Consider the following 144,179-nt stretch of genomic DNA (forward strand, 5'->3'; position numbering starts at 1 on the left):
CCATAGACTCTTTAGCCTCAGTAGTAGCACAGAATAGATGAGCCCTGGATGTTCTTACAGCTGAGGTAGGGGGTACCTGTTCAGTCTTAAATGAAACATGCTGCTTCCAGATCAACACCTCCAGTGAAGTAGAAGAAAACCTACAGGTCCTTAAAGATCAAGTTAAAATCGTTAACAGGTTAAGAGAAAATGCAGACTCCAACCCTGGATGGCTACAATTCCTCTTTAATGAATTTCAGTCTTCTTTGTGGAACTGATTAGCTCCATTATTAAGTCCTCTCTTGCTCATATGTTTTATGTTAATGTTTGAACCTTGTCTACTCAATATTATAACTCAAATTGTTTCCTCTCACCTAGAAGCAATGAAACTTAAAACGGTGCTGCAGACTGAACCAGGCATGGACACACCTTTTTTCTGAGGACCCTTGAATTGACCCCAAGAGGAGCCCTAGCTGCTGTTCCCTGCATGATGCCCATTTTCAGCAGGAAGTATCCAGAAAGAGTCATTGCCCAACAACCCCTAACAATAGTTAGGGTGACCACTCCAGAGGTGGAATGATATAGGAGTTAAGAAGATAGTACGGGTATGAGAGTCCTGGGTAAGTCTTTTCTTTTTAATGAAAAGCAGTCCTAAATCATTTTCTAACAAAGAGCTGACCGTAAAGTCTAGCGGCAGACATACACAAGCAAGCTGCAAGCTTGCACGGATGAATGTCAGCAGGAACTAAGGACTAGACATGTTCAAGATAGCACATCCACCATCCCTTATTTGCCAGTCGCCTGTACAGTAAGGGGCAGACAAGATGATGGTGGCCAAGGAGAATTCATTTGCATAATAAGATTAGGGTGGGGCAACCAGCTTTCCCTCGTGCTATGTAAACATCACATCAGATCGAACCAATCTGTGAGCTCTACATAAATCAGACAGCAACTCCTCAAGCTGAACTATAAAATCCAGTGCATCTGTGGCCAGCCAGGCTTTTCCACTTAGAAGACCTCTTTCTCTAGAGAGAGAGCTGTTTTTCTTTCTCTTCTCTTCTGCCTATTAATCCTCCAGTCCTAAACTCCTCCCTGTCCTAAATTTTCCCAGCAAGAGATGACTAACCCCAGGGTATATATACCAGATGATGTAGCCATTTCAGGAGTAGGAGAAAAATTTAAGAATTAAGTTTGAGAATTAATTCTGATAATGTGTGTAAAGCACTTAGCACAATACATAGAATACCACATAGAAACTAGGTATTAGTATTTTGTATAATAATCTTTCCCCAAATTATTATAGTATAATTGTATTTTATGTCTTTATAGATTCCCTTACTTTTATTTTTACAGACAATTTATTTCTCATTCAACATCTTAAAATTGCTTAACTTAAAATACTTCATATATTAACTTACTTAGCATTTTTGTCATTTAGATCAATCACTTCCACAATATATAATAATTTCCACCTTCCCAATAATTTCATAATATGTACTATAGCTGTACATCTTCAGGTGAATTATTTCAGATTGATAAATTTCATCACTTTGATTAGCTGGCAGTCACCTTGACACTATGTCAGCTGCAAGCCTGGGACACTCAAACTGTTATTGAAGTGCTGTGTTTGAGCTGGGATGACAAAGGGAGACAAAGAAATATAGGTTATTGGAAACTTGTGCTATTTGTTATCGAATAGATTAGGATTTATACAGAGCAGTTTCATTATGAATTATAAGAAAAATTCATTTAATTTTTTAATACTAAATGTACATCCTTATTAGGAAATTTCACCTGAAAGAGTTTCACAGAGTGCATCTTAGAAAACAGAATTCATCATGAATCTTACTTCTATTTGTTAGTTCTAAGAACACAGTACAGTTGAGTACTCCCAAAGTAATGAAAACCAGTGCAGAACTAGTATTTCCAGATTCTGGCCTTTTTTTAACTGTCCATTGCTGTATAACAAATCAACTAAAAACTTAGCAGCTTAAAAGGACAATAACATTTATTGTCCCACACCGTTTCTGTAGTTCAGGAATCCAGAATTGGCTTTGTTGGGTGGTTCTGGTTCAGGATCTCTCATAAAGCTGCAGTCATCTCAAGGCATCAATGAGCCTGAGGGATTTATTTCCAAGCTGTCTTGCATTCCCAGCCAAGTTAGTGCTGGTTGTTGGCCAGCACTAACTTGGCTGAGGATGTAATTTCCTTACCATGAGAACTTAGCCACAGAGCTTGTTGAGTATCCTCACCACATGGCAGTGACTTGCTCCAGATCAGTAATCTAATAGACAGCAAGGCACTGTGTTTCTACAGTCCTGCCTCAGGAGTCATACTCTGCTTTTTCCACAATATTCTATTAATTACCTGGACCAGACTAGTCACTGTGAGAGGGAAGCACTAAATACCAGGATGCAAAAATCTTCGAGGCCTGTTTTAAAGGCTGGCTACCACATTACCCTTGAAAGGGCTATATAGACCATGGGAATCAAATCAGGTGAATGGTTTAGCCCTAGCTGAAGCTCCTATCATGATGTAAATGTTCTCTGCCTCCATTTTTATTACAGTTAATGCCCAGAACTCACACAACCCTAGTTTCTTCAGGTTCTTTATATATATATATATACGTATAATATATATATATGTATATATTATATATATATATAAAAATATATATATATTCCCGGCCAGGAGCAAGTGGCTCATGCCTGTAATCCAGCATTTGAGGAGGCCAAAGCAGGTGGATTATTTGAGGTCAGGAGTTTGAGACCAGCCTGACCAACATGGTGAAACCCTGTCTCTACTAAAAATACAAAAATTAGCTGGGTGTGGTGGCGGGCACCTGTAATCCCAGCTACTTGGGGGCTGAGTCAGGAGAATTGCTTGAACCCGGGAGGCGGAGGTTGCCGTGAGACGAGATAGTGCCACTGCCCTCCAGCCTGGGTGACAGAGTGAGACTCCACCTCAAAAAAATAAAATCAAATTAAATTTTTGAAAATCCAATTACTATGCTTATAGATTGTGAAAATGTCAAATGGGTAGATATGTGACTTATTTCTTTTAAAAAAGAAAATATAAATAATGTAGAAAGAAGAAAATACAAATAATGTAGTACAAATGAGTTTCAGTTATTGCTGTACAAATTATTAATTGTGTTGATTTTAGGCAAGGAGTTCTCATCTCTAAAGTGAGCATGATGATGACAATAATGATAGAAAAAAACATAGTGTTATTGTAAAAATTAAATATAAATACATTTGAGAAGTCACTCTAAAACTGTAGTGCATTGTGAATATTGTCAAATCAAAGTGATGACTGATAAGTGGTGGCTTACATAACACCACCTTATCCTGTGTCAAGTTCTAGCTACATGAATAAAAATGGCAAACAACTATTACTGCTACTGTGATAACTAATATCAAATTTGAATAAAATAAAGAGAGTAAAGCAAAAGAAATCCATTAGACTGTCCTGGGGCAAAGTTCCACAAATCAGTATGGAAGCTGGTGAATAAATGTTGCACCTCCTACCATTAAGGTGAGCAGTTCTGGGAGGCCTTTTGTATACTTCTCAGCAGGTCAATGGAATTGAGCCTCTGTTGCCATAGCAGTGACCTCAACATTTTTATATTAGCTTTTCTCCTTTCCTTATGCTTCGTGGCTATGTACAAGCCACCTTTCCCCTAGTAGTTAAAATTAAGATAGCTATGTAACATAACTGTATTGAGAATAGGAATGCTGCTTGTGGAACACAGATGACAAAAGAGCAAGCTAAGTGGTTGAAGAGGCGGGAGTGTGGCAATGGGAGCAGTCCACCAGGGTATGCAACAATGAGAGAGTACAAAACAATAATAAAACTAACAACATATCAGAATGCTTTCCAAGAATACCATGTACCAGCAGTTTTACATAATGTCAGTGACAAAATCCTCTTTCCCGCCAGGTTAGGCTGATCTTGCCACCAGTCTTCTCATCCTTGTTCCTCTGGATGGTGAGGTTACTTTTCAAGTCGAATCACAGTCTGTAAGTTTGATATGTCATATTGACAATTTGAGCATTTAAATGTGGATGGGGTGTGGGGTATGTAGCTGTGCCAGGCTCAGTTTTAACATGAGCAGTTTGATTGACTTTTAACAATAAATTGTCATTTTTTTTATGTTAAGCATGCTCGAGGTACTTTTTGTTGTCCCAAACAGAGCAGCTTGGAGTGAGAGAGAAATAGGTCCTTGGGTGCCACAAAGTTCCTAAATATTCCTTTAAAGTTTTAGGTACAATGGTGAATAATACCTAAGTCAATGCATTTATATCCAAGAATACAATTGACTTGCTCTAACATATACCACAAAGCTCTAGTCAATAAGATGGAATCTTGGAGCTATTCTTTGGAGATCTAGAGTTTCAGTGTACATTATCAATTTTGTTGTCCAAATAAAATTAGCTGTAATATTATATATGTTCTATTGTCTTCACTTTTCTATTTTACCCTAATTCATTATGTCTTTGAGGGAAATCAATAGCTTATACTTATGTTTTTCACACAGAATCATTTCCTAGATATTTAGTAGTTTTAAATGGACATTGACATACAGTCTTTTCAATATCCATTATTTGATAAACATGAAAGCAACAAAGGGTTTGTCAATTTTTTCCCAAATGTAATTAATCATTGACCTCAACATATTGTCTCCTGGGAAAGTACAATATGACTAATTAGTGCTTTTTCCCCTCTGTGCCAATGAAATAGAAAAAGAATATATATGAACTGATTACATAAAATGTGTTTTCACAACTCTTCTTGTCATGGCAGTCATGACTAAGTTTGATCAATTATTTTCCCATTCCTAAGTTGAAAATCTCATTGTCAAAACATTAAGATGTATTTATTATATCATATATTAAGTTCACAAAACAATGCGCTGGGTTAGTTCCTAACCAGTAGTGATTTCTTTTTAGATTTAATATGTCCTAGACCTTGTTAGTCTTATAATAATTTACTTATTTTCTTTAGGGTAAATTTTTGCCATTACTATAACAAATATGAAACCAAATATTTTAATTTGTGGTTATATATGCCATCTCTGAGAATCAGACTTATTAGCCATCTAGATAACCTTTTACTTAGTGAAATCTTTGAAAATGAAGACTATAAAATGCCTTGTAATGAAGGAATAACTTATTAACTGTAATTATTTTAATAGCTATGTGCATTGGGGTTGTCTATGGTGGTATGAGGAGGCAGCCTTGGGTATAGCTTAGTGAGGTTTATAGAGTGGGACAGAAGAATTATTTTATAACATCACTGGAAACAATTTAGGGGAATAAAATTTGAGAGTATATCAAAATAAATATTAAAATGACAACTTGTAACTCCAAAATTAAACTGTTATTGGTATCCGTCATTGAAAAATGCAGAACGAGCTATGAAAAACTGTTGAATGTTTGCATAGAGGCCACATTTGGAGGTAGTACCTCACACCATGTAAGTAGTTGCACACTCTAGGCCAGAGTTTCTGTTTGGAAAGCAGAGATATAAACCCCTTGACACAGATTAGAATGGAATATTTTGAGGACTCACTATCATGAATTACTATTGAACTGCCTAGTTGTTCCTGGATTCAACGTAGTGTAGGTATCAAAAATCCAAAGTGAGAGTTAAGAAATGAGTGCCTTGAGTTTAACGTAAACACCCATGTGACCATCTGCGGGTTCCTAGATCCTTACTAGTAAATAGATGGCCTATGTGCTGTTACTCCTACTGATATGGTTTGGCTCTCTGTCTTCGCCAAAATTTCCTGTTGAATTGTGATCCCCAGTGTTGGAGACAGGGCCTGGTGGGAGGTGTTTTAATCATGGGGGTGGTTTCTAATGGTTTAGCACCATCCCCTAGTCTGTCTTGTGATAGAGTTCTCAGGAGATCTGGTTGTTTGGAAGTGTGTAGCACCTCCCCCTTCACTCTCTCTTCCTCCTCCTTCTGCCATGTAAGATGTGCTGGCTTCCTTTTCCCCTTCAGCCGTGACTGTAAGTTTCCTGAGGCCTCCCCAGAAGCAGAAGCCTTTACAGACTGCAGAACTGTGAGTAAATTAAATCTCTTTTTAAATTTTTTATAAATTACCCTGTCTCAGGTATCTCTTTATAGCAGTGTGAGAACAGACTAATAAACCTACCAAACATGAGCTTTTCCCATAGTATATCTCTTTACTGACCCTGTTTGGGGCTCCAGGATTCTTTCCAACACAGAGAATCAAGAAGCTAATCTGCAGGAACTGGCATAAATCTTACTTATTATGCTCTCAAAAAGGTAATCTTCACTATCTGTTTTATTTCTGATATTTTTAGAGGTTTAACTATTGTTCCAGGGATGAGTGAGGGGCCTAATTTTTCCCATGAATTAGACAGAATCCCATTGAATAGGCTAGGCAACAATCATCAGCAACCAGAGGTGGTTGATATCATGCTTATGCACCCCTTTAATATCTACTGTTGTGTTTCTCTGGCCTCTAGTTCAAAGTATTTTTCCTCTTTTGTGCACATATATACCAGCAGGAGCTCTAACGCAAATTCTTTTTTAATCTGTCTCCTGTTACACGCTGATTGTAGGCTTATTGGTTTATTTGTATTTTGGTTTCCTTTTAAATTGCATCCTTCAATACAAAACTGTGAGCATAGTGACTCGAGAAACAATATAAATGAATTTTTGAAGCATGGAGTAAAAATCTTCATCAGAACAATAGTGGTGTTTTAGTTATTTATTTGGGATCTCCCAGCATATAAAGATAGCATTTACTCCACTTCTTGAGAACTGAAGGACTGGAAAAGAGGTGACTTCTGTTGAAAATCCTTCTCTCCAATACTTTCTGTATAAGTAAGAGAACTATCATATTTACATACTCTGTTCATTAAAATGTATTGACTTTAAATTTTCAAGGAAATTTGCATTTCTTCTGACTTCCTTTTTGTAACCTAAGATCATCCTCTTCCATCTAAATTTAAGAAATATTGAGCACCTAATATGTGTCTTAATTATTCACATCATCCACTCCCACAGTAAGGGATATCATGATGATTGAATCTGTATTTCTGGCTTCCCAAGTCTCACAACTTTAGAAGGAAGTGATACACAGAATCAAGGTATATGAAGAAAAATTCCAAAGTAGGGGCACAAAAACTGCAGAGAGTGAACTGGGGAAGGAGAAATTAATTCAACCTGTGGTATAATACAACTTAGAAACTGTCATGGGAGACATAACACTTGCCATAGTCTTAAAAGATGAGGATACTGTTTTATGGCTAAGTTTTAAGAGCTTTTAATGTTCCTTGCAAGTGGAGTGCAGGGCATAAACAAAGCCAAAAGAGATGTTTTTCGGAGAATGGCATGTGAGTTAATAAAGTTAAATGTTGCATTGAACTGGAGAAATGAAAGAAAGGTATGGATTAGGAAGGTTAGGTAAACAGGCTAGGACCAGGCAGTGAAGGAAACTGTCAGTCTGAAGAGGAAGAAGCATTTCTTTTTAATGAGATGGTGAATCTTGGTTTTTCATTTTGTGTTTAAAAAAGATTTAGTTGCTATAAAGATCTAACAAAATTTTTCTCAGGAATAATACTCCAATTCTTATATTTGATCAAACGAAGCTATTCTACATTCATGTTTCTAGCCAAAGTAGGCTTCTTTGAAAGCAATCAGGATTCTTATGGTTTAATAAACGGTTTTAATAACCAGCTGCTAATCTGGAGGATAGAAGCTTGAATATTTAAATTGACCACTTGTTTGTGATACACACTATTTTTTTCTCTCTCCCTCATACACACACACACAGAAAAACACATATTGGGTAGGCAGAACAATGGCTCCTCAAAATGTCCTCATCTTAATTAATTACCAGGAACTGTGAAGATGTCACCTTACATGGCAAAGGGGACTTTGCAGGTGTGATTAGATTAAGGATCCTGAGGAGATTATCCTGCATTATCCAGGTGGACCCAACATAATGTCAAGGGTGCATGGAAAGATGGAAAAGGCAGGGACAAGATCAGAGACAGAGCTTTGAAGTCGTTACACTGCTGTCTCTGAAGATGGAGAAAGGCGTATTCTGCCAAGAAATGCAGGAATCTCTGGAAACCTATTCTTTCCTGGAACCTCAGAAAGTATGCAGCCAGCCAACACCTTGATTTAATTTAATTTAATAATTTTGTGAAGGAATCTGATCTATTTATTTGTTACTAAAAAAAACTTGCTTTTGACTAGACTCAGACAAGTAGAAGCTCACAGAGAGGACAGTCTGTTCCTGGTGGGTTTTTGTTTTGCTTTGGTTTTGTTTTTGTTTTTAGCCTCTTTCATTTACTTGACCAAAAGTTTAGCATATTCTACAACCTCTTCCTTACTTTTCTTAGTAAGCTGTTCCTTCAGAGAAATATGCCAGCATTTATGCTTCAGGACATCTAGTAAAAATCTCGGGTGCTTTGGCTCCAGGTTTCTTACCTTCTTTTTTCTAAGGGCTTTTTAAATTTATTTTTATTTTTACAACATATTGGCAGACATCATCTTTTTCAGACAGACTGAAAAGTTTTCAGACTCTTCTAGCTCTTTGGGGCCTCAGGCAATGAGGCACTGTAGTATCAGTCAGTCCAGGAACATCCTTCCCTCTCTTTCTTTTTATTTTATTTATAAAAACGATGTTAAGAATGCTCAGATTGGTATCCATAATGCAACCATAAACAGATTTGCATTTTCTTTCTTCAGCTCTCTTTGGTCTAAAACAGGAATACCCCTTAGTCACAGGCAGATATGGCCACGGGTCAGGATACCCGGCTTCATGGGGAAATCTTGTTTGTCGTTCCCACCACTGATTTGGACAACATAACCCTTTCATTCTTTATCCAGAGCATCAGCAGCAACGCCTGTGGCCATATACTTCTAAGAAAACCCATGAAGTTTATGTTCATAGTCAACGAATTTCTGGCAACCAGTGGCTGGGAAGAAGATATTCAGCTTCATCTTGAAGCAGCATCTTGATTTTAGCCCATGTGACCCATTTTGTACTTCTGATCTTCAGAACTATAAAATAATGTATTTATATTGTTTTTAAGCCACTAAATTGTGATAATTTATTTGCAACAGTACTGGGAAATTAATACAGGTAACTATTTTACACTCAAGTACTCACATAGGCAAAACTCTGTGTTTTTGGGTTTTTTTTTTTTTGACGGAGTCTCACTCTGCTGCTCAGGCTGGAGTGCAGTGGTGCGATCTTGGCTCACTACAACCTCCACCTCCCAGGTTCAAGTGATTCTCCTGCCTCAGCCTCCTGAGTATCTGGGACTACAGGCTCCTGCCACTATGCAGCTACTTTTTGTATTTTTAGTAGAGAAGGGGTTTCATCATGTTGGCCAGTCTTGTCTTGAACTCCTACCTCAGGTGATCTGCCCATCTCAGCCTCCCAAAGTGCTGAGATTACAGGTAACTTTATTTTTTATTGATCAGTCTAATTTCTGATTCAAAGTTCTTAATCAGTCACATAAAGTAAACATAAGCTAGTCCTTTTTCAGGTAAGCGTAGTGAAATTCTGTAACTTTCCATGCATTTAAATTTGTTCTCCTGCCCATTGCAAGCCACTAGCTCTGATATTCACCTAAGATGTGAAAGGGTGTTTAAGAAATATCACTAAGCATTGGCAAAGAGTACATGAGTGACCTTGTTTCTACTGGACTGCACAGAGATATAGAACAATCAACTGATGGGATTTTAATTATTTTGGTCTTTAGCTTCTAACTCTGCTACATCTACAGAGGTGTCAGGTCTCCTGCCTGACCTTGGGACATCGTGCCAGGAGATAGCTCAGGTAGTCCTTCCTCATTTTGATCTCTAGTCTCCATTGGTTGTGCTGGCCTATGCACAGCCCTTCTTCAGGCCTTCGATCCTTTTTGAAAGGCAAAGAAATATTTAGTTGTTCTCTCGTTCATTATATTGGCCATGGGAGACCTGGGGCTGTTGGTGAGCATTGACTCTGCCCCTAACATTCCTACTCTATCTCTGTTCTATCACTGTTAAGGCTAGAGGAACACCAGCAAGTTTGTTACCCACTTCAGTTCAGAGAGGACAGAAGAAGTCCTCCTAAAATAACAAGCTGGCAGAGAGAAGAGGTAGGCCAACTTCCTCGCTGGACTCCTTACTCCCCAATTCTCTTTTCGCTCCTCAGATCATATGGTCTTTATCAAATGGGCAGGATACAAGGGGAAGTACTAGAGAAGAACCAGGAAACAACTTATTCTCCAACTAGTTCCACTTTTAATTTTTTTCAGTCTTGTTCTTAGACCTTACCTGTTGAGCTGAAAAGCTAAGAATCTGTACCTTGGTCTAATATGATAACTAACTCCAGGACAAATGGAGGTTCCAAGGTTTAAATTGTGAAGAGGTGAGTCCAGAGCTAAAATTAATGAAAAGCTCTCTCAGAAAAAAAGAGAGAGAGAGAACATTTCATATTATTTTTCCACATATAAAGGAAGAAACTGAGGCCCAGGGAGATTAATAAAATGGAGTTTGTAGAGTAGGAGTCAAACTCGTAGCTCTCTGAATTCAATCCCCAAGTTTTTCAGAAGATATGCTGCCTCCTCAGTAAATTATTAAAATCATTATTCAGCCTCAGTTTCTTCATCTCTAAAGTAAAAAGCTTGAACTGATGAATTCTAAGGCCCATTATAGCTCTAAATGTGTCCTTTAGTTTGAAAATATTCAGCACTATCTAGGTGAGAGAAAAGAAATATGTGTGTCCTTACCCTCAGGTGGACTCACAAGCCTTCCCTTAAGAAAGAGCATAAATAGGGATCCTGCACTAGGTTGCAGAGACCTCTGTATTGCTAGTACCAATAGAAATTTTCTGTCTATTAAAAATCAGTGGCAATAAAATAGGACCTACAGATACCAGTAGATATTTAGATTATTTTATGTTCACATAAATGATATTTATTATTTTTATCTCTAAATGTAAGCCTTTGTAACTCACATACTCAGTAACTCTTTTAATCAAATTAATACATTAAAAGAGATTCATTCTAATAATTATTATTATTTTTCATGCAACCTAATTATTTGGTTCCATTTTAATATTATAATTTGTATACTTGGCATTATAACTTTCCTAATAGTGGCGTTAACTTTGATTTTTCTCAATTGATTATTTCCCAAAGAGCCTGATCTTCAAATTATTTTCCAGTATCTAATACTGAAGCTCAGGTTGTTTGCTATCCTCTATCTTAACTGCACGATTTACACCTGGCCACATATTGACAGTTTGAGTTAGTTTCAGGCAATGAAATGTGAAAACTCTGATTTACTATGTATGCCTGTCTAGAACAGACCTGCCACTGCTTCAGGAGAAGTCCCACTTCAAATTTTTTTCCCAATTGATTCTGAAACTTGAACTGCAGCAGCATTTATCAAAGAGATTAGAAATGGCTCAGGTGCATTCCCGGGGGTAGAGAATTCCACTGGAACGTGACTGTGCCCTTCATCTAGTATGTGAAATAAGGATAGTCACTATCTATTGGTTCATTCATCTTTTTACCAGGGAAAAATGAAAACAAATAGGTTTCTTTAAAAACTGTGTTCTCCTACTTTTTTCTAAATTTTAGGATTCATATATAGGAAAATTATCTCAATTAGTCAACATTTTATCAATCAGTTAAATTGATAGATATACCTCTTTGAATCTACAAAGTTAAATATTGTACCCAAATACATCAGAGAAGTCTACTTTACAAGTTGAATTCAGAATTAAAGGCATAGAAACATATGTTTAAGTTAAGGAATTAACTGACAATTTCAGTATTTTTCAAGCCAATTTGTTTTAGAAAAAGGAAACCATGAAATTCAAATTTTTGGTGACAGTTTATTTATTTTTCATTTATCTACATTGCCTTAGGACAAAATGAAGATAGAGTTAGTGAAGAAATATGAATTCAAGAGGCAGTGTTCTAATTTTGTAAATGGAGGTCTGTTTTATAAGAAAATTGTATTAGAAAACAGATGCAATAAAGGTAGCAAGAAACAGACAGAAGGTAACAAGTATTTCAGGATAACAATGGATGATGTAGAAGCAGCAAAGAAAACTTGACACTTCAAATTTAGCTGGGGCAACATCAGAAAGCTAAATATTGAGGAAATGTCTGAAGACTGGTTAAATACTCTCATACATTAGCACTAAACCTTATGAAAATGGTTTATGTGAGTCTAGGTAAAGATATTTCTCTAACATCTTAAGCACCTAATTTCCCTCATCAGCAGGGTTTACACATTAATATTTTCAACATAAAGCTTCCTTGTAGAGAAAAGAAGAAAAATCATATTTACTGATTGCTCACTATGTGAAACTGTTTGGTGAGGCTGAGTGACTTGCTCATACACCCAGATCTGTCAACACTACCACACCCCAGAGCTTTGAAGTCCACAGTTCCAACTATTTCCAGAAGGGGATTCAAAAACAGATAAAGGCCTTCTGTATTTCCAGGTACCTTATAAAGGAAGCATTCACCAATCTTAGTTCGCAGACTACGGGTCAGCGAACATTTTTTTTCCCTAAAATTTCAAGTGACAAATATTTTAGGCTTTTCAAGTCTTTGCATTCTCAGTCACACCTACTCAGTTCTGCCACTGTAGCACAAAAGTAGCTATATACAATCTGTAAATGAATGGGCATAGTTGTGTTCCAATAAAACTTTTTCACAGAGCCGTCAGTGGGCTAGAATCGACCTATGAGTTACAGTTGGCCAATCCCTGATGTCAGCATTGGTAGAATTGACCATGGCTTTTGGGACTTTAATCAATTTTCCTATTGGCGTGTGTGTGTGTGTGTGTGTGTGTGTGTGTGTGTGTGTGTGTGTGACGGAGTTTCACTCTTGTTGCCCAGGCTGGAGTGTGGTGGCCCAGTTTCAGCTCCATGCAACCTCTGCCTCCCAGGTTCAAGCAATTCTCATGCCTCAGCCTCCTGAGTAGCTGGGATTACAGACACCCACCATGTCCAGATATTTTTTCTTTCTTTCTTTTTTTAGTAGAGATGGGGCTTCGCCATGTTGGCCAGGCTGGTCTTGAACTCCTGACCTCAAGTGATCCGCCGGCCTCGACCTCCCAAAGTGTTGGGATTAGAGGTATGAACCACCCCGCCTGGCCAGCTGGCATACTCTTTCTTAAGCATAAGAGGTAAGGGTCAATAATCATGAATGAATGCTGAAGAAGGAATTAAAAAATGAGAACTATTTAGTTGTGGTATCCTAAGCCTTATAAAAAGCTAGGCAGTAGACAACACACAGATTCCTAATTATTACAATATGTTGCTCACATTCTTTTTTCTCCTACTTAAGTAGAGAATCTGGGAAATACGTATTCTTGTGTATAAAGCAGAATATCTGAAAAACTTAAAAAAGTAAAGACCAAAAAACCCCTCCAAAATATGCTTCCTCAAAAGTGAGTAAAGAGTGATTTATTCCAGTTAGACTACTCACCTTAATATAAAAATCCTTCTGATGGACACTTGGGTTGATTCCAAGTCTTTGCTATTGTGAATAGTGCCGCAATAAACATACGTGTACATGTGTCTTTATAGCAGCATGATTTATAATCCTTTGGGTATATACCCAGTAATGGGATGGCTGGGTCATACGGTACTTCTAGTTCTAGATCCTTGCGGAATCGCCATACTGTTTTCCATAATGGTTGAACTAGTTTACAATCCCACCAACAGTGTAAAAGTGTTCCTATTTCTCCACATCCTCTCCAGTACCTGCTGTTTCCTGACTTTTTAATGATTGCCATTCTAGCTGGTGTGAGATCAGTGACACACTGGATTAAGAAAATGTGGCACATATACACCATGGAATACTATGCAGCCATAAAAAAGGATGAGTTTGTGTCCTTTGTAGGGACATGGATGCAGCTGGAAACCATCATTCTCAGCAAACTATCGCAAGAACAGAAAACCAAACACCGCATGTTCTCACTCATAGGTGGGAACTGAACAATGAGATCACCTGGACTCGGGAAGGGGAACATCACACACCAGGGCCTATCATGGGGAGGGGGAAGGGGGGAGGGGGGAGGGATTGCATTGGGAGTTATACCTGATGTAAATGACGAGTTGATGGGTGCTGACGAGTTGATGGGTGCAGCACACCAACATGGCACAAGTATACATATGTAACAATCCTGCACGTTATGCACATGTACCCTAGAACTTAAAGTATAATAATAAAAAATTAAAAAAAAAATCCTTCTGGTCAAAAAAATAGAGTACTTCCTGAGAAAGTTCAGTGATCAGAGACTGCCAAGGCAGCCCCATGCACAGGAGATGCTATCAATCCTGGCTAACTTGGTGGAAGGGAAGATTGAGGAAGTATCTGTGAGGCTAAGTCAAATAAATGGACTTGAATGGACCACAAATCTATTGACGATAGAAGTAGAAAATGTTAACTTCACACATTATTGGAAAATGGCACATAAAATACAGTCTTAATAAAAATCAGTTTCTTATCATTGAGAAGATTAAAAAAATCAGAAAAGATTAAGGCTTATTTCATATTCATAGAACCAGTGGAGGATAAAAGACAAGAGGAATAACTAGAAAGAATGCCAAGACTCCAGTGGTCTACAAAGCCTGCCAGCAGAGCCTGCTATGTAAAGAGATATAAGGGCAAGCCCAATCAGGAAAAGCAAAGGAAAATAACCTTTAGTAAGTGCCTACTAAATGCCAGGCACTTAATAAGTGTTTTAACTGTGTTACCACATTTGATCTCCTCAACAGCTTTTTGAAATAGTATGTATTCACCAATTTACTGAGAATGGAAGGGGATCAGAAATGCTAAGTAAGTGTCCTAGATCACTCTGGTAGAATCAAGGTTTGGATTCAAGTTGTATGTATATGAAGCTTTTTCCAACTGAATATGTTGGGGGAAGAAAAATGCTGTCATCTCATACCATTGTAAAATGTTTGTAAATGTAAAAAATAATATGAGAGCATTTATTTAATAGTTCAGCAATGAGCCACATTTTATATAATAGAAATATTGGTTACTACTAAAAAATTAGCGTGCAATATTGAGATACTCTTTTGAATATGAGGTAGATAATTACATCTTCAACTTCGTTAGGAAAAAAATACATCTTTAAGCTTAATAGACAACCCAGTGAGGAATATGTGTGTTCACATTTGCAATACAATTATGCAAAAATTTAATATAACCCTACTAAAAACTGTGAGCCAATTTAAAAAAAGACTGACTCTATTAAAACAATTTTAAAGGCATTGTTCAATTTCTGGATAGTTTTGTGCCATATTAGTAGATAACTGAGCAAGAGTTACTCTTAAATACTTAGAGGATGGAATATGGTATTTTTTGTTTCTAAATGTTATGTCTCTGATCTCTGTTTGATGTTATAACTGGTGGATGAAGATGTGACTCTATTACATATATATTTACATTAACACATTTCAATTCATGGACTCAATTGTTAATAAGGGAAAAAGAAACAATGGAACCAATTTCTTATTTAGTTGAATGTGCTTTTTATAACTTGTCCCATTATAATTCACCATACTTCTAGGAGATGAACAATGGTACAGATATTCATAGTCAGCTCTCAATTATTCAGGGGGTACATTTTCCAGTCTGTTAGACAAGGAGTAAAAGAACAGAATTAAGTTTTCAGGTTGATTTCTTAGTTGTAGTATGTTATATAAAATGTCCTTCCACGTCCTTGACAAACAAAATCAGTACTTCAGAGTTGTTATATCAATTTTTAACAATATAACCTTTAGAATAATATAAGAATGTGTCATTTTTTTACTTGCAACATATTATGTAATAGAATAAGATACATCTATCTTGTTGAATTTTTTAATGATCTACCAAAGATAATTCTAATTGTTCATACTAATTGAGAGCTAATCGCATTCCAGAGTGGCTGAGGGAAGTTGCACCCACAGGTTAGTGTAATGAGATTTGCAAAGTTGGTTTAAAAAATCAACACTGGATCTAGGGCCTTCTGACTACTTGTTGATTTCTCTAAAGTCTTGTTCAGTTATTGACTCAAGAGTTAGACGTTTGTGCCCACAGAGCAGTTAAGAGAACAGCTAAATGTATTTCAAAGCAGATAAAGCACACAACTTCAGTCTTTGGAGTCAGAGAGAGTTGGCATCTCAGCCCTGTTACTTACCAGCTGTGTTACTTTAGTCACATCCTATATCTTATCTCTACAGTGATGATACTAGTTAATTGTGTTGAGTTTCCCTAATGGCATATGGAAAGAGTGTAGTGCCTGGTATATAGTAGGTTCACAATCAGAGTTAATTTTCTTGTTCTAACTGTCAACCAAGTGGATGAGTGGAACGTATACAGTTCCCTGGCTGGGTTCCCACATGGAAGGCCTAGAACTGCAGCTTAATAGGAGCCCTGCACATTTGCGGACTCAGCCTGGAGTAGATGTATTAAGCATATTACTTAGTACCCATAGCAGAACCAATGACCTGAGAGCAAGCATGATAATGAAGTGGACTTCTGTGTTTATGACATGATATCTGCTTCTGCTTACCTGCTAGCTTCATCACCCATGTCTGCCACGTTTGCATCTTCACACAATCAGATGAAGCATGGAGTCTATAGGCCTTACAAAGTCAGTCTGGAGTCGTGCATTGTTCTGGAGTCATATGCTCCTCTAACCTTTGTAACATTTCACATGTCTATGGGAAAGCTAGAAGAGCATAATTGACAGTCCACAGAAGTTCTGCCGAGACCTGAGGGGTGAATATAAGGAGTTTGTCAAAGAGAACTACATGATACTATTATGAAGGAAGGGCTGTGACTGCAGTATCTGAACTATCTGGCCACTTGAACAGCCTCCAGAGGAGAAGGTGATGAACTAGCCTGCATGTCTGATCTAATTCTACTCAGGTCAAGTTATTATTTTTAAAAAATCAGATAACTCACCAGCTTCACCAAGCCAGCAGCTTCTAAAGAGTTTCTTTTATCTGAAGAGGTTTGCTAGAAAATATGTATTGAGGGGTGTGATGAGCAACAAAGCAACATTTTTATATTTGTCATCTAAGGGCCTGTCTGCCATCAACTCTCCTTCTACATGTTGTACCATTTCATTCAGAAATAACCCTTTATTATGACTTATGTGACTATATCTATAACAAGCTAACATTCTTACACAGCAAAGGGCTAGTGAATCCCTTTGACCTTCAAAGTATAACATTTGAGTAAAGTGAGAATAAGTCCACTTCCATATTCCTAGAGTTGATTTGTCTTCAGAATAGAGATTTGACTCAGGAAATGGTAAATGTGGAGGGAACACTTGGTGTATGTGTATGGGGGGATTTGAGGGGTCATTGACTAGGGTGCAGCAGCCTACAAAATAACTAGACCCAGGGATCCAGGTCCTGAGGCAAAGCTGAAAGAGAAAGCAGAGAACAAAGAGAGAGAAAAGAAGGGAGAGGTGGAAGAAAAGATGGTAAAGAAGTGAACCCTTCTGGCATACCAGAACCAGACCAGTTTCTATGTTGTGTGAAGCCGTCTTCTCTGCATAGTCTAGAGCTGCTAGAGCCATGTCATAGCATCAACAGACTTCAGTAGATGGTGTAGGAACTAAGAGCCTAGATCAAGTTAGTGTCGGTTCTGAGCTCTGAGCCAGGTCATTCCATCCCAGCACTCTAGATTTGAAGTGAGCCAGAGCTGAGCTCTCCTAGGGCACAGGCTTTGCCAAACTTTAGAGCAAAATTTAGAGCAAGGCAGAATCCGAATCAGACACAGGACATTCTGAGAACTACAACAAAAAGCCCACTGGGGTTCAGACAATATTGCAAGAATATGAAAAAATAATACCAATTTTGGGTCTGCAGAGTTTGTATCTTGTTAATATAAAATTTAATCTTTCAGGATAATAATAAAGATAATGATAAAATGATGATAATTATTATAACAACTGTCATTTCTGAGTATACATTCCAGGTAAATACTTTACCTGTGTTAACTCATTTAATCTTAATAACAAGGTCTTGAGGTAGTTTCTAGTTTACTTATGCATTTCACAAATACAGATCAGAAAGATTACCTTTGAAAACAATAACAGTTTTTTGCTACAGAACAAACCTAACACCTAAGTATTCTAATAAGTTCCTAAATTTCTTAAGAAAATTTTGTTCCCAGTTTGTTGGATTCTCAAAAATGACCAGTGACATATTAGCTTCTCCCCAGAATTTCTGTTTCTGCAGAAGGTCCTTCTTAGAGCCGTGAGCTTTGGATAAAAGCAGTTCTGAGAAACATTTAGACACTGTCAATCTGTCTGATTAGAATTATTATCATGGAATCTATACAACTCCCAGCATTTCAAATTCTCAAGATTTTCAGTGTTTGAGAATATGTGCATCTTTTAAGACTTTGAAGGACTGTTGGGAAGGCACAATTGGTTTTGAAATGTGAGGACATGAGATTTGAGAGGGGCCAGGCCCTGAATGATATGGTTTGGCTGTGTTCCCACCCAAATCTCATGTTGAATTGTAGCTCCCATAATCCCCGCGTGTTGTGAGAGGGACCTGGTGGGAGATAATTGAATCATAGAAGTGGTTTCCCCCATACTGTTCTCATGGTAGTGAATAAGTCTCATAAGATCTGACGGTTTTGTAAGAGGTTTACCGTTTTGATTGTCTCTCATTCTTTCTTGTCTCCCACCATGTAAAACATGTCTTTTGCCTTCCAACATGATCGTGAGGCCTCCCGAGCCACATGGAACTGTGCATCATTAAACCACTTTCCTTTATAAATTACCCAGTCTCGAGTATGTCTTTATTAGCAGCATGAGAATGGACTAATATATACCACATATTCTTTATCCTTTCATCCACTGATGGACACTTAGGTTGATTCCATATCTTTGTTTCACAATAGTGAATAGTGTTGCAATAAAAATATGAGTGTAGGTATGTGTTTGATATGTTGATTACTTTTCTTCTGGATAGATACCCAGTAGTGGGATTGCTAGATGGAATGGTAGTTCTATTTTTAGTTCTTTGAGTAATCTCCATACCATTTTCCACAGAGGTTATACTAATTTACATTCCCATAAACAGTGTACAATTTTTACAGAAGCAAAATGACCTTCAGAAATGTTATTGACTTTTCTGCATCATTAATGAATGTTCCAACTTTACTTATTATGTATACATAAAATTCTTGCTGCAGAAACCTACATATCAATAAAGGTATGGATATTATCTCAGTGATCTTCAGACCCTTGGTAAATGAGGAACAGGAGAATCCCCAGGGGTAGAATGTATCTTGGCCTTGAGCTTGTTCTGAACTGAAAGTGTTCCTTTTTTGGTGCATGTTTTCTGTCAAGTGGAATAAAACTGAGATTATATCGGGAGGCTGAGGCGGGTGAATTATAAGGTCAGAAGTTCGAGACCAGTCTGGCCAACATGGTGAAACTCCATCTCTACTAAAAATACAAAAATTAGCCGGGCGTGATGGCACATGCCTGTAACCCCAGCTACTCAAAAGGCTGAGGCAGGAGAATTGCTCGAACCTGGGAGGCAGAGGTTGCAGTGAGCGGAGGTCACGCCACGGCACTCCAGCCTGGGCAACAGAATGAGACTCTGTCTCAGCAAACAAACAAGCAAACAAACAAAACCTGAGATTATATAAATGAGAGAAAAGGGAATATGATAGTACTTGGGGTTTTCTTTCTTCTTAATTTTATTCCAAATGAGACAGAGCAGAGCAAAAAAACTCAACAAGATAAAAGCAAAACAATTCTCACAAATCAGTATGGGATTTGTATTATTTTGGGATGACATCTGAAGTATAAGAAAATAAATGTATATAGGAATATTGAAAAATCTGCAAAAGCCTTAGTAGAAAGAGTAAACATGAAACACAGGCTCCAGTAAAGTAGAAAGTAGCTGAGACATGGTTACTGATTAGGTGTAAAAGTTTCTTGAAAATCTGATTGCTAACCCAAGTATTCACCTCTCATTTACGTTTTCTTAGTAATAGCTCAGCTGAATTCTGAAGGACTATATCCACCCCAGTTTGCACAGTGAATAGTTTTAAAAACCAAAGCCACACAAGATAGAAAGAACCCATGGTGTTTTTGAAAAGTAGGTTAACAATTTTGTTCATAGCTTAGGGAGACAAGATCAATGACAGCTTTTAAATCCAATACTAAAAGATGAGAGAGAAAAACACAATTATTTAAATTATAGACTTAATTTTATGTTCAGGCTGTCAATAAAGAGGCAAGTGCAATGTGTATGAAGATGAGCAAAGCAGTCAGGTAAAAAATATTCTCCAGATAAATTGAGCAGTTTCATATGGCAAAAAATAAGTTTTCCTCAGAAAGCGTGAACTTACATATTTCCAAGAATAAGCATAAGGAAAATATTTGCACATTGCTCTGGGAATATAGTGACTATAAATTTCCATCAGCTTTCGATAAAAAATGAAATAATCAGCAAACTTCTAAACTTTTACCATGATTTTTTACTCTATAATTAAAACTTAAAGAATTTTCAAATAGGTTTCCCAGGTAGAAAGTAATAAGTACAATCTATAATGACTTCTCTTACAGAAAAAATTGGTACAATGAACAAAGTTAAAACTTTTGATTGAAACAGATTTCATATACTTTTCTCACACAAGTTAGAGAAAAATATCAGGAATTACTTCTATTCTTTGATATTTCTTTTTAACTGATGCTTGATTGTTTTCCTTTAAGAACTAATAATACGTACATGTATGTTTTATTTTGATTGATTGATCTGACCAACATGTCTTTGCTATTTGTACAAAGAGTGCTTTTTTTAAAATAAAACAAGAACTGAATATGTTAAAGTCTCCTAGTGAACACTGTTAAATGCAACAGATATAAATATGAATCTACAGAGCACTAGTCAAGAGTCTACTAAAAACCCAAAGAGTAGTACTAGAGGTAGTTTTATTTTCTTTTTTAAAATGTCAACATATCTTCAAACTTTGAAATGTTTACTAGCAGCTATTTAATATTGTCCACAGAACATATCTTATATATTTAGTCGAAACCAAAAAGACTTAAGAATAAAATGTCTTATTAAAGCAATGATTTTTTTGACAATAGGTAACCTATTCAATCCAGATGATTCAATCACCCTGATCATCTGAAATTGAAAATTTTTCTAATACAAAGTGATGGTGTGCTTATTGTAGAAGACTAAAATTATTCCAAACTTAAAGGACAGATGTCACACTAATCCAAAAACCATTTTCTGTTGTAGAAATAACAAACTGATAAATTTTGGAGGATGATTTTGACCTTAATATCTTGATTCTTTTTCATGAGAGGAAGTATAAAACATTAATGCATGTGTTATTTTTGGCCTACATTTTTAAAACAGGAAAAATCTGATGTATTGATTTAGATGTCTGGATGTGCTAGAAATACTGTCTTGTCTTTTATGCCAAAAATTTAAAAGTTACTTATTCCCAATAAGATCTCAAAAATAAATAATTTTAACTATTTATTCAAAACTACTCTCTCACTTTTTAATAGACTCAATTCTAGGCAAAGTTTTGAATTGAAGTAGGAGAAAGAAGTTGGTGTTCGCATTTTTGTTTTCAATCCTAAAAAGAAAATCCCAGTTGATCTATCAAAGAGCACTTTGGATTGGTGCTCTTGACTAGTATCTAGAGAAAGCTAAGATTCTAGTTGGTGAATAACGCTGTTGCATTGCATACAGCACCAAAATATCAGCTCATGTTTTCAATTTTCACAAAATTTTTACAGGTAGAAAGTAACAGACACAATCTATAATGGCATCTCTTAGAAACAAAATTGACAGCATTAACAAAATTATAACATAATTAGAACAGATCTTATGCATTTTGCTCACGCAATTAGGAGACAGTTTCATGAATTCCCTCAGTCTAGGATCAGACCTTTTATATCTATTGTCTGTGTGGAGGTTTTTAATAAATACTTATTTAATCAAAAACAAAGAAGATTTTATTGATGAGATAAACTTATAACTTTCTCCAAAGGGGAAAAAAAAAACCCCACACAATGTGTATTATGAGAAAAAATCAGTCAAATACACATTTTTATTGAAAAGAGGAAAATTCTAGGTAACTCTAGTGCACTTATTTTACCACGTAATTAAATTAAACATGTAAGTTTCAAAATTATATTTTAAAAAGTTATTGATTTATCTGTCACGGTTAATCAAACATTGTTTAGTAGTTTAGCTCAATATAAATGCTTTGAAGTATATACTGCTGATTTCTAAGCCCTAATGCCTGGCTGCTCCAAAACTATTTGGAGAATTAAGGAAAATGTGTACACAGTTACTTCTTAATCAAGTCTTGGATATCAGTAAGCATTTATGACTAATGTTTAAAATAAGGTAATGGAAGCATTTTATGACCAGGCTATAATCATACTGTACTCACTAAGTGTCAATATTATCTTTTAAGAAAGTTAGGAACAGTGTTTAGCTGCTAACTCAGAGTCTGGAAATGGCAGTGACCTACTAAAGTTAAAGAAGTCTGGAGGTAGGCAGTTCAGATTTAGAATGACAGTTTCACAGACTCTTTCTGTCTTTCTGCTTCAACATCCTGAGCATGAGACTTCCATGCTCAAGTCTTCCTTGATGGCAAGATGGCTGCAGGAACGCCAGCCATTTTAATTGCAAAACAGGATCTGCCCAAGAACTTCTGCTTTTATATTTCTCTATTTCCCTACAAAGAAGATGAATAAATATACTTTTTGAGGTGGACACATCACCTAAGTTTTATCTTAATAAGGAAAAAGAAAGAACAGATATTATGCAGATAATCAACTGATACTAGCTAATAAATTATGCATACCTAAGATCACATATAAACCAAATATCTTGACTTTTTTCTGGCTTTCATTCCTGGCGTTCTACCTGTCCCCTTGAAGAGAATAAATGACATTACTATATTGCAATTAAAGCTGCATATTTTGATCTAAAGTGGAGAATAAAAACAATGATTTTCAAAATAAGACCAAAATAACTTCAATGAGTTATAGAAAAAGATTTTTATAGGAAAACTTTAGACTTATGTGGAAACATTATATTAAAACATTTAAAATGATCTTTAAAAAGTAAGTAGTGTATGAATTTTATATGTCAGAGGAAATTTGTAATGACTGTTGACAAATATTTTATAAGTTTAACGAAATTTACATGTTGCTTACTGTACTGAAGCAAGTTATATTAAGTTTTAAAGCACTTTCATAAAGATCTTCAGAGTAGCAATGATATATTTTATGCTCCTGGCTCTGTTTTGGAATAACTATTGTTGACTCATGGTACAAATAGTTATTGAGTTTCCTACTATGAATCCAGCACACTGCTTGGCCTCAAATCTATTGCATGAAAATGAACTATTATGACCCCATCCTCACAAAGCCATAGAGCATGAGAATTCCTGCTTTATTTTCTTTGTAAATATTAAATGTATCTATTGAATAATACGGTTTTGCTGATGTTTGAACTACATTATTAAATCAGTAAAATTGGCCAGAACATGCTAAGAGAGTGACCTGGAGAAAAAATGTTCATGTAAACAATAATATTTTTCAGGTTCATGACTGAGCAAAGTATGAAATATTTGTGCTGAAATATGACATTTAAATATAGATACAATAATGTTATAATTTTAAAATACAGTATTCAGAAAATTGGAATTTCAAATTAAGCTGATATTTCATTTTTCAGAAGTATTAGTTTTTATTGTGAGATAATAGCACAATTTTCTCAAATGTGTAGTCAATATGAACATAAAATTTTGGAGAAATTAGTAGTATGTAAATTATTTCACTCTATCTGGAAACATTTTCTAGGCTGCACATAGGAGATTTGTTCCTGTTACTAAATACAATTTTTTAAAACAAGTATCACAAAGCCATAGATGCACAACATGAATTCTTAAAGATTAAAATTTGAGCCAGGTTGTAAATCAGCATATTATCTAGCATATCGAATCTGTTTAAACATTATTTTAAGGACTAAAATATATGTTGTGATTTTGGTACATTTTCTAAATTTGAGGATAAGCTCAAACTAGTTTTTCTTGTCTATGCCCATTAACTTGCTATAATTTCCGGATATTGAGGAAACTTCCTTGAGACAGTTAAAGAGCTTATAAATCAGATACTTCAGCATAATCTATACATGAGATATCTTTGTTTAAATAGGCCTTCAGTTATGTTTTGGCATGCAGGTCTTATCTAGGATGAATCTTATTTTTAAGAGTTAGAGTACAATCTCAGTAGCTGTTCAATTTGAACTAATTGGTTTCCCTTGTGACTAATACACATATTATGCAATATTAAATTCTGAATTTAGAACTGTGTAGTATCATAATTTTTACATTGCTATAAGGCACCTAATTTATTTCTTCTACAAATAAAAATAGTTTTATTTTTATTTATTGAAATAAAAGCAATCCATACTTAATTTCAAATGAAAATAACAATTCAAAACAGAAGAAGCTACAGTTATCTATAATCCCTCCACCCAAAGAATATCAATGGTAAACATGTTGGCACGCAGTCTTCCCAACTTTTTAGTTGACTAGAACTCTGGTATTTTTTAATGTACAGATTTTTGCGCATCTAAGACTATCTTCCTTTTTACCTTACACCTGAATAACAAATAGGCTAGATATAGGAATCTGATTTCACAACTTTATTTTCTTGAAACTCAGCAAACATTTCTCCATCATCTGATAATAGAGTACTGATGAAAGATACATTTAACTGACTTCAGTCCCCTTGTTAAAGGCAATCTATTTTATGTTTTTCTTCATCAGTTTTTATAAGATTTTTTTCAAATTATCCTGGAAATAAGACAAACATGATAGGCTATATCATATGTATATCTTTTCTTATTAATTGGTCTTGAATTTGTAAGCATTTTCAGTAAGTAAACATATTTTCCTCAATGCAGTATAGCATCTTTATTAATATCATTGGTGATTGTGTGTCTTCTTGTTTCTTGCTCCCTATATCTGTCATGTTTATCTCTTTCAACTTAATCACTTGCTTCTTTTTCCCCACATTCCATGATATTCTTAATATTGTACTTTCTATTACTGATTCAAAATTCTGTATCATTATTACTTTTTCTTATTTCTGGAATGTGCTTGCATATTGATACTTTAATACTTCCTTGAATTGTTTTATCATTCAGAAATTGCTTTAGAACACTGTCCCACATTAAACAATTCCTTCCACTGACCCCTTAGTTTCATGCCCTCACACAGCTTTCTAAATATATCTAACAATTCTCAAAATTTTTCTCTTTAAAAAATTCCAACTTTGTGCTATTGTATTAGTTTTTACAACAACAGTTTTATTTTCCTTATGCTATAGTTTTTAAACTTTTGCCTATAATTTTGATTTTTTTTCATTTACCATATCCAGTCAGATTACCAGAATTAGACTCACAAAATTTATTCACAAATTAAACTTAAATTCTATTGATTAGTAATATTCATTCTGGCTCTTGGCAGATAAAAAATGAAATTTTAATCTTTGCCAAATTTCTGAGATGAACATAATATCACTTATAGGTTTTAAATATTTATGAATAGACTATGCATTATTAATATTTTTAAAATATTCTGATAGCCTCATACAAAATGAACTATGTAAACACAAGCTATAATGAATATGCAGGCAAAGCTGATCATCAGCAGACCTGTCATACAAACTGTTAAACATATTGAATATATCATATTTTATCAGGTCTAAGATAAACTTTTCTTTTTTTTTTTTTTTTTTTTTTTTTTGAGACGGAGTCTCGCTCTGTCGCCCAGGCTGGAGTGCAGTGGCGCGATCTCGGCTCACTGCAAGCTCCGCCTCCCGGGTTCACGCCATTCTCCTGCCTCAGCCTCCCGAGTAGCTGGGACTACAGGCGCCCACAACCGCGCCCGGCTAATTTTTTGTATTTTTAGTAGAGACGGGGTTTCACCGTGGTCTCGATCTCCTGACCTTGTGATCCGCCCGCCTCGGCCTCCCAAAGTGCTGGGATTACAGGCGTGAGCCACCGCGCCCGGCTAAGATAAACTTTTCTTTGTTACCTTTGAACATCACTGAAATAGGGCTGCATTCTATAATTATGGATAAAATTTGTGATGTGGCTGTCACTTGCTTCACGTTTCTGTGCATCTTGAGAAAAAGCTGGCAGAATATTGCCTTGAGAAAAGAACACCAGAGTTAATAGTGAAGCACTCTTTTTAGAAAACATTATATTAGCTATGTCTTGATGATAGATAATAACGTTGTGTGGAAAAATACAAATATTAATGACTATGTTGAAAAGTGATTCAGAAGACTGAGATTCTTACTGTAAAGAAATTTTAGAAATATCTTAACCAATTAATTTTCTTAGTCTGTGTATGCACAAAAATGATACATGATATAAATATACATTTCAATGTCCGAAAACAGTTCTTTCAATGGAATAACATAACAATTCTCAGTGTTGAGAAAAATTGTGACAATGTAGTTAGTGACATTTTACCAGGAGTAAACAAAATAATGATTCATTCTACAATTGATGCCTTTTGAGGTTGAATGAAATATGATATATTAATACTTCCTCATTCATCGGTAGTTCTCACCTAAAACCACTCAGTGGGATCCTCTTTCCTACCACAGTCACTTCCACCTCATCTAGAGCCTCCTGGGATCTCTCCACATTGCAGCAGTGAGTCTGCAAGACTTGCTCAAAAGGATTTTCTGCTCTGATTCATTGGGGCTGTTTCCTGCATCTGAAGTGAACCTGAGATGTTTAACAGGGAAAATAGTAATATCTAACCTCCATGAGTGTTTGAAAATTAACTAACAGGGATACAGGACCAGAGCATCCGAAAAGGTGTGCCGTGGTAGGGTTACAGCTGTGTAGGGAAGAGATGTCCCATAAGACAGTGATCCTTCAGCCCTTGGGTGGCTGTATAGGACCAGAACTCCTGGAACTCCATTAAGCACTGACTCTAGATCAAATAATAGTAGTACATTGTTCCATCCCAAATACATAAAATGAAATGCGGTTGTTCATGCCTGTAATCCCAGCACTTTGGGAGGCCGAGGTGGGCAGATCATGAGGTCAGGAGACAGAGACCATTCTGGCCAACATGGTGAAATCCCGTCTCTACTAAAAATACAAAAAATTAGCCGGGCATGGTAGCTCACGCCTGTAGTCAAAGTTACTCAGGAGGCTGAGGCAAAAGAATCGCTTGAACCTGGGAGATGGAGGCTGCAGTAAGCTGAGATCGCACCACTACACTCCAGTCTGGGTGACAGAGTGAGACTCTGTCTCAAAAAACAAAAAAAAAAAAAAAGAAAAAAAGAAAAAAAAGAAAGTGCCTCCTTAGGGATTCTGTTGCAAATCCTACAGTTATAGCTTGATCTTACTATTCGCTTAATAAAATATCATTTCAAAAAGGCAACCAAGTTTGCATATGGGATTCAACCTACTCAGGAATTCTTAATCCATAAATCCTTACTCAGTGAAACAAATAATTTAACACACACAAAGGAAAACACAGTAACAGTAACAATGAAAACACCATGCAAAAACATTCAGGAGCCAAAAAACCTCTCCATGGGACATAAAGAGACCAAGACATGATGAAAATGTCGTTTAACACAAAGTAGGAGTTTGAGGATAGAACAAAAATTTGGCAGAGGAGCACAGTTTTCCAATAAGAGAAATCACTTTAAACTGGAACTTTTCATTCAGATTGAGAAAAAGGACATATCAGAGGGAATGATCCAATCACATATCCTTTACTGTGTAAGAAATACTGATCAAGAAGAAACATTTAGATATTTCCACAGCCTTTGTGTCAGAAATCATTCTTTATAATTATATGGAAGGAAGGCTGGAGAAGTTTTATAAAGAGGTGATAGAGCTCTATTCTCAAACTTGATGGGGAGAGCAGAGTTAGATTTGGGAATTGGCAAATACATGGAGCAAATCATTATATGCTGTAACTATAAAGTATCCTGGCACTAAAGAATATATAATTTAGCCTTTTTTGTGAATATAGTCACCCCTCAGCATTCAAAATTGGTGGAAACTCAAGCCCCTTTTACAAAATGGAATAGTATTTACAAATAACCTATGCATATCCTTCAGCACACTTTAAATCATCTCTAGGTTCCTTATAATTCCTAATTATATGTAAGAATGTACATGCTATGTAAATAATTGTCATATTGTATTGTTTTTAAATTTGTATTATTGTTGGTTGTTGTATTCTTATTTTTATTTTTATTTTCAATCCATGATTGGTTATATCCATGGATGAGGAACCCATGGATATGAAGCGCTGACTGTACTACATTTTCCCTAAGCACATGGAGTAATTGCATAAAATAGGAAACATGTGTCCTAGTTCATTGTTTTAGAGTTTGGAAGCAAATTGATTTTTAATTCATGTAAATTAAGAATATCAGAGTAGGCATAATATAACCTAAAGATATCATTGCCTGCTAGATGGCAGGACCATAGAACAGCTGTCATCACAGATGAGACACCAGGCATATAATCACTTTAGCATCTTTGACAATAGAAAAGCCTCACTAAAAAATCTAGTCAAATTTTAAAATTAGAATTTACACAATAGAGTGCAATTAGTATGCAATGACACCAGCAGATTTAAGGAATATTTAAATATTCCATACAATTAAATAACTGAAAAACTGCAGCACCAAACCCTGTATCTGAAATTGAATTTTCAGCTGAACATGGAAATATGATTTTAGAAAATATATGGGACAAGGTTTTTATGGCCATCATGTCTTTCAATCAACTTTCTCCTGCTCATGAGTTCATGTGCTCAAAGTATATTTCATTCTGGGGAAAGGCTGCCATAAAACCATGCTCTGTCCCTCTGAGAGAAACATGACAGTGCCTCATTCATTGAATATGTACTAGGAGTTGAATTAAGGCAGGGTATTCCTATTATCTCTAAATTATTTCTGGCATAGCTGGTAATGTACTTCCGTGCTTCACAAACAATAGCAATGGAAACTTCATTTTGATGTTATGAGGTCTCAAAGCTTGAATAGTTTTTGCCACCAACTCCACATAAATCTTTGAATTTTGTTTTACTTTTTACATATGTGTGATGAAATACATATATATTTTCTTTCTAATAGTGCATATTGTACCATATTCCGTGTGAAAAACCTGTATACAATTTAGAGAGTAACTAAAGTATAAATTATTTTAAAAACCTCCTTTTATTTGTGTTTATTTTAAAACATTAAATTTATTTCTAAATTATGAATAGGTTCATATAGTTCAAAAATCATAATTATACAAAATGTATTCATTAAAATAATCTAATGGTTGTCCCTGACCCGTAATCCTAAATCCTTTATCCCTTTCATAGGTAAAACCTTTAAAAGTTGAAATAATTTCAGAATTACAGAAGAGTTACAAAAATGCTACACATAATTCCTATATACTCTTACCTAGTTTCCCCTTACATTAACATCTAACATGGAACATTGATCACAACTAAGAAATTAACATTAGTAAAATATTGTCTTTCACTAATGAACTTTCCTTTGTTTCAGAATTCAATTTAGGATCCCACATTGCATTTATGTGACATGTCTCTTTGGTCTTAAGTACTCTATGACAATTCCTTAGGCTCCCTTATCCATGACCCTCATATTTGGAAGAATATTGATTATATGTTTTCTAGAGTGTCCACCAAATGATTTGTGTGATGTTTTCCCATGTCCAGGTAGTGGTTATGGATTATGTGGTAAGAACAGTACAGAAGTGAAGTACTCTTTGGTAATATCATATAGGGGAAGGAGGCATGTCACATAAGTCATTGCTGGTGAGGCTCACCTTGATCACTTGACTAAGGTTGTATCTGCTAGCTTCTCCATGGTACATTTACTATTTTTCTCTTTGTAGTTCCTAATTATTTTGAGAGAGCCACTTTGAGTCTATGCAAATATCCTGTTTCAGAAAATATCTTTTGGTCCACTAATTTTAACATTCATTGCTAGATCTTACCTGGAGCAGTTATCCCTTTGAGATTCTAGTAATAATATCATATTTCTATAATTCCTTCTATCTTTATTAATTGTATTTTTTTCTGAAGAGTTGGTATTTTCCTCCATTTGTTTTATTAATCCATTAATTTATTTATATTAGTATAAGCTCATGAATATTATCTGATTATTTCATTATAATCTAAAAATACCATTATTTATTTTCTTATTCAATTTGTTTCAACTTTGACCATTCATATTGGCTTCTTTGTTTTCAAAAGATGGGGTCTCGCTTTGTTGCCCAAGCTGGTCTTGAACTCCTGGGCTGAAGGGATCTTCCCACTTCAGCCTTCTAAGTATCTGGGACTACAGGTGCACACCGTTGTGCCCAGATAGATTGGGTCCTGTGTGTTTTTTATATGCTCCATTCTTTTGTTTCCCCTCTTCTCTCCCTTATTTTTTAAGTGCTTTCTTTTTTCTGTCATCAGAAATACTTCAGACTTCTCCTTAATTTTTCTTACCCTCATCCTGGAGACAAGTAGACCTCCAAGGAACCCTGTCTTTTTAATTGAAAAATAATATTCATAGATCTAAATCTGGATGCCACTGATATTTGTTACTACTGGGATGCTGCTGCTTTTGGCTTTCTCAGTAGATAGAGATAAAAAATACATATGTATAAAAAGTCATGCTTATACACATCTGTATTTGTTTCTATGTCTACTTATGTAGATAGATGTGTTTTAAAGAAACCACAATGCCATATTGGTAAGTAGAACTCCTATACAACACCATGGTTCATTTCATCCTTCCTTTTTTGTTGTTTGTAACTTCTTTCATTGACAGTGAGAAACCTGGTTCTCATTATATTGTAATATATTTACTTGCTTGCTCAACCCTAATACACAGAGTAGTTTCAGATTTCTAGCTCCTTCCCCTGTGAGAAACAAATTTATCAACTAAAGTTTATGTCTGTAGATACTTCTTTTTTGTCCTTAGCCTTGCATTATTAAGCCAAAGCATTTTCTAAAGTTACGGAGATCACCATCTTTCTTTCCATCTTCTTCATTGTGGTTATCTAATTCATCTGTAATACAGTTAAATTCATTTGTCACAGTCTGCCTTCTGTCTTTTCCCTCATATTGTTGCAGTCTTTCTGCTCCTTAGCTCAGCTAGGTCCGAGTTCTTGTCACACAACCAGGAAGAATTAGGCACATGGACACTGAAGAGAGAGTGGAGTAGAATTTATTAAGCAAAAGGAAAGCTCTCAGCAAAGAGGGGACACAGAGGGTGGTTCCCCTACTCAAAAGTGGGAAAGTCCCTGGCATGGCTGGGTCTGGGGCCTTTTATGGACTCAGAATGGGGAGTGCATGCTGATTGGTTTGTAAGTATGCAAGAAAGGTTAAAGCAAAAACACCACTCAAAGGAGGGCATGACAGTGTAGAAAAACCAATTAGGAAAGGGTAGTTATATGTAAAATAGGTGAAGGGTGAAGACCAATCAGAGGAAAGTATGCCAAATGGGAAGACAAGTTCTTAATCCAATCTGAGGATTTAACTTGTAGCTTGGCTTTCAGGCTTTAAACTGTCTTTGGCTTGGAGGTGGGGTTCCACTGAGGACCTTCCCCTATCTCTGTAGGCATTTGGCTGCCTCCTGCCACTCTCATTTCCCCCCTCTGCAGAGTACATCTAACTGCCATTACAATAGGGATAAAGACTCATCTTAACTGCCTTCTGCTGACAGAGTGCACTGTTTTGTGACCCACATAATTTAGACCCCATATTTACATTTGGAAGACATTTGTATATTACCAATTATCTTTGAAACCGTTTTTATTTTTCAAAGATTAAAGTCACATGAACTAAAAGACATTATGGCCTTTATTTTTCCTTCCAAGAACATTTCTTCTAAGTGCTTATTTTCTTTAAACCAACTAATTAAAGCTCTTTTTAAATATAAGCATCACATACATAATATATATACAGACAGAAGAAGATCCAGTGTTTATAAGATTTTTCATTTGCCTGTCTCTTAAGTGGATTATTGGCCTCAGGGTGGAGCCCTTCAAAAAGCAGGGCTAGGAAAGCCTGCAGTTTCCAGAGCCTAATCAACAGTAATAGATGGAAGACAAAAACAGATTTGAGAGAGATTTATCCACTTTCAATACCTGGGGTTCCATGAGGAAAACAGAGGTTTTATCTTAAGATGGGATCCATAGCACCTTTTCTATTTTTCCCAGGAGTCCCATGATCTCAGAAGTTATCTTAGGGGCTTTCATGTTTGCACCAAGAATGGCAAAACAAAATGGAGGAAAATAATTCAGTTGACTGAGAAAAAAACCTTCTCCAGAAGAACAAGATCCATGAAGAGAAAAATATTAAGACCTTTTAAATATACCTGTAGCTTGGATGTTTACTTTTGATTAGACTGAGCCCTCTTTAAGAAAAATCCTTTTAAGTCCCTTTTTACCCAACTTTAGTCATCAATATTTTAGTGGTCAATATTTCTGACTTTCGAACTTTATCAAAAGTAACCTCACAGAGGAAACCAACAAGCCTCAACTAAGATTATGACTTAACTAGGAGTGTATGAGGTATTTTTCAAAGAGGGGGTAAGCAGTTTTTACAAAATCTAGACTCTTTAATGGTAGCTCAGAGAAAGGAAGATTTAAGAAAGGAAGGTAGAGGCTGGGCTCCGTGGTTCACGCCTGTAATCCCAGCACTTTGGGAGGCCAAGGTGGGCGGACCACGAGGTCAAGAGATCTAGACCATCCTGGCCAACATGGTGAAACCCTGTCTCTACTAAAAGTACAAATGCCTATAGTCCCAGCCAATCAGGAGGCTGAGGCAGGAGAATCGCTTGAACCTCTGAGGGGGAGGTTTCAGTGAGCCAAGATTGTGCCACTGTACTCCAGCCTTGCAGCAAAGTGAGACTCCATCTCAAAAAAAAAAAATTAAAAAAAAAAAGGGAGCTAGAAGTTGTTCATGGAGGGGAAGAGAATCAGCAAATGGTAAAAGTTACACAGATATTAACCAGAAAGTACTCATTCCCTAAGCTGGGATTGAACCTGGGGCACCGTTGTAAAATGGCAGACACCAAAAGAAAGTACTGCCACGTGGTAACAAAGTTAAACTCCCCCAAATTTAAAACAAGATGGAGACTTGCAGCAAAGTTTGTTACTGATCAGTTTGTCAGGCTGGCTTCAACAGTAGGATTATGAAGGCCTGCATTCTATCCTAAGGTATCCCTCTGTATGGCAGAACGGTACAGAAAGACACACAAAGCACACCAGATTGGCTAGAGCTTAAGACTAGCCTCACAATTTTTTTTCATTAATCAAAACTTTACGGAGGATATAAACAATGATTTTATCACCCATTGACTGATTTGCACAGGGAAAGGGAGGCCAGAAGTCTGACTGGTAAAAAGCTTTTACCCTTTTGCTGGCATGTCAGGCTTCTAGGTTCCCTTCCCCTAAGTCAAGCAGTTTAAGGTCTGGGAAAATTAACTTTTCCCAGTTTGGTGGATGCATCCAAGGGGAGTGTCCTATGGTATGGGTGTAGCAGGACAAGCAGCAAACAAAACTCCTCAGACACTTAGTTAAAGAAGGAAGGGGTTTATTCGGCTGGGGGCATCCGCAAGACTTCTGTCTCAAGAGCCCAGATCCCCAAGTGAGCAATTCCTGTCCCTTTTAAGGGCTCACAACTCTAAGGGGGTGCACCTGAGAGGGTCGAGATTGATTGAGCAAGCAGGGGGTATGTGACTGGGGGCTGCATGCACCGGTAATTAGATTGGAACAAAATAAGACAGGGATTTTCACAGTGCATTCCTATACAATGTCTGTAATCTATAGATAACAGAACCAATTAGGTCAGGGGTCGATCTTTACTATCAGGCCCAGGGTGCAGTGCTGGGCTGTCTGCCTGTGGATTTCATTTCTGCCTTTTAGTTTTTACTTATTCTTTCTTTGGAGGCAGAAATTGGGCATAAGATGATATGAGGGATAGTCTCCTCCCTTATGAGGACACAATTACCCATCTGCAAAGAGAGGACAGAGGAGGAAAAGGAGAAAGTGTTTTTTTTCAAAGGAGTGTCAGTGATTCAGGAGGCATTTAAATGAAGTACAGACTGAAGATGATTGGTTACCCATCTGGAAAGAGGGGAACAAGGCCTCCCTAAGTCCTTTCTCTTCCTGGAGTATCTGAGGGAGAGAAAGAAGAGGTGTCCCCCTTTCTTTCTTCCATCCTTATATCCCAGTGATATGAGAGTCCTGGTGACCTAGGCAGGGTGCTGCCCATGGGTGCCAATGCAGCTTTCACTCATGTTAACAGGGTGGCCTAGGAGGTGGGAATTATCCACATTCACCCACATGCTTTCCCCCCTGCTATAGATAACCACAGAGGTCCCCAGAGCTCATTTATCCCATGGATACTAGCATGACCTCTATCCCTGAAACAGGGGCTTGGCTTAATCAACAGTAATTAGTCCTGCTCACCTACACTGTGCCCCTTGACTTCTGTTGTCATCTGCCTCTGGATCCCTCAGATCCAGTTTTCCTTACTAGGGCTTCAACCGGGAGCTTGGAATTGAGTTTGGGGCAAGAAGGTAACTCACAAGGGTTCATGAGCTCATTAAGTCCCTGGTGACCCTTGCCAGATTGCAGCCAGCAGTCGGCAGGGCTGCTCCTTCACTGCTTCCTTATCATAATTCAAATGCTAATGTAAAGCTGTGGAGGCCCGTCCTCCTCAAACAAAAGAGAAAAAAGAGAGTCCCATGAATTGGGGCCCTGGCCCCTAGTAAAACACCGTTCAAAAGAAAAAAATTAAGTCTCACATAGAAAAGCTTCCTGTATTTGCATTTGCAGGGCTGTGTTAACTCTTGACATGGTGGAGAAGGGAAAAACAAAAAACAAAAAACAAAAAACAGCTTAAGTGCAGGGCAGGTAAGGTGCCTGGGGAAGAAACCCTCTTGTGCTGTGCAAACTGGTTCCTGCAACAGGAAGAGAAGTTCTTAATTACTGTGTCCTCCTTCTAGTTCAGACTGAGCTGCACTAGGTTAGGAAAGATTCCACGGGTGCGTGGCAGGAGAGGGTGGCTAGAGGGAAACACTGGCCAGCAAGCTGTGTGGGGCCTCTGGGCCCTGAGACCACCCTGGGGCCTGGGCAGTGGCTGTAATACACTCCTGCCCTGCATGGTCATTGGACGTAGTATGTGCACACCGCGGGCATGACCATGCGCCCCAGATGAGAGTGGGGGTAAGTGGGCAGCCACTACTCACCCATCCATCTGCCTCGTGTGCCTGTGGCCATTAGGGTGGGTGGGGTGGGGGATGGGCCTCTAAGAACAGACAGATACCACATTTTTCTGAATCGCATATGTGATGGTTGGGCCAAATGCTCATTCTACTGAGTAATATCCCTGCAGTTTGCAGCAACACCCTTAACGTTGTAAAAGAAGAGATAGAAGCCATTTCACACCATGAAAGAAGGAAGAAAAAATACCCTAGAAAAGTCTGGGAGTCTTGGTCAATGCCCTAATGGGTGGTCAGGAAGGAAGCCAAGTCTAGGGACCTTGTGGCAACATGAGAAGTGGGCTGAGCCAGATGCTTTCAGTTGCCCCAGGACCGTATTCTGGTCTCATGCAATGGATAGACCTCCCTGAAGGGAAACAAAGCCAACATCCCTTTTACCTGAAAGAGAGAGAGAGGTGGTAGGGTCCCATCCTGTCTTCTGTATCTCCGCTATTTGTTTTTAATTGGCTCACCCGAGGTTTGGTGTTTCATCTGCCTTCAGAAAAAAGTCTAAGGAGGAGAAGCCTTGAAAATGAAAGTGAAAGAGGGTTTGGGTCCCTATTTACTCACCCTCCAGGTATCCCTGTACAAGCCGCCAAAATGTTGTGGCGTTTCTGCTCCTTAGCTCAGCTAGATCCAAGTTCTTATCTCACAACTAGGAAGAATTAGGCGCCCCGACACTGGGGTGTGAGTGGAGTAGAATTTATTAAGCAAAAGGAAAGCTCTCAGCAAAGAGGGGAAATGGGGGATGGTTCCCCTACCCAAAAGCAGGAAAGTCCCACATGTGGCTGGGTCTGGGACCTTTTATAAACTCAGAATGGGGAGTGCATGCTGATTGGTTTGTGAATATGCAAAAAAGATTAAAGCAAAGATACCACTCAAAGGTGAGCAGAACAGTGTAGAAAACCCAACTGGGAACGGGTAGGTATATGTAAAATAGGTGAAGGGTGGGGACCAATCAGAGGAAATTGTGCCAAATGGGAAGACAAGTTCTCAATCCAGTCTGAGGATTTAACTTGCAGCTTGGCTTTCAAGCTTTAAACTGTCTCCAGTTTGGAGGTGGGGTTTCTCTGGAGACCCGTCCCTATCTCTCTAGACAATTGACTGCCTCATGCTACTCTCAATATCTTGATTGATTACTTTAAATTTATTTATGTATATTTTATATATTAAAATGCATCGCCATAGTACCATAGAAAGCCATTCCATCATATCAGAAGTTCTGTGCAATTCCACAGATGACTTCTCCCCAACCCCAATCGCTGGTAACTACTGACAACTGTTTTGCTCTCTGCAGTCTTGCCTTTTTCAGAGTGTCATATAAATGGAATTGTACAGTTTGGATCTGCCTTCTTTCACTCAGAAAAATGCATTCAAGTTTGATCCACATTGTTGCATGAATCAATAGTTCATTCTTTCTTTTTGCTGAGTAGTATTCCATTGTATGAATGTACTACAGTTTGTTTTTTATTCATTGGTTGAAAGCCATCTGTGTTGTTTCTAAATTTTGGAAATTGCAAATATAGCTACTATAAGCCATGTGCAGTTTTCTGTGTGAACATAAGTTTCATTTCTCTTGGGTAGATAACTTGGAATAGAATCGCTGGATTGTAGATGTACATTTTATTTTATAATAAACCTGCTAAACAGTTTAGCAAAGTGGTTGTGCCATTTTGCATTTCAACCAACAAGATTTCCAGTTGCTCTGCATATTTGTCAGCATTTAATATTGACAGTGTTTGGGGCAGGCATTATAATGGGTAAATAGTGGTATCTTACAGTGACTTAATTTGCATTTACCTGATGGTTAGTTACACTGACATTGTTTCATATGCTTTTATGTCATCTATTTACCTTTTTTGATGAAGAATCAATCACTTGAGGTGTGCTTTGTGTCTGGCATATATTCTATATTTGTAAGTGTTCCAACTGCTTTTGAAGAAATATATGTTGTACAGTTGTAGAAATAGAATGTTTTCTATGCCATTTAGTTGACCTTGATTAAGTATATTGTTCAAATTTTTCACGGCCTCATTAAATTTTTGACTATTTTACTATTTTATTAGCTAATAAGAAAATTATGTTAAAAACTAAATCTGATTATGGCCTTGTCTAGTATTCCTTTTAGTCCCATCAAATTTTGTTTTGTGTAGTTTGAAGCTATGGTCTTAAGATTCTTTTGTCTTTCTGTTGAACTTAAATACCTTTATCACTTATTTAACAACATAAGTATTTTCTAGCATTCACTCTGTTCATACTGGACAGCAGCCCTTTGTGCTACTGTGAGCATATATTTTAATTCTGCATATTTTATAGGACCTGGAAAACATTATTTTTATATTTTTTCATAGGCTTACACTCTCCTTTGCTTTTCATCCCTTCTTGAAATCTATGCTTTCATTTAGTACCATTTTCATTTAGCCTGAACAGTTTCCTTTATTATTTCTTATGGTTCTGTTCTGCCATCAACAAATCCCTCACCTGTTGTTTGACTGACAGCATCTGCATTTCACCACCAATTTTTAGGATATTAACTCGAGGTACAGAATTACAGGTTGGCAGATTTAAAAAAACTTTTAGCTATGATAAGATGTCATTATATTGCCTCCTGACTTCCATAATTTCTGTCAATAAGTCAACCTCTTGCTTTCTGGTGCTTTCTTTGAAAGTTAGTGTCTCTTTTCTTTTCTTTTTTTTTTTTTTTTTGAGAAAGAGTCTCGCTCTGTCGCCCAGGCTGGAGTGTGCAGTGGCCAGATCTCAGCTCACGAGTAGCTGGGACTACAGGAACCCACCACCACGGCCGGCTAATTTTTTGTATATTTTTTAGTAGAGACAGGGTTTCACCGTGTTTGCCAGGATGGTCTCGATCTCCTGACCTCGTGATCCACCCGTCTCGGCCTCCCAAAGTGCTGGGATTACAGGCTTGAGCCACCGCTCCCGGCCAAAAGTTAGTGTCTCTTTCTCTAGCAGTTTTATGAATTTTTTAATTTGTCATTTTTTTTAATTTTTAATTTTTTACCAGTTTTATCATTATGTTCTTAGCTATGGCTTTCTGAGTGTTTATTCTGGCTAGAGTTTTTGGAGTTTCTTCAGTGCTGTTTGTTTGATGTATTCACTATGTCTGGAAATTTTTGGATATTATTTTTCCAAGTACTTTTTCTTTCCCATTCTCTTGCTGTGCATGTATTTTATATTATCTGATTCAGTCTCACTCTTACATTCTTTTTTTTTTCTTTCCACTTTTCTTCTCTCAATGCTTCAGTTTATACTTTTTGAAATTATTTTGTAATTATTTTCATTACTTTGTGAGGTTACTAATCTTGTCTTTTTCTTTGTCTGGTGAGCTAATGCATCCATCCAGTAAGTACTTAATATCAGATACTATATGTTTATTTCAAGAGTGCTTATTTGACTTTGTTTTTAAAGATTTCCATTAACTGTTGAAATGTTCTACCTTTCTATCCATTTAGATTATTTTTCTTTATTTTCCTTAGCATATTAATAATAGTTATAGATGCTTCCTGACTTAGGATGGAGTTACAAACTGGTAAAATATCGTAACTTGAAAATACATTTAATACACCTAACCTACCAAACCTTGTAGCTTAGCCTAGCCTACCCACCTTAAACATGCTTGGAACACTTACAGTGCCACATGTTGCTAGCTCAGGAAAAGATCAAAATTCAAAATTCAAAGTACAGTTTCTACTGAATGGATGTTACTTTCACACCATTTAAAGTTGAAAAATCATATGTTGACCCGCCATAAGTCAGAGACTGTCTGTATTTTTTTTTTTTTTTTTTTTTTTTTTTTTTTTTTGGAGACGGAGTCTCTATCACCCAGGCTGGAGTGCTGTGGCACGATCTCTGCTCATTGCAAGCTCCGACTCCCGGGTTCACGCCATTCTCCTGCCTCAGCCTCCTGAGTAGCTGGGACTACAGGCGCCCACCACCACGCCCGGCTAATTTTTTGTATTTTTAGTAGAGATGGGGTTTCATCGTGTTAGCCAGGATGGTCTCGATCTCCTGACCTCGTGTTCCCCCTTCTCGGCCTCCCAAAGTGCTGGGATTACAGGCGTGAGCCACTGCGCCCAGCGGACTGTCTGTATTTTAAAGTCCTTTCATGCCAACTCCAATATCTATATTATGTATGGATTGGATTTATTTATATTGTTAGGTTTTTTAAATTATTGATCAATTTTACTGCCACAATGCATATATCATACTTTTTATTGTAATCAGATATTGTATATACAAGGGCTGTAGAGACTTCAAATATTACTTTGCCCAGACAGTATTCAATGTTTCCTCTGTCAGGAAGAATGTATGAAAAGCTGACTATATCAACCAGTGAGAGATTGAGCTGAGTCAAAGTTGATTTGTAATTAGACTCAGTCCATCTGTGATTCATCCTGTTCTTTGGGCCTTGCTTTTGATTGACAGCCTGGAAGGTCTCTGTCTCCTCAATCCTGAAATACTGCAGAAGATTCTTCACTGCTTTCAGAAATTTGAGCTTTACTCTTGTACATTTCCCCCACTGAGGTTGAAAATCTTGCAAATTGCTTGAAGGGAAGACCAGTCATATATTTGACATAGGCTCCTTCTCTCTATGGGGACTTTTTCTTCTAACCACTCCAAGACTGTGAAAGATTTGATTTGCCTATTAGAATTTCCTTACCCAATCCCCTAGTCTCCTGTTTAGTTGCAACACAGATCAAATGTTCACATATCACACTGGACCCAACAATCATTGAAAGCTCTGCTTGTTTCCCTTTTCCCCAGTACAATCTCTTTGCCTGGACCAAATCCAGTCCACAATCTGTTCCCAGAATCAGCAAATACCTTAAGGAAATAAAACAGGCAGTAATCATTTACTCAACTAAAAAATGCATTTCCTTTTGCAGAATTTTATTTATCCAATTATTCTTGCTTACACACTCTTCAAAGTTTTTAAAATATGATTTTTTTACATTTATAGCTTTTTCAGTTGTTATTTTGGTAATGTTCACCTTTCACGACATCCTACATTTACTCAGAAACAGAACCCATTTCTCAGAATTTCTTAAAGTGGATCTCATTCAGATTAGTTTCTAAGATATAATTGAAGCTGCAAGATGTAAAGTCAAAAGGTGTTAATGGCTATGTTTTAACAACATGAGAAAAGCCCGTCCACAGTGAAATAGATGAAAGAAATCTACCTGCAGACAGCAACCAACAGAAAAATAAGAGAGTTCTACTTGGGTTCCAGAATGCTGGTTTTTCCCAAGGTGCAGCTGCATTGCTACTTTGTCCAAAACTTGGTGGTTCAATTCCTTTTTTGACTCTAGGGAGCCCCAATCTCCTTGAAATAAATTCCTGTCTTTTGTTTTTAGGTTGATTAAGTTGGTTTTCCATCACTTGTAATAAAAGTCTTAGTTAATATTATCATATTATTAAATAGGTCAACACAAATCGTAACGTTGTTACTGTCATTCTTTTAGGCTTTTCTGCTTACTGTTTACTCTAGATTTCCTGGCTCAATTTGCAATAAAGATGATAAATGTGGCATCTTGCCGCATTCAACATGCTTATCTGACATAGTTTCTCATCCATTTCTTATATCTTCAGGGGTCTTGGAAAACATATAGCCAAACATATTAGAACTGTATATTTGGCAAGAAGAAATAAGATCTGAATGAGGCTTAGGAGGAACTCTGCCATACATAAAGTGCAAAAGTTTTAGAACATTGGAACTTAAGATTTGTTTTTGCTTATGTTCTTGGTTTTTGCCTTGTTCTTAGTAACTGAACATGCTACACCAGGGATTTTTGGCAAATATGTTCTTTAAATAACTTTATTCAAATAATTGTATCACCAGGGATAGGTCTCTTTATCTTTGATGAGTTCCTGATACATAGGGGGGAAAAGTCAGTTAAGTTCAACACACTACGAAAAAAGAAAAGCAATTCAATTTGTGTAGGTTATTTTTGTAACTGATATTGAAACTAACATGGTTAAATATGGAGAAAAGGGGATATCGCTGTATTTAATACATTACATTCTTACAATTTTAAAAAAGGTTTAATTCATTATTTATTTCAACGTGTATATTTATGGGCCTGACAGGGCCTGGGGAAACTGTTAATGATAAAGAAAAAGATAATGAGAAGGAAGGGAGAAAAACAAGAATGGAATTTAACATAGCAAAAATTAAAGCACACCCTGAATATAATTATGCCAAAACTGATTTGGGTAACAGCTTAGCTTGATTTCTTTTTGGGCTGTGGACATCAAACTGTGTAAAATATGATCACCTATCAACAATACTTTTGGAATGATGATTAGCTAGCTACACATAATCACGGTGCCCAGTTTTCTACCTGATTTTTACCACAATCACCCCCAACCTCCAATCCTTACCTTCACCCCCACCTAAAAATGTGAAGGCATCTAAACGAAGATTACTATGGAGACTTACATAGCTATGAGCAATGACGTCATCTCACAGGCAGAAGGAAACGAAGTCACGGTCAGGTGAGTAAAATGGGTGGCTATGCTGAGTGGCATGGCGATCCAGTGTAGAATATTGGTCAATGGTTGTAACTTGAAATTAGAGACTTGAACTTGAAAATTGATTCTATCACTTACCAGCTGTGTGACATTGGCAAAATTACTTAAATTCTCTAAGCCTCAACTTCTTTTTTTTTTTTTTTGAGACGGAGTCTCGCTCTGTCATCCTGTCGCCCAGGCTGGAGTGCAGTGGCCGGATCTCTGCTCACTGCAAGCTCCACCTCCGGGGTTCACGCCATTCTCCTGCCTCAGCCTCCCGAGTGGCTGGGACTACAGGCGCCCGCGACCGCGCCCGGCTAGCTTTTTTTGTATTTTTTTTAGGAGAGATGGGGTTTCACCAGTCCTGGGGGTTTAGCCAGGATGGTCTCAATCTCCTGACCTTGTGATCTGCCCGTCTCAGCCTCCCAAAATGCTGGGATTCCAGGCTTGAGCCACCGCGCCCGGCCAGCCTCAACTTCTTTATCCAGAAAATGAGAATGATAATGACAACTAGTGTTATATAAGAAATAAATGTAAGAATGTATGTGGAATACATAGCATATGGCTTAGTACACTGCACTCAGTAAAGGATGATTCTTATTCATGAATGACAGCTAAAGAAGCAATAAAGCACTAGAGAGTGATGTCATTTTTCCTGTTTGAAAATAAGAATTTTGCTTTTCTTTGGCTAAGTAAGAGTTTTGCCTGTTCTTTATTTCTTTGAAAAGAAAGACTTCACATTTCTATTGCTTCATCACTTAGACTGAAAGACAACTTCACCATCAAATTCTTTGGTTTGGTTTTTCAAGAGAGACTTCATTTTGAACAGAGCTGCTTAATTACACTGCCAACTTAAAAAAGCAAGTTGTTTCTAAGTTTGGTGGATTTATTGGCATTGTTTTTTCATTCAGATATTTCTCATTGCCAAATCTCACTCTGTCCAAGAAAAAAATAATTCAGCATACCATACTCTATGTAACCTCTACTTACACTACTTCATAGTAGCTGTAAGAAAGAATTTTTTTTTTTTAAGACCTATGTCTTCAGCCAGGAAATATGTGATTAGAACTTAATTGAGAGCTGGCTTTTCTAGTTGGAACCGGGCTATCTTTGAACCAGTAGTAAATTACTTGTTGAAAGTATCTGTTCAAAATAGCAAAGTGTTTATTCATATGGAGATAGGTATTAAAAAATGTCTAAGTTGTATATATTTGCTCTAAGTTTTGTTTGCATTCTTCATTAAATAGAAATATGACTTACATAATGTTTGTATCCATATATAGACACATAGCAGAACTAACCAATTCTTAAGGATTAAGTTACACCAATCTAACATTTAGGGAATAAAGCACTTGCCTTCATTATTTGGTAAGACCTCAAAATTTCTAATAAAACAGACAATGTAAATACCATGACACAAATATCAGGTGAAAGGCCTAATGTGAGGGCCAATGAATATGGGAAGGGATCTGGGCCTCATATGGTTTGGAAATCCTCAGAATTTGTCCACAAAAATTACATGTATATCTATGTGTGTAAATGGTCATTTATCTGAACATTTTCATAGTTTCATCAAGGAAGACACAAAGGATGGTAAGAACCAAGGCATTGGGTGGACCTGATACTTTCATTGCCACCAGTCAATTCTTTAAGGAATAGTTACTGGAGGAAGTATAAGATAAACCTAGAAATGGGCTACCAGCACACATTAGGATGGTGCACACATGAGCTGGTGGTCTCCTGCTGCCCGTTTCAGAGGTGGATATGGCTGGTCATAGATGGAGGAAGCAGAATTTGAAAGAAGCAACATGGCAGACCTCCACACCAGATTTCTCAAGCGGTGGGATGTCGAGTGTGGGGTTGTATTTTCCTGTATCAAAGGAGAAAAGTGACAGAAGCATGAGTGTTCTAACGTTTTTATTTCAGCAAAGCAAAGATAAAATCAGGACTTTCTTTGCTCCTGGGCCTGGACCTCTTTTAAGAGTTACTCTCTGGATGGAAGACTCTAGGGATGCTGAAAGCAAGACTCAGAGGCCCCAGGCAAGAGAGCTGGCTAGGGCTGACTAGGGTTAGCTGACTGCTAGCTTGCATAGAGTTGAATTGCAATAAGTTCTGTGAGATGTGTCTTATGGTTGCTCTAGGCAGAGTATGTTTCTCTAGACAGTGTCCAGTCTAGTTAGCGCTGCGCTTTAAACTTCCCAGCCTGCGCCTCGAATTTTGCTGCTGCAGTAGTAGGACCACATCTTTCTAGCATGGGACAAGGCTCCTCGAGGATTCATTTTTCTTTGGTTCCTCCGCAGCAGCTCACCGCTAGGATCTGGCTTTGTGTCGGCTCACAGAATTCATTTCAGTTCCAGAGTTATTCTCCACTTACTTATTCTCCACTTACTCAGCTTCTGCTGAACGTACACGTGCGTGGAATTGATAAGGGGACCACATTAATTCGCAGTTTTAGTGCCCGGTAGTCAAACCGGAGCTTATTTCTACTCAACTAAGTTTTGCTGCGCTTAATCCATCTCCACCATTTCCCTCCGCTACTGATTCCCTCCCTGCTCCTCCCCTGTCTGCTGAATTTCCCCCAAAAACTTGCCGGGAGGTTCCTTCTAGCGCCGCTGGGGACTGCAGAGCTGGCGCTTGGACCTTACCCAGCGGCCCCTACTCCGAAGGAGTGACCCAGGCACAGGCGACTTTAGAGGGTCTCTTTCTCTCTTGGGTGTTTCACACACATGCGCCTCTGTGCAAACACCTATGTTTTATGTGTTTTAAAGTGAAAAGGGAATACTTGAAATGCGGAAGTCAGGTTAAGGAAATTGGGTTCTTCACTGAACTCTGCCAAGATCCGGTCAATATGATGGCGGTGTGTGTTTATGCAGCTCTTTACCAAAGAGGGTAAAATCAAACTCTGCCCACAAGTGGCGGATTCCTCTGGGAGTCTGGGACTCTGCGAAGCAGTGGAGGCATGGCTGGAGAAAGCCACAGGTCCCCAAACCGCTAAAGCCAAAAACCGTGTGGGGAACAAGTTTTGTTTTGTTTTGTTTCTCTTCCCATGCTCCTGAGCAGAAATTAAAAGAGGAAAGGTCGCATGGAGCTGGTTACATTCCTATCGGCCTTCCCCCGCTTCCCATCCGTTTAACAGTTCTCTCTAATCGTTTCCAGTTCTCCTAGGATAACGGGAAAATTGTTTCCTGGCACCCCGCACTCCCACAGGACACACCCGCAATCGTGCACACTTTTGATCCATCCTGGCCAAGGCCCCCACCTAGCGGTTTAAACTCGCCGGCTTTGCTTCCCTCTCCTATGGTTTCTAAGTGAGCGCTGCAGTTTGCAAAAATAATTGTTTATCTAGGTGGATGGGGTGGGAGGATGGGAAGGATCCCCTAAAATGTGGTGAAAATGAGACTTAAGGTTAGTGGCAAAATGCTAGGTGCTAGGACTGGAGGAGAAAAAGAGAGAAGGCAGTGCTTTTATCCTCAGGATGGCTGCTGCAGCCCAGAACGCATCTAGAGGACGTCCTTGAAGAGCTGCTACCTTAGTTAAAGGAGTACCCTCACTCTCAATGCATGGATATGTGTGTGTGTGTGTGTGTGTGTGTGTGTGTTCATAACACTTACACTACAGAAAAGTATAAGTATTAATTATTTACTTGTTCATGTAGTTATTGTCTGTCTCTTCTACAATGTAAACTGCTGGAAAAGAGGGTCTGAGTCTACTCCCACTGGCCTCCATACCTCTGGAGCCTACAAAAATACTCAGCATAGAGTAGGCACTCTATTTTTTGCCTGCCTGCCTGGTTTAGAGAACCGGGAATTAAGGGAACTTGGGTTTCTGCTTTATTGCGTTGGGGAAAAAGCTCTTCTTTCAAAGAATCTTAATTACTCTTCCTCTAAAACTGGGTGGAGGGATCAGATCAGATAACCTTAAGTTCTGACACAGAATGATTCTCTTTAAAATATATGTGCGCTTAATCAGATGAGTTCAATTACAATGCAGTTTTTATTAGATACACTCTAGGTGCCAAAGATGGATCTAGGCTCTAGGAATTCGTAGTGGGGATCGTTTAATCCTTCGAGCTGAAAATACCTTGTCCTTTCCTGGAGCTTTTCTTCACACTTTCTGATTTGCATTTCTACGCTACATTTATTTCTGTTGAGGTTAGAGGAGAAACTGAGGACAGGGGATCGGTCCCTGGTCATGAGACCTTGGTACTGGTATTGCATGCTGCAGCTTATGGCTGACATCCCCACATACTAGTTGAAGGCAAAGGAGACACACAAGACGGTGCTGTTGATGGTTCCAGTCCTCCCCGCCGCGGTATCCCCCTTTTTTCTTGAATTCTGATGGCCTCCTTTCTAGGTGGGCTCTTGGAAGGAACATGCTCACTGGCAACTGTTTTCCAGAGGCACTGAAGCACTGAGCAGCTGGAACAGGAGGGTGGAGCAGAAGGTTTAATTTCACGTACAGTTGGCTTCTGTTTGTGATACTTCTACATTTTCTCAGATAGCTTTTTCTTTTTCCCTGTTGACTCACAGTTGAGTGAAAAACACAAATTGCTAAAACTTGATGAAAAAATAGTTTTTATTGTATCAGGAGTTGAGGACGACATGAAGCCAGAGGCTCAAAGTACAAAATGCAAACATTGGGTCCTCTACCGAGATATTACTGATGCCTGCCTCCTAATCTGGGTGTGGCCCTCAGGGCTGGATATGATTTTAGAGCGGAGAGGTCAGAGACCAGGGCTTCTCCGCCTAAAACTGGCCTTCTAGGGTGGGAGTGGTAGGCGGGAGCCTAGGACCAGACTCCTGGACTAAGCCTGGGATCGTGGCTAAGGACATGGGTCTCACTGGAGGTCAGCGCAGCAAGCTCCGATGTCCGCAGAGGCGAGAACAGGACGCTCTCCTCCCCTGGCCAGAAATGCGGCTCCAGGTTGTCAGGGCTGGGAGGGGGCCCGGGGTGGGAAGCGGTGAGATAGGGCGGTAGGACCCGGCGGGAGCTTCCTTGGCCAGGAAGGGAACGGGGCGGGAGGAAAAGAGGGAGGGAGAGAGAAAAAGAGAAGGTGATCGCGAGCGGGCGTCAGCACTCGCCGCGCCGCACGAGTTGCACTGCTCTGGCGGACCGGACCTGGACTCTATATAAGGAGCCCATCTGCTCCGTAGCTCGCACGCTCCTCCCGGGCTGGCGCACGCCGCGTCCCTCCAGCTTCCCCAGACACCTGCCCCTTCCCCGTGTGCCGCGCCAGGTCCTCCAGACCCGCGCACCCAGTGGCATGGCTCCGAGTGGTTCCCGTGGGACCGAGGTGGCGGTGGTGGCCGTGCGGCCCGAGCAGCCGCAACTCCAGCCCCATTGTCCCCCCTTTTATGGCTCCGTCTCCGCGGGGCCGCTCGTCCGAGTGGCCAGAGAGTGAAAAGAGAGGGAGGGCAGAGCTCCGGCGCGAGGCGCGGCTCAGCGCTGCTCCTAGACTTCACCGCACCCAGCTCTGGCGGCCGCTGCAGCCTCAAAAAAGTGCCCCAGCTTGGGGCGAGGGGCGGGAATGCAAGATCGGGACCTCTCGCTGGCCTGCAAGCTTTGGTCTCTACACCTAGGAAACTCCTGTGGGCAAAGTCTGCAGATCCAAGAGCGTCCAGGTTAGGAGACGCTCAGCCTCAAGCAACTGGGGTAAGCCAGATCCCATTTGGTCAAAGCCTTCTCCTCAAGCAGTACTTCACCCTCCGGCACTAGACGCCTCCAGGGAGCTGGAGCGGAGCAGGGCTCGGTGGGCCAGTTCTTAGCAACCCAGGGCTAAGACCCGGTATGGAGAGGAACAACCACAGACGCGGCGGCTTTGCCAGGCGCTCTGGAAGTGCAGGGGACGCGCCCGCCTGCCTCGGCTGCCGCACCCATGACCTCTAGTTTCAGCCGTGAACCTGGGCGGAGGAATAATTGAGGAACTCACGGAACTATCAACTGGGGACAAACCTGCGATCGCCACGGTCCTTCCGCCCTCTCCTTCGTCCGCTCCATGCAAAAGAGCTGCGCTCTGGGGCTGGGGCGAGAACCATGGAGGAACGGGGTGCTCAGTGCGCTCCACCGCCGCCCGCGGGCTCCGAGACCTGGGCTCCTCAAGCCAACCTATCCTCTGCTCCCTCCCAAAACTGCAGCACCAAGGACTATATTTACCAGGACTCCATCGCCCTACCCTGGAAAGTACTGCTGGTTATGCTACTGGCGCTCATCACCTTGGCCACCACGCTCTCCAATGCCTTTGTGATTGCCACAGTGTACCGGACCCGGAAGCTGCACACCCCGGCTAACTACCTGATCGCCTCTCTGGCGGTCACCGACCTGCTCGTGTCCATCCTGGTGATGCCCGTCAGCACCATGTACACTGTCACCGGCCGCTGGACACTGGGCCAGGTGGTCTGTGACTTCTGGCTGTCGTCGGACATCACCTGTTGCACTGCCTCCATCCTGCACCTCTGTGTCATCGCCCTGGACCGCTACTGGGCCATCACGGACGCTGTGGAGTACTCAGCTAAAAGGACTCCCAAGAGGGCGGCGGTCATGATCGCGCTGGTGTGGGTCTTCTCCATCTCTATCTCGCTGCCGCCCTTCTTCTGGCGTCAGGCCAAGGCCGAAGAGGAGGTGTCGGACTGCGTGGTGAACACCGACCACATCCTCTACACGGTCTACTCCACGGTGGGTGCTTTCTACTTTCCCACCCTGCTCCTCATCGCCCTCTATGGCCGCATCTACGTGGAAGCCCGCTCCCGGATTTTGAAACAGACGCCCAACAGGACCGGCAAGCGCTTGACCCGAGCCCAGCTGATAACGGACTCTCCTGGGTCCACGTCCTCGGTCACCTCTATTAACTCGCGGGTTCCCGACGTGCCCAGCGAATCCGGGTCTCCTGTGTACGTGAACCAAGTCAAAGTGCGAGTCTCCGACGCCCTGCTGGAAAGGAAGAAACTCATGGCCGCTAGGGAGCGCAAAGCCACCAAGACCCTGGGGATCATTTTGGGAGCCTTTATTGTGTGTTGGCTGCCCTTCTTCATCATCTCCCTAGTGCTGCCTATCTGCAAAGATGCCTGCTGGTTCCACCTAGCCATCTTTGACTTCTTCACCTGGCTGGGCTATCTCAACTCCCTCATTAATCCCATAATCTATACCATGTCCAATGAGGACTTTAAACAAGCGTTCCATAAACTGATACGTTTTAAGTGCACGAGTTGACTTGCCAATTGCAGTGGGGTCGCCTAAGCGACCTTTGGGGACCAAGTTGTGTCTGGTTCCACAGGTAGGTCGAATCTTCTTTCGCGGTTACTGGGTCCCAGCGAGGCTGTCTCTCCTGGGCAAGGGCAATGGATCCTGAGAAGCCAGGATAGTCCTGAGAGAGAGCTCTGAAAGGAGAAGTGTTGAAACTAAACGTAGAGCTTCCCTGCCCAGGAGGAGGCTCACTTCCTCCCCCTCAAGCCTCGGGCTCAGCACTGACCCCTGCGGCAGCCAATCCCAAAGGGGATTGCAACTTTTAAAAATTGATTATGGAAGGGGATCCCTGCCCTGCTTTGGTATCATGGATAATGCCCACTAGAACCAGTGTATTTGTAATTGTTGTCTGAAGCTTGTCTGAGACAGATCTACATACAGCCTGGCAGTACTTGAACTAGACGCTTAATGCCCTGTGTTTTTGGGGAGAACTTTGTGTTACAGCTTAATTTAAGAACAGTTACTTTGGCATCATTCAGTCTTCAGTTTTTGTCTATTTAAACTTGGTTGGAGAAACTTGTGGATTTGGTGCTTCAAACCCTATGTGTGACTTGGATGGCGCAGAGAAACCTTGAAGAGTTAACAGCAAAATTCTGATGCTGAGATCTCTATTTTTATTATACTTGAAACTATATGGGGGTGGGTGGGTGGGAATGGGAGATGAGAGTGTTAAACTGAGAATCAACACCTATGATTGTTTGTTTTCTGCAGATTTGTAATTTTGTAATTCTTGTTTAGCGATGATCAAACCACAGCTCTAACAAACAAACCATTATGTGTGCTAGTGCCAAAGTCTGCAGACTGCTTTTTTTTCTCTCCTAATTTCATGTACCTGTCACTTTACACATTTAAATCCCCAGAAATGAAGGGTATGATGGGTGACTCAGCCCACACTGCTGCTATATTTCTTACTAATGCAATTGGTAAAACCGATTAGTATTGGAGATATATTGTTCCTTAACAAGAAAAGTGTCTTTATTTCTTATCCAATTGAGTGAGATGTGAAGGAGACTGATGACATGGGACTAGTTCTTACACAATTGAGGAATGGGGTGGGGGTAATAGAAGGATGTATATTTTGACTTGTAAAAAAATCTTAAAATGCATGAGACTTTTATCTGATAGTCATTTGCACTCTCCTTCCCATCTGTGATTCCTTGTGTGCTAACATATAAGGAAACCAAGAGAACTATCTCCCTTCTTCAGAAACCTTTAAAATACAGTAAGGGCTCTAAAAACGATATTGGAAAGAAAATAAACTTGTTTCTTTTTCCATTGTTGCTGTTATTGAAGTTTGGGCAGGAGAAAAGATTGCTAGAAAATGACATACAAGAACTTTAGAAAAGCTTAGTGAAGCTAAAATTGAGGCCTTTTTTTTTTTTCTTTTTTCTTTTTTTTTTTCTTAACTTGCAGAACCAAACCTCAGACTTACTAAACAATCAGGAAACTGGCAAGCTTTTGACCTTTGTATATTCGTTACCAACCTGATATCTCAATGAATGTAATATCTGGAATACTTTAAATTTATCAATCTTTACAAATTTCAAGAATACTTAGTTATTTCAAATTTCCTCTGAGAGCTCCCTAATACAGGATAAAGTCATGCAATAAAATATGAAAAAAATGTATATTTTAATAAGAAGTAGCCCTGAGGGATTATCTGCATGAAAAAAAATGTATATGCACAGCATTTAACATGCCAAAGAAAATTCACACTCCTTTTCTCAGAAGGCATTCTGCAGTTGATACCTTTTGTCTGCAGAAGCAAATTGTCTTTGTGAAATGGATTCACTCCTTGCTTGAAGCTCCCCAGTCCTGTTTGTCAGACAATAAATGTATTGAACTGAAGCACACTGCTTGCCTACTGTGCAGACCTTCACCTTGGGTAATCACTCTTGAAAATATACTATTCAAAGATTCACACATAAGCTAACTAAAAAGGGGAATTTTGATCAATATTTATACCTGTCACTGGTGTGAGAGAAAATTTTAGGCATTAGATATGCCTGTACTTCTGCTGGATCCCCAAGTTTGTTTGTTTGTTTTTTGTGACATTTCTCCTATGGAGGAATGTGCATAGAGCATGGTGTTTGTTTTTATGTTATTAATACTGTGGTCTTCTGTTTATACAGCTGTATTTTCTTTGGTCCTAAAAGGCAATTAAGTCAACTTCTAAGAGCCTTAGGGGGAAACATTAATTGAAACAAATAGCCACTTACAAATGATTTCTTTGTAGGGTACCTGTATTGATGGTGTCCTCACATTAACAAAACACAATCAGTTTAGTTGAATGGGTTGTTTGCCATTTTGTAGATTAACCACCTAAATTATTGCTTGACTATTTGGCTGTATTGCCTGGATTTGGGGCATATTGTATGAAATAGAAGCTTGCAAACCCTTATAGTTATAAGAGATATAGAATCATCATTCAGCATTGCACATGATTATGCAAAGTGTATTATTCATCCCAGGGGTATGTAGTTAAGACTGTTAAGCTCCTTTTCAGTTACTGCTGCCTATAGCATAGTTTATTTCATAAACTAGACACACGGCTTTTTTGCAGAACATAAAGCGGGAGATGGAAATGTTTAACTTACATAGCAATGAAAATATATTTTCATTGGCTATGGTAACAAACAACATTTTCCATATTGTTTAATTGCACAAATTTTCACAGAAATATATGAATGTATACTCATTCAATAATACCAATATTGTCTTGTGTTTCTAGGAATTTTAGCGTTTCCTTTGAAAAATGGACACTACACCTATGAATGAATGTTTATTGAGTTCAACAAATTTTCTAAAGAACAATATTCTTAATTTTTCGTCTCTATTATCTTAGTTTTGTCTTCTTTAACCAGGAAACCCTGAGAAGATTATAATTCACTGAAGCAGTAAAATATCAGATTATGTGTATTTGATGGAGTTGCTGTGACTGAAAATTGCCTTTGATATTCCACCTTTCAGGAAATGTATCATTGGAAATGAAATTTAGGAAAATAAATAAAAGTCCTTTTGTGTTCTAAAAAGTGTCGGGTAGTAGTTCTATTATTATGGAAAAATTGGTTCCTTGGATTCTGGGGTTGTGTTTAGGAGTCTGAGCCTTCACTAGAGAATGATTAATAGTAAATGATACTGTGGCTGACTGATACGTGCTGCCATGACTTGGGGGATTTAGTTTATATCTGAAGGAAGAATTTGAAAGGAAAGAAATGGATTGTGCTTTCATATTCTGCAAAGAGAGAGGGTTAGATCCACTATCACAAGAGTTTTCCAGATTAGTTTTCAGAGGAGACCTTTAGTCTCTAGGCTAGGCAGTCAGATTCCAAGGGCTGTCTGGTGCTTAAAATACAGAAGGAGGAACTGGGTTAGAAGAAGACTTCAGAGAAGTAGACTGACCTATCTTAAGACCAGTAAAGTAGGCAGAAAGGTAGCTTTTGTAGTCAGTCCTAGGTTTGAATTGCAAATAAAGTATGTTAGAACTATGTGGTTCTTCTTCTCAAATACCATCTACCTACAAGTTGATGTAAAGTCTTAGAACCTATACACGTAAAGCACTTATTGAGATGCGTGACACTTTTTTGACTCTCAGCAGATTGGACTTCCTCTTAGTCATTATTTCCCATTGTCTCCTCTGTGGATGCAGAGTGCCTGTAGCACAGAACAGGGGTACTTGGGAGAAGTTGGACTGGAGAAGATCAAACTAGCCTGAATGGGAAAAATTTGGCAAAAACTAGAAGTGGCTGAAGTTTACAGCCTTTTACAACTAATCCCCTATGCAGGTGACATACAACCCAAAGAACCAAAGGGAACATGAAGGATGGTTTGCAGTGGCTCTATTGGCCAAGAAGAAATTGCCAAGTGTTTAATTATTTCTTACAGCGTCCTTTTATTCACTTTTAAACTCTCTTCCTCTTCCTTGTCTAGAGATTTCTGGCTGTCTTTAGAGAATCCAAAGTCCCTGGCCACATCCACATTTTTAATTTGCAGCGCCTCGTTTTTCACTTCTCTGCTTTTTTCTTACCTGTATCAAATCATGATAACCAATAATGATGTCTGTGGTTCTTGTTTTAGCTGTGAAGGGCTGATTAGGTAACTAAGGGTTTTCACATTATATAAAAGGGAATTGTTGAACCAAACGAATGTGTAATTGGTGGGGATAAAAGCTTTCAACTGGGGCGTCTACTCGAGTCTTCTAAAGGAAAGAGGTTAGTAGAGGAAGGGTGGGAGAAGGGAAGTCTGCACTGTTCATCGAAACCCACCCTGGAACAGTCCACCAGGGGGCAGAGTGTCTCTGAGATGTTTAGCAGAAGCAGGCACAGACCACTCAGGATCTCTAAATCCCTCTTCCAGGACATTTTGCAACTGATATTAACGCCTCTAGACTCAGTGAAAACAAAGTTCCATGAGCCAAGGGAGAGGAGGTTTATCGCTGATTAGAAATAGCAGATTTTGCAGAGCTGTAAATTCAGGCAGAGGATCCCCAAATCAAACCTAAAGTTTTTCTCCATATGTGCAAACTCAGTTTTTAAAATTCATCTCTACTCCTGATATAATACTAAAATCTCAGCATTTAAAAACATTGTGACCTTTTATTAATGTGGCACTGAGCGAATCAGAGGTTAGGAGACAATATACCTATTTCAAAATAAGGGGAGCTAATCAGTTACTTAAACATGTTTAACCATTATGATTTTTCTCATCACTGTGTTTTTCTTTTCAAATTTTTTTTGGTTTGAGGTTGATATATCCATGGTTCAAAGGTAGAACACTTGCTGTTTATGATTGAAAGAGATGTTTTTTTGTTTTTTTTTTTTTTTTGCACAGAAGTAAGGTTTATTTATATGTCGGTTTTTCTCAAAAGACAGACCCTGAAGTCTGTGTAATTTTGGCATTTTAAAAACAGGCATATAGAAATGTGAGTACAATCTAATGTTTCACAAAAATAAATTTCAGCATCAGAAAATGGATCACATAAAACGAGAAAACGGGTGAGATTGTATCATTGCCATTCTCCTATAACGTAACTGTTACTCTAGCATTTTCATTGCCCCCAGTGGCGAGTTTTCTATGTGCCATTTCATACATCTGTCAGTTAAATCAGACTTTTAAAGTCAACACTCATATTTTAGGATTATACTAGGATTTTCAGTGCTCCCTGAGAGAGAGCTAGTCCCTGGAATTGAGCCATCTGTCAAAGAGAGTAACTTAACACTATTCCAAGTATGATTTGTAAAAGAAAATGTCCGTTTCTTTTTCACTTATTTGTATGTATCTCAAAAGATCAGAGAAATCCTTTTCAAAACTACTAATGAAAATCCATATGACAAGAATGGTCTTATAATATTTCCTGTACCAAAAGTGAACAGATGGTGATGAGGGGATCCATTTATGGTAAATGCTTTAAAAATCTACACAAGCCTTGCTTAAATGATGTAAGAAGGCATGACTCACATCCTCCCTGACTCTGTGGGAACATTCCACCCATCGGCCTCTGGCTGGTCATCCTATGTAAGGCAAACCAGATTTTGGGATATCTCCCGCTCACAAGTATGGTGACCATATGTGGTGATGGGACAGTAGTGATAGAGCAGTCCACAAATGTTAGGTTCCTTAGCCTGAGAGCTGTGCCCACAGTACTTTTGTAAACACTCCTGCATGTCTCTTCTAAGCCCATTCGCTTAATTCAGTTTGTGACAAAGTCGGTTGACATGCAGATCCCCCTGTGGTTCATTAGTCCGTTTGCTCATTTATCATTGCAATTGGCTCAGGACAGGGGCTGATCTGATTTTCTGGAGAAACAGTTTCATGGCTCTTCATCTTTCCATCCCAGTCTTGCCTAGCCTTAAGGTTCTTGATGGTCACTCTTTTGCCCTGCCCCTCTGGGCTTTCCCATACAATGCTGCATGTTGGGGTAATCACACAATGGGAAGTTGGGAACTAGCTACTGGCCTAAAAGCCTCCAACATATTGGTGGGTATAAAATGCAAGAGAAAAATCTTTGAAGTCAGACAGACCTGATTTTAAATCTAGGTTTTGCTATCATGAGCAAGTTCCTCTGTGACGTAATAATGCAAACCTTGATGTTTGAAGTTAAGAATTAAATAAGATAATGTAATTGTTTTCAACCTTGGCTTCACATTTGATTTGTCAGGGGAGCTTTTAAAAAAAACCTTGCTCAGACCCTGTATGAGATGAATTACATTATATTATTTGCAGTAGGGTCTCATATTCTTATTTTAAAACTTCTCCCTAGGTAAAGCTCTTAGTATAATACTTACCTCGAACAGGATGTATAGGTGTGAAGGGGGACCTTGAATGAATTGAGAAGTCCAATAGTTTTGGTTTTTTACAATGGGGCTTCTCAGAATTTACAATGGGCAAATGAATCACCTGAGAAGTTTGTTACAATGCAGATTCCAATTCAGTAACTGGTCTGTGATGGGGCCTGAGATTCTGCATTCCTAACAGGCTCCAGCAGATGCTGATGATGCTGGTCAATGGATCACACTTTGATTAATAAGGATCTACAGGAAAATATAGCTTAGTTATGCAGCATTGGTCATTGATTTTATATATGTGTGTGTGTATATATATACACACACACATATATAAAATATAATATATATATCTCAACCAAAACAAAAGCAACACATAACTTGCAGATGAAAAAATTTTGCTTTTTAATGTACAATAGGTTGTGTTTTCTCAGCTTGTTTACATGGTATTCATATCTCAGTTTCAGCAGCTGTTAAATGTTTCTCCTTAAATGCTTTCTCCCAGATGCTTTAAATCCTCAATCTACCCTGAAACAAACTACTCACTTCTGGATGTGAATCAGCAAAGCATGACCCTCAGATTCAGGCCTCTGTTTTTACATAATTTCCAACTAAGGACTTTGCCTTTTGTTAAACAAAGGAAATTCATTTAAAAACGAAAGCAAATGATAAAACAACAAAGAAATAACAATTGCTAACATATGGCAAAAGGCACAGCTTCCTTGGTGCTCTATTTCACTTAATAAGCCCACTAGGCTTCCTTTTGTTAATACATATGCATACATACTCCCACATACACATTTATATGTTATATAGATATTTATGTTTTGTAAGCAAGCCACAATTTAATCAAAGCTGAAAGAGGTGTGCTTTCATCCGTTAATTTTATTATTATTGTCTTTTAGAGACGTAATACCTAGAGAAGGGATCCAGCAACTTTTTGATTTTATAGAAAGCCCCTCCTCATTTTAAATTTCCAAAATATTTTGTATTTTTCACAGATAGTAATTTAAATTATTTAATGGGAAATGTTTGTCAGCTTCTTGGCATCTACCCATAAAACCAAAAACTGTTGTTTCCTAAGCCTAGGTTGGGAATAAAGAATCAAAGGATCTCACTTCAGAAAAGATCCTTTATTTTATTTTTTTACTTGTGTTTGAAGTTGTGGCCAAGTAGGTCTTTATTCAGCATTACAAAACAAAGTTAAAATTCTTTCATCTCTTCCTTGAACAATTATGATGCTTCAAGTTTGATTCCAGAAAAGACACATTGCTGGAAATTTGACTGTTTTGTTTCAAAGGAGCAGCGGCTGGGGATGGAACTGGCATGACTGAGCACTTAATGTGTGTCACATACTTAAATATCCACCCACCCCATTTAATCATCATAACACTATCAAGAGGCAGGTATTATATTATCATCCTCACCAATCAGGTAGTATGACAATTTGATCCAGTTTTTCAGGTTACAGAGTTATGACGACAGCCCCATTTGAATAATTTGTATTCAGATTTTAAAAGGAAACTACATTATTATGTCTGTTTTACTCAGTCTTTGAGAATAGTGTTTTTTAAATGCTATTCTGAAGCATTAAGGTAGAATAGAACTTTAGGGATGTATTTCTAAGTACAACATTGTATCTAGGGAACATGGGTTTCCTCTTGGGCGCTCCCAAACATCTCCCCCTCCCTGTCTGACTCCAACCCTAACCATCCAGGGCACATACCATGCCTCCTGACCTCTTCTAGGGAAGTTGGTATATATAAAAATATAGATTTTAACTCCTGGATATGGTACTATTAAATATAGATGCTTTTGCTATGATGAGTAATGCATGACAGGAGGAGGTGTTTACCATTTATAGAAAGTTACTTAGAGATTTATATCCCATTTTTACATGGAGTCAAATTTCTGGGTGAAAAGTAAACTCAGGCAAATAGCAAGATATTTTCAAATGTTACGGTTGTTTTTGCATTATATAGCTAAATTTCTAAATTAATGCCTTTATCTTTTTTTACACTCGTATTCCTTATTAGCGGAGCCCCTCCCTGCTAAGAGCTTTAAATTGCTTTCATCTCCCCTCATAGTCCACCCTCAGACCTCAAAACAACACCATAAACCACAAAACAAATAAATCTCAGGGATAGAAACTTACCAGTATTCACAAAACTACAAAACTGACTTAAAACCCAAATATTTAGACTAGTTGTAAAAGAAATATGTTTTCATTAAGGAGCAAACATTATAATAGAAGTGTGCAAAGTTGTAGACTCTCCTTTGGGATAAATTTTACTCAAAATACTTTTTGTCTTATGTCTTTGATTATTTTTGCTCATTTTTAGGTGGAAAAAAATACACAGAAATTTTAGTGAATTTGGAATTAGAATTAAAGCCCAGGCTGAACTTGATTGAAATTCCAGATTTGTCACTTGCCCGTTGTGTGAGCTTAACTTCAGTAAGCATTAGTTTCTTTGTCGGCTAATGTGGGGAAAATAGTGCCTTATCCATAAGCTTATTATGAAGATTAAATAAGCTACTGTGTGGGAGGCTGAGGCAGGAGAATCGCTTGAAACCAGGAGGTGGAGGTTGCAGTGAGCCGAGATGGCTCCACTGCATTCCAGCCTGGGCGACAGAGCGAGACTCCGTCTCAAAACAAAACAAGCTACTGTGTGGCAGTTCTTAGTCTAAATAGTCCCTCAACATTATAGGTGTTTACCAGATACTGGCTTCATTCAGTTCAGACAAAATAAGCCAGGTGTCTATCCAAAGATTATGAAATTTGGAGTCAGCAGAGCTGTTTAAAATGTTGGTTTTTCTTCTTACTGGTATGTGATTTCGGAAAAATTATTTAATCTCTGTTAAATCTCAGTTTTCCTGTCTCTAAAATAAGACTAATGTGATCTATCTTGAAAGAATAAGGGGATTATATTATTATTATATAGTAAGTGTAGACACCTGAGACAGTTCTTGCAGCAAGGCAATTGCTCAGTAGACCTTAGTTTTCTTCTTTTTCAACTTTCTTTCCCATCTTTGGAAGTTAGGGCCTGATATCGTATTCTGTGCTTCAGTATTGGTTAAAATTCCATTTACTATTGAAAGCGAGATCTGTATAACTTTGTGAGATTAGAACCAGTTTTATTGATGCTGTTTGGAAATTGCTTATATGCTGTGATTCAGGAAGTGATAGAAAAATTACCCCGTTTCCTGCCTGATATCTATTAATTAGAGTCATCGTTTTGATTATTTTAAATCACAAGTACATTTTGAGGTTTTAGCACATTATCCATTTACATCTTATTGTGAATTAGTTTGTTCATGCTATAGATTACTTGAGAGTATTAAAATAACGTTTACTCATAGGCTGGGTGTGATGGCTCACGCCTGTAATCCCAGCACTTTGGGAGGTCGAGGCAGGCAGATCACTTGAGGCCAGGAGTTCGAGACCAACCTGGCCAACATAAAGTCTCTACTGAAAATACAAAAATTAGCTGGATATAGCACGCCTGTAATTCCAGCTACTTGGGTGGCTGAGGCATGAGAATTGCTTGAACCCGAGAGGCTGAGGATGCAGTGAGCTGAGATAACACCACTGCACTCCAGCCTGGACAACAGAGTAAGGCTGTCTCAAAATTAATAAATAAATAAATAAATAAAAATAACATTTATGCAGAACACTAAAATAATGTGGGGTTTGTATATAAAAAGATAAGGTAGGACTTATTTTGAGCTATAACATATTTCTAGATAGGCAAAAATGAGTAGTTTGTCACATAGCCATGTGAGGGACCTGGAGAAAGAATGAAATTTAAGAGGCTATTGAAGACAAAACTTAGCCCCTTTATAGTTTATTTGGTAAATGTATGCTTGTATTTTATACTGTCTGTTTCTGTAAGATTTTTAGTATTTTTTAGATACTATGAGCATTCAAGTCTTCAGGGAGAAAAATTAATTTGGAATGCTAAATATGTCACTACACTCAGCTAGAAAAATGGAAGTCGGCACATATAATCTGTCCTGCTGTGTTTCTCAATGATCACTATGGATTTTACCATGTTAAAGGTGGTTGCCCACTGTGAACTTCTAACGGGGAAGAGTCTGACAGACACATGGCGGTGTGCTTTCCTGACCTTGTATAGAAGCAGTCTCAGGTACCACAAGTGCATATAGGGTAGATATTTGTCCATAATAACCCAAACACTGTCCAGAGGCAGTGAAATAATTTTAAAGGTCACTTAGTCTGCATTTAATCAAGTCTGTTTTCATTTTTGACTGCTTGAGTTACTCAGTGGTATTCATCAAACACAGATATTTGCTATAGCAACTGCTGCAGACTAACACCATAGGGCAGATAGACTGGGCAGATTATTTTCAGTCCACAAAGGAGATACACCTGCCTTTATGAAATTATGTCTATGACGTATTTTAGATCAAAAGTAGAACAAAAATAAGAGTTTAAACACTGTATTATATAACATTTTAATTTGCTTATTTGTTTAATTTAAATCTGACCATTCCTGCAAAGAACAATAATAAATATACTGGGTAAATATAAAACTAAAGTACACCAAGGTGATTATCCATTTCAACTCCCTCTCCCAGCACACACAAAAAACATGTTATTTACTTGTATATAAATAATGGATGCATCTCTACATTTTTTTTGGTTTCTTTGCAAATTCAATTTGGAAGGTGACCAATCATTTCCTGTAGAAAATTACTTGAGCAACTTGATTAGCATACACAGAGGTTTCTCAGTCTCAGCACTATTGACATTTTGGTCAGAGAATTCTTTGTTGTGGAGGCTAGTTCTGTACAAGATGTTTAACAGCATTTCTGTTCTCTACTCTCTAGATGTCAGTAGTGACCCCTCTCTCCAGTAGAAAACCAAATGTATTTCATGACAGTGACATTATTGGTGTCTATGTGCGTTTACATATTTTTCTTGGATAAGAGGATTTTTAATTTGTAGTAAAATACACATAACATAAATTTTATCATTTTAATAATTTCTAAATGTAATGGACAAACTTTTGATTAGATTCTTTATGAGGCCTCTTGTCCAAAAAATGTTTAAAAATCGTTGTTAATAGAGAACACCAAAATGTAGGGTAATTGAACAATGTTGTTGAATGCCAAAATCCACTCCTAATCTTGTGAGTCCCAGTTTACTTGCCTCCACCTCTAGAACACCCTTTCTGATTTTCCATATTGAGATATTTGGTTCCTCTTATACACTGCTTTTCCAGTCTATCTCCCATATACTAGGTGGACTGTGATGCTAAAGGCCTACAAATGAGTTTTTAAGAGAGTTCAATAGTATCTTAGCGCAATATAAGAGAACTTAGCCTGCAAGTTCTCCCTTTCTAAGTGGTTCTAGTGTTATTTGCCATTGCATTGCAAGGCCTGGCAGAGTGCCTCATACTTTGTAGGAGATCCATAAGTGTTAAGTTAATTAATGTGGGAATGAATGAGTGAACATTTTACCTTGCATAATAATTTTCAATAAAATATTTTTCAACCGTATGGTTTCCTAAAATTCTTTTAGTTACAAGTATATAAGTGAAAACAATGTGTTACCATAAAAGAGAAACTATTTGCTTCTAATCAGGTATTACAAGATGTTGAATCATCAAAAAAGACTAAATGATTTTACTTAGGGAGAAAAGTGCACTAATACATTCTAGGAAGATTTTCAGTAAGTAGCAAGGATCACTATTGAGGATCATGATACTTTACAGCCAAATACGTCTCAGCAACAGAAAGCAAAGTTAAAAGGACAGCCTCATTTTCTAAGCTTTCTGTACAATTGCAGTTTTATTGTCATTAAATGTTTTAAATACAAGTTTTCATACGTTGGTCTCTCATGGGATCACATTTTTAGTCATAGAAATGTAGGGTTATTGAACCCTAGCAGTCATAGAAATGCCTTCTGTACTTCTGCAAAGGGTGTCAAGGGAAGATTTTCTAACGGGATGAGACTTTGGTAAACTTATTGAGTATGGAGGGAAGCCTAAAGCAGTCAGGAACGATGCTCGGCCGGCTCTGGGGTCCAGGCTGGGAGCGCGGGACCCGCCAGAAGGAAGGCATTTTTCTGTTTCTTGGCTGTTCTATGATTCACTCTGAGTGGCACTCAGTGTGGTGAAAAGTACTGTGGGGAAGAGCTGGTGGGGATGCATGCATGTGGGTGGAGGGTTCATAGGTCCATGGATAGAAGCAGTAAAATCCAATAGGCATAAGACCTCACTCTGGCCGAATGGTGGTGGTCTCTGATTCCTGTTCTACTCAATGAAGCCTTTATATACTCAGATTTGAGTGACAAATGTAACTACACTAAATGTCTTCCTTTACTTGTTTGCAAAATAATTAATGCTTGAATTAGAATACAAAAGGATTCTTATCAGGCACATATGTGTCAACAAAGGCCTGACTTCCATGTAAAGTTAGACTAATTTTTTTTCAAATAATTTTGGCATTTATACAACAAACAACAAATGCATAAGATTTTGGTAGCCTGAATAATTAATTTAGATTTGCAGTTTACATTGATTGAATTCACTGGATAAGTGCACATTTCTATTCTTCTTTCTGCTCTTGTGAACCCACAGCATTAAGCCTTTGAACAAATGTTAAATGATGGGAAATTTTTGTTTATTATATAATTCAACAGGCAGCATTAGAGCTGCTTATTAGGTGATTGCAAGATGCAAAGAAAAAGAAAATTACCATTTTCTTGGGCTAACTGGTACACACAATTAGATCAATTAGTTCTGGCTTTTAATTATGCAGAAATATGAAGTGCCATGCAAGTACTAAACTGGAAAATTTTTTAAAGGGAAAACAAAAGACAAGGAAAAAAGGAGAAAGATTGTGACGGAAGATTAGGTTTATTGTGACAGGCTTTATTGCTCCAATATCAAGTTATTTTCTTGGGCTGAATGGAGAGAAGTCAAAGCAAGTACAGGAAAGAAAAGGAAAGAACATTAGTTCTTTAGTTCTTCATAGGAAAAACAGTACCACAGGAACAGCAATATTTCTGATCATTTATCATTGACACTCCCAAATGAGTGTTTGAGAATTAAATTATCTTGTCATTTCCCTAAGGATTGAGGTCATGAGTAATGAAAGAAGGAGCCAAACTCACACCCCTTCCCTGTAAAATCAACTTCTATCTATGCAAGTGAATTTCATATCATGACTGGTTGTGATGAAATACCGGATTGCTTCACTACTTCTGAAGCTCCTTGTCACGTTTATTGGTTCTCACTGAAAACGTCAGATGATAATGCTGCCTGGAGTCTCTGGTTTCAAAAACAGCTTTGTATAATATGCATGCCATTTCTATTACATGGCTACCCAAATGAAAAATTTTATTTGATAAACAGTAGATTTATTTTTGTACTAGGGGACATTTTTCTTCTTTTGGATTTATGGATATATAAAATATCTCAAATCCTCTGTTCCAAAACAAGTGCCAGCATTTACGCAATGATTAATGCAGCATCAGACCAATATTCTTCTATGCCTTGTCTCCTTGAACCTTCTCAATAACATGTAGATAGTACTTCTATGCTCATTGACAGTCCTATCTCCAGCTGGGCCTTCTTGTGCACCCTCTCCCAAGACACATTAAACAAGCTAGCCCTTTGAATATTTGTGCCATTTCCCAGCTCCACATACCTGCCACTTCTTCTATTGCTATTGGACCTGGGAACCAGGACTCATTTTCTGAGGTGCAGCTCAAATTACAACTCTTCTTGACTTTCCTAGGCAAGGTTGGCCACTGATTCCCTTTACTCTTACAACACTTTATAACATCTTCTAATTCCACTATACTGTATTTATACTTTTATGTTAATATCTTTAAATGACTTGAGTTCTTTTAAGAATGTGCACTATCATCTATTAATCTCTTCATGGCCTTAGCACAGAGTCTAGGCGCTGACCCATTAAAGATACTCAATAAATGTTTGCTAAGTTGTTAAAATTATTATGGTTAATTTCATAGACTTATTAATGCCTCTGCATTAGCATCTAGCCTTATCACAAGCAATGTCAAGTTACTTGTTTCTTTATTCTTCCTGATAAGTATGCCTAAGTACTTCATGAAAAAAAAAATTTTTGCTTGTGCACATTAGAATTATATCATATACCAAAAAATAAATTAAATATACATGCTTTTAGGTGCACAATTAACTTATACAGTGTCCCATTTCCACCAAGTTCTTTTTTTTTTTTTTTTTTTTTTTTTTTTTGAGACGGAGTCTCGCTCTGCCGCCCAGGCTGGAGTGCAGTGGCCGGATCTCAGCTCACTGCAAGCTCCGCCTCCCGGGTTTACGCCATTCTCCTGCCTCAGCCTCCCGAGTAGCTGGGACTACAGGCGCCCGCCACCTCGCCCGGCTAGTTTTTTGTATTTTTTAGTAGAGACGGGGTTTCACCGTGTTAGCCAGGATGGTCTCGATCTCCTGACCTCGTGATCCGCCCGTCTCGGCCTCCCAAAGTGCTGGGATTACAGGCTTGAGCCACCGCGCCCGGCCTCCACCAAGTTCTGATGAGTTTTTTCAGATTTATATTCACTTACATCAAAATGTGATATGCTGGGAAAAGCACAGTATTAAGAATTCAAATACATGGAATTGAGTCATAATTGTTTCCACTAATTAGCCTGGTAATATTGGGAAAGCTCACTTAACTTTTATCAGCATCTTTATACTTATAGAATCATTATGAGGTTTAAATAGGAAACTTACTGAGTCACTACTCCTTCCATAATACTGGAAATACAGAATGAATCAAATTTCCCACTCCTTATCCTCATGAAACTAAAATTCTGGAGGGGGAACTCTTACAATAACCAAGGAGATATAAATCGTGTGGTGGTGAAAATACCGTGAAGAAAACTGCCAGTGATATGCAGTTGTGGGAGGGAGTGAGCCAAACTGGTATGGAGGAAGAGTGTTCCAGGCAGAGGTCAGCTATTATCTTTCTTTCAATAATTACTTCGAACGTTCTGAAAAGTGTGACATATCAGCAGTGACAATGGTATCAATGGAAGCAAAGAGGGTATAATGTAAAATTGGTTTTGAGACATCATCTCCTTTCTACAGTGCCCAAAGAGTCTGTCTTCACTGGGTTGCTTTCATTGAATTTAAAGACAATTGACTTTCCCCAATAATGGTAGATTGCTGAATTGCTAACATATCTGCGTGTTCCCATGTGTATTTTATTTAAAAAAGTATTAATTTAGAGTTTTTAAATTTGCTATCATTTTTCCTTAAAGGTAGTGCCTTTCTCCTATATGTATTGGCGAAACAAATTACTTTTTAAGAAATACCCTGAAAGAAAATGAGAAAAGTAAATTTATAGACAACTAATGTTAAAATGAGCTTCGATATACAAAGTTTAGATGCATGAGAAAAGGCTTTTTAAGTTAGCAAAATATGGCAGTTTTGAATGTGGATAACCTCAGAGTATCTTTAATATTTTATTGGTCTAAGGTACCAACTTTCATTTTGCTCTGTTCTAGCAGATAAACAAAAATGTAGATATTTCCCTCATAGCAGCACTACATATATTGGCATTTATTGATTTCCATTAGTATTTGAGGTGGTTGGCATTTCACTTCTATATGCTGCATTAATAAATTGTGGTTGAATGATGCCTGTGCAATTTAATTGAGGCCCCTCATTTCCTCTTGACTATTTTCAAAAATTCTTCTGAGTTTTGGCATTTGCATTTTCCATATTCTTTGTTTTCTTTTTGAGAAATGTACATACAGCACCACACAATTCTATTTCCCAAGAAACGCTGAAGCACTGAAAGGAATATTCTATTCCAATTTGTGGAAGTTATTTCAAGGATCCCTTTGTTGTTTTCTCTTTCTAAAGTCTAAGAGAACAATGCTTTGTATATGCTTAAACTTCAAGATTGCAAATCGAAAAGTGTGAAATTCATCTTGGCACCTAGGTAAAATTGGAGTGAGCTAATGCAGTCTTCTGTGTCATTTTTCAAGACCAGTGTTTATCAATGGTCAGTTTTCTCTAAATCCACAAGAAATAAGAGAAATAATACTGATGAATTAAATTTCTTATAAAGTAGAACTAATTAAATTTTCATGTCTACCCTAAATTCAAGGATATGGAATTTTAATTTTTTGGTATTAAACTGTCTTTTGTATGATTGATAGAGCTAGTGCATAATAACTGTAATTATTTTTATGCCTACAATAAATAATTTTATTTTTTGAATAAGAAATATATTAATGTGACTCAAATATTTTTTAAAATATCCCTTTCCACATCTGTCTCCCATATGCTGTGGTTCCCCTGACCCACACGTTCAGGTAATTACTGTTATTAGTATCTGTTTGGAGTTCCTTTGTATACACGTAAGCAAAAACAAATATGATATTTTCCCCTCCTTTCCCTTTCCCACAAAGTATTAACATAATACATATACAATTCCGCACAATGCTTTTTATTAAGTTTTATGTTAAAATAATTATAAATGTAGTGGAAGTAGTTTAAAAACTAAGCACGAGGAGATTTCTTGTACGCTATATCCAGTTTCCCCAAGGGTAACACGTTGTGTAACTACAGCACAATTTCAAAACTAGAAAATTAACATTGATACATTCTACAAAGTTTATTCAGATTTCACCAGTTTTGCATGTACTTGTGTAAAATTGGTGAAATCTGGCAACCATTAATCTGTCCTCCATTTTAAAACTTTTATTCCAAAAATGTTTTATGTATGGAATCATATAGTTTGTAACCTTCTAAGATTGCTTTTTCTACTCAGCATAATGCTCTTGAGATTCATCAGGTTGTTACACGTATCAATAAACAATTCTTTTTAATTGCTGCATAGTATTCCACAACATGGATGTATCAGTTTGTTTAATCATTTGCCTGTTAATGGACATTTGGGTCATTTAAATTTTTCGACTATTATAAATAAAGCATCTATGAACATTTGTGTACAGAGTTCTGGGGTAAATACCTAAGAGTACAATTACTAGGTCATATGATATGTGCCCTTTTCAATTTATGAAAAACTGCCCAGAGTGGCTGTACCATTTTACATTCCTACCACAGTGTATGACCACAGCATCTGGTGTCACCACTTTTTCTTCTAGTTATTTTAATAGGCATGTAGTAATATTTCATTGTACTTTAAATTTTTCTAATGGCTACTAATGTTAACATGTGCTTATTTGCCATTTATATGTTGTCTTTGATAAAATGTCTGTTCATTTTTTTTTTTGTCCACCTGATAATTTGTTTTTCTACTACCGAATTTTGAGAAATATGTATTTTTATATATATAATAGATATGACATTTGTTTGATATATGGCTTGCAAATATTTCATCCTTGTTGGTAGCTGACTTTTTTTAATTTTATTATTATTTTTTTGAGACAGAGTCTCACTCTGTCGCCCAGGCTGGAGTGCAGTGGCGCCATCTCTGCTCACTGCAAGCTTCGCCTCCCGGGTTCACGCCATTCTCCTGCCTCAGCCTCCCAAGTAGCTGGGACTACAGGCACCGGCCATCACACCCGGCTAATTTTTTGGATTTTTAGTAGAGACGGGGTTTCACGGTGTTAGCCAGGATGGTCTCCATCTCATGACTTCGTGATCCACCAGTCTCGGCCTCCCAAAGTGCTGGAATTACAGGCGTGAGCTGTAGCTGATCTTTTAAAAATCATTTTTATATGAGCTTTCACAGGATAAAAATTTTCATTTTGATTAGTTCCATTTTATTAATTTTGTCTCTCATAGATTATGGTTTCGGTGTTATGTCTAAAACTCTTCTATTTATAAGTTCTGAAAATTTTCTTCAGATGTTTTATTTGAAAAAAATATAGTTTTAAGGTTTATATTTAATTTCATGGCCAAATTTAAGTTAATTTTTGCCTAAGGTGTGAGGTTTAGATCAGGGTTCATTTTTTTGTCTATCAATGTCCACTTTATCAAACATCATTTGTTGAAAAAGATATTTAACCTTCTTTTATTGAATCACTTGTGTGCCTGTATAAGAAATCAGTTGGTGGCCGGGCATGGTGGCTCACACCTGTAATCCCAGCACTTTGGGAGGGCAGAACTCTGTCTCTATTGAAAATACAAAAATTAGCCAGTGTGGTGATGCATGCCTGTAGTTACAGCTACTTGGCAGGCTGAGGCAGGAGAATTGCTTAAACCCAGGAGGCAGAGGTTGCAGTGAGCCAAGATCACTGCACTCCAGCCTGGGTGACACAGCAGGAAAAAATGAAAAAGATATCAATTGGCTATACTTCTATGACATGATTTCTGAGCTGTCTATTCTGTTCTATTGAATGCTTGAATATTGTAACTTTATTGTAAGCCTTGATGTTGAGTAGAGTGATTATTTCTACTTTATTACTATTTATCAAATAGTTTTAGCTAGTTTAGGTCCTTTGTCTTTCCATATAATACAAGCTTGAATAAGCTTAAATAAGCTTGTTTATGTCTACAAATTTCTGACAGGAATTGCATTAAAGCTATGGATCACATTGGGGAGAGTTGCATCTTTACTAAATTAAATCTTTCAATCCATGAACATAGTATGTTTCATATTTATTTAGATTTTTGTCTATTACCATTATTTTGTAATTTATAGTATATGGACATGTTTTGTTATATCTATAACTATTTTATTTTCTTTGGAGTAATAATTGTACATATTACATAGCTATCAAATAAAAATAGTACATGTTATAGAGAGATTCTTCATTTCTTTGTATACCTCCATAATATGGCATTATGGATCAGTGCCATATTTTAATTAAGTAATGACCTACAGATAGATACTTAGACTATTTCCAATTTCTTGCTATGATAATTTTTTAAAAATTATATATAGTATGTGATATATGATAATATATGTATATGTTTATGGTACACATATATCTGTATAATATATCCCCAGAACTGGGATCATTAAATCAAAGGGTATTTGATTTATAATTTGAAACCTATTTCAATACTGTCCTCCACAGAATTTGTACTACCACCAACAATATATGAGAGCAATGGTAGCCTCACCAGTGCAGTCTGATGTCAGTCTTTCTGATACTCTCATATAGTGTAGTTTTAATTAGCATTTATCTTATTATGAGTCAGTATAAGCAAGTTTTCATTTGTTAAATGGCTATTTGTATTCACTTGTTTGTTTGCTTTTGGTTAATGTGATGGTTAGTTTTAGGTTATAATTTGACTGGGTTAAGGGATATACAGAAAGCTGGTAAAACATTTTATTTGGGTGTCTCTGTAAGGGTGTTTCTTAAAGAGATTAGTATTTGAACCAGTAGGCTGAGTAAAAATCTGTCCTCATCAGTGAAGATGGGCTTTTGCTTCATTGAAGGCCCAGATAGAAGAAAAAGACAGAGGATGAGTATATTTTCTCTCTCTTCTGGAGCTAGGACATCCATCTTCTCCTGCCCTCAGGCATCAGAACTTTATGTGCTTGGGCCTTTAGACTCCAGTACTTACACTAGTGGCCCGCAGGTTCTCAGGTCTTTGAAATCAAACGGAGAGTTACAGCATCAGCTCCCCTGGTTCTTGGGCTTTCAGGTTCAGACTGTATTACATGACCAATTTTCCTGATTCTCCAACTTCAAACCACATATCGTGGGACTTCTCTGCCTCAGTAATTGCATGAGCCAATTCCCATAATGAATTTCCTCTTATGTATCTATATTTATCCTATTTTGTTTCTCTGAAGAACCCTGAATAATAAATACAGTTGGTGTGAAGGGAAGCTGTTGCCTCATGTCTTTTACTCTTTTTTTTTTTTTTTTAATTGGGTTATCGAGATTTCTCGTGGCAATATAGAAATCTCACTACATGTTAGAGGGTTTAACCCTTTGTCTGTACCAGCAGTTGTCAATATTTTTCTCATGGTGTCATTAGCCTTTTGTGTTTGCTTTTGTTGGTTTGGGGCACGCTATAGCAAACAATGTCACAGTGAAGAGTTTTATATTTATAGCATTTCACACGTGTGTGCCATATCTGCAGGATAAATTCTCAGTAGTGGAATTTTTTGCATATATAGAGGTTTGTAACAATATTCTGAAGACATAGCAATCATAAGATGTTGTTTTTCTCTAAGTTATTTTGTAATTTAACCTAGTGTCATTAATAAAAACCAACATGAGACCTGGTATGGTGGCTCATGCCTGTAATCCCAGAACTTTGAGAGGTGGAGGCGGGTGGATCACCTGAGATCAGGAGTTCAAGACCAGCCTGGAGCCTGGCCAACATAGTGCAACTCTGTCTCTACTAAAAAATACAAAAATATTAGCCACACATAGTGGCAAGCACCTGTAATCCTGGCTACTAGGGAGGCTGAGGCAGTAGAATCGCTTGAACCCATGAGGCGGAGGTTGCAGTGAGCCGAGATTGTGCCACTGCACTTCAGCTGGGCAACAAGAGCAAGACTCAGTCTCAAAAAACAAAACAAAACAGAAAAACCAACAAGCTTCTTTTTTGAGTGAGCTAAAGTTCATATGAAAAAATAAACAAAATGCAATATTTTGGAAAGGTCTTCAAACTATAAAAAGTATGGGAAAACTAGTCCTACCAGGTCTGAAAACATATTGAAAGTTTTGTATAATTATAATGTGATAATGCTTACAAATGAATAGACCAATAAAAGGGAGGAGAATGTTCACAAATAGCTGCATCCTAAATTAATAAAGAGAAAATGGATTATACTATATTTTAAGACATCTTTTTTTTTTACATATAAGCTTAGCAAAAATCCAAGCTATATAGCACATTCTGTAAGACTATGGTAAAAAATAGTCCCTCATACTTTGCTGGTAGGTGTTTAGGTGACTACGACATTTGTGAAACACCATTGGCAATTATTTTGTTTTTGACTTGGAGAGACGTGTTTTTTTTCTGATATTTGACAAAGATTGTGCTTTTGGTTTGGTCATTATCTTCATAAATTTACGTAATACTTCTCACATTCTACTACATTGAATATTAATTTCTTAATTTGCTACTATGCACAACAATATATCTAGTGTTTCTTAGTCTCTGCCCTCATCCTTTCCTTTATCATTCATTATTTGTACTTTTTAAGTATTTACCCTGTTTCATAGCTTCCCTTTGACACTCCATATGTGTTCTTCACCCTGTCCTACTCTGATCGCTGCCCAGGAGGCCAACCTGTGTGGACTGTATCAACTCTTGCCACCCAGTTTCCAGTTAGGTTCAGCATACATCTGAAGGAGGGAGGAGAGTGAAGTCAAGGACTTTCTATAATGTCACCTCAGACTGTTGTACTCTACACTCTTTCAGGATATCCTTTTCTACAACTGTTTCTGATAACAGTTCTCACCTCTGTCTATAGGCCATAGGCTTGATAACAACTGCTTTTAGTATCTTCACAATGCTTGTACCTTTGAAAATATTCTTTTTAATTAAGCCTCCCTTGAATGATGCTAATTTGACTATGCAGTTCATTTTTTCCTAGGTCTCTAAATAATTCAATTACTATATATGTATATTTACATTTTCCATATCTTATCCACAATTCTGATATATAAAGATTTCTAAAAGCTGGGTTTTTTTTGTTTGTTTGTTTTTTTGCTTTTTTGGGGGGGGGGTTTTTTTGTAAATTTGGTACAACTCACTTGGTAGGCAAAACTTGAGTAGAACTATTTAGAGTCTTTTTTCTGTGACTCAGTATAAATATTTATATGGCTCATTACGGAAAAAAATGTAAAGCTGCTTTTAGCTATCTTTCTATTATGGAGAATTTTGAATATACACAAAAATAGAAGAGCCACATGGAGCTATCACCCAGTCCTAACATCTATCAACTCATGACCAATCTGGCCCCATTTATACTATCATTCACTTCTTCTTATGCTCAATCAGGAAACAGAAACCACACATTAACTTGCATAGGAAAATATTAATATGAACAGTTGTTAATTATAACAAGGCATTGTAATAATGAGCCATGAGATAGTAAGAAGTAAGCATTACTTTAAAGAATATAGTTGTAATAGATATAAACACCAGTCTGTACCCCTTGGGCTGAGATAGCTACCCAAGGAAGAGAGCCCAGGCTGAGCCCAGGCTGAGATCCAGACCTTTATTGGCGATCATAGGCTCACCGGATTACAGAGAAGTCACTGTGGTGCTAAGCTGGCAGGACTTGCTGGCAATCTGCGGAGTCTGGTACCATGGAAAGCCATTCACATGGGGGTGTCCTGCTGGAGTTACATTGTTATGAAACTTCCGTTGCACTGCTACAAAGTTGAAGTTATTATTCCAACTGATACATTGTCCCATCTTACTGTCTAGCATGACTATCTATTCTAATTGTATCTTATGCATGTTCTATGCCAGACCTGGAATCATTTATTTCTCCAAAGAACCCTGATTCCGTTTAGTGGGAAATAATATTTGGAGACCCCTATCTATTTGCTACTAGTGTTCTTTATTGTTGAGTTAATCATTGTTTCTAGAGATTTTACTGGACATAAGTAGAGGAAAAATGTTTAAATTGTCATGAGTTCATACTGATATTTTTTAATTCAAATTAGGGCAATAGGGCTATGTACTTACCTTCTTTCTCTGTTATCTCATGCTGAAAAGCCTAGCTCTCAGGAACACTGGGGTTGATAGAATTTCAAATAATTTCTCATTTGGTTTATCCCATATTAACAATGCAACAGTCTCAGAATAGCAACTACGATATTGCTAGATGATTAAACAGCTATTTTGTTGTTGTCTTTGTTATAGTTATCCAGCATCTTAAATTCACTTGTATTGGTCCCTGTTTATGTGATTGTGCCACCAACTAAATAATGAATTTGTTTATTTCACTTATTTTAATTCTAAGATTTATGTTATTTTGAGATAGTTTTAGGCTTACAGAAAATTTGCAAATTCAGTTAAGAGAGTTCTGATATATCCTTCGCCTAGCTTGCACTTATGTTACCACGTTATATAACCATAGAAAATGTATCAAAACTAAAATATTACCTTTGGTCAAATACTATTAACTACAGCACAGAACTTGCTTAGATTTTACAAATTTTTGCATTAATGTCCCTTTTCACTTTCAGGATTCTATACAGAATCCTAGGTCATATTTGGCTTCCACGTCTCCTTAGTTTCTTCCCATTTGGGACATTTCTTCAGTCTTTCCTTGTCTTTCATGGAAAGACATGTTCAAAGAATATTGACCAGTTAGTTTGTAAAGTGTCTCTCAGTTTGGTTTTGTGTGATGTTTTCTCATGATTAGATTGAGGCTATGCATTTTTGGGAAAGATGCCATGGAGGAGATGTGACCATGTGCCCTTCTCAGTGCTTTATATTAAGGGATATATAATATCAGTTTGTGCTACTGTTAATGTTAACCTTGACCATTTGGCTAAAGTGATGTCTTCTAGGATTCTCTATCACAAAGGTACTGTTTTATTTCCTTTATAATTTATACATATTTGAAGGAACATACTTGAGACTATGCAATATCCTGTTTTCTGTTAAACTTTGCCTGCTAATTTTAGTATCTATTAGAGAATCTTGCTTGTGGCAATTATTACTGTGGTGTTTTTATAGTAATTTTCTATTTTCCTTTTTATTTCTTTTTCTCTTTCCTTTTTTCCTTCCTCCCTTCCTTGTTCTTTCTTATAAAATAAATACTCATGCTTTTATTTTTTAAGAGATATATTGTGGTTATAATTGATGTGCAAAGAACTATACTTATTTAATGTGTACAACTTGATGAGTTTGGACGTATGTATACACCCATATTGCCATCACTACAATCAAGTAATAGACCCAAGCAACACCTTCCAAAACTTCTTTGTGTTATCTTGTTTTTGTTTTTGATTTTTTGTTAGTTTGTTTTTGTGGTAATTACACTTAATATAAGATCTACCCTCTTAACATTCTTTCTACATTTATTAATTTGAATTATTCTGTGAAGATGTGATATTACTTTTCTCCTATTTTATTTTATTAATTTATATAAATTCATATTTATTTTATTATTTGGATTATAAAACAACTAGTGACATTTACTGTTTTGCTCAAGTTGTTCCAACTTTGGCCATCTAGAGGTCCTTCACATTTGTTTGTGTGCCTTTTTGATATTTCTTCATTATTTTTGTTGGGGTAGGGAAGTCATTCATACTTTCTGGCATCATGAGACATTCCTGGCTAACTTTGTATATTCTTTTCCCCAGCCCTAGAATCAACCACTTTTCTAAGGAACTTTGATTCATTTTATTAGAGAATTGTGTATTTATTTCTACATACATACATCTATATTTATTTTATACCTGCTTATCAGAAAATATATTTTAAAAATTAGTCTGTATTGATACTTCTGACTTTAATCCAACAGCATCATGTTTATTCTAGCATTTCCTTTTTCTTATTTGTAACTGATTTCTCCCTTGGTGAGAATCCTGCCCCTCATTATGTATAATATATTTACTTACTCGTTCAACCCTAGTATACAAATAAATTGGTTTCAAAATTAGTGTTCCATATTTCTTCTTATAGCCTTGTCTTATCCCTGATCTTAGAATAAAGCATTAAAGCTTTCACTATAAAAGACATTTGTGCATTTTCCAGTTTCTTCTTAAATTGCATTTTGTCCACAGCCTCTTCAGATTGTATTTTTCTGGACCAACTTTGCAGTGTTGAAGGAGAAGGAAGGGCTAAATAAGTTTTCAAAACTTTATATTCCAATGACTACATTTTTGTTGTCATAGAGATTATTTCCTTCAAATATGGTTCTGGCTGAACTATGTGATTTTTATGCAGACCTTAATTTTTGTTCCCCAGAGCTAATTAGTGTAAAGCATTTCTTTCAACAGTCCTGCTAACACCAGTGCCTGTATTGGAGTAAGTAGGCAATGCAGCTTTTCTTTTTCATGGTGAATCTCTCCATGTAATTTTTGCTGGTATTTCCTGAGTTGTATTGGTACTTTATCCTATGTTCTTCTGTTCTTCTTTTCACTTTCTATTTAATATTAGCAGTCATATTTAATTTGGAATCCACAGATTATACAAGATTATCTCTTTCTTTTGCAGAAAATGAGCATTTAAAAAATTCTCTGTTGCTTTTCTATAATTTTTCAGCTTAATAAGAGAAACAAATCACTCATTTGACTTTTAATAGCTAAATACAGTTGGTAAAAGGAGAGTGTGGCAATCCTATATAGCTCTTTCTCTCTCTCATTCTCTCCCTCTCTCTCTTTTTTAAATGTTAGTGCTACAAATTCAAACACTAGAAAATCGGTAGTGTTGGTTAACAAATCCAAATTTTATAGCTAGAGAAATCTGAATTGCAATTCTGCTTTATCACTTAATATTTATGCAACTTGCCTGTGCTGGAAAACTTATTATCGGCCACAGTTTCTTTAGATATAAAACATGGACCATTATAACCATATTACAGGGTGGTTGCAAAGACTACATGAAGAAAGCTGTTCCCAGTGTTTGGCCCTATCAGATGTTTAATATTTATTAGTGTCTTTCCTGCTGCCAAAAGCCCTAATGAATTTTTCAACAGATACTTGGATAGCATAAGGAGGGTTTATGTGTGTGTGTTGTTATTGTTGCTTTAACTATATCTGTCTAAATAATACATTTTAATCTCTCAAAGTGTTGTACCCCTTGGATAGGAAGAGGCCAATTCTGCAACAAATCATTACTAAAAATATTGTTATAGTCTTTGAGAAAAGAAAAAAACCCAAACCTTTAATTTTTAGGGGAAATATAGGTGAACCAGAAGATCCTGTATCAATAACCACTCAAAACGTACATTTATTACAAAAATTAAATAGAACTTGTCTGGTTGCCTTTCAAAAATATCATTGGAATTGGATTATTTTCACCTAAGAGTTCTATAAGTACTATGATGTCAGATAGAGAAATCACTTATTTTCCCCTCTTTTGTCTGTGAAAAATAAAAGTCATCTCTACAGATCACTGAGAAAATTTTCTGCTGCTTCTTGTTGATTATAAGTGCACTTATTGTATTTACATGGTGTTCAATAGCTTTTGAAAACTAGCATAATATACAGGTTTTCTTCCTGACAGTTTACTTTATGAAACTTTTATTTTCAAATTTCAAGGAAGGAAGAAAAGGAAGTGAATGAGACAAGACAAGAAACAAGAATGCTTCAAAGGAAGGACGGTTAAGAATAATGTCAGTCGGTTCCTGGAACATGGCACAGAAAGTGTTTCTGTCTCATTTTCCTTTCCACCATGCACATGCACATATACATTCAATACTGGATAATACCATAACTGTGAGAAAGGAGAGCAGAGGCTTGATTTTTTCCATTTTTGAAATATTAAATATTAAATTTCTTTATAAATGTAGACATACACTTGTATATACACATTTTTTGCTACCCCTGTTCACTTTGTGCTCCAAATATATGTATTGTCTGTCTACTGGTACTCCAGGACAAGGTAAAGCAAACGTGTCTGTTTGTTTTGAGAATACAAAAGGCTTTTCTACATAAGCCTTATTTATATAAGGGCATTTGAAAGACAATGTGGTTTTCTGAAGTAACTCTGGGTAGTTTCTCAAAAATATCTAGAAAAAAAGGTAAAGAAACCCAGCTATAATACCTTATTAAACAGAAAGCAACCTACATTTATATTATATGCTGTGTATTTCCACTTTGCTATTTCTTAAAAAATTCGTGGACCAATATTTCTCCTCTGAAATTAAGATAATCTCCATTTAGAAAGCATAAATAAATATCAAACCATAAAAATATGAAAACTTTAATGTTACAGAGGGTAAATAAACAGATTTGAGATATGACTCATTATGACAGTGATGCTTGGTATTTGTAATAGTATATTTTCTGAGATGTTTTATGAAAATATTACTTTCTTTCTGTGCTCATTTATTATGTGAAAACATGGTAACTAAAATGAAAATATCATGGATATAAAAACTCTATGAAATGATAATTTCAGAAAAGAAATTTTGAAAAAATGTTAATTGAAAATGGAATATAGTAATTAAAAAGTGTAAGTTAAATTTAATTTGTGTTTATTTCTAAACTAAATAGTTGGAATTGAATGCTATATTTTAGATTATAAATCTTTAAAGTATCCCTTACTTTTCCAAAATAAAATACTTTTTTAGAGGGAACAACATTGAATAAATAGGAAATTTGATCTCAATAAACCTGCAGCTCAGTAAAAAGGAAGCAAACATAAAACCTGAGACAAAAGAAAACAAAATTCCAAAAAAACTCTACTATTTTATAATAATCTGATGAATTATTAAAACCCTGATGTTAAACCATTTTGACTGCATTGCCTATTGTGCATACTGTAATTGTGACTATCATAGTATAGATATTGAATTCTCAGTTTTACTTGTAATACTTGGTTTCTATGTAACAGTGATTTAGATCTTGAAGAAACATCATGGGTCATTGAGTCCCCTCTTTCTTTACCCATATGAGGAACGCAAGGCTTGAGAGAATAAGTGATTTGCCCTGAATCTTCCAGCTATTAGTATTGTGATTTCTCCATGGGATAACTCATAATTACTTATTACTGACTGAGTCCTCCAGCCTTGCCTAAGTCAAATGGGAGGAGAGCTGTCATCTTCTGTACAACTGTAGCTGAAGAGGCAGAATACTTTTATTACCATTTCTTGGTCTTCTCCTGGCAATGTTATTTTCCCATATCTTACATTTTTAAAAAAGATGAAGAATTATATTTATTTTAAAAATCCTATCTATTTTTCCCAAAACAGAAGCAATTTCATTTTTTTCATTGTATTTGAAATTATATCTATTCTGACTAGCATTTTTTGTATTTTTCTTCTATAGTTCCTTTTTCAAACCTTTGAGGCTTTTCCCATTACGGCATATTTCACCTTAGGAATTTGCTGCCTCTTGCTAACATTTGAAACTGCTTGAACATTTACAATGTCATTTCACAGTTATCTCACTTACTATCTGAAGGAATCCTGTAAAGCAGATGCCACTGTACTGTGGGGAACCCTGGCTTGCCTGATTCTATGATTTAGTAGAACTTGATTACAAATCTTAGACTTGAAGCTCCAGTCCTCATAATCCTTCCAGCATACCACACAGCCACCTTAGAGAAAACTCCATTGACTGTGAAGCTTAATGTTAAGGAAACCACCTGTGTTTGCTCAGCAGGAGATGAGAACAGAAGGCGCAGGATATAAATAATATGTTAATAAGTATTACATTGGTTTAGGGAAGAGGAAACCCATTACTCTAGCTGACTATCTTACACAAAAGGTAGGAAAATGTGGAGGGCTGAGAAGGTAATTTGAAGCTACTAAAGACAATTGAAGAGAAGAAACAAGAGTCACATGGAATACTTATTGTGTGTCAATTGCTGTAAAAAGTGCTGGTGAATACAAATGTTCGGAAGATCTATTGTTTTTCTTCTGAACTTTCTCCTTTGGAAATGGCCCTTTCCTTCCTCTGAGATCACCTGTTCCCATCTCTTCTCTCCTGCTGGTAAAAACTACATATTATTGTTGTTGTAGCAACCATATTATAAACTGACTCAGTTCCTGATCACTCTTGGTTCATTCAAAGGGTAGACACTTAGGTGGCCTATGTATCTCTTCCTATATTGAACTTGAAACTAAGAAAGTCAGATAGTAAAGCAACAAAGCTCAAGAAATGTACAAAACCATGTTTGATGCCACAAGGAACAGGAAAAGGGAAGTATCATATGAAGAAGTAATACATTAATCAAGCAAACATGGGAAGGAGAAAACAGATGAAATACAGTCAGGGTATTCTGATGTTTTAAAATATTTTAATTTTAATGGTTTTTGGAGGCTCAGTTATATTCCTGTTTTTGGTCCAACAACACACTCTATGATTCTTAAATTCCTAAATTTTGCTTAAACTAGTTTGATTTGTGTTTTTGTCACTTGCAAACCAAACAATTAACACAATAGCTTTTGTTTTAGAAAATAATTCTGGCAGCATCATGTGAAACATATTAGAGAGAACAGAAACTGAAGGCAATACTAGTTTAAGACAGTGGCAATAAGGGCCTGAAATTGAGGATAGTGGGAAAGGTAAGAAGAGGAAGTAAGAAAGAGGGTTAGATATAAAGTAGATTACAGTTGAAGAAGTGGATTAAACAAATATAGATATAGATTGTTAACTGAAATGAGTGATAAGGCAAGAGTCTCAATAAATGGAGGTTCATTAAGTCAGATCTTGAGGGTGCACCTGGAAAAAAATAGGAATCACAGATGCCTCTGGGATCAATGTTATCTGAAGGGGTTTTCAGGAGATTTAGTATTTACACATTTCCTTAATGTGGGAAAGGCGTGTACGAAGTGATGGCGGATAGGCAGAAGAATGACTGATCTCATCTTTGCTCTGTACCTAGGAAGGTAAGTATTATCAATCAATGTGAAATCTGAGGCTTTAGTTTTAGAAGCTAGACTTGGATCACAGATCTTTAAATTGACACGTTCTTGTTTTATGAGAAGATTTGCATATTGAACGATTCCTGAAAGCATATGGAGATGCCTGATTGTCTTTTTGTGGGAGTTCGGCTAATATATACAAACTTTGACACAAGTTGTGAAGTAGCAGCCTCCATCTGTAGGTTTAACTTTCCCTTTGACATAATCAGTTTGTGGGTTCTGAGATTTCTTTTTCCTTTATGAGATATAGATACCAAATACAGATATACCCAATACAAATGGGTGAATGTATGTGCACACACACATACTATCACTTTAAACATTTGGGTTAAATGGAAGCAGCTGAAGTAAAGAATGGAAACTCAAAAGTCAAGAAGAGGTGTAGGTAATTTTTTAGGAGGACAGACTCTGGTAGGCAGAAGGGAAAGTGTGAGTCAGTGGCACTGAGTATGAGAATTTGAGAACATATTACTATAAGACCTTGAAGAATATGGAAGGTGTAGATGAAGCATGGTAACTTCATATGGAAGAAGAATTCTTCAGCTTCTCTGTTTCTCCCTCCAGCCATGGGCTTCTACAAAGCTTTCAGAGACACAGACTCCCAGACGACTCTGGCCATTCCCTGGCAACGGCCAGGTTTGCCATTACCCAGTCACTCTGGGACCTGTTCTCAGGCCTGGAAGTCTTAAGAAGTCAGGGATAAAGTCAGAGGTCTTGGGGTGCAGTGCCCTAGCTTTCTAATATTGGGAGCTCCCCTTGCTAAATGAGAAAGACTCCCAATTGACCCACTATCTTCCATCCAACTTGGGACATTGACTCCGTTTTCACGTGATACACGGCCTGATTATCAGGTCCAGGATTCCTACAGATGTGAATCTGTGGTACAGGATTGTGGGAAAAGCTTCATAATATACAAATCCCTTAAACTCCTGTGAGGCACAGGAGATGGGGAAACTACCCACTTCACTCTTGGAGTTCCAAGAAGGCCCTAATTCTGAGGCCTACAGTTTCCAGGGTGCTAAGAGGAGAGTAAATTTATCTTTGGGAGCTTCCTCACTACATCCCACTGCAGGTTCTGAAAGATGTCCTTGTTACAGAGACTGAGGGAAGTCTCTACTCTTCCTCACCTCTGCTCCCAACTCTGTCCTTCCCCTGCTTGCAGCCTCTGTTGGTTGATTTATGCCAGATCTTTTACCTTCTATGTACACAAACCAGTGTGAGGCTCAAGTCCTCTAATAGAGGCCCCTTAAGGTGGCTTCTTAGTCCTACGTTGTTTTAACCTCTGGATGCCATGGGACGCCCTCCAGGAACTCTTTTATGACAATGGTACATTGAAAATAAAGGAAGATGTGGATACACAAAGATGTTAAGTTGTAGAAGAGGAAAGATGGGGGAGCTCACATAATATGGCTTCAGTCTTCTCAGTGGAGGAGGATTGGAGGTAATTTGCTTTTAGTTTAGTGTAGTGTTAAAGGGCCAAGGAACTTAAAAACGGCCTGGAATGAAAGGCTGAGGGAAATTATGAGATTCAACATACTAGTACAACTCTACTCAACAGTAGTTGAAGACCCAGAATGGGTGATACAGTATCTTCAGTAGAGATTTCTTTATTCCTCTAGAAAAGCTGGACAGTCTAACAGTAGGAGCAGAGAGAAACGACACTGAGTTGTACCTTGATCTGGGAGATGCCATGTGGGAATAGCAGAAGATAAAAAGTCCTAGGGATACTAGAGATGGTAGAGACATCTTTCAGTGTTGTGACTATCACACAAGAGACAAAGTAGTAAGGGAGGAATATAATGAGGGCTAAATGATTTGGTTCGAGTTCAAGGTTTTAAACAAATAACAGTTGGGAGTTATTAAAGTGTATTAACAGAGAGGTTGAAGTGTAATTAAGATCAAAGTCACTGGTGAATGTAAAAAAATATGTTGTGAAGCCAAGACTTTAACGGGTTGTTCAGGAATAGAATTGTGAGTACAACAAAAACAAAATTAAATATCATCTCCAGCAGCACCACCACCACCGCTACCACTCATCACCACCAACACCAGCAGCAAGAACACAGTCTGTTTGCCACATGTATACAGCACTAGGCAATTTAGTAGAGTGTCCCAGAGGGTGAAGGATAAATTAAGTAAAGGGAGTAAATTATTTAAGTTATATGAATTCCAAAAGGAGAAGTTGTTGAAGGATGGGGATAACAATATTCACTGGAGTAAAAGTGAGTTACGTAGAGTCCATTTGTGAAACATATCGTGTTATCAGGTTTCACATGAACGAAAGATGTCAAAAGAGTGTTTGAAAAAAAATTTCTGAAGGATATGTATGGGACAGAGGAGAGGGCTGGGCAAAAAGTAGTAAGAGGGAAATTGGCCTGGAACTGATGATGCTATAAATGAGAGAAGGCAAGAAGTAATAGTGGTGAAAGGGGCTTTGGAGAGAAATGAAAGTAAAAGAGGAGAGAAACGAAATAAGGCCGCTCGTGGGGAGGATCACAGAAGGCTTGTAGAAGGGCATTTATCTGGAAATCTGAATAGCAAAAGCATTCAAATAAAAGAATTGTTATAAAAGGATTATGTGTGGTCATCCATTAAAAAAAGAAGTCATACCAATGTGCTGTTTTAAAAATGATTTGCTGGAATACTTGAGGCTAAGCAATGGTGTGATACAGAAACAGTGTGCCCTAAAAACTTGGTTTGTGATGGCAAGTTCACCTAAGTCATGGGATATAGAATCCAAGTATGGACTTTAAGACAAGCAACACTATGACTAATAGTATTTGAGAAATAAGAAATGATGGTTCCTAGTTGTTTTATCCTAGCAGGTAAAAGAACTGTTTCAATGCATTGAATTACTATTAGGTAGATAATTTTTAGATAGATAGACAGAAACATTTTCCTGATAGATATTTTAACTCTTGATTTTTCTACCTATGTATCTAAAAATAGATATTTGCCTAAAAGTAATTTAATGCTTTGAAACATTAAAATTACACACACGTGCACACACACACACATACAGACATGCACACTTTGTTACTCTGTAGGAGATAGAAAATCCAAGAGCTAAAATTTGGGAGATGGCAAGGCTACATTGCATTAAGTGGTAGAAGTGAAAGGCCCTTTAGGAATAAATGTATCTAACTCCAGAAATACTGTTACTCTTGAAACAGATCAGATCCTGTTCCTTTCAGTTAAATGATCTTTGAAATCAGTTTCAAGTTTCTAGTCAAGAAAGTGGATATGAGATTCTACCTCTGTACATTTACCTCCCATTACAAAATGAGCAATAGTAATACTGTTTTAGGAGCCACAACTCTTCTTAGTTCAAGTAACATCTTACGTAGTATCTTTGAGAGCTCATTTTTTTTCCATGCAAACAGACTTTAAGGAATATAGAGAGCACAAAACATGGGTAAAGACATACTGTTTCAGGCCGGGCATGGTGGCTCATGCCTGTAATCCTAGCACTTTGCGAGGCGGAGGCAAGCGGATTGCCTGCGCTTGGGAGTTCGAGACTAGCCTGAGCAACATGATGAAACCCTGTCTCTACTAAATTGAAAAAAAAAAAAAATTACCTGGGTGTGGCGGAGTGCGCTTGTAATCCCAGCTACTTGGGAGGTTGAGGCAGGAGAATCGCTTGAACCCGGAAGGCAGAGATTGCAATGAGCTGAGATTGTGCCACTACACTCCAGCCTGGGCAACAGAGCGAGACTCTGTCTCAAAACAAAAACAACAACAAACAAAACAAAACAAAACAAAAAAGACATACTGTTTCTCTAACGTTTGCAATGTGTTTCACATTTGGATGTAATTGACTTCGCTCAGGTTTTAGAGTTTTGTTGTCCCTCCTCCTGCCTCGGAAGACTTGCAAAAAATTACAACAATTTTGTGAGATTCCAATGCAAAGGAAATCATTTCATTTTACTTTAAGCAACTCTTAAGTAGGTAAGAGTATTAGGATTCTCCAGAGAAACAGAACTAAATATGTCTATCTATGTATATAAAATATATTCTTCTATATAAATCTATATTACACATGCAAACACACACACACACATGTGCACACACACACACACAGAGAAATAAAGTAAAAAAGTGGCTCACATTATTATGGAGGCTGGAGTCCCGAGATCTGCAGTGGGCAAGCTGAAAACACAGGAGACGTCATGGTATAAGTTTGAAAACCCAGGAGAGGTCATGGTATAAGTTTGAAAACCCAGGAGAGGTCATGGTGTAAGTTTTAGTCCAAGTTGAGAAGGGCTGAGAACTCAGAGTAAATGATGTAAGTTCCAGCCTGAGGGCTGGAGAGGATCAATGTCTCAGCTCAAGCTGTCAGGCAGGCTAAGTACCCTCTTAACGCAACCATTTTGCTCTATTCTGATCTTCAGTTGATGAATTGAGGCCCACACTCATGGGAGAAGGCAAGCCACTTTACTCAATTTACCAATTCAAGTGTTACTATCACTCGGAAACATCCTCACAAAACACCCAGAATAATGTTTGACCAAATGTTGGGAAACCCATTGCCCCTTCAAATGAACCCATAAAATTAATGATCACAATTGGAGAAATAATGATTTGTAATTGCTGAGCCAAATTCTCTCTGTAGTTTTGTCTATACACATGGCTAGATATGTGCATGAAAGATATTTCAAACTGAAAGATAAATATATTTAAAGAATAAATATCATTATGAAAAACTTGCTTAAGACTCTAGTATTATCTTGTGTGTGTGTGTGTGTGTGTTTGTGAGTTGGACTCTCTCTCTGTCTCTCAGGCTGGAGTGCAGTGGTTCTCTCACGGCTCGCAGCAGCCTCAAACTTCTGGGCTCAAGCAATTCTCCCATCTCATCATCCCAAGTAGCTATGACTACAAGTGCATGTCACCATGTCTGGCTAAAGTTGTTTCTTTTTATTTTTGTAGAGGCAGGATCTTGCTATGTTGCCCAGGCTGATTTTGAACTTCTGGCCTAAAGTGATCCTCCTGCCTTGGCCTCCCAAAGTGCTGGGATTACAGATGTGAGCCACCATGCCCATCCTCCTATTATCTTTTTAACATTTCTGCTTTCTTTGAGATTTTATATACTACAAAGAATGTCAAGTTGGGTAGATTTATTGTAAATAGAATAATATATCTCTGGATTTTTGTTTATAGCATTATTTAAAGACTTTAGTAAAGATTTATACATTCTCTCTGAGTTGTGTGCCTGTTATCTAGTATGTTTTACTGTGCTTTGCTTAATACAATGAGTTGCCATTGTCTTGAGTGATTTAGTCCATTTCTTCTCTCTGTCTGTGTGTGTATGTGTGTGTGTGTGTGTGTATGCGTGTATGTGTGTTTGTGTTGTTTACAACTGACACCCTAATGTAAAATTTCAGAAATATAAGCTGAATAAAATTAGCTAATATACTGCCCAAATGGAAAATATTACACAACCTAATAAATTATTTATTTCTGCAAGATGCACAGAACCCAGTGAATATAGTCTATTCGTGAAGGAGACAGAAGGTTACCTTAGGCATTATTTGTACAATTAAAAAAATATAAAGAGTGACACATTTTGTTCAAATAAACAGGAAATGTCAAACATTTTTGATCATTAAAAATGATTTGCTTAGGACATCTTTCTAAACTGGACACATTTCAACAGCATGATATTTTGAGACCTACTAGCATTTCTATTTAGGATTCACTAAGCACAGCATTCCACTGGTTAAAATATGTATACATGCATGCAAATATGCTTTATTATTTTACATTTGCAGAGGAAATAGACTCAGACAGGAGCAACAAAATATGGCATCCAAAGGAATGACCCATGCTTGGAAACAATTTTCATTTCATTTACCTGGGTAGTTCAATCGAAAGAAGGAACACTGTGTACTTCAAACAAAGTGAGGGCACCACCAGTTTCACAAATATTATGGAAAAATTTAAGTAAAGAATTATGTTGTTTGCACACACCATGATAAATTGCAATTATTTGCTATCATTGTTGGGGAGATAATAGTAAAAGTAAAAACTATAGAAAACTTGAAAATCTCTAACAAAAAGATCAGTTCTGACTTAACCCTGATGATTACCATTTGGGTTGGTAAGCCTAATAGTACCAGTTAGTTCATATTTTTCTTTTTCTTTTTTTTAAATTTTACTTTAAGTTCTGAGATACATGTGCAGAATGTGTAGGTTTGTTATGTAGGTATACATGTGCCATGGTGGTTTGCTGCACCTATCAACCTGTCATCTAGATTTTAAGCCCAACTTGCATTAGATATTTGTCCTAATGCTCTTCCTCCCCTTGCCCCCTACCCCTCGACAGGCCCCAGTGTGTGATGTTCCCCTCCCTGTGTCCGTGTGTTCTCATTGTTCAATCCCACAACTACTTAAGCTGATAAGCAACTTCAGCCAAGTCTCAGGATACAAAATCGATTTGCAAAAATCACAAGCATTCTTATACACCAATAATAGACAAGCAGAGAACCAAATCATGAGTGAACTTCCATTCACAATTACTACAACAAGAATAAAATACCTAGGAATCCAACTTACAAGGAATGTGAAGGACATCTTCAAGGAGAACTACAAACCACTGCTCAACAAAACAAAAGAGGACACAAACAAATGGAAGAACATTCCATGCTCATGGATAGGAATAATCAATATCATGAAAATGACCATACTGCCCAAAGTAATTTATAGATTCAATGCAATTGCCATAAATCTACCACTGACTTTCTTCACAGAACTAGAAAAAAACTATTTTAAATTTCGTATGGAACCAAAAAAGAGCCCATATAGCCATTACAATCCTAAGAAACAAGAACAAAGCTGGAGGCATCATATTTTTCATGAAAGCTGGAAATCAAAATTCATTTGTGAAATCTATTTTTATATATTGAGAAACAATCAAAATCTGAAAATGAAAACTTTCTGTGGGCTAAATATAGTCTGCCAAGCAAAACATGTCAGCCAGTTTACACAATTTATGTAAGAGTATGAGAATTCTGGCATCTAACCCAGTTCCATTAGTTCATTGTGGTTTCCATCCTTAAATAATATCTATCTTAGGGTATAATTGAGGAGTTAACAATAATAAGGAAATGTTCACAAAATCCTCACTATGTATCAGACACTATGGTATGTACTAAATACCTTATCCCATTTAATCCTCACAAATTGCAGAACTAACATTAATCTTGGTTCAGCTGAAAAAATTGAAGATTAGAGGTAGGGATGTGCCTAAATTCACCAAATTAATAAAGTTGGGTAAAGCATCTATCACAGCAATGACAAACTCAGTAGTAGTAATCATTGTGATTACTTCTAGCTGGGCAAAGTTCTGGTCATGGAGATATTTAGTGACCTTTCTCAAAGTTGCCTGTGTGTTGAGTATTAGGCAACACCACCATAGACATTCCCCAGCAAACTAGTTCTTTTTCATCAAGCCAGATTGCTTTGAGTTTTAAAGTGTCTTGTCTCTGGGTTCAGTTATTTCAGTGAGTTTCATCAGATGCAATAAGGCATTTCTTTTTGTCTCCCTCCATCTTTACCTAATCAATGTGTCAGCAGTGCATGAAGCAATTTTCTCAAGAAAGTGGGTGGAAGAAATTCTGTAGTCATATGCTTCTTCAGAAATCTTTTCTTTTGAAGTGATTTCATGAGCATATATTGCTTTTCTGATGTATTTCTTAAATCTTTTGCTTGTACATCAAAAAGAACCTCATTATGCATATTTCTTTCTTTTCCTTTGAAGATTTAAGAGGAAAATATTGGTTTACTTACACACTTCCCAAAATACCTCATAAATCTTAGAGAAGCTTGATAATTTATCTCCAGGGCCTCTAAAGGAACATAACTCCTTTACCAGAGAATGGTAATCCAAGTTTCAGAGTTTCTCAGTAATAAAATGTCAAGAATCATGATTTTCTTGAAGTTAAATGCCACCTACTTTAGTCTTTTTCTTAAGTGTTTTCCCTGCAAAAATGTTAAGAAAAGTGATAACTCCTAAAGCTACTTATCTTCACAATTGTCTCTTTTCACCTTATGCATCGTGAAAGACAATTTAACATTTCTTTATCATCAAGGCATAAGTAGTAATTTCACTCAGAGGTCCTGGTTTTTTAGCTCAGTTATTCTGGAAGCCAAACCTGGAAATAAGATTTAATGGAGTGAAACTGGAACTCTATGGAGTGTCACACAATTTGTGTGTGTGAGATGTCATGTCAATGATTATATAGCAGATATTGTTGCCCTGTGTGATGCCAGTTATTGGACAGTCAGCCCATAAAGTTCAAGATTCACATTTTTATTGTTGTTAATACTGCAAATCATATTGTTATTCATAATTATTGGTATCATTACTTTTCTCAAAACACCTATATTTTTATTTTTATTTTTATTTATTTATTTTTTTTGAGACAGGGTTTCACTCTGTTGCCCAAGTTGGAGTGCAATGGCACGATCTCTGCTCACAGCAACCTCTGCCTCCCTGGCTCAAGCCATTCTCCTGCCTCAGCCTCCCGAGTAGCTGGGATTACAGGCGCCTGCCACTACACTCAGCTAATTTTTGTATTTTAGTTGAGACGGGGTTTCACCATGTTGGCCAAGCTGGTCTTGAACTCCTGACCTCAGGTGATCTGCCCACCTCGGCCTCCTAAAGTGCTACGATTACAGGCCTGAGCCATCACACTCAGCCAAAAACACCTAATTGTTAAAATGAAGGCAAGTATTTTTCTGCCGGGGAGCATAAGCTATATAAAAATACAGTTGTCTTTTATTTCATAATTTATCATATGTAGTTTAAGAATTATTTGAAGAGATTCATTCACTTTCTATCTTGACCCATGTATATATCATTGCCATTTTCACTGAAAAGTAAACTGTCTTTATATAAATAGCCATGAATCTTTCAATACTTTTATTCCTAAAACATACTATCAAAGAGAATTATACTTAGTGAATACAAATAGGCCAGAGTTGTCAGGAATTTTGTAAACTATTATTGAAACTAGAACCGTAGTTGCCAATTAGTATTGAGTAATAAATATGGGCTCATTGGTAGAGTTATTTGGAACACTGTTTTTATAAAACTCAGGATATAGGTTTGAATCTGAAGTGACCCAATTAGTTTTGCTCAAAAGAAAAGTTGCAGATTTTAATCTTAATTTGGGTTATATGTAAATTATTGCTGGCATGTAAGATTCAGTAAATCTGTACAGTCGATTTTGTGAAAATCCATCCATATTTTTGCTTTAGTATCATAGAGTTATAGAATTGGAGAATTGAAATAGGTTTCAGAATTCATCTGACCCAATTTCTCTAGGAATCTCTTCTTTAACACCCTTGGCTAATACTCATCCAAGGCCTCATAAACTCTTCTATGAACGATGGTTACTTCTCAGGGAAGCCATGCCCTTTTATTGAGATGCCATAGCAATAAGAAACTCTTTTTGAGTTAAATATTAAAATAAACTGTTTGCTGGGCATGGTGGCTCACGCCTGTAATCTCAGCACTTTGGGAGGCCAAGGCGGGCAGATCACGAGGTCAGGAGTTCAAGACCAGCCTGGCCAACATGGCAAAACCCCGTCTTTACTAAAAATACAAAAATTAGCCGGGCGTGGTGACAGGCGCCTGTAATCCCAGCTACTAGGGAGGCGGAGGCAGGAGAATTGCTTGAACCTGGGAGGCGGAGGTTGTAGTGAGCAGAAATCATGCCATTGCACTCCAGCCTGGGTGACAAGAGCAAGACTCTACCTCAAAAAACAAACAGAACAAAAAACAAAACAAAAAAATAAAATAAACTGTCTCTCTAGCATATCCTTACAATTTAATTCCTGCAGAATTTTTTCCCTTATTTACATGACTGCCTACCAAATACTAAAGGACAATTTTTGTATTTTCCCCTCACAAATTCTTACAACTATTACTTAAATAATATAGTTCAAACCTTTTACCAAGCAGGTCACATTTCCCTAAAACATACTAGAGTTTATTAATTTACATCTTTAAATGAAGCACCACAATTGGTCACCATGTTCCACATGTACGCTGACCAGCAGAGACTACTGTGACTATCACTTCCTGTGACCTAATTATAAGCTTCTATCATCATATTCTGAGTATATACTTTTATTTGACAGTGATATCATTTGATTTATTTATATTAAATCTAAGGTCCTGGATACCCTTTCGGTAAATGTTAAAATGTGGTTAACTGACCATATTTTTCCATGTGCAACCAGACTGCGTGGAAGATTCAAGTTTAATTACAAATTCCTGTGCTTGACATATTTGTTGGCTTCTTTGCTTTTGTTCTTATTTTCCACTCCTTTCACATGTGTTTTTTCTTTGTAAAGAGAGGTTAGTTGAGAACTAATGAAACATTTATATCAGTGCTTCAAAGATCAACCTCATATATCAGTGCTTCAAAGATCAACCTCATTGGTCCATTCATAAGTGGATTGTCTATGTCTATAATTCATTCAAATGATCAGTCAATTAAGCCGTCATTAAACTCAACTATAATTTCTGAATAATTACCATGTTCAAAGCACTGGTACAAAGAAGAGAGAGAGAAGATTTGTCCTTATAGGCCCTTCTCCGAATAACTCATAATCAACTGCGGATAAAAGACATAAAGTCACAAGGTAGTGGTGCAGTGTAAAGAGTAAAATACATCTATACACCATCCATCCATCAGTCATACACTGGGACCATTGATGACATACTAGATATTTGTTCTAATTTTCTAGTGCAGAGATTATTCCCCTGCAAAAACAGAAATTGAAAGCAAATTGGTAATTGAGTAATATCTTCCTTTCTTCCAGCATTTTCAAATATTTTGAAATTTTCTTGTTGTCGTTCCAGTTTTATTTCACTGTGGTCAGAGAATATACTCTTGCTTTTAAATTTGTGGAAATGTGTTTTGTGGCTATATTATCTGTTTCACTTTTTGTTCTATAGATAGTTGAATAGGTTTTCTGCTATCGTTGAGTGAAATGTTCTGTAAACGGTGATTACATCTTGTTGATTGAGTTGTCTGTAAGTTCTCACCACTGATTTTTCTCTTTAGTTGTTGTATCAATTGTTGAGAAAGGGTGTTTGAAGTTCTTAACTATAATTCCAGATTTGCCTCTTTCTCCTTCTAGTTCTATCAGTTTTTGCTTCATCTAATTTGCTTCTCTATTTTTTGGTGCATATGCATTTAGGATTGATATTTTTTTCTTGTTAGTTTGTTTTATCATTATGTAATGTCCCTTTTTGTCACTAGTAAATTTTATTTTTTCCAAAGTATACTTTATCTTATGCTAATATTACTACTCCTGCTTCCCTTTGATAAATTTAAATATCTTTTTCCATACTTTTACTGTTAATCTGCTAATGTTGTTTTATTTGAAGTGAGTTTCTTGTAGACAGCATATAATTTGGTAATCTTTTAAAATATACTCTTCAAATCTCTTTAATTGGTGCTTTTGATTCCATTTACTGAAATATATATTTCAGTTACAGCATTTTCATTTCCAAATTCTCCATTTTGTTCTTCTTTATATCTTTTTTTTTACATTTTTGCTGAGTTTTTCTAGTTTGTTGTTGTTGTTTCAAGCATTTTTGTAATTGCTCATTTAATCATTTTTACCATGGCTGCTTTAAAATTTCTCAGATTATTGTAACCTCTTTGTCATCTCAGTACTGACATCTGTTTTATTTTAATGTATTTATTTTGTTGCATATATATTTAACTGAAAAATGAAGATTGTATGTATTTATGGCATACAACATATGATGTATACATATATACACACACATATAAACACACTCATATTATCCATACATACACATTATGGAATGGTTAAATCAAGTTAATTAATATATGCATTACCTCATATGCTTATCTTCATTTTGTGGTGAGATCACTTAAAATCTCCATTGACAATTATCAAGTATACAAGATGGTGTTATTAACTATACACACCATGTTGTACAAAAGATCTCTTGATCTTACTTTTCATACCTAATTAAATTTTTGTCTCCTTTGACCAATATCTCTCTACCCCCTCCCCCAACACACACATCACACTTTGGCCCCTGGTAACCACCATTCTACCTTCTGCTTCTATGAATCCTAGTTTCTTAAATTTTTACATTCAGGTGAGATTATGCAGTATTTGTTTTTCTGTACCTGACTTATTTCACTCAGTATAATGTTCACCAGGTTTATTCATGTTGCAAACAACAGGATTTGACAGAATGTTCTTCCTTTTTTACGGCTAAATAGTATTCTGTTGTGTTTATATGCTATATTTTATTTATTCATTTTTCTTAGCCCACTCAGAAGGCTGTAACATATAACCTTATACTGGGTAATTTACAAACAACAGAAATTTATTGCTCACAGTTCTGGAGGCTGTGAAGTCTAAGATCAAGGCACCAGCAGATTTTGTATCTGCTGAGATCTTGTTCCTTACAGATGGCACTTTGTGGATGCATCCTCACAAGGAGAAGAAAGACAGCTTTTTTCAACCTCTTTTATAAAGGCACTCATCCCATCAATGAGGATAGAGCCCTCACAACTTAATCACTTTCCAAAGTCTTCAACTCTTAAAACTATTCGATTATCAGGGTACAACACCTGAATTTTGGGGACACACCAACATTTAGACCACAGCATTCTTCCCATGGCCTCCACAAATTCCTGTTCTTCTAATATGCAAAATATAGTAATTTCACCACAATAGCCCTGAGTCTTAACTTGTTCCAGTGTCAACTCAAAAGTCTAAAATCCAGTCTTGTCTAAAAAATCATCTAAATCAGTTATGGATGAGATTCAAGGTATGATTTATCTTGAGGCAAATTCCCCTCCAGCTTTGAGCCTGTGAGATCAACTGAGTTAGGTGCTTCCAGAATACAACAGAGGGAGAGGCACAGGCCAGCAGCCATATCTTCAAAACTCTGCTGGTTGCTACCCAAGCCTCAGCTCACAGGGATGCCTAGGTACAACTAAAGTTTGAAAGGACACCAAGGTTTCAACCATAGCGACATTGATTCACTGATAGATGCAGACTGATTACATATCTTGGTTATTATGAATAATGCTGCAATTGAACATAAGAGTACAGGTATCTCTTCATTATACTGATTTCATTTCCTTTAGATACATATCCAGCACTGAGATTGCTGGATCATATTATAGTTCTAGTTTTAATTTTTTCAGAGACTTTTATACTGATTTCCATAATGACCATCTTAATTTACATTTCTACCAACAGTATGACAGGGTTCCCTTTCAATACATTCTCACCAATACCTATTATCTTTGTCTTTTTGATAATAGCTGTTCTAAGAGGTATAAGATGACATCTCATTGTGGTTTTAATTTACATTTCCCTGATGATTAGTGATTTTGGGCATTTTAAAATACATCTATTGGCCATTTATGTGTCTTTTTTATTTTTATTTTATGAAATGAATGTTTCTTTTTTGAGTAAAAGGTAGCAAAAATTACAGTGGTCAAGAGCATGGTCTCTAAAGTCAGAATGACTAGTGGTGTCATAGTTATAGCTATACAATTTTTCCTGTTCATGTATGTTTTTATTGATACATAAAAATTGTAAATATTTATGGGGAACATAAGATATTTTAATACATGCATACCAAGTAAAATGATCAAATCGGGGTAATTAGTGTATCCATCAGCTCAAACATTTATCATTTCTTTGTGTTGTGAATATTTCAAATCTCTTTTAGCTATTTTGAAATATATAATAAGTTGCTAAATATAGTCACCCTATTTTTGAGAAATGTCTATTCAGGATCTTTGCTCATTTTTAAGTCATGTCTCTGGTTTTCTTACTATTGAGTTGTTTGAGTTTCTTACATATTTTTGATATTAACTTCTTATCAGGATGTACGGTTTGCAAATATTTTCTGTTATTCAATAGGTTGTCTCTTCGTTTTGTCGTTTTCCTTTGCTATGCAGAATGTTTTCAGCTTGGTGTATTCCCATCTGTCTGTTTTTTTGTTTTGTTTTGTTTTGTTTTGTTTTTTTTCAGTTTTTTCACCTGCGCTTTGGGGATCATATCGAAAAAGTCCTTGTCCAGACCAATGACATGGAGCTTTCCTCATATGTTTTATTCTACTAATTTTGTAGTTTGTGACTCTACACTTACGTCTTTGTTTCATTTTAAATTAGTTTGTGTATATATATATGAGATAAGGGCCTAATTTCATTCTTCTGTATATGTATATCTAGTTCTTCCAACACCATTTATTTAAGAGACTCTCCTTTTCCTATGGTGTGTTTATGGCAGTGGTACTGGCATCGTTTGATTGCCTTTAAAAAATTTAGGTTGATATCTTCCTGGTTCTCGGTATAATGAATAATTTCTTTATTGAAATTTGGACATTTTCATATTATAAGATGATGGATATTATATAAAACTTCTTAGCTTTCTCTGATACCAATACAGAAGGAGAAAGTTGGGGCTATTTTATGACAGCAGGTCAAGGTAGAATTCTCATTTCCTATTGCCCTTAACTGACACACAAGAGAAAGGGAGTACTCTTCTTTCTAAGTGGGAGTGGGTGGTCTTGTTAACCCTGGGTGCTGCTGCAAGTCTCTGCTTTCCACTAGGCCTTCTCCAACACTTTCCCAGCAGGTGATGGTATGAGGTGATGTTGCAAATTCAGGCTTTCCACTGATGGTAGTGACGGAGGAGTGGGAAGGAGAGGGGATGTCCTGGACAGTAGGGACAAAAGTTCCAGCTTCCTACTTGGCCCTCTTTACATTGCCAGTAGAGGTTTTGTAGTACCTCTTTACAGCTTCACTACATTGGAAATCTTGGCTCCCTGCTCAGCTTTTGCTGGCATGTGGGTGAGGCTACAGTTTTTTCTTTTTTTTTTTTTCAGTGTTTAGTTGTAGTACAGTGGTTATCATCTGAAAATTTTCTCTTGCTAGGATGCTCCTTTCCTGGTCCTTTGACTAAAAGGTTTTGTTGGGATCTTTTTTTTTTTTTTCCATCTGAACTTGTTGACATATCTGGGTTGCAAGCTTCCTCAGCTCCACATTTGTGATACGTGAGGCGAAACTCAGAGGACTCACCACCATATTGTCCCTCGAGTCTCAAGGTCCCTAGCAAGTCTAAGTTTTCTTTACCTTTAGCAATCTTATGTTTGTTTTACACATACTCTCCAAACGTTTTAGTTGCAGTTAGTGGGAAGAATAAGGAAAAATAATCTACTCTATCTTCTCTGAAGTGGCACTTCTGGTAGTAGTTTCCAATACAGTATCTGCTTTCTCCTTCTCACCAGGAAAACCCCATTTTCTGGCGGGAGGCAATGTGCCAAGTTAGAAATATTCATGTCCCTGGATTTCTTTGCCTTTAAAGGCGGCCATGCAATCAAGCTTTGGTCCATGATAAAACAGCCACAATCTACTGGGTAAGACATCTGGAAAAACTATTATTCTTCTAATAAAAACAGAAAGATGGAGGGCCATGTTTTTTTTTTCTTCACCTTTCCCTGCTTCTTTTGGTCTGACATGGGGAATGATGCTTGGAATTTTAACAGCCAAGCGAGCAAACTGCATGCTAAGATTGGTGGAGCAGGAAGCTAAAAGGAGACTGTGTCCTCCATCAACTCCTTTTACAGCTGTGTTAGCATCAAGCTTTCTACCTAAGGAGAGTTTATTATGTAAGAAGAAAACAAAGCAAAACCAAATTCTGTTCTTTTAAGCTACGCTAGTTCTGTGCTCCATGCCAGCTGACTTTTGTTGTGCTCACTAAACAGCATCCTAACAGTTATCCACTCTGCTGTCTTTCACTTGATTTTGGAATCAAGCTAACTTTCATTTCACCTTCAGCTCAAGGCCACTTCCACTAGGATGACTCTCATGTTCTTACCATAAAAGAGAAGTTCTGTTCAACTGTCCTAGCCAAGTGCCGCCCACCTTTGTGCCTCATCTGAATGCAGTGTTTAATTTATGATTCTGTCTTCTTCACTAGCTAACTTCTTAAGGTCAGACATTATGCTTGGTATCAGGTGTAGGCCTGGAACTTCTTAGCTACACAATAAATGGCTTTCAAAAAGGAAGATATATATATATATCTATATATATAGATATATATATATATAATTTGTAGTGTATTATTGCAATTTGTGTTTGTTATGTGAAACTATTTTTCAAGAAATAAGCTCATAGAATATGGCTGTGTTGGCATATTTTACTTTTCTCAACACTCTTGGAAATAGCTGAGATACTGGACAGGAATTATTGCCAGAGTTATATTAAATAGATTTAATTAAAACAACATTAATTCATTTCTTCTTTATGAAATTGGCAAGCCCTCTCTTCCCACGGTGCCAAATTTTGGATATATATGTATTTTGTATCCAGAAACTAGTTTACAGAGCCTGAAGGTGTGGGAGAGCTTCCTGGACAGATTTTCTAAATGTTCTGCCTCCCTGAAGTTCTTATGTGATAAATGGAATTGTCCTTCTGGGATCCATTTTGGAATCACTAAGTGCTCACAGTTTGGCTGCCTGAGTGATGCTAGGATGCCTTTATGACCATCCCAAACCCTCATGATTTTACTGGAGAAGGAGTGAACTACTTTTCCTTTCTGCTGAAGTCCTCATCTTTTATTTCTATTACTAGAGACTACTTCCCATTTCACCCCTCCTTTAACTCCTGGATTGGTTTGTTTGAGAAGATAAAATGATCCTAAGGGATACCTCAAGTCTGGCAGCTCTCTAAAGGCAGTAACAATAACTCTCAGAACACGCCTTCTAGAACACCCTGAGGCAGGGTGAGGGACGAGGGAGGCTTCTGAAGTAGAGCATGGAAAGAGTGAAGGAATGGCCAGTCGGCTAATGTTTGCCTCCTCTTTTCTTGATTGTCATGTGTGGGTCCCATTAGTGTTTGTATTTTCTTTAAGAGGCACGGAATACACAAAGTATGTCCATATAAGATTGTGAACTTCATTGGTAAATGTGTGTGTTCTGACTGCTCCACAAACTAACTGGTCACGCCTGAATGTCCCTATTCCCTGAGACATAGTAACATTAAAGTTAGGCTAACGAATATCCCTACACTGGCCTCTAAGTGTTCAAGTGAAAAAAAGAGCCACATGCCTCTCACTTTAAATTAAAAGGTAAAAATGATTACACTTAGTGAAGTGAGCATGTTGAAAGGTGAGATAGGCTGAAAGCTAGGCCTCTTGTACAAGACAGAGAAGTTGTGAATGCAAAGCAAAAGGTCTTGAAGGAAATTAAAAATGCTACTTGAATGAACACAAGAATGATAAGAGAGTGAAAAAGGCTTATTGCTAATATGGATAAAGTTTGAGGGATCTGAATAGAAAATCAAACCAGCCACAATTTTCAGAGCATAATCCAGAGCATAATCCAGAGCCAGGTCCTAGCTATTTTCAATTTTATGAAGGCTGAGAGAGGTGAGGAAGCTGCAGAAAAAAGTTTGGAGCTAGCAGGGGTTGGTTCATGAAGTTTAAGAAAAGAAGCTGTCTCTATAAGATAAAATAGCAAGGTGAAGCAGCAAGTGCACCTGGAGAAATTGCAGCAAGTTATCCGAAGATCTAGCTAAGATAGTGGATGAAGATGACCACATTAAACAACCGATATTCAATGCAGATTTTTTTTTTTTTAACCTTCTATTGAAAGAAGATGCTGTCTAGCTAGAGAGAAGTCAGTCTGGCTTCAAAGTTTTAGAAGACAGATTGACTCTTGTTAGGGACTAATGCCATTGGTGATTTTAACTGAAGACAGTTTTAATTTACCATCTTGAAAATTCTAGGACCCTTAAGAATTATGCTACATTTATTCTACCTGTGTTCCTCTAACAATGGAACAACAACCTGGATGACAGTGCATTTGTTTACAGCATGAGTTACTGGATATTTTAAGTCCACTGTTGAGACCTGCTGCTCAGAAGAAAAGGTCCCTTTCAAAATATTACTTATCATTGACAAGGTACATGGTCACCCAAGAGCTGTGGTGGAAATGTACAAGGAAATTCATGTTGTTGTTTTTTTTTCTATACCTGTTAACACCACATCCATTCTGTAGCTCATGGGTCAAGGGGCAATTTTGATATTCTAGTTTATTACATAAAAAATACATTATGTAAGACTATAGCTGCCACAGATAGTGAGTCCACTGATGAATGTGGGTGAAGTCAATTGAAAATCTCCTAGAAAGAATTCACTATTCTAGATGCCATTAAATACATTTTTAATTCATGGGAGAAGGTAAAAATATGAACATTAACAGGAGTTTGAAAGAAGTTGATTCCAACCCTCATGGATGAATTTGAGGGGTTTAAGGGGGAAGAAGTCACTGCAGATGTGGTAGAAATAGCAAGATAACCAGAATTAGAAGTAGAGACTGAAGATGTGACTGAATTGCTGCAAACTTTCTCATGATAAACTTAAATGCATGAGGATTTTTGTGAGTTTTTTTTTTTTTTTTATAAATGGGCAAAGAAAGTTGTTTGTTGAGATGGAATCTACTTGTGGTAAATATGCTGTGAACATTTTAGAAATTACAACAAAAGATGCAGAATATTACATAACCTTAGATGATAAAGCAGTGAGAGGATTGACCTGATTTTGAAAGAAGTTCTGCTGTGGGTAAAATGCTATCAAAGAACATCACATTCGATAGATAAATCTTTTATTAAAGGAAAAGACAGTTGATACTGAAAACCTCATCTTGTCTTCTTTTTAAAAATTTCCACAGCCACTACAGCCTTCAGCAACAACCATTCTGATCAGTCAGCAGCCATCAACATCAAGACAAGACCTTTCACCAGCAAAGATTTCAACTCTCTGAAGGCTCTGATGAGTATTAGCATTTTTTAGTAATAAGATAATTTTTAATTAAGGTAAATGCATTGATTTTAGATATAATGTTTTTGCATACTTAATAGACTACAGTGTAGTGTAAACATAACTTTTATATGCACTAAGAAGCTAAAAAAAAGTGTGACTTGCTTTGTTTCAATACTTGCCTTTTGTGGTGGTCTGGAGCTGAACTTACAGTATCACCAATATATGCCTATATCTGAATTATGTTCAATTATGTCCCCAAAACAGCTATAGTAGGAGATGCGTCTACATGTTTAACAAGTTTAAAATTTAAAACCACAAGCACATTATTATAATAAATCAAATAATAACAGAAGGCTGATAATCAGAAAGAACTATTTTTATTTCACTCCTATTACTCAGAAGACCACACCTGACTGCAGTGCTGTGAGACCTGAGCAGAAATATTGTGGGATAATAAATGTATGTTGTACTAAGCCACAAGTTTGTGGTAACTTATTACACAGTAATAGAAGGCTTATACGCATAGCAACTTGTTCTTATTTTGTGGATGGAATGTCTTCCTCATCATCCCCCTTCGAAGATACTAACAAGAGTTTTCTTTCGTTCCCCTCCATTACTTTCATTGGTTCTTTTATTAATTTAGGCTATTTCTTGAGTTAAAAGCTCTCTTCAAATAGAGGTAATTCTTTGTGTTTCTTATGTTTAGATGTGAGACACTAAAGAAGAGATCAGGTACCCAAATGATGCTTGTGACAAGTAAGTTTCCATTTGGGTAGGCAGAAGCAGATATATGGAGATCTTTTCCCTGTTCCTATTGAATTTCTCCAATAGAGATATGTTTGAGCTCTGGCTAAGTGCTAATGACTGGCTACTAGAATTCCATTTGTGAGATGGCCAAGGAAGTCTGAGCACTTGACCATCTTACTGGCTATTATGAAAGAAAGTTTATGGGAAGTCATTCTTTTGGACTAGCCTCTTGCACTTGGCCCCAGCAGACAAGACCAAACCAAAATGGAGTCACTAATGCTAAGTGCAAGGAGGTCCCAAAACAGACCAGTTTTTCCTGAAAGCAGGGAGTTGACACCAACCAATCAGAAAGAACTTATTCTACTTGAGTCAGCATAATAAGAAAATCAGCTCCATTTTAACCCTTACAAAGAAAGTGACCAACAGTGACCTGTTAACCAACTCACTTTTAAAAATTGAGGTTTCCTTAAAAAAAAACAACCATTCTATAATGCCCAGTGGAAAACCCATTCTATTTCAGAGAATGAGATGTTGACTGATTTTAGAATTGCTAATAAAAGACAATTAGATTTTTAAACTAAAGTTGTTTTAGTTTTGTCTTTTGACACCATCAATTAATTCCTATAATCAACCCTAGGCCACATTTTTACTAGGACAATCTTCAGTTTCAATATTTCGGAAAGTACACCCCAGATCTCATCTTGCCTAGGAGTAGATATTTGAATGCCAATGTTCTGCATGTCTGTGCATAGACACTTTATGTATTGACTTGCAACAAACCTTTGCAATGTGAAGCCTCAAAGCTGCTATTTGCTGTACCTATGGCTGGCCTCTGAGACCTTCTCAGGTCTTTGCCATAAATCAATTCTCTTCAATTTTGTGTTTCTTTCAATACACATATTAGATTATAGGACTCACAAATGTTGATGAATAATTACCATTTTAAAAACTGGAAATTAAGAGAACAGAACAGCTAATAGAAAAAAAATAGGATAGGAGTCTAAAAATTGTGTTAAACCATTGTAACTTGGGAACCATCTATATTAAGTGGAACTTTACTAAGATTATTTTTATTCATATGAAATGTTAACTGCTGTTTACATTGCAGAAGCATTTACATTGTAAGGGAGGAGAGAGTTAATTTATTTTATACGATTTAGAATATGAATCTGATAAATATTATTTTACACACTCATGGTTTTGAGAGTATCTACACAATTTTGACTGACACTGGAGAGAATCCGTTGTCACAACTTCTCTCTTCTTTATAGGCCATTGTCTGGCTGCTGTCCAGCTGAAGGAACTTAAGTATTTATCTTAGGGCCTCTTTACCAGTGGCATCCAATATTTGCCACCAACCATTTTCATTTTTTCATTGCTCATTGCTCCCATCCACCCAAATGGCAGAATTCCTCATTTACAGAAGTGAAGCTGCTCTGCTTATGGAAACTCCCCTACTGAGTAGATAAATATCTCCATACAGAGAGCTCATGTTAATCAGCCCTTAGGTAGGGTTAACATTTCATCATTATAATGGACATACAGACAGCCTCCTCAACTTATGATGAGAGTTACATTCAGATAAAGCCAGTGCAAATTAAAAATATCATAAGTTGAAAATCTGTTTAACACACCTAATCTACCAAACGTCATAGTTTAGCCTGGCATACCTTAAACATATTTAGAACACATACATTAGTCTTTAATTGGGCAAAATCATCTAACACAAAGCCTATTTTATAATACAGTGTTGAGTAACTCACAAAATTTATTAAAGACTGTACTGAAAGTGTAAAACAAAAGGGTTGTATAGGTAGTTGAGGTACAGTTTCTATTAAATGTGTATTGTTTTTGCACCATTGTAAAGTCTAAAAGTAGTAAGTTAAACCATCATAAATTAGGGGCCTTCTGCATTAGGCATTGTCTCTGCCTGCTAGGTGAGGCAGAAGATAAACAAAAGCAAATAAATAAAGTCTTAAAAATGTTGGAAAGGAATCTGGAAAGAAGCAATTTTTTCTATATTAAGAATTCATAAATACATTAATAAAACAAATTCATAGGGGCTATTTTAAGAATGACATAAATGACATCAATATTAGAAATGTGAAAGACTCCTCTTGCCCTTAGCCCTAAGTTCTAATGAAAACTACATAAATAATATATATATTATATACATGTGTGCATATATAGAGATAGGAGAGAGAGGCATATATAGGCTAAACTATTACTAAAGTTATATAAATTAATAATGACATTTTAAATGGAAAGATCATATGAAAAAGGTGGGATTTGAGCAGAATTTAATAATGTGAAATAAGTTACAAACATAGTGTGCTATTGCCCTATTCCTTTTGTTTGTAGATAAAATCTATGTCATCATAACAAAGAACAAGAAAAGGATTCGGTTTATATTCAAAGATTCCGGAGGATATAGAAAAATTGACAATGACTGTTTCTAAATTGACACATAGCTCATCATTATTTCTAAAGAGCTTTTAGACTTTGAGGAAATGTTTATCAAAACTATATGTAAATTGTTCACTTATTTCAACTATGTTTCTGGATTTTTAAAAATATGATTCAGCACTCATATTATTATTGCTTTTCTAGAGGGAAGGGAAAAGCAATTATTATTATTAATACTAGTAATAAAAACAGTTGTGATTGCAGAAAATAAGATCAGTAGAGGCAGCAGAAGTAAAAATCACATTTTATTTATTCATTGGACTCATTACAATATGCCTATTGCAACAGCTTATATGCATGTATAAAAATATAAAAACTAATTATAAGTTAAAATATAAATGCTATAAGAATGCAATAAATATGGGGAGAAGACAAATACATACTACAAAAATACCCTAAATGCCCTTAGCACACTAGGTACTAAGAAAACCAGATTGGATGGTATTTGATGTTATATAATTTTCAAAAATATATTAATTAAGCTTCCCCTATTCCCAAGAAAGAAAAAATATCTAAGCTCTTTCTCCCCTTTTATAAGTGATTTTGAGTTTTTCCTTTTTACATATGCTCAGAGGCATTCTGATGGGTTATTTTGAAATATACTATAAACAAATAGAATGAGATGATACCATGTATTTTTTCATGCGTTGAGAACCAAGTTACTGAAAAAATATGTAACAAAGATATAGTAGCTATTATTTAGTGAAAAGATGAAAATACTATTTTATCTACAAAATCTATAAAACATTCACTTACATAAGGTGAATTATCTTTTTCATGCAGCTTCGTGTATGTTTCCTCTTCTCTCAGTGACCTAAATAGCAATATCCAGACACCCCAAAGGTGCAAGTTAACGTCATATCAGATGACACTTTATTTCAGAACAATGTAATTTTACTTGTTAGGTTAAAGCTCTTCAAATGCTTGGGCAACTTTGCTAGTGACCTGACAAGCCTCAAATTAGTAATAGAGACAAATTATTTCACATATTACTTTGTTTTTGTTCTTTAATCCCATACTGGAACTGATTTTAAAATAGTTGGACACTTCAAACACAATTGCAGCTGACACCAAAAAAAATGTAAAAAATCATTTATGGAGTCAAATGTGTTTACAACTAACCTTTTGCTTTTCTCTCATTTTATAAATACACAGCAAACAGAGTACATGAGGCCATATGGAATAATGGAAAGTAACTATAATAAAATTCCTTTAATATGAAAGATTTCTGTTGAGATATTTCTGTTCTTTTTTGCAAAAAATAAATAACATCTCTTGAATAAAAATATTTAATAATTGTTTCCTTATTAATTATTATGGTTTTGGAATGCAGTTAAAATGAATAGCTTGTTAAAGCCACATGACCTGGAAATTAAGGTCCTATTTTGTGTATCTACCATTAGGAATCAATGACCTTTTTTTGTATATTTAAAAAAAGCTATTGCATTAATGACCTGGTAGTTTTTTAAGTATATGAACTATAACTTATTGGAAATTAATTTGCCCAGATATTACTGGCTAATTAACCTTTTATCTAATGATGTTTTCCATGTTTGAAAGTAATAGAAATTATTTCCTTAAATATGGTTGCTGTTTTATAAAATCTTATGTAATTCAGAATTTTCCCAGAGTCAGACTAGCCAACAACCCTGTTATTTCAAATTAATGAGTTTTAAAATTAATTTTACTCTTTTATTAATTCTAAAATATTTATGATGCTTTTCATATTTATCAGATCCTGTATATATGTGTTGAGTGGAGCTCAGCCCTTTCTCTCAAAGAAATTTTTGTCTGGTTTGACATATGACAAGGAAATAAACACCTGTGTGATAAATGCAGTTACAAAGGGGCAAACAAAGTCCAGTGATGTACAGAAGGTGGAAAGACAGGAATGTATCACAGAGGAATCAACTTTTATACTGAAATTTAAAGGTTGGGTAATTTGGATAAGCAATAGTTAAAAGGGCTTTCTACTCAAAGGAATCATATGCAAAGTAATCAAAAAATCAAAATAGAATTCTGGGCCGGGCGCGGTGGCTCACGCCTGTAATCCCAGCACTTTGGGAGGCCGAGGCGGGCGGATCACAAGGTCAGGAGATCGAGATCACGGTGAAACCCCGTCTCTACTAAAAATACAAAAAAAAAAAAAATTAGCCGGGCGCGGTTGTGGGCGCCTGTAGTCCCAGCTACTCGGGAGGCTGAGGCAAGAGAATGGCGTGAACCCGGGAGGCGGAGCTTGCAGTGAGCCGAGATCGCGCCACTGCACTCCAGCCTGGGCGACAGAGCGAGACTCCGTCTCAAAAAAAAAAAAAAAAAAAAAAAAAAAATAGAATTCTGAAGATACTTACATGAAATGATTAAAATTACTTATGAAGTCAAATTGAAATAATATCAGTTAATGTTTATTTAACCCAGACGCTAAGGGCTAAGTTGAGATAAAATTCACATCAGACTTTTGTAGAATTAATGATGAAAGTCTTCTGACATCTTTAATTGAGACCAAAAGTATATCAATATTTCATAATTTATAAATACTTCATAATTTAAATGAATGTTCAAAATGGCAACAGAAGGTGAATAGGAGGTTTCAAGTATATAAAATAATAGGAAAGTGGGAAATAAGAAATAAGGCTCACTCTAATTTTTTTATTACTGCTACACTTTAAGTTCTGGGATACATGTGCAGAACGTGCAGGTTTGTTACATAGGTATACACGTGCCATGGTGGGTTCCTGCACCCATCAACTTGTCGTCTACATTAGGTATTTCTCCTAATGCTATCCACCCCATGATAGGCCCCAGTGTGTGATATTTCCCTCCCTGTGTCCGTGTGCTCTCATTGTCCAACTCCTACTTATGAGTGAGAACATGTGGTGTTTGGTTTTCTGTTCCTGTGTTAGTTTGCTGAGAATGATGGTTTCCAGCTTCATCTATGTCCCTACAAAGGAAGAGCTCATCTTTTTTGATGGCTGCATAGTATTCCATGGTGTAAATGGGCTCACCCTAATTTTAAAGCCAAAACATTTAACAGAAGTAAAGAATCAAAATAAAAATCTGAGAGCAAACAATTAGCAGCCTACAAAATGAGGGGTTATATTTTCCTCCTTTTTTAGCTACTTCCAAATACTGTTGCATTCATAGACAAAGTGGTGTTACACACTGTCTTAGAAACCAGGGATACCCTAATCCATTGTTCTAATTGTCCTGCTGAGACATTGTTTTCTTAAAGGTATTCCTAGAAATCTTTCAGAATAGATATTTCTGAGAGCTGTCCAAACCAACTTCTAAATTAAAAGTAAATATTTTCTCCTCCTTTATGTTACTCTTTGATGAAGCATCCTATATAGAGAAGCCAAATCTTTATCGACATTATTATGCAGCTTCAAATTTTAGTTTTTAGAGTGCATGCATAAGAATATGCACATGAGAGTAAAGGCTTTCTTGGGTTTAGTTCCTGGCTACCATTAACTCTGTGGTGATGGAGAAGCTACCTAGGTATTTGTTTCTATATTTGTAAAAAGAGAGACTGAGGAATACTTTAACCTATTAGACTGTTGTTTTAAAAGAACCATTGCGTATAAACAATTTATCATTATGCATGTTACATACGAATAACTCAATAATATTAGCTATTGTGAAAAGTTATTATTGTTCTTAGTGTTCAGCTATGGATCAGAATAGATCCAGCAATAAAGTGGGCTAAAGTTTGTATAATTTGAGGCCATGCATTAAAACATTGCAAAATATACTAAACTCAATAAAAAGATGATGTCAGTAATAATGGAAAGGACCTCCAAATATTCTTTCCCACATAAAAGTGATAAGAGTGGCAAAAAATTCTCAGAATATTTTTAGAACTCTGGAAATTAACCAAAGCCTTGCCAAAATCGGTAAAAACAGCTGAACCTAAGAAAGAAGAGTAAGCTTTATAGCAGTTCAACTTTTCTTATTTCCATACCCTAATGCCCAATTCTATGGGAGTCTTAAAAGAAAACAACCCACAATCACAGTGGAAACAGCAACTTGAAAGTTGTTGGCAGGGTACAATGGAGTTACAGTTCCTCCAAATACCCATTCCCAATGATCATTATGTTATCTCACTGATGGATCTTGCTGGCAAGGTTGTTTTTACTTGACCTGACTTGAGCTTACCTAGTAGGAGCAGCCTCTTCCCCAGAGCATCTGTCAAAAACAATCAGAGAAAACTGCTACATATTTTGACTGCCTGTGATGGCATTGAGAAGATATAATAATTACGTCTTGCACCTAGTATCAAAGTCCAAAATATAGGAAACAAAACTGACAGAGTTAAAGGGGAAATGAAAAATTCAACAATAATAGTTGGAGACTTCAATACCTCACTTTCGATATTAGATAAAGTAACTAGACAGAAATAAGAGACTTGAATGGCACAGTAAACTAACTACATCTAACAGTTGTCTAATAGAAGGTTCTGTCCAACAGAAGAATACACATTCTCCTCAAGTCCATAAAATACTGTCCACGATAGACCATATTTAGTCTGTAAGAAAAGTCTAAGTAAATGTCAAAGGATTAAAATAATACAAAGTATGTTCTCTGACCACAGTGGAATAAAATTAGAACTCAATGATGAAACAAATATGAGAAATTCACATGTATGCGGAAATTAAATGACACACTCCTAAATAATCAGTAGAGCAAAGAAGAAATCACAGGGAAATTATAAAACGCTTTGCTATAAATGAAAACACAACATCCTAAGGCTTATGGAAAGCAGACAAAATAGTGCTACAGGAAATTTGTAGCTATGAGTGGTCCAATGAAAATAAATAAAGATGTCAATTCAATAACTTAAACTTCCACCTTCAAACACTAAAAATAAGAGAAAACCCTGAAACAAAGCGAATATTAAAAAATTGAAGACTACATTAGGAATACATGAAATAAATAATAGAAGAACAATATAGAAAGCCAACAAAATCGAAATCCAGTTATTTAAAGAGATCAATAAAATGGACAAATCTTTAGGTAGAATGACCAAGAAAAAGAGACAGAGGGAGGGAGAGAGGGAGAGGGAGAAAAAAAAGTGAAATCAGGAATGAAAGGGCGAAAGAAGAAATGTTACTAATGACCTTATCGAAGTAAGAAAGAATAAGGAATACTGGAACAATTGTATATCAGCCAATTAGATAAACTAGATGAAATGAATACATTCCTAGATAGACATCCAAAGTACTGCAACTGACTCAAGAAAAAATTAAAATTTGATTAAATTAGACAAAACAACGGGAATAATAAAGAAGAAAAAATTCTAAAAGCCTAGTCTTATTTTATTTTCATTTGTTTCTTTCTCTAAAGACGCTGTGTGTAATTTTTATTTTAAAATCATGTTTGTAAATTGAATGGTCTGGCTGGTTAGGATCCAACTAGTTTATGGGATAAAATGTCTCCCTTTATTGCTAGTCTGGACCATATGAATGACTCCCCAAAAAGTTTTCTAATATTTTTCGAACGTTGGTATCCTGCTAGCAAGGAACAACATGCCCGCGTTTATGATTAGAAAAGGGGTATCACCTTCATACTATTTCATTTTCAGGAATTATATTAGAAACACCAACAATAAACTCTTCTCTTTAGTTTTTATGGTAGGTTCTTACTGTGTGGAAACTGATAAATATGCCATCATGGTAGTAACTCCTTATGGCAGCAGGAGTGATTTTTATTATGACCTAAGCTGAATACTTTCCTCTAATTTAAAAAAATGCTTTCTAGTTTATATTTGACTCGTTACAACATATTTGAAATTAATTCAAGTCCTCGTGAAACTCTACCTAGTGCTAATGAGAACACGATCAGTTACTCATATTTCGTTCAAATAAAGACCCCACAGCCAAAATTTTAAATATGGTGTCTGGGCTAGATATATGTAGTTCATTAATCTAGTCTTTTAGTAATATATCATTATTTTTATTTTACTTTCAAAACTATGCCATCATGTGTCGCTTTCCTCTCTGAGAAAAAATGATGCGAGAAATGCCTCTGAATGTCAATTCAGAATAGCAGATAATTATTCTCCAGTAGAAGTTTTATATTTCTCCTGAGTTCTGTATTTCTATGTCCCTTTAGTGTGACCAGCTGACTGTAATTGCCACTTAGTGCTTGGCCGGAAAGCTGTTACGTCAATCAATCAAACAAATAAATGGGTAAATTAATTAATATTTTTGTTGAAACCAATTTAGAAGAATTATAGCAAAGTAATGTTGATTTTCAACAGTCCTACTCACCATCTGCATTTGGTAAAACTCTTGACATTTGTCTGGGTTGCTAAGCAATAAATACTTCTGCCATGACTTCTGAGTCCCTGGGATCACTCCATTACATTGTCACTCAAGCATGTCACACTGCTTGGTTTGGGCCTCCAATTCCTGCACAGTCAGAAATGTGGACAGAGAATTGTGGGACAGAAAGATGATTAAAAGACTGAGGAAGTGAGGCCACATAAACCTCAGAATTTGGAGGATATACTTTTGAAAGAGATAATTCATCATAAGCTCAGAAGTTTCATCACTTTAAAAATGTAGTTAATTTTTACACCCAGAGGAAAATCCCCACCACTGGGGTAAAGTAACTCTGTGATCTTAGCAACAGGTCTCAGATAAAATACACTATGTTTTGTAAAAACTTCTACAACATTTTCTGTTTATCAGAGGATAGTCCTGATCATTTGATCATCAGATATGTAAAAGTCTTGACTTTAGTGAACACAGGAAAAGCTGGTGAGAATCCTGTGCTAATTTAAAGGTTTTGACAGTAGTCTGACTAGTTCAAGAAGTCTCCAACTATTAAGATGGTATATGATTATTTATTGAAAATCGACTTTTAAAAAGTGTTTTGTTTTGATATCTGTGCTAGATTTTGTGAGACTATTTCTCTTTCTAACTCTATATTATGATATTGATACATAAAATGAGGAAGACTGAGCTACAGGAATAAAGAATGTATGATATGTAAATTTTTCTAAGCCTTCAATCAAAATCCTGTTCATCTGTTTCAAATTAGTATCTTAGTACTTTGGAAGAACTAATTTAGATTACATGAAATAAATGGGTCTTGAGAAGATAAATTTGATAATATTAGGCAGAGGTGAGATGAAAAAGAATACAATTATCTCAACTTCCTAACCATATCTTCTTAGGTTGGTTTTCTAGTAAAAATACAAAATAGCCAGAGTTGGCACAATTTCAAAGGTCATATTTAACTCAAAATCTTTTTCATCTTTAATGTAGGAATGGAACTAAATGCATTAAAGGAGGTTTATCCTATATGGGAAATTCAGTCAAATCAAAGATAATCTGCAAAACGATATTAGATTTCCTCTATTTGTATCACATTTTAATTTGTCTTAATGTAGCAGGTTAAATAATAATTTAAGACATTAAATTTCTGACATTCCTCAGCACTATGATGGTGAAACATCAGAGAAGAGAAGTGGGTCTGTGGAATGAAACGACCAAAATGTGAAGCGACCTGAAGATCACATAGCCTGAAAGTATAAAGCTAGGATACAGATAAACTCCCGATAGCCAGACCAGAGATGCTCATAGCAAAACATTTTCCATTATAGAATAATAAGTATCAGAATATTTTTATATTGCAACTAAAGTAACTGAAGCTCAGAGATGTAAAATGACTTACCCCCAGGAGGACCTTGGAATGGAGACTGGCATTCACATTTCCTGACTTTTATCCAGGTGCTCTGTCTTCTTACATCACCCAGATTCAGAGCAAATCCTCATTCTTCCTCCATTGTATTTTGAAGAATAAACGTTATGGGAAAGAAGTGGTGAAGGCGTTAGAATTTCATAATACTTTGGTACTAAAAATTTGGGCCAGTTTCTTGAATTGTTCAACCTTGAGTTATTTGTGTTTACTGAATTTCCCCTGCCGACTTTTTTTAAAGGTAACTCAGATATCTACTGGCTTGTCAGTCCTTGATTACAAGAAAGCAGGAGTTCAGTCTCATTTTTTAAGTATCCTTCAACTACTTTATGATGCCCGAAAAGGGCTAGCACTTATGTACGCAAGGCTAGCTATTTTGTCAGCTAGGGTCTCTGTAAATGAAAATAACCCATAACACACATATATCATAATGCTTCACACATAAGTACTCAGTAAATGATCATAATACTTCATACACAAGTACCCAGTAAATGATGGAAATGAGGAATGATTATTTATTGATTACTTATGTGTGAAGCATTATGATGTATGTTTGTTATGGGTTATTTTCATGAATATCCTTTTAACAACCATATACCACCCTCATTTGACAGGCAAGGAACCTGAAGCACAGTGCAGCTCAAGATTTTATAGCCATTACGTGGCAAAGCCAAGTTCAGAATCCTGACAGGCTGACTCCAGAGCTGATGCTCTTACTGGTGAAGCTCCACAGCAAACCTGCTATTCCCCTACTGTTCCACGTGCCACATATTCCCACTTGTGGCAAATTGAGTCATTTGAAATAGCTTTTCAACTTATATTAAGGTATGTAGTGTCAAAGTATTTGTTATGTTTCTAATTCTTAGCCATGCCTGGATTATACTCCATGACTGGAAGCCTCGTCTCCAGCTCATGCTGCATTTAGTAATATGAGCCCCTAAAATACCTGTGCACATGTATATTTTTATAAAATGAACAATTGCAACATCTTCTCACCCCTTATTTCTTTTTCACAGAAACTCAAACCCAGTGCAAGAGGCCATAGTGTAACCAAATGCAAGTCACGCTGCTTGCTGCTTGGAAGTCAAAACACAACGCATGAGATGTGGTGAAAAGAAATCCGCTTTATTAATCAAATTCTAGCAGGTGAGAGATGGCCAGGCTCAATCCTCAAATAAACCATCTCCAGTTTTGAGCTGAAGGCAGAGATTTAAAAAGGGGAAGCGTGGTATAGGAAATACTTAGGAGTGAGGCAGGGTGCAGGTCTGTATGTCTTGCCCTGATCACCATTTTGAGTTTGTCCACCTGGAGTGCTGTCTGGTGCTATGTCAATTGCAGCCAGGCTGTAGATTATCCATACTGAGGTAAATTCTAGGTAAAGGAGAACTTATAGCAGGGTTTCTACACCAGGTGTGTTTAAAATTAACCCCTGGAATTTCTTAACAAGCATGCAGTTAGATGAGTGTGCATGGTGCAGAGAGGTGTTTGGTGGGAAAGGGAGAGAGTTTCAAAATATGTTTTAAGGCTATATTGTAAGGATAAGGGAAAACAAGGTTTTTGTTTGAAACAAAACAAAACAATTTTTTTCAAAGCTGCATCTTAAGACTAAAGAGAAAGGAGAAAAATGCATTTTAAAATACATTTCAAAGCTAAAATTCTCAGTAACATGTCCTGTCTACTGATGAGCCGATTGAGAGCATTATTCATTCCTGTTACTGTGTTTTGATTTCTGCATTTCCTTTTAATTCTGAGAGTCTTCATCTCTGTACCTACATTATTCATCTTTTTCTTCATATTATCTACTTTTTCCATCAGAAAAAGCATATCAATTATCAATTAGCATATCAATTATTTTAAATTCTCTGGTTATTTCAACATCTGTTTTATGTACTCTAGTTTCTATAACTGTGTTTTGTCTTTAGAGTATTTTATCTTACCTTTTGTTATGTCTTGTAATTTGTGTTGAAAGCTGACCACATTGCTTAGGGTAATAGGAAATGGGGTAACAGGCATGTAGTGTGAGGATTTCTGTTAATCTGGCTAGGAGCTGGGCTGTGTTTAATGTTTGATGGATTTATAGGTATCACCAGCTTCAAATTCCTCTGTAGTCCTTGTTTTTGTCTTTCCTCTTGATTTTGGGCTCCCCCGAGTACTACTCAGGAAGAGTCTATGTCTTGCAACTCCTTCAGCTGTAACACAGTTATTATATTGAAGCCCTGTTGGTGTGGTGGTAAGGCAGGGGAGAGGAGTGCTGTTCTATAATCTTCTGGTTAAATTGTAGTCTTTCAGTGGGTTGATGTGTCGGGACTGTAATTTTCCAAGTCCAGTTATGCAGCTTTTGACTGTTCCCCACTTCCCTTAACCCTTCCCTGGCTACAATATTCTCAATCTGTTTCCTTCAAGTTTGGCTCCTGATGACTATATTTCCCACTCCCCGCCCCACCCCTACTTAGGCTTAGGTGACACAGGAAGGCTTGAGGATGATCCAGTTGGGAGAAACTTTCTGTGCCTACTGAGGTGAAGTTTCAAAATTGAGTTCTGGCAAAGTCTTTGGAGAGTAGGCATTCATTGTACAGAGGTCTAGGCCTATTTAAAAATGGTTATTTTCCCAAAACCAAGGGATTTTTCTCATATCCTAACTGTGAGAACCTGGTAGAATTCCTAGAGGGAAATTCCACAGAAGTGTGGTGAGGTCTCCTAAAATGGTAGCCCTAAGAGGTTTCCATTCTCAAGCTAATTCACACTTTGCCTCCCCCAATTAATTAACATTACCATTTCAGTGTTCCTGCCAGTTTATAGCTCCATTAACTTCTACTCCAGTTCTCAACTGCTGTATTTCACTAAGTGTTACCCAGTCTCCAGGTTTCAAGTTGCCAATATGACCTGTGACCATATTTCTCTGATTGATACCAGCTCAGCTTTTTCTTGTTTTAAGGATAAGAGTGTCAGCTTTCAAGATGTTTAATGTCAGAGCTCTAAAATGTGTATTTTTCGTTTAACAATATATCTTGAAGTCTATCACGTAAACATGTAATCTCCTACAACATAACTAATGCCCATGTGGCATTGTACAAATTTACATTGTTGATTAAACCATTTAACCATCTTTGGGCATTTTTCATTACGACAGATAGCCTCATGGTAAATATATTTGAAACTAAGTAAATATGTTTACAAATCTATGATTATTTCCTCATTATACATGATTATAAATAAAGCTTACAGATCAGAAAGTTTTTATATTTCTAAATCCATTATTGAATATTGCTAAATTACCCTCCAGAAGGTTTTACTAGTTTGTGCTCCTTCTAGTCATTGAAAGGCCCTGATTTTCCACGCTCTTATTAGCACTGAATGTTTTACATTTGTAGATTCACATTTTATGTTTTTGTTTTGAATTGCATTTTCTGATTGCCAATGAACTTGAGTATTTCAAAATATATTTTAATATATTTTCTATTTTTTTTAAATTTGAAATTCCTGTTGATTTAATTGCTTATTTATATAATTTGCTCTTTTTTGGCTTTTCAAATGTTAAATATTTAATCAATTCTTTTGTTTCATTTTTCGTTTTCTTTTCTTTTTGCCTCAAATAGCTAAACATATTCTTTCAATTATGATGATGTTAAAACAAGACACAGTTAATTAAAGTTGAGTGGAATTTCAGAATATTCTTCCTGGATTAGGCAGAGTACCTATCTTAGGCTAAAAAAGAGTATACTATAGACTCAGCTTAGCCTTGGCTGAGAATAACTATCCCTACCCTAAACCTGAAAGTTTCTTTGTATTTTCTCATCCGATCCACATAATGTGTAAATGATTGTTTTTGCACACTAGGTAGCATACCTTTTTCGCACACTTAGGTAGCGTACCTAAGAGCCTCTAGTTTTCAATTTTGAAAATATAAGCTATCTAATAAATATATGTAGTATTCACTGTGTTGAATTACTGTAAGCATAAGGCCTTATACTAGTGCAGTAATAATACTGAGTTAAACTCTAACAAGATAAGGTGAAATGTGGCAGCAAGCAAATTGCTTAGGTGGTAGACATGAAACATACATGTCATGTTTCTGCTATTTTGTGAACAGATAATTTGGTCTGAAATAAAGTTTTAAGTGTTCATATGGCATTAATATGAGTCAGCTACAATAGTATATATTGGTAGCTGACCATGAGGAATGGTATTGTGTTTCGTATCATGTTTGATCACGACTGATAAAGAGGAAATTTTATTTTTTAATTTAATTACTAACATCAGGCCTGTTATTCTAAATGTAAGATTTTTATTTTAATAAAAATAATATTCATTATAAGAAGTGAATGAGAGGAAGAAATGATGAGAGGGCGAACTTCCAAACTTAAGCATAGGCTAACAGCTTTGGTGAGTATGAAACGAGCTTTTGTGCAGTTTGGAGCAAATTGTGTGCATTACTTTGGTATGAGCCTAGAAATTGAAGCCATTGGGTTGGATCAAAATGCTTAATGTCTTTTAGAATGAATACAAGAAAAGACATTAAATCTAAGAAATATCTTTCCTTCTACAATTTATTGCTCAGTTAACATTTAATTATTACTCCAAATGGTCAAGACTGCTATTCTAACATTCAAAAGAAGTTTAAGTGAGTATGTTTGAAACCATGAAATGAAAATATTTGCATGCATTAGGGATTATTTACTTAAAATAAATACCATGAAATTGAATTTATAGATCAAAAAGTATGCATATTCCCACCTCATCTTGATTTCCTTAGTAGATAAAGATCTTGAAGGCAGTGCTCTGTTCTACTCACGTATTATCCTCATTACCTAACACATCTTACAGTTAAGGAAACCAGAGTCAGAGAGCTTAAGTAATTTCTTAATTAATGTTCATTAAATGAAACAAATCTGTTAGTAAAACAAACTTTGAAAGATTAAAGGGAAGAAAAAAAAGAGCTTTTAAAACAGGCCACATCACACATATACCCTGGAATACTATGCAGCCATAACAAAGAATGAGTTCATGTCCTTTGCAGGGACATGGAAGAAGTTGAAACCATCATTCTCAGCAAACTAACACAGGAACAGAAAACCAAACACCGCATGTTCTCACTCATAAGTGGGAGTTGAACAATGAGAACATATGGACACAGGGAGGGGAACATTACATACCGGGGCCTGTCAAGGGGAGGAAGAACATTAGGACAAATACCTAATCCAGGCAGGGACTTAAAACCTAGATGACGGGTTGATGGGTGCAGCAAACCACCACGGCACATGTATACCTATGTAACAAAACTGCATGTTCTGCACATGTATCCCAGAACTTAAAGTAAAAACAAACAAACAAAAAACAGGCCATACAACTTAAGCTATAAATAGTTGCACAATTGTCTTTAGTCTTAATCTTATGGTGACATTGATCAATTATCTTTTATCCTCTTGACTTAATTATTTCTGATGCAAAAGTGGCTGGATATTGCTAAAATGAATTATAATACACTGTTAAAATAAATATACCAACATATGTATAGAGAGACACATATTTCCAAATACCCACGTAGGATTCCACTTAGTACAAGTGCCATCTCAAATGCTGCTTTGAAAAAAAATGGAATATTTACAAATACATCATTGGATATTTTAACTCATCATTCATTCAGTAGACATTTATTCAGAATATCTTATGTATGATACTTGTGATAAATACTATAAGAACCAGAAAATAATAGAAAAACTGGTCTTTTCTCTCAAATAAGTTACTGTATAATTGGATCAGAAGTACACAGTTGAAATAACTGAAGAATGCTAGTACAGCTCTAAATAGTAATAAATATAAATACAAATATTTCTCATTGAACTCAAATGTGTTGACAACTTGTTGGCTGGAGGAACAAAGTCAATCAGTAAAGCATTAAGAATGGAGGAATGATTGGAAATGGTAAATTGGCACCTGAATTTGAGAAGAAATTAGAGCTATAAATTGGCAAAGATGTGGGAAGCAGATACATTAATTATTGTATTCAAAAGCAAGAAAGTTGTTGAAAGAACAATTTTGTAGAGAACAGAAGGGATATCCACCTGATTAAATGAGAATGATGTTAGCGTAAAAGAAATGAGAAGGGAGTTGACTAAGCAGCTACAATGGCAATCCAATGAGGGCTGAGACCACAGGGAAACTGCATGATGGTGGCAAGAGCAGCACATTTCTAGCTCACATGAATCAGAGAAAGACAGGAAAAAAGAAATAGTAGATTATCGCGGTGTCATTTTGCGGAAAAAGAATCAGCCCTACGACATATCAGAAGAAAGATATTTTGAGACTTCTGATTCCGGATGATTCAATGTGTGTAGTGTGGTGTGTGTGTGTGTGTGTGTGTGTGTGTGTGTGTGTGCGCTTCTTGGGAGAAATATAAGTAATAGCATCCAATTGATGACTTGAGCACTGAATATGCTTTTGGATTAATAACTTAAACCATAAAATACATCATCCCACCAACTTTGCTCTGCTAACTCCATTTAGACACATAATATGGCTTAAATAATTTATGTTAGCTATTATATATGTATTTTTTGTATAACTGTTGTTCAAATACTATTTAATTCAGAATCACTTGATTTGCACCAAGGGCTTATCATTCATTTTTTTTACCTGCACATCAGCGAGTTAATATGAGTTCTGGAGTTATTTGGTATTATTTATACTTGAATGATCTCTGAATAGAAGTATGAGAAAGCACCCTATGGAGACAATAAGGTAAAATTCAGACTTTTAAGCAATGAGGCAGCCTGATTTTAGAGTAAATCACCTGAATTTTCACAGTGTTCTCACTAGTCTTGATTTTTATTCAGTAAAAATACAGCATCTTCTAAAAATGTTGCAACAAAAGTCTGAGATATAAAATGACAACTTTCATATCTTAAAAAATTAAACAACATATACTAATCATTTCACTTTTTTTTGCATATCACTTATTCCTAGTCATCAAGGTTTTAAACTTCAACACCAAGTTAGTAAAAATAGTTATTTCTCAATTGTTTTAAACTTACCATAAGAAGTGTAATATTTTCCATGAAAATACGCCCAATGTAAGAAAGGAGTGCAGTGGAATTATTTTTTTAGCTTCTTAAAAGTGAGAGAAAAAGCTGTGGAGTTCTTTAATTGGTTGTGAGTAAAGCCTTGAGGTTGGCCATGAAGGTAATGGACAAAGGCAATCAAGGAAGGGACTTACGGTAACAATGATGAAAATGTAAATGGCAGACATTTGGGGAAAAGGAACCTGTATCTATCTGATAGGGTGGCGTGAACATATTCATCAGTTTCAACAATACCTGCCATAAGCAATGAATAGTATCCTAGTAATATGATGGCAACCTTGGTGGTGCCATCTCAGATCAAGTCAGCCATCCCCAGTACAGTTGCATGGGTAAGTTCCTCACAGACATATTTTACTTTAAAACATTGATGCTGACAACGTTAGAATCCACTCTTTTTTTTCCTTTTAATTTGTCATAGTCTCGAGGATTGCTGCTTGAGGATGGATGATAAATACAGAAATCTTGTCAAGTCATGCACAAAACTGAACAAGCATCGCATCAATGTTAGCAGTCTATCTCCTTGATAGAACACTACATTGGGTAAAAGGAAAAGCAAAATGTGCTGATCATATTAAGATTATATTTCTGAAAAATAAGTCAAAAACTGACAGAAACACAAGTAGGTCTTTTTAAAGCTAATAAAAAAGACACAGTGAAGTTATAAAATGTAATTGACAAGATTGAAATAATAGTGAATATATATATGACTTTTGATAACAGAATGGAGCCTAATTTGAAATGCCAATGGGAATGATGAGATGAGATCACTATTCTTCCAATAATATATGATTAGATACACAGAAAATAAAACAATCAGTTGAAAATATTGATGATAAATTAATAAGAATGTCCCAGCCTTGGCAACATAATGAGACCCCAACTCTAGAAAAAAAAAATTTTTTTTAATCACTTGCATGTGGTGGTTTGTGCCTGTAGTCCCAGCTGCTCAGGAGGCTGAGGTGGTAGGGTTGCTTAAGCCTAGCAATTTGAGGTTGCGGTGAGCCATGATTGTAACACTGCACTCCAGCCTGGGTCACAAAAGGAGACCCTGTCTCAAAAAAGAAAAAAAAAAAAAAAAAAGCCCAATAAATAGGCTGGATAAAATGTGAGAGGAGTCAATTGTCATTATTCTTGATTCTGTCTTTGCAAATTTGCTTATTAACTCAAATTTATTTGTAACCCCCAAATCAATACTTGTCATGTTTTGTGTTAATTTGCAGATGTGCACAGGGTGGCAAAAATTTTGAGTCACACAACATGCACATTCCTGGCTGAGGTTAAACAAGGCAAGGCTCTGCCTTCTTGCTTCAGCTCTCATATTGTAAACAAGTGTGCTTTTTGTGGGGTATTTAATACCTTTTTCATTTTTGTGGTTTTTTGTTAGTGATTTCACTATTTAAAATGATCCCAAAGTGTAGTGCTGAAGTATGGTCTACTGTTGCTAGGCACAAGAAGGCTATGATGTCCTTATAGAGGAAATACATATGTTAGATCAGATTTGTTCAGGCATAAGTTATAGTGCCATGGCCATGAGTTTAATGTTGATGAATCAATAATATATGCTAAATAAGGTGTCTTTAAACATAAAAACACATGAAACAAGGTTATAAACTGACTGATGAAAATATGGTACCAGAAGCTTTCAGAAACCTAACCCTATATTTTTCCTAGAGTCACCTACTCAATATTTGCTAATTCATTGTTCACAGTGACCTTAAAGAACATAGGTACTATGAATAATGATAATCACCTATATATCAAAACCCTCAAGGATCTCATCTATGACTAATAGCAGATTTGGAAGTACAATATAAAAATATTCAAGTGAAAATAGCAACACAGATATACTAATAGAGTACTAATAGAGTAATGAATTTAAAATCATTTTGATGTTATTAAATACTTTGTTCTTTCTTTCTTTAGAATTTACATTGCCTGAGGGTAGACAATATCAGATTTATTTCTACAACTTGAGATCCTGAATAGTGTCTGGCACATATAAGGAACCCAATTAGTGGCTAGTATTGTTGCTTTCTGTTGGAGTTTTGCCTTATTATATTTTTTATACTAGTTTTAGAATTATTAACTAAATGATGAGATTTAAAAATTGTACTAGAAAAGGGAAGTGAATAGTGACTATAGGGTCAACTTTATAAGAGCAATAGAAAAAAATGTAGTGAGAAATGCAGAACAATTTAACTCACATGCAATTCTACAAATTAAAACACACAGTACAAAATTAATTGACAAGAGGAGAGAAAATTCAGAAACGTGGCAGAATAGGAGGCTCCTGACCATTTTTCTTCCCACAGACACATCAAGTAAACACCTACACATGGATCAGTTCTTTCAGAGAGAAAGCCAGAATGCAGTTGAAAGACTCCTACACAAAGCCTGAGAAAATATCCATATCAAAATGAGCAGAAAAAGTGGAGAAACACTCATGCATGAAACTCCACCCTGAGCACAGCACCTTATAATTGAGAAGGAAATCTCAACTCCCCACTTTTTATTGAAGGGTGAAAAACATGTAGTACCCAAATTTTAAAGTCCCTGTCAAAGGGGTTGGATCTTAAATCATTATGCTTGAGGAAAGGCAAGAATAGGATATTGAAGGATTTCCTTCAATCACTAAGAACAAAGGGGTTTTGAATCATATGAGCACTCCCAGCTGCTACAGACCCTGGGATCAGCCTAGCTTCTACTTTTCTTCTGAAAAGAGTTTGACCACATGCTTTCCTATCAGTTCCCTGTTGTTCTTGCCTCCATAGAGCCACTATCTGGAAGCTTACCTAGCAAATAAAGAGTAAAGCCCTTTGAGCATAAACGGGAGGGAAGCTACTCCTCATACCTTCTTCCCTGGCTTGCTCCAATGATAATTCCAGCTCTAGAAACTCTCCATGAAGAGTGACTGGAGGTCTCATACAGCAAGAATAGGGGGGAGAACATCTTTTCATCCTCTTCTCTGGCTTCCACCTTAAATAAATTCTTGAGATAAAGTTCACTAATTTCTCATTTAGGGAGGCTGAGGAATCTACATGTGCCTGAAAGAGAGAGGAGACACTGCTTGTGCCTTCTCTGCTGACTTCAGTGATAACTCCAGACAAGGAGTATCTTCTGGCTAGGAGGGTGTGAGACTTCTGATTGCTTGAACCAGAGATTGGGCACTCCCGTCACTTTTTTCCCTGGCTTGTTCCAGAAATACCTCCAGATCTGCAGATTTTCTCTGGAAGTAGTTTCTGCATGCATCCAGTGCCCCAGCTTTTACAGCCTTCATCCAAAGGACTGGCTCCTAAGTCACCTAGCTCTGGAACTTGTCAGAGCTCTGCATTCCTGAGTCTCCTAGACCACAAAAAACACAATGGTGACAAATAAACTTTCAAACACTAAGCAGCTATCTCCCCAGGTTGAAAATGAGCAGTCTGATAAAAAGAATATATATCTGCCTCAGATTCTCTCCTTAGTGTAGGGCAGAATAAGTAGAAGATAAACTCTACCTCTCAACTTCTCTGCAAGGAGAGGAGACAGTGGAACATACATCCCGTACGCCAATGTCTACAGCTGCATTCCAAGATACTGGCTTCTATTACACTACTCTCAAGGTAATAGCACAACTTTTCATTCTCTAATTTCTTGTGGGTCACCAAGAACAAAGGCATCAGGTTGGACAAGCAAAGAGTGTTTAGAGGCACTTAGAATCTCTGGCTGGGGTGGTTAGGGAGGATAATCTTCTACACAAGCACAGCCTAACAAATTTGGAAGAGGTAATCCTTTTACATAATGTGCAGAAATCAATACAGAGAATCAAGGAAAATGAAACAGAGAAATACGTCCCATATAAAAGAAGAAGATAAATCTCTGAAATCCAAAGCTAATAAAATGGATAAAAGATTCATCTGACACAAAACTAAAAAAAAAAAAAAAAAAAAAACAACCCGTTACAAAGATGCTTATCGATGTAAGGAGAGCAATGTATGAACAAACCAAGAATTTTTTACTTTTTATAATTAACTGTTTGAGAGAGGGTTCTTAAGTTAGACCACCCAGATTGCCCTCTGTGGTCAGAGTGCAGTTTGGTTTTACATATTCTAGGGAGACATGAGACATCAATCAACATATGCAAGCTAAGCATTGGTTTGGTCTGGAAAGGTGAGACAACTCGAAGCAAAAGTGGGAAGACTTGAAGTGGGGAGAGGTCTTCCAGGTCATAGGTAGATAAGAGACCAATTATTGCATTATTTTGAATTTCTGATTATCCTCTCAAAAGGAGGCAATCAGATATTCATTTATCTCAATGAACAGAGGGGTGACTTTGAATAGAATGGGAGGCAGGCTGGCCCTAAGCAGTTCCCAGGTTGACTTTTCCCTTTAGCTTAGTGATTTGGGGGCCTCAAGATTTAGTTTTCTTTCACAAGTAGCATAAAAACCACTTAGGAGTAAATTTAACCAAGAAAATAAAAGATGTGTACACTGAAAAGTATAAAACATTGATGAAAGAAATTGAAGAAGTCACAAATAAATGGAAAGCTATCCCATGTTCATGGATTGAAAGAATTAATATGATGTCCCTAATACCCAGCATGATCTACAAATTCAATAAAATTTCTCTCAAAATTCTAGTGCCATTTTTTTTTCACAGAAATAGAAAAAAAATTCAAAATTAGGTTAAAACCAGAAAAGATCCTGAATAGCTAAAGGAATCTTGAGCTAAAAGAACAAAGCTGTAGGCATCACACTTATTTATCTCATAATATATTATGAGACAATCAAAACAGCATTGCACTGGCATAAAAGCAGACTAATGGAAAAGACATAGACCAATGGAAAAGAAAGGAAGCCCAGAAATAAACTTAATTATTTGCAGTCAATTGATTTTTATTAAAGGTTTCAAAAACATACAATGGGGGAATGGCAGTCTTTTCAATAAATAGTGTTGTGAAAACATGATAGTCACATAAATAAAAATAAAACTGGACCTTTATTTCACAACATATACAAAAATAAACTTAAAACAGATAACATATTTACATTTAAGATCTGAAATTGTAAAACTACTAGGAGAGAACACATACAAAAACCTCCTTGACGTTGGTCTTGGAAATTATTTCTTGGATAGAGTTCTAAAAGCAAAGGCAACAAAAGCAAAAATAGACAAATGGGATTACATCATAATAAAAAATGCTTCTGCACAGCAAAGGAAACAAGAGATTGAAGAGACAAACCAAGTATTGAGGGAAAATATTTGCAAACCATACATTTGATAAGGGGTCTATGTAAGGTGCTCAAACAAGTCAACATCAAGAAATCAAATAATTCAAAGATGGACAAAAGATCTTAACAGGCATTTCTCCAAATAAGCAATGTGAAGGGCCAAAAATATGTTAAAATGCTTAAAAGTCTCTAACTATCAGGGAAATACAAATTAAAACCACAGTGAGATACAACTTTATATGCTTCAGAATGGCTGTTATCAAAAAGATGAATGGTAATGTGTTGGTGAGAATGTGAACAAAAGGGAATACTTGTACACTATTAGTAAGAATAACCATTTTGGAAGATGGTATAGTGTTTACTCAAAAACTAAAAATAGAATTACCGTTTGATCCAGCAGATTCCACTTCTGTGTATATATCCAAAGGAATTGAAACTGGTATTTTGAAGAGATATCTACACTCTCATATTGATTTCAGCATTATTCACTATAGTCAAGATATGGAAGCAATCTAAGTGTCCATTAACAAATGAATGGATAAAGAAAAATGTGGTATGTATGCATGATGGAATACAATACAGCCTTAGACAATACGGATATTCTGTCATTCAGGAAACATTGATAAAACTGGACAGCATAATGCTAAGTGAAATAGGCCAAGCACAGAAAGACGAATATGGTCTGTATGACCTCATTTATATGATCTGATTTGCATGGCAAATCTAAAAACAGAGGAAATCATGGAAGCAGAGAGTGAAAAGGTAGTTACCAGAGGCTTGGGATGAGGTAGGGGAAAGGAGGAAGAAAGGGAAGATGTAGATCAAAGTGTACAAAGTTTCAATTAGACTGGAGGAATATGTTCTAGTTGCACTGCATGATGTTCATAGTTAACAATAATGATTTTTATATTTCAAAATTTCTAAAAAAAGAGATTCTTAACATTACCACAAAAGTTGATAAATTAGTATGGTGATGAATATATTAATTATCTTGATTGTATCTTCCAATACTGTATATATACATCAAAACATCACATTGTATCCCATAAATATACACATTTATTATCTGTCAAAGAATGAATAGACAAGGAGTGTTTCACAAATCAATAAATACAAATATATATGACTAAAAGGGGCTAAATGTATTTATATATATAAATCTCTTATAAAAAATAATTAGAAAACCACAGTGTCAATAAACATATACAAAAAAGGCAGACTACATAAGAGGAAATGCAAATTGATAAAACTAAAAAAAAAATTCATTTATAACCAGAAAGCTCAAATGATAAAAAAAACAGTGAATTCATATTTCTGAGGCCTATCAAACAAACAAAATTGTGAGTTTTTAAGTAAGGTTAATGAGCACTGGACAATAAGGACATAGCACAATGAACATTCCCATCTACTGTTACAAATTGGTTTGACATGGAGCTGAAAAGCTATTATAAAAGGTTTATGCTCCACACAGAGGAAAACTACTCAAGGATGTTCACATTAGCGTTATTTATAAAAGCTGAAAATTAAGATCAAATTATATTCCAGTAAAGGAGAAAAACCATGAGAATCATGTTATATCTACTTACTGGAAAGGTATACATTAATTAAAAACATTGTTTATGACAGTTTTTAGTAATATGGGGTAAATGCTTAGGTCAGTTTATGCATTCTACTGAATACTAATACTTTGGTTTAGAAATTAGTGTTATAGGTATAAAGGTTTCCGTTATTAAATAATTTTGAGAAACTGGATTAATTACACAAACACATGCACACCACACCACACACACACACATACACACAGACACACAGAATGTTCCTTTTCTGGAAGGTTTCTCAAAGCCCCTTATATACCATGCATTTTATTAACAAAAATCACTGGCATAAATATCAATAAACTTATATTTTGGAAGAAAATGACATCACAGGAAATAAATAGAAAACTTAAAGCCATAATAATTATCATTTAGGTATTTTTTTAAGTTTACAAAGGATTTTCTCCAAAACAGATACAGTTTATTTATTTATTTATTTATTTATATGAGCTTTGTAAATATTAATACATTTGTACTTTTTATAATTAACCGGTTGAGTGAAGTTTCTTAAGTTAGAGCACCCAGATTGCCCAGATTTAAATCTCTACTAAGAGACTAATCATCTGTGTTCCTTTGCCTCATTACTTTTTCTTACTTGTAAATTGAGAACAATAATAGTAATGTCTGTCTTATCTTTTATTGTGTTTTAAAAATTAAATGAAGACTAAAACTTTTAGCAGGAAGTAAATAATTTGTGTTGGCAATTATTATTATTATCTCCAATTACTAATGAAACAGAGAATTGAAGATTCTAAAGAACTTGGCCAAATATAAATAGCCACAATTCCAACTTATACCTTCTCCGATTTCAAACTCATTGTCAATCCAATTGCGCATAATGCTTTAGAAAATTTTAGAATTGAAATGACCTAGAGGTAGAAAATCAGAGTTTAACCCAAGCATTTTGATATAACACTGAGTATTTTTCACATTTTTTTGCTTCTTCCAAATATCTTTTTCCTTTTCTTCATGACCAAAATATGCCTCTCCTAAACGAATTCTTAGAGTGGTACTCCTGCTCATCTTTATCTTCAGCACTTGATTTGTGGACACTAATAACCAGATAGCGGGTTTTAAGCCCATGGAATTAACCAGACTAAAGCAGTCTGAAATTAAATTAAACAAATTAAAGCATCTCTTCTGAAATGTGGTGTTTCTAAAGATATAAATGCTTCTTTAAATGTTTAAGAGAAGACAGTTAAGTTCTCATACTTGCTTCTGTGTTCAATCTGTTCTATTATCACATTATCAACATTATCACACATTGTGTAGTCTCGGGAAAACTTCACTGAATAGTTGTGAGAGAATAAGAATGAAAAGGACAAACAATGTCTTAGAGTTATTATGAAAATAATTTTTATATAAAGGATCCCCCATCTGCCATTGAGAACCACTGATTTAAAATATATGTAGGTAAGATATAGAACACAGAAAGTTTATAAATATGTAAAACAAGTTCTTTTTCCAGTAACAGTACTCTTTACTTAAAAATTTAGTATTAACCTCTAAGTATGTACTAGTTATTATTTTAGAAACTGTATATAAAGATTAGTTATACAGATTATCTAATTTTAAGGGATTTAATATTGTAAGAAAAGGGAATCACAGGCTTGAGGAAAAAATGAGAGAGAACGTATTAAATGCCATAAGATGGCCCACAAAATACCAGACAGGTTCAAAGAAAAGAAAAGATCACATCCATTTGGGGAGGTAAAAGAGGCTTCCCATTTCTGAAAAATTAGTAGAATTTTGACACTATGTAATGTTTCTTGAGAGTATATTTTCAGCCACTCACTGTTGTAGGAGCTTTGCATGTACCAAGTCATTTAATTCTAGTAACAACTCTATGAGACAAGCAATGTGGTATCTGTGTCTTTAATAAATACAGTTATCATTTTTCCAATGGGAATTTTAAAAATGTGTATGTGTACATGAGCGTGTGTTATGACAGGTCAGTAAGAAGAGGATTGGGTAATGTAGTTCTCGCTAGATACATTATAAAAAATTCAAAGAAAAATGGTAAAACGTAAGCTTAAAAAGTAATTTCAGGCCAGGTACAGTGGCTTGCCCGTGTAATCCTGGCACCTTAGGAGGCCAAGATAGGAGGATCACTTGAGTCCAGAACTTAGAGACCAGCCTGGGCAACACAGTGAGATCCTTTCTCTAGGAAACGATTTTTTAAAAATTCGCTGGGCATAGTGGTGTGTGCCAATGGTCCTAGCTACTCGAAAGGCTGAGGTTGGAAGAACTGCTTGACCCAGGAGTTCCAGGTTACAGAGGGCTGTGATTGTACCACTGCACTCCAGCCTTAGCAACAGAGTGAAACTCTGTCTCTGAAAACAAAGAAAAAAATAATTTCAGATTATACTTTGGGGACTCTTGATCAATAGATTCAGGTGTACACAGAATTAGACAAGCAGTAGAAAGACACTGAAGACATTGGGAAGACTACTAAAGTGATGAAAACTAGGAATCAGGAACATTAATCTGACAACACAGTATAAAATGGATTGGAAGAACTGGGCACATTGAAAGTTATTTTGCTATAGAGATTGAGAATGAGCCAAAGGGGTCTAGAATGTGGGTTGAGTTGTGGCAGTAAGAACAGAAGTAAAGCCGTGGTGGAAGCGGAATGTACAGGGCCCTGTACTTAATGAGATATTCGATGTTTTTAATTATTTATTTATTTATTTATTTTTTAAATTTTTTCTAGACAGACTTTCACTCTTGTTGCCCAGGCTGGAGCGCAATGGCGCAATCTCAGCTCACTTCAACATCTGCCTCCTGGGTTCAAGAGATTCTCCTGCCTCAGCCTCCGGAGTAGCTGGAATTACAGGCATGTGCCACCACATCCGGCTAATTTTGTATTTTTAGTAGAGACGGGGTTTCGCCATGTTGGTCAGGCTGGTCTCAAACTCCCGACCTCAGGTAATAACCCCGCCTCGGCCTCCCAAAGTGCTGGGATTACAAGCGTGAGCCGCCGCGCCCAGCCGGATATTCAGTGTTTTTGTATGTGCTGGAAGGGGATGAATGGAGGGAGGTGGTGATGAGAACAGTGAAAAACAATATCCTATATGTTAATCTGAGCCATGGCTCTCCAAATCTCATTTGAAGCTGTTTGATCTCCGTTTGCAAGATTAGCAGTTTCTATTTGATTTTGTTATGTTTTATTATGTTGTTTTTCATAATCTATTTTTTATTGTGGTAAAATATACATAATACAAAATTTACATCTTATTTTTAAGTATGTAGTTCAGTGGTATTAAATACATTCAGAATATTCCTGCAACCATTATTACCATTCATCTTTATAACGCTTTTCTTCTTATAACAGTAAAACTCGGAACTCATGAAACAATAACTCCCCATTTCCCGCCCCTTTCCAGCCCTTGGAAACCACCATTCTATTTTCTGTCTGTATGATTTTGACTACTTTAGCTACTTCATAATATTAGGTGTCAACTTGATTGGATTTGAAGGATGAAGGATGCCTAGATAGCTGGTAAAGTGTGGTTTCTGGGTGTATCCGTGAGGGTATTGACAGAGGAGATTATCATTTGAATCAGTGGACTGGGAGGTGAAGACCCACCCTCCGTGTGGGTGGGCACCATCCAATCAGCTGCCAGTGTGGCTGGAACAAACCAGACAGAGGAAGAAGGGATAAACTGGCTTGCTGAGTTCTGGCTTTCATCTTTTTCCCCTGCTGGATGCTTCCTGCCCTTGGACAGCAGACCCCAGGTTCTTTGGCCTTTAGACTCTTGGACTTAAACACCTGTAGTTTGCGGGGAGCTCTTGGGCCTTTGGCCACAGACTGAAGGCTGCACTGTTGGCTTCCTTACTTTTGAGGCTTTTGGACTCAGACTGAGCCACTACTGCTTTCCTACCTCCTCAGCTTGCAGACGGTGTATTGTGGGGCTTCACCTTGTGATCCTGTGAGTCAGTTTTCCTTAATAAACTCCCTTTAATATATACATGTATGCTATTCTGTTCTTCTGGAGAACCTTAACTAATACACTCATATAAGTGGAATAATACAGTATTTGTCTTTTTGCGACTGGCTTATTTCACTTAGCATGATGTCCTCAAAGTTCATCCACCTTGTAGCATGTGTCAAAATTTCCTTCCTTTTTAAGGCTGAATAATAGTTTGTTGTATGTATGTATAATATTTTGCTTATCTATTCATCTTTCAATGGATACTTCTGTTGCTTCCATCTTTTTGTATGTATCCAGATGTGAACTTGCTGCATAATATAGTAATTCTATTTTTAATGTTGTGAGGAACTTCCGTACTACTTTCCACAGTGGTATACTATTTTACATTTCCACCAACAGTGGAAACTCTCCGTCCCCTGGTCAGCAGGAAGTAGCCAGAAAGAACACGCCCCCTGGTCCTGGTCCTTTGTATAACTATAGGGATGGATTGACAGATTGGATTGATAACCTCCTCTCTAACCAGAGACATTCCAACTCCGCCGTAAACTTCTCCCCCACACAGAAACGTTCCAGGCCTGGGTTGCAAGATAACTCCGTCACCCTGAAACCAATAAATACTCTTAGTCTGTAAGAGAATGCTCCTGACTGAAATCGGCCGGAAGTCCTCAGGAGTATATGACTGTTGAGCCACTTTTTGTGTTTCTTTCCTCATTCTTTAACTCTTAAAACAAGCACATCATCCAGAGTAGGGTATCCATCCTCTCAAGCATTTATCCTTTGTGTTAAATAATCCAATTATATTTTAAAGTTATTTTAAAAATACAATTATTATTGATTATAGTCACCCTAATAGTAGGTCTCATTTATTTTTTCTTTTTTTTTGGACCCATTAACCATCCCCAACTTCCCTACAACCCCCACTACTCTTCCCAGCCTCTGGTAGCAATAGTTCTACTCTCTATGTCCATGAGTTCAATTGATTTATCTTTAAATCCCACAAATAAGTGAGAATATGTGATATTTGTCTTTCTGTGCCTGACTTATTTCACTTAACACAGTAATCTTCAGTTCCATCCATGTTGTTGCAAATGACTGAATCTCATTCTTTTGTATGGTTAAATAGTACTCTATTGTGTAGATGTACAATATTTTCTTTATCCATTTATCTGTTGATGAACACTTAGTTTGCTTCCAAATCTTAGCTATTTTAAACAGTGCTGCAACAAACATAGGAGTGCAGATATCTCTTTGATATACCAATTTCCTTTGTTTTAGGTATACACCCAGCACTGAGATTGCTGGATCATATGGTAACTCAATTTTTAATTTTTTGAGAAACTTTCAAACTTTTTAAATAGTGGTTGTACTAATTTACATTCCCATCCACAGTGTACCAGAGTTTCCTTTTCTCCACATCCTCACTAGCATTTATTATTGCCTATCTTTTGGATACAAGCCACGTTAACTGGGGTGGGATTATATCTCATTGTAGTTTTGATTTGCATTTCTCTGATGATCAGTGATGTTGAGCACATTTTCATATGCCTGTTTGCTACTTTTATAACTTTTATATCTTCTTTTGAGAAATGTCTATTCAACTCTCTTGCCCATTTTTTTGATCAGATTATTAATTTTTTTCCTATAGAGTTGTTTGAAATCTTTATATATTCTGGTTATTAATCCCTTGTCACAGGAGTATTTTGCAAATATTTTCTGTGGGTTGCCTCTTCACTTTGTTGATTGTAACCTTTGCTGTGCAGAAGCTTTTAAATTTGGTGTGATCCCTTTTGGCCATGTTTGCTTTGGTTGCCAGTGTCTCCTTTTATTTGCATTTTTCTAATGATTTATATTGTTGAGCATCTTTTCATGTGCTCATTGGCCATTTGTATGTCATCTTTGGATAAATTTTTATTCAAGTTCTTTGCTCATTTTTTAATCAAGTTGTTTGCTTTTCACTGTTGAGTTTTAGGAGTACTCTATATATTCTAGGATTTTTTTTTAATAAAATGCATGATTTGCAATATTTTATTCCATTGTTTTCTGCCCCTTTACTCTGTTGATAGTGTATTTTAATGTACACAGATTTCAAAAATTTCATGAAGTTTAATTTTTTCTTTTGTTGCCTGTATGCCATTTTATTTTATTTTATTTTACTTTATTTATGTTTTTGAGATGGAGCCTTTCTCCATCACTGAGGCTGGAGTGCAATGGCATGATCTCCACTCACAGCAACCTCCATCTCCTGGGTTCAAGCAATTCTCCTGCTTCAGCCTCCTGAGTAGCTGGGATTGCAGGCATACGCCGCCATGCCTAGCCAATGTTTTTGTATTTTAATAGAGCCAGGGTTTCGCCGTGTTGCCCAGGCTGGTCTCGAACTCCTGACCTCGTGATCTGCGCACCACGGCCTCCCAAAGTGCTGGGATTACAGGCGTGAGCCACTGCTCCCAGCCCACTTATGCCTTTTTAAAAATATTTTTTAGGTATGAGCCACTGCTCCCAGCCAGCGTATGCCTTTTTAAAAAGATTTTTTAAAAGTATATCTTTAAAATAATATCCTAAACGTGATATCTAAGAAATCACCTTTATTTATTTAATTTTTTTGTTGTCTGAACTCTTTTGTATTTTATTATTATTATTTTATTTTACTTTATTTATTTTTAATTGTACTTCAAGTTCTGGGATACATGTGCAGAACGTGCAGGTTTGTTACATAGGTGTACATGTGCCATGGTGGTTTGCTGCACCCATCAACCCGTCATCTACATTAGAAATCACTTTTAAATTGAATACTGTGAACCCTTTGCCCTTTTTTTAATGTAATTTAATAGTTTTAGGTGTTAAATTTAGGTCTCTGATCCATTTTAAATTATTTTTTAAATTCAATGTTATATAAAGATTCAACTTAATTATTTTGTACATAGATAACCAGTTTTCCTAGGACTATTTGTTAAAAAAGATGATCCTTTCTCCATTGAATAAGTTGACATTCTGTCAAAGATTATTGGACCATATATGTGAGAGTTTATTTCTGGGCTCCATTCTATTCCATTGGACTATATGTCTGTCTTTATGCCAGTACCTCACTGTTTGGGTTACTGTAGCTTTGTAGTAAGTTTTGAAATCACTGAGGGTGAATCCTCCAGCTTTATTCTTCTTTTTCAAGATTGTTTAGGCTGATTGGGGTCCCTTGAGATTGCATATGCATTTTAGGATGAGCTTTTCTATTTCTTTATTTCTGCAAAAAGTTCATTGACATTTTAATAGAAATTGTACTGAATCCATAGATTGTTTTGAGTAGTATTAACAGCTTATTAAGTCTTCCAACCTATGAACATGAGATGTGTTTATATTTATTTATGACTTCTTTAATTTCCTTTGACAATGCTTTTATAATTTTTATTGTAGAAGTCTTTCCCCTTCTAGGTTAATTCCTAAGTATCTTATTCTTTTTGATCCTGTTGTAAATAAATGTGCTTTTGTAATTACCTTTTCAGATTGCTTATTGTTAGTGTCCAGTAATACAACCGATTATTATTATGTGTTAACATTATATTATGTTGCTTTGTTAAATTTATATGTTAGTTCTAACAATTTTGTGAGGGTGTGTGTGTAGAATCTCAGTTAATTTCCTATACACAATATTATATCCATTTTTTACAAATGTAATTTTACTGTTTTCTTTCTAATTTGTGTGCTTTTTTTAAACTTGCATATTTACTCTGGTTAACATCTCATTTTATTTCAAAAAACATTTTGATTTTGATTTGTTCATTATGTGTGAGACATCATACCAGATGCTTCTAGGGAAATAAACGCTAATAACATGTATTCTTATTCTTTAAGGAAGTTTATGTTTAGAAACTTATTTGAGTGGAAACTTCATGAAAGCAAAGATTTTTGTCTGTTTTATTAATTGTTATTTTCTTTGCATTTAGAATAATGCTTAATACATAATAAGAGCTTATTGCCGATATTAATAAATAAATTAATTAGGAGGCTACTTGGAAAATGAAACAATAAAGAAGAAAGCCCACGACTAGACGACTGCAAAATGGAAAAGGAAATAGCCAGCATCTTGATTTAACATTTGGTCACTGAATATTATAGGATAAAGAGACAATTGTAAAATCCTATCCTCCAACCTGGATCTGAGAGCAGGAGATAGGCATGGTAGAAGGAATACCTTTAAATAGATTTTTCAAAGGCATTTAACTTTCAAAGGCATTAACCAATTTAACTGACATAATTCAATGATTACTTTTTTTTTTTTTTTTTTTTTGAGGCGGAGTCTCGCTCTGTCGCCCAGGCTGGAGTGCAGTGGCGCGATCTCGGCTCACTGCAAGCTCCGCCTCCCGGGTTCCCGCCATTCTCCTGCCTCAGCCTCCCGAGTAGCTGGGACTACAGGCGCCGCCACCACGCCCGGCTAATTTTTTTTTGTATTTTTAGTGGAGACGGGGTTTCATTGTGTTAGCCAGGATGGTCTCGATCTCCTGACCTCGTGATCCGCCCGTCTCGGCCTCCCAAAGTGCTGGGATTACAGGCTTGAGCCACCGCGCCCGGCCTCAATGATTACTTTAATAACTTATTTAAACAAAAATTTATTGCTATCCTACATACCAAAAACTATGCCCTCTGATGAGAAAATAATGATAAAATAATACAGAAAAGTTTTTTGTTCTCATGGAACTTTGTCTAGTAAGACAAAATTACTTTGTTGGGGAATATGGGGCATATTTTGATGTATGGAAGGAAAGTAGGAGACAAGGTCTTAGGATAGAGAGTAGGGTGGGGTCTACTTAAGTAAGGAAGGTCGATGAAAGCTTTCCTGAAGAGCGTGCATTTAGGTGAGGTCTGGTTAGTATGCAGGATCTAGCAAGGTGGAGCAAGGAAAGAGTGTTCAAGATGAATGGAAGAACCTGGGCAAGGGCATCATGTGGGGAGCAGCTTGATGTCTGTTGGGGATGTTGGCCAACCCATGACTGGGGCCTCATGACCCAGGTAGGGAGTGGCATTGGGGAGTTTACAGAGACAGGCAGATCCAGGTCATAGTGTCTTATGAGTTAGAGTAAGAATTTTAAAAATTGAAAGGGTCCCCAGAAATCATCTAATTCAAGTTGCAATCAAACAAAGAGAACAAGATTCAGTAATGTCACTGATGAATGACAAATGTGGGTCTTGAAAATGTGAAGATAAAAGTCAGGATTGTACTGTGATCTATTTGAAAAAGAAAACAAAGGATTTTTTCAGTGATAGAAAACTCATTATGTTATTAACAAATTTTTTAAAAAATACAGTTTTACCAAGTCAGTTAATTGGAGTTTTAGGAGCAAATGATAAAAGGTGTTCATAAAAGCCAGAGTCTTAGCTGTGCATCGTCTCATGAACCACAAATTACTATCGTATCGGAATGTAATTAAGTTCTTTTGACTGGATTGTCATTGCCATTATCTGCAATAGTTGAGAGAGACTGTGGATTTCTACATCAGTGGAAAAATGCTGTTTTCAATTCTTTGAAAATATTATTTGTTTAAACTTCCTTCTCAAATATATTACTTCAGTTTCAAAGAATAATTTACTTAGTTGCTTAAAAACAATGACCTAATTAAGCCTGTGCATTATGAATAAGAGAGTTATAAATGTTAAATCAATGTTCATTTCAAAGTTATATTGAGGTAGCCATTACATGATTAATTTATAAATATAAGGACATTAATTAGTAATTAAATTTCTAACACTTCAGTGGCATTTTACTTTACAATGTAAAAATTTCCTCCTGTGTTAGGCCAAAAACAGATATAACAGTTGTTCAACTAAATTGATCTAAAGGAACAATTAAAATAACAAAGTAGTCTTCAAGGGTGACTTTTGGCTCTCAAATATTATCTGGAGTCTTAAAGCCTGACTCATCTAATATAACTCCTAATGTAATGATGAACTGAAGGAAGAACTTTTAAAAATAAGGTAGGAACAGGAGGAAAGGCACCTGAACATTAGCTTCTAAATATATTTGATGTTAGCCAACAAAAATATTATTTTATATTATAGCCATTATATATGTGTATGTGTATGTATAAAAAACACAGTATAATACACACGCAATGATATCTAAAACTGTGTGTACTCTAATAAGTGGGACACTAATATTTTCATATCTGCTCTTTTTAGATATATTGCATTCCATTCCATTAAAATAAAAGCTTATCTTCTTATTTTGATCAATGAAATTATCTAACCAATGGGGTGGTAACCCAGAACTTGATGATGGCACAGCATTCCAGAGAAGATAAAAGGTTAAACAAATAGAAAAGACAAGAGTGTAACTGTATACAGTAAAAGGGATTTTGTGCATTTCACCAAGGATCTGATGGTGAATTCATGGAGTGCTCCTTTTCCTGGGGTTTAAAAGCCCACCTGTGAGGAGGAAACTGGACGGGCAACATAGAAAACTAGGCCAGTTGCTTCCTAGCGAAATTTTAGCAAAGACAGAAATAAGGGGAGGAAATAAATTGAGAGCCTTGTTTGAAGAACAGAGGAGTAATGAATATTTGTTTAAGGAAGAATTGAAAGAGCTCCTAGTATCTTGTAAGATCTTGTGTCTGAGGAAGAGTCCTGGGAAACAGAAGGTGCAAGCAGCAAAAAGTGACTTTATTCTAAGAAAAGGGAATAGAGTATCAGTCAACAGCTGTGGATGCCATGTATGGGTTTCCTAATGATGGTTCCCTAGAAATTTTTAATGTCTAAATTTAGTCTACCTACTTAAAGTTTGCTATATTGTTATAGAATAATTTCTGCTAATGAAGGCACGTTATATAATTTTGTAACAAAACTCTTGTTGAGTGAAAGAAAAGTAGATTACTTTCCATCTAATAATATTTCACCAAACTGGTTAACATGAGTTATCATGAAAGTTTGCATAAATATTTGAGCTACACTGAGGCTCATTTGGGGTATTTTTTATGATTGTTTGCTTTGCTATAAATCACATCCCTGCATCTCTTGTCAGAACTGAGGTAATATCAGAGATGTGAGCACTGTGTCGCAAACTGCAGAAAGAAGGATAATCAGGTGATACAGTTGTTAGAAGCCTGATGTAGTGGAAAGAATGTATATTCCCCTGAGACATGTTTGATCTTGAGAATACCCTTGGACTATGAGTGAGTAAGTATTGAGAAGATGCCCCTGATCATGTTGGTACCTCTGCAGTTTAGGAGGACAAGTAATACAGGAATCCCTTGAGCCAGAGTTACCTTTAAGATCTCCTAAAGCAGGAGTGAGCAAACTTACTCTAAAAAGGGCTCCACAGTAAGTACTTTTGCTCTGTGGCTCATACAGTTTCTGTCTCACCTTCACAACTCTGCTGTTGTTGAAATGAGCCATGGGTAAACGAATAGGTGTGATTGTGTCCCAATAAAACGTTTTATTTACCAAATCAGGAAGAGGACTGGTTTGGTCTCTGGGATGTAGTTTGTTGACTCCTACCCTAGAGAAAATCTGAATGTAGGGAGAGCTACAATATTTTTGTAGAAAACTCTTTACTTATTTTTTTGTTAAGAGAACTCTTATTGGCCATTAAATTGTCCAGTTAGCCTCAAGTCTTGCAAAAGCTGATAGAGGAGCAAAACAAGAGCAGTTAGAGGCATATTTGCTTCCTGAGAAGCTCCACACTTAACAGCTTGGGCATTGCATGCAGCTGGGTCAAAGCAATTGTGCCTGGAAAGCCTCTTTGATGGTGCCTGAGAGTGTATTCCTCTCTCCTTGGTGTTTAGCACCTTGTTTCTCTTTCTGTCACAATTCCGTATCTCCTCTAGGCCAAAGAGGTACTTCCTATAGCCATTAGGTCCTCTATTCGGTTCTTTATATTTCAGTTGTCCAGCATCCTCTATAAATCTTAACAATTTAAAAACTCAGAGGAGAAAACCACAGCCCGAATAAGTAGGCACAAGAGAAACTGGCTCCTGACTCCAAAGACAGCTGTCTTTCCACTTTCCTTTCTAAAGATTCATTACATTCCCAGTGAAAAACCCCTACCCACAAATCTGCTACAATCCAGTCTGCACCAATATCGAGCATGACTTTACTCTCCGCTTTGAAATGAGCGATAGACTTTCCAGTGTCACAGCAGAGAAAATGTTTTCTTCCAAAGTCCATCTCCACCTTCCTCAGATAACTAGGGCATTTGGTTCTTAAGAGAATCCTTCGGTTTCCACTTTATCCATAGCTCAGATTCAAATAACAGTTCAGTAAGAGCTTTCTCTCCATTCTGACTTTCAGAAAGTAGAAACATACTTTGGGGATATTATAGAGACAATTTTGGACAACTGTGGTGAAATTATTTATAATCTCTAGTCTTCCCTGAACTTTAGGTTGGATGTCTTCACTGGATAAAATGCCAGATACATCAGATTTCTGAGCATGCGTAACATAAAAGGACAAGTATAGTGGCTCAGAGGGTAGGTTCTGGAGCCACACTCCTTGGCTTAGTAGCTGAGTCCCTCCATTTCCTCATCTGTAAAATGGGGATAATTATAATACACCATTGGGTTGTTGTGAGGATTACAAATAAAGTAGTTGGAAAAGGGCCTGGCATATCACAAAAAATCAATAAATATAAGAAAAAAGAGGTCTAAGATACATATAAATAAAGGAAAAGAGGGAGGAATAGATAGCACATATTCTCATGTAAAATTATACTAGTTTTCCTCTGTGGATCCATTAAAATTAAACAGTTCACAAGTATTATATCATTTATTTCCTCTGTCTTTGATTTTTCCTCTTTCTCCAGTGTACAGAGAAGAATCTTTGATTTTTATGATGTCAAAAATATATTCAGAGTGAGGTAGAAAAATTTTAAAAGTTTCTTGTGCATACTCTTGGTTCACAAACCAGGAGATCTCAAACCAAAAGTGATAAGAAGCCCTGCTCAGAGCAGTTACAGCACAATTTATAAAGCAAGAAAGAGGAGGTATTTTGACCTTTTCTGTGATTGGCTGTTACACATTAATATTCTTTTTTAGGGCAAGTCGAGCTGTTTAAGCTGATCTGTCTATAGCTGATTGGTTTAATCTCACTGAATCATGCTGACAAGGATATAAAGCTTACATTTTCTGTTTCATTTATGATTAGAGCTAGTGTTTGGGGGAAGTCAGGACAAGTCAAATTTTAATTACACAGTTATGAGTGGTTGGACTTTAAATATATCTGAACTGTAGCCCGTACTTTTATTTTTGTTTTTTAACAATGGGCTTCATATCATTTGAGGAAGGTGATGGCTGTTGTACTGATTTGGAAACTTTGGTATTTGAGCTGTGAATTGCTTTTTATATGATGAAGTAGAAAATGGCATCATGATCAGAAGCCGATTCCCCTCTCTGTCTTAGTTTTCTAAAGTACAGAAAAGTTTTATAATATACACCTTGGAGAATTATTGTGTATATACAGTGGCAAACACAATAAAAAAAGTTCCAGTAGTTGCTCAGTAAATTAGGGATATTATGACTATTTTATTATGTTTTTATTCTCTGGTGACCACTACTTTTCATGTGAAACTTAAAGAAAAGAACAGTAAACTAGGAGGTTTTAATCAGAAATCTGAGTTCTGGATCCACCTGTGCCAAGAACTACCTATGAGACCTTAGGCAATTCACCTGTCTTGTCTGTATATTCCTTTTCTCTTTGAGAAGATGAAGAGGTAGTGTTAACCATGTTACCCTAAGTGAGGTATGGTGAGGCCAGATGCACATCAAAAGAGAGAAACCAGAAAGAGTTTCATAGTTTTGTTATTCACATTTCCCTGGGAAAAACACAGCCTTGCCACACTGGGAATGAGGGAAACACGAGGCAGGGGAAGAATGGGATGCTGTGAACAAGCACCTTTTTTTGTGTTTTCTGCAAGAAGAAAGGGGTGACGCAGGGCAAACAAGTTCAGTATTGGCTAATTTGCATAATATCAGCTGGCTCTGGTCATAAGGTTTGCCTCTTGTTATCTGGTACCTGGCCATGGGGCAATTAGGGCAGGTGCACAGTAGCCTGGACTGTGAGAGTCAGATAAGGGAAGTGGTTGAGATGTGAGCTTAATTGACTACTCAAGAAAGGTAACAACTGGCCTCTAGCCAGGGCCTCAAAGCTGGGTCAAGTCAGCACACAAAACGTTGTATTACGGAAGCTAAATTAGATGAATGTAAGATCCTTTCTAGGCTTATCTTCTGATTTGAGAATCAGTAAGTTGCTTGCTTGGCAATTGCTGGGCCAGAATATACTTGCCACACATGTGCAAGCAGGGATGGCATGGTCTTTCCTTGGTGGGATCGGCCAGGACTAGTGCTTCTGCTTACAGACTTGCCCACAGGAAGCAATGAGGATCCTTTCCTCTGGGAAAATAACTAGTCAAGAAGATCTGGCTTGGAGACAATAGTCATTTTCCAGGTTACAATAAGTTCTAGTTTCTCATCTTGTTCTGTGTCCTACAGACTGTATTCCAGAAGGACTTTCTATTGACTTTCTAAATAACAGTAGAATCTGGCCTCAAATGCTCAAAGGACGTTATACACTGATTACAAACTAATTGATATGTCAACCCATTCCTGAAACTGCAGTTCCCTTCAGGGTAGAAGGTAGCAAGCAGTAAGCACTGTGCAGCATCATAAAATAGCATCCTGGCTTGCAAAATAAAGACTACCTGATCTAACTCAAAAGTTGACAGAATGCAATTAATGACAATTTGAATCTAGCCTGGGGTGAAAGTGCAAAGTTTAAGAGAGAGCATAGCTTAGATAATTTCCAATTTACATTGGATCTTAGTATTTTGCTGGCATAATGTCTGCAATTTCCTAATTTCTGTACTTTGAAACATGTAACGTTGGCATTTTAACTGTTTTAAGTGGAGGAAATAAGCTTAAAATGAAATAGAAAAATAATATTAAAAGAGAGCAAAGGCAGATCTCTTTTGGGAAATTCTAATTACAGTAAGTCTGGGCTCCAAAATACAAATTATACTAATAATCACATTCTAACTCTTGGCTTTTTTTCCCATAGTATCTTTTATTAGCTGATAAATGCTTATTGTTATCTATTTGAAGATTAGTTGAGTTCCCAAACTAGAATGAAAGCAGGAATTTTATTTGTCTTGTTGACTATGGCACCTTTACCACCTACCACTTAATCGATAATTCAAAACAGTTGTTAAATATTTATATGCAAAATAATATTTACACATTTTAGCTACCATTAACACTAATAAAAATCTTTATTTGCAATAACAAAATTTAACAGTGTTGTTGCTGCACTTTTATTAACATATGATTTTGCTATGAAGATAGTCATACATTTGTAGACCCAAACATCTAAGTGAGAGCCTGGCAAACTTCAGTGAGGCACACCCAGTTGTTTTGCAACTCTCAAGTCAAAACCAACCACACGTGATATCAATAGATGGCCATTCTCTTTGTTGACTCATTTAGTAGTTCATTTGCTTTATTTTTGGGAGAATTAGCCTCATTCAGTGAATACAATTTTCAATTTTTTAATCTAACTCAAAAAATAGTTTTTTCTGGAGAAATGAGGATGAACTTTTAAGTATTAAGGTAGAGAATATGTGTGAATGTTGGATACCTATCCTAACTTGTCCCATGGTAAACACATCACACTCAACATAATAACTTATTTTATTGATGAATCATGGTCACAGTTATGAGCAAGCAATGATATAATACATATCTATCTGGAGATGGAGATGAATATGATGTGATGCATTGGGATATAGCCGCTTGTTCCAGCAGTGGCCTGAAACTTAATATTTTCTAAGAAGACCTCCATGAAAACTGGTTCTTTGCCCATTTTCTTTTCTCTTGAAGATGTACAGAATCCTAACATCCTCGGAACTACAAAGTTGACTATATTTTTGAAAATGAATTAGCAAATTGAAGACTAAAATACTTATTGGTTTTCTTATGATTCAACAATTATTCTCTAAAAATGATAATTTGGCAGCACCAGGGAGAGGCCATTTCCTGATAGTCCACACCTATTAACATCAAAATGTTAACTGAATGAAGACCCCAGGGAGAAGCAACTTCCTGGGCATGCAAATTAAGAGACAAAAATAAGGAAGTGTGATCTGGGTACATCCACCCGAAAAAGGAAGAAAGACTCAGATGGGCATGCATGTAACTCCCTAAACACACTGGGCATGTTCAATTCCCTAGGGTAAGGACGACACTGCACATGCAAGAAGCCCACACTAAGGGAAGAATCATGGGAAAGAGGTGAACTTATAAAGTCCCAGGATCAAGGTTAAAGGCTCTTCTCTTCTGTTTTCTCTCTTGGACCTCAGTGGCCATTTGGATCTTTTCCAAGCATACCTCCCTTTCTTTCCTGTTCTAAAGTCTTTAAAAAAAAACTTCCACTCGTGCTCTGGAACTCACCTGAGTCTCTTTTTCTGCTTTATGCTCTTCAGTCAAAGTCTTTCTTCTGAGGAGGTAAGGACTGAAGTTGCTATGGATTCATATGGACACACTGTCAGTAACTCAGGGTAACTCAGATCTCTTCTACCAGTAACATACTCTATTCTAGGACCTATGCCAACTGTTAAAGATGTTTTAATAAACTGGTTTCAATACTATGTATTTTGTTGAGAAATTGGTTATCTGAGTTTTAAAAAAATGTATATCTCATGGTTTGATGATTGAAATAAACATTTAGTGTCATATCGCTGGATAAACAGTCTTGTAGAAAGAATAAAATGAGATCATTTATTGAGTTTAAGAAGATAACAAAATATGAGTGGATTGAAGAGAAAAGAAAGTGTATGAGAGACACAGTAGAGAATTAAGAATAAGTAGGTGATATGTAAAACGTTTGTTTAGCAACAGAGAGAGCCCAGATGGAGATAAAAAATAGATGAAATGAACATTTTTCTGTGTCTTTCTCTAGTATCTCTGTGCAATTAGATAGGTTTCTTATCTGGAGGATTTATGGGGACAAAAAATAATGTGCTTTCTTATCTCTCAGGGAATTAGACCCCATGAAAAAACTTGAGAATCTCATGAGCAACAGAAAGAGAAGGGGTTGAAATAGTGAATTTTTGAAAAATATTCAAATTTTTTGAAGGTCAAGAAGATGATAGATGTTGAGAAAAATTTCAGAGCAGACATGTGGAAATTTGTCTATCATAAATCTAGCATATACATGGCTTTGAGGGGCAAATCACAGTGGAAAATAACATAGGAAGTGATGAGGATTATTGGATGGAAATGAGAGTTCCAAGAATAGTAGGAACTTAATGATACAGTATTTTGAGAGGAAGAGCAGAAATACAGTCTGTATTATGGGCACGCTGAGAATAAACAGAATATTGGGGATGGCGAGACGTTTGGCAGAAGATGGGCTTGAATATATATTTTAAGCAAATAATCTTCCATCAGTGATGTCAAGAATATATGAGACTATGATATTTTGTTTCTGGGTTCTAGGAAGAATTCCTTAAAAAACAAGCAAAACAACAACAAGAGGAAATACTTGACATTCTGGTATCTGTCGCAACTGGCTGGATATCTTCTGTCATTCAAAATCAGGATCATCACAAGTACTTTTACAGGGGCTAATAATGAATGATCTTTATATTTCACTGTGACCCAGAGAAGGGTCTGCATTCAAAGCATGGGTAGCCGTAACTCTTAGTGACTCCTAAGGCACTACATCTCTCTCTTAATATGTAACTTGTTCTCTCCATTCCAGAAAATGCAGGTTGCATTAACACACCAATTTCTTCTTGTTAAATGACAAGTGCTTTATACTTGGTAGAAAGAAATTCTCTGTGTCAATGATAATTCCCAGTCTGGAGAGCATCAGATTGTTTTCAGCTTCCCCTGTTCTATTTATTCTACACAGTCATTTAGCCTTTAAGGAACAACTAAGAATACAAAACTAGAGCTTGGTTCTGGGCAAAGTCTAGACTCAAGAGACATCAAATAATTCATTATCTTTGTATTTACCAGTCCAGTCAGTTTTATAGTCCCTGTGCAACTGAGGTTGACACTCATTAGACTTCTAGTTTGCTTTTGTAAAATATCCCTTCAGTTGTTAGCAAGCAAAGGGAAGAGTAGTGACATCAAGTATTTGTTGAACTCTGTAGGATAAAGGAAGTCTGGAATAGCTGTTGTTTTTGCAATATTGGTCAGCTTTCTGTTACTGGGACCCAAGAATTTCCCAGAGAGTAGAAACTTCATGTATCTTTGAAGGATCGGAAGAGTCTGGGAATGGGGCTACAGTTTTGGAAGGATTATTAATATACTTTTAAATGCATAGCTCGAATTCAAATGGTACAAAAAGGATATCATGAAAAGTAGAATTCTGCTCTCCATATTTCGCCAGACTTCTCTGCCCAAGCCTGTATCATCTTTCAGTTTTCATTTCATTTTATTTATCTCGAATTCAAATGGTACAAAAAGGATATCATGAAAAGTAGAATTCTGATCTCCATATTTCCCCAACTTCTTTGCCCAAGCCTGTATCATCTTTCAGTTTTCATTTCATTTTATTTATCTGTGTGATGTCTAGAGATATTCAATGCATATAAGCATAGACCATGTATTTATATTTATACCTTTAGTAATAATAAATGGCAGCATGACTTGTAATAATAAATTCTTTGTATTTAGCAACCTTTTTGGAGATTATTCTTAGTCATCACATAAAGTTCTGCCTCATTCTTTTATAATGGGTTAGAAAGAATCCTAATTTATTTTCCCGTTATCTGTTGGTGAATATTAGGACATTTCCAATCCTTGATGTTGCCTGCAATACTTCAGTGAATATTTTTGTATCTATATCATTTTCTCCTATGTGAATATACTTGTAAGCTAAAGTGCTAGAAGTCAAATTTCTGGGACAAATGTTATATGAGTTTGAAATTTTTGCCAAACTCTCCTCCATAGAAGTAACACAGGATTGCTGGGAAGGGAAGAGCGTGGTCCCTTTAAATGATACGGAAGTGGGGCAGGGAAGTGCTGGGTGGAGGAGGGCGTGGTCACTGGCTAGGGCTCCACCCCCATGGACCTAGCTGAGGTCAGGCACTTCTGCCTTCCACCCGAATATTGCGTTTCCCAAGACCACCCTGGCCCTCCATGCCTCCATCCTGTGCCTATAAAAACTCCAGGCCCTAGCAGGCACACACGCAGAAGTGGCTGGACTTCGTGAGGAATACATCGGCGAAGAAGATGCAAGTGGCTGGTCATGGAGAGGAGTTTTTGAGGAGCACCGGCAAAAGAGCACAGCGAAGAAATCCCAGGATACAGAAAGCCTTCTATACTTGCAACAAGGTAAAGAGTCTAATTGAGCTGATTAACACAAGCCGCCTATAGACTGCAAACTGAGAGAACGCCCTGTAACACACGCCCACTGGGGCTTCAGGAGGCCTACACATTCACCCCTAAACACTACCATGAGGTTGGAGCCCCACACCCTGCCAGTCTGTATGCTCCCCTAGAGGTTTGAGCAGCGGGGCGCTGAAGAAGGGAGCCACACCCCCATGGCATGCCCTAGGAGGGGGACAAGGGAACCTTTCCCGTTTCAGAAATAGCAATTCAAGTTTTTCACTAGCACTGTGTAAGATTATCTGTGAGTACATCCTTACCAACACAAGGTGTTTTCAGATGTTTTGATGTATTTTAATCTGACAGATTCAAAATATATCTCATAACTTTAATGTTTTAAACATCTTTTCCTATGTTAGGGTCACTTAATGTTCCTTTTCTATAATATTTTGTTCATTTCATTTGCCAAATTCAGGGAGAAAAACAGGGTGCCTTGAGAACAAAGCATTCTTTCTCCAAATTGTAAGAATTTAAAAATTTGCATAATTAGGCGTTTGCAACATTAACAAATATTATATTTATTAGGACAGTTTAGTAGATTGCTAAATTGAAGTTTTCAATAAACTCCAGTAGTACACAAAACTTTTTAAAAATGAATACCTAATTTAGTGGTTCTTTATGCCAATTTTATGTATTAAAAGCAAGTAACCATTTCAGACCTAAGACAAAAAGGAAATATTAGGAAGTGAATATCACTTGCTCCAAAGAATGAAATAAAAGGGTTGAATTGGGAATCAGTTTATACTTTGTTGATGGCTTTTCATTACCCTACCACTGCCTAATCTTTGAGAAATGCTATTGTGCATGGAAATAAGATCAAAGTATTTGCCAGAATATCAGACCACAATTCCTGTTTTGTAGTGAAGTGACTTTATGGACATGACCAAATCATCTAAGTTTCCTGGTTCCTACTTTAGCTATAAATATACAGAGTTGAATTTTGATGCTTGAAAAGTCCAAAGTTGGCAAACTTCACAAAAAATATGTCATAACTCCAGATGTTCTAATAATAAGACATAAATTATTCAGTGGTAGTCACTAAACGTTAGAAATAGTACTAGTGTCATGAATATTCCAAACCCAATTTCTCCATACTCTAGGTAAATTTAATTATTCACTTGCTACTCTGAACCCCTATACTTGTACAATATTATTATAAGTTATCTGAAAAGTCTTTGTGCTTTGGTAGTAAGCAAAATGAATTCGCATACAGAATTTGTGTGACCGGATTAGTTGACTAGACACAAATGTTAATAATTATTCTTCCTCTAACAGTTTGTGTCCACACAATTGACTAGATTAGGATTGTCTCAATATGTCTAATGCAGTGATTTTCAACAATGAGAAGTTTTGCCCCCAGGGGATACCTGGTAAAGTTTGGAGAACCTTTTTGCTTTCACAAGGGCAAAGAATGGGGGTCCTACTGGCATCCAGTGCATGACAGCCAAATATGCTATTAAGCTGTCTACAATGCAGAGGATGGCCCCCCACAACAAAGAATTATATGGCCCAAAGTGTCAACAGATCTGAATTCTAATGACAGAAGATTCAACTAGTTCTTAGATTACTAGATTACTATGAAAGAGACTGATATAACTAAATATCAACTTTAACATAAACATGGAGAATTTGGGTCCAGTGGTTTTTCTTCCACAAACTGAGGCACATGTTGTCTTAAAAATGTGTGCCACTTTTTGCTTGCTAGAGTTGGTGAACTGAGATTTGTTACATTTGATGTAATGATACATTCTAGTTATTCAACCATTAAACATTTCCCCAACCTCAAGATGGTAAATTATGTCAGAGCCAATATTAAAACTCCAATCTGACACATATTTGCCAGTTATCCTGGTAGTTTATAATCAACCTTTGGAACTTTCTCTGGTATCCTTCTGACCTCCCAGCTACTCCTTTCCCACTCCTAACCAGCCTACCTCCAGCTGTGACTTCTTTCAGAAGATCTGCTTTCATTATTGCACTGTGGATGTCCTAGGGAAAGAAAAATATAATAATTTATTTAGTGAACCTGTAACAATCAGAGCATGTTTGCTTAAAGTGATAAAGTGAAAAAAGTTCTGTTTTTATTCTATTAACGTAACAAACTAATGAAACAATCCAAAACAGGCCTAGGTAATACAGCCACTTGTAGAGGTAAATGTTTGTATGTGTATAATATATTGAATCAACTGTGTGTTTGGCTTCATGAAGAAACAGTGACAGAGCAGTAATGGAATTTGGTTGTTTAATGCATAGTATACATATTGCTAATCTTTTAAAATTAACATATGCTTCAAGTGCATCTGGTTGTTTTAGAAATAGCACAGAAAATTCACAGTTAAAGCACATGTATGGTATGTATACTTGTAGAAGTGTGAAATCATTA

The 144,179-nt window shown here is 36.6% G+C and overlaps 1 protein-coding gene and 1 long non-coding RNA gene across 2 annotated transcripts; both read left to right on the plus strand.

Annotated features, from left to right (window-relative positions):
• The first annotated feature begins 46,947 nt into the window (after positions 1-46,947).
• On the plus strand, positions 46,948-98,457 carry LOC105496821 (5-hydroxytryptamine receptor 1B). The gene is made up of 3 exons (XM_011767426.3): positions 46,948-49,132; positions 97,603-97,747; positions 98,401-98,457. The coding sequence occupies exon 1, from the start codon at positions 47,896-47,898 to the stop codon at positions 49,066-49,068; it is 1,173 nt and encodes a 390-aa protein (XP_011765728.2). The 5' UTR covers positions 46,948-47,895; the 3' UTR covers positions 49,069-49,132; positions 97,603-97,747; positions 98,401-98,457.
• Positions 98,458-107,013: 8,556 nt separating this feature from the next.
• LOC105496820 (uncharacterized) lies at positions 107,014-109,841 on the plus strand. The gene is made up of 3 exons (XR_011623103.1): positions 107,014-107,092; positions 109,223-109,433; positions 109,625-109,841. It is a non-coding gene; the product is annotated as an uncharacterized lncRNA (long non-coding RNA).
• The last annotated feature ends 34,338 nt before the right edge of the window (positions 109,842-144,179 follow it).

The sequence above is a fragment of the Macaca nemestrina genome, chromosome 5 (assembly GCF_043159975.1).
Source record: "Macaca nemestrina isolate mMacNem1 chromosome 5, mMacNem.hap1, whole genome shotgun sequence".
Lineage (NCBI taxonomy): Eukaryota > Metazoa > Chordata > Mammalia > Primates > Cercopithecidae > Macaca > Macaca nemestrina.

Excerpts from the sequence above, each read along its gene's own strand:
- LOC105496821 (XM_011767426.3), top strand. The coding sequence starts at position 47,896 with ATGGAGGAACGGGGTGCTCAGTGCGCTCCACCGCCGCCCGCGGGCTCC.